The sequence below is a fragment of the Carica papaya genome, chromosome 4, assembly GCF_054855325.1.
Source record: "Carica papaya isolate Zhongbai chromosome 4, ASM5485532v1, whole genome shotgun sequence".
NCBI lineage: Eukaryota > Viridiplantae > Streptophyta > Magnoliopsida > Brassicales > Caricaceae > Carica > Carica papaya.
The window spans coordinates 11,417,199-11,561,377 of record NC_142312.1 but is presented as its reverse complement, the minus strand read 5'-3'; the positions used below and the strand labels follow the sequence as shown (position 1 = coordinate 11,561,377).

At 37.0% G+C, this 144,179-nt stretch overlaps 2 protein-coding genes, 1 long non-coding RNA gene and 1 pseudogene across 6 annotated transcripts; 2 read left to right on the top strand and 2 right to left on the bottom strand.

Moving 5' to 3' along the window:
- The first annotated feature begins 14,528 nt into the window (after positions 1-14,528).
- LOC110806664 (uncharacterized) lies at positions 14,529-19,139 on the top strand. The gene is made up of 3 exons (XR_015818414.1): positions 14,529-14,850; positions 14,925-15,017; positions 18,964-19,139. It is a non-coding gene; the product is annotated as an uncharacterized LOC110806664 (long non-coding RNA).
- An 868-nt stretch (positions 19,140-20,007) lies between these two features.
- Positions 20,008-26,261, bottom strand: LOC110806663 (serine/threonine-protein phosphatase PP1). The gene is made up of 4 exons (XM_022031585.2): positions 25,514-26,261; positions 22,169-22,728; positions 21,259-21,471; positions 20,008-20,428 (listed from the first exon to the last, which is right to left on the bottom strand). The coding sequence occupies exons 1-4, from the start codon at positions 25,689-25,691 to the stop codon at positions 20,414-20,416; spliced, it is 966 nt and encodes a 321-aa protein (XP_021887277.2). The 5' UTR covers positions 25,692-26,261; the 3' UTR covers positions 20,008-20,413.
- Positions 26,262-42,148: 15,887 nt separating this feature from the next.
- On the top strand, positions 42,149-58,380 carry LOC110806662 (RING/U-box superfamily protein). Of its 3 annotated transcripts, none has more exons than XM_088217814.1 (16): positions 42,149-42,464; positions 45,378-45,450; positions 46,748-46,813; positions 47,209-47,274; positions 47,355-47,437; positions 50,393-50,444; positions 50,527-50,598; positions 51,463-51,530; positions 51,620-51,668; positions 51,755-51,839; positions 54,896-54,997; positions 55,093-55,144; positions 55,793-55,844; positions 56,132-56,248; positions 56,330-57,241; positions 57,378-57,505. In XM_088217814.1, the coding sequence occupies exons 1-16, from the start codon at positions 42,262-42,264 to the stop codon at positions 57,393-57,395; spliced, it is 2,070 nt and encodes a 689-aa protein (XP_088073940.1). In that variant the 5' UTR covers positions 42,149-42,261; the 3' UTR covers positions 57,396-57,505. The 3 variants fall into 3 exon arrangements, with proteins under 3 accessions (XP_088073940.1, XP_088073938.1, XP_088073937.1); XM_088217812.1 differs by having other exon boundaries at positions 42,150-42,464; positions 57,494-58,380; XM_088217811.1 differs by having other exon boundaries at positions 42,151-42,464; positions 57,467-58,380.
- A 1,979-nt stretch (positions 58,381-60,359) lies between these two features.
- On the bottom strand, positions 60,360-85,981 carry LOC110809048 (protein SGT1 homolog A-like; annotated as a pseudogene). The gene is made up of 11 exons (XR_015818749.1): positions 85,811-85,981; positions 67,766-68,009; positions 67,390-67,459; positions 66,857-66,981; positions 66,188-66,299; positions 65,890-65,986; positions 65,714-65,779; positions 61,898-62,040; positions 61,550-61,700; positions 61,002-61,106; positions 60,360-60,716 (listed from the first exon to the last, which is right to left on the bottom strand). The product of XR_015818749.1 is annotated as a protein SGT1 homolog A-like (transcript).
- Between the last annotated feature and the right edge of the window lie 58,198 nt (positions 85,982-144,179).

Here is a 144,179-nt window from a genome sequence, read left to right as displayed (position 1 = left end):
TGTTTATTTTGTATTTCCTTATATTTCACTATGTCGAGTTTACCTTAACTAATTTCCTGCCCTGAAGATTTGTCATTCATGTCATTACATTTAATTCAAAAAAGGTATTTTAAAACTGTTAATGAACCATGCGACTACCAGTTTTACTCCTTTATGAGCTCGTACCTAATAATCAAAAACTGGTATTTTCTTTTAAAGAATTACCAAGTTAAGCTTTCTCTAGCTTTTAAATTGATTTATTAAAACCTAAGTGTCTATATATATTTGCATTAAGGTTAGTTTTTGTGTTCTTTAATCTTTTTGTTTTAGGGAATTTTTCTTTTGTTTTCAGTATGGTTACTACGTTATGAATTATAAATTTACAATATTTAAACTGAATTAACTCATCTTTACAAGAAAATTATTTCCCATAATTTTAATAAAATGAAGTTAGGTTTTCATTTTTATCTTATCTCAAATCGATTAAACCTTTCCTTATTGATTCACCCATTCACTTTTAAACAACTTCAACATTTCCCTTTTATTAGTTCAATTAATTCCGGATTACTTATAGTTACTTCCCATTCATTCAAATGGGAAATACCCACATGTTTTAGCGTCTACAAGTAGGACACTCATATAGAAATTTTTTAAACCTAATATTTTTCGAGTAACCCAACAAGGCCTAAGCTAATCTACCGCAAGACATCTCAAAAGAACCCACAGGGTTCACCTGAATGTTGATCTAACATAGCCTTTTACTCCATATGCAAACAATGACACTATGGACCTCCCCCAACGACCCCAAAATCCCTAACTCATGAAGAACTCATAAATATTTAAACATAATTAGTAAAACCAAATGAGGACCCCAAATAAATAAATAAAATCATATACTTGTAACATAATTATGATAGTGCTAGGGTGATATTGATTCTCCTATTAACTTATTTACATATGTTAGTTGTAATGCACTAGCCACTAAGGTGAATGGGTCTTCTATAAAAATAGCTCTTCAAGCACTGATAATGCCTAAAAACAATATTATTATCACCCACTTTTGGGTTATTGAATTTGATGGTACATCATCTAATCCAAGTTATTTTCTATGTTTTGTTGTAGTGTGGGATACAAAGGCAAAACGGGGGAAAAGGAAAAACCCTAGCCTTTTTTGGGGGATAAAAAGCAGGCTGCGACAAGCAAAGGGATCATCTCTCTTCTTTCAGACGCCACACACAATAATGACTACTACTTTTGCAAATTTTTTTCTTCTTCTTCCTTCTTCTCCCTACTTTCTAAGAACTCTTTTGTATTAAAAAACCCACTGAGTAGCTAACTCACTTTCTTTTCCTAGTTGAGATTTAGTAAACTCTAATGATGCATTTGTGAGATTGATTTGGTTTAATATATGTTTTATTCAAATTTTAGTATTTATTTATCTTCTGTATCTATACATATTTATTTTCTTGAGCACGTCTAAACAGGGCCCTTTGGATGTTGGAGAGATGGAAAATAGTTAGTTAAACCCCTCAAATCCATAATTATTTGAGTGATTTCAGTACCAAGTAACGATCAATGTCATGCTGGGAAGGTAAGTAATCTCATTGATCGATTCACGTGTGTGAATCTGACAGCTTGAATCAGGTCCTTCTAGCTTTCATGGTCGTTGACAAGTTAAATCCTGTGGACGTTCTAAGACTACTTGGCAATAAGAACTAACTACCTAATGTTTTCTGGTTAGTTTAAGAATAAAGAATGATTGGTTGTCAGAACATTTCTAATAACTATAACTGATTTACCATAATTTGGGTAAAACGAATCCTTGCATATATGATCAATTACATTATCGGAGTTAGCTATTTCATCAACTAGGAATTTTTCTTATAATTGTTTTAATTTCTAATTTGCAGTCAAGAGTTTGTTTAATATTATTTTGCTCATTATTTATTTTATATTTTGCGTATTGGAATTTATAAAACCTCCATTATTTGTTTTTTATTCGTGGCCAAGGAGGAAAATTGGTTTCCAATTTCCTGTGGATTTGACACTTCTTGCCATTACTAGAGTATTGTTTTATTAGTTAATTAGGAATTTATTTTTGGTGGATTCGACACCAATCAAATTTTGGCATCGTTACCAGAAAATTGAGATTAACTAATTATTTTTCCTTTTTATGATCAGGACTGATTGTGGAGAGCCACTCCTTTATTATCCAGAAATCGAGAAAATTACGAAAGGCTTGACGAGACAGACCAGAGAAAGAAGGCAGATGCATAACAACACTCCATCTGCAGTACCTGAATAAAAAAACATGGAACAAGAACACATGTTGCTAAGAGTTTGCAGCCCTCTCCCCCTATAAATTAGCAACCCCTCTACATCACATGCCCATATTAGGATGTCCCCTTTGAACTAAAATCTAGTTTAATCCACATGCTCCCTAAGTTTCAGGGGATGGAAACACCTCAAGGAATTTCATGTGGTCTGCTCCAACATGAAACCCCAAGGTGTGTCTGAAGAGCAAATCCAGCTGCGAGCATTCCCATTCTCCCTGGATGATGCGGCCAAAGAGTGGTTATTTTACCTATTAGCCAGATCAATCACGACTTAGGCGGAGATGGTGAAGGCCTTCCTAAACCATTTCTTCCCAGCATCTCGAGCAGTCGATATTAGGAGAAAAATATGTGGAATCTGTCAAAGAGATTCCGAGAGTTGCACAATTATTGGGAGAGGTTCAAACGATTATGTGCAAGTTGTCCACAACAAGATATATCATATCAATCATTGATGCATTACTTCTATAAAGAGCTGTTACTTTCAAAAAGAAGGATGTTGGATGATGCGAGTAGAGGTGCCATCATCAACAAGACACCATGACAAGTAAGGGAGTTAATATCAATCACGACTTAGGCAAAGATGGTGAATGCCTTCCTAGGCCGTTTCTTCCTAGCATCTTTAGCAACTAGCATTAAAAGAGAAATATGTGGGATCCGTCAAAGAGATTTTGAGAGCTTGCTTGCAATTATTGAGAGAGGTTCAAACAGTTATGCATAAGTTGTCTGCAACATGATATATCATATCAGTCTTTGATACATTACTTCTACGAAGGGCTGTTACTCTTAGAAAGAAGGATGTTGGATGATGCTAGTGGAGGCATCATCATCAATAAGACACCACGACATGTATCAAGACCCCATTCTCTCTGGATGATGTGGCCAAAGAGTGATTATTTTACCTATCGCTCGGATCAATCAGAATTTGGGTGGAGATGGTGAAGGCCTTCCTAGACCATTTCTTCCCAGCATCTCGAGCAGTCGACATTATGAGATAAAAATGTGGGATTTGTCAAAGAGATTTTAAGAGCTTGAACAATTATTGGGAGAGGTTTAAATAGTTATGCATAAGTTGTCCGCAACATGATACATTATATCCATCTTTGGTACATTACTTCTACGAAGAGCTGTAAATCTCATAAAGAAGGATGTTGGATGATGCCAGTGGAGGCACCATCATCAACAAGACACCACGACAAGTAAGGGAGTTAATATCAGTCATAACAGCCATTTCTCAACAATTCAGTTCCATTCGTGATATTCCTCAAAGGATGAGTGAGGTAAGTACATCTTTTCTTTAGCCTCAAATTTCTGAATTAACTCACTTAGTGAAAAACATGACTACAGAGAACACTCAGGAAGCAATAATGTGTGGAATTTGTGCACAATCCAAACACCCCACAGACATGTGCCCTACACTCTAAAAAGATGATCAACAGTAAGTCAATACTGTTGGCGGCTTTCCAAATCAACCACAAAGAATATATGATCCTTTTTCCAACACATAAAACCCTTGATGGAGAGACCACCCAAGCTTTAACTATGGAGCACGACAACAGAATTACTAACAATATCCCAATAGACTACCACCGCCACTGTAAGTGGCACCTTCAAAACAAGGTATGTCTCTTGAAAAAATCGTCAAATCACTTGTTACTAACACCCAACAATTTCAGTAGGAAACGAGAGCTAGCATCCATAATTCAGAGACCCAAGTCAGCCAATTGGCAACTTCCATGAATAGGTTAGAGTCCCAATGCAAATTAACCTATCAAACAGAAGTGAAACCGAGGCCAAACGTCAATGCAATCACCTTGCAAGTGGGAAGAACTACAAGAGATCCTTGCCAAAATAAGCCTTGGCCAAGGCTTAAAAAATAAAGCATAACCAGAAGCCTTGGGCAAGGCCACCAAAGTAGCAGCAGATGACAGTGCCCTCCCAGCTGAAACAAGCTCTAATCATCCCAATTTGTTTTCAATCCCACCACTATTCCCGTAGAGATTTACTAAAACAAAAAAAAGGACAAGGAGATCTTAGAGACGTTTTGCAAAGGTTAAAGTTAATCTTATTTTATTTGACGCTATCAAATAAATTCCTAGATATACCAAGTTTCTAAAAGAATTGTGCACCAACAAGAGGAAACTACACAGTAATGAAAGGGTAAGTGTTGGGGAGAACATCTCGACTAACATACAAAGGAAATTATCTCCCAAATGAAAGGACCAAAGTATATTCGTCATTTCATGTAAAATAAGTACCTTAGGCATAAGGAAGGTAGTGTGTGATTTCAGGGCTTCCGTCAATGTGATGTCTATGTCCATCTACTCAAAGCTGGGTGCCAGAAAACTAAAAGAAACTAGAGTCATCATCAAATTGGTGGACAGATTTATGGTCTATCCTTAAAGAGTCCTAGAAGATGTGCTAGTTCAAATGGACAGCTTTATCTTTCTAATTGACTTCTATGTGTTGGACACTGAAGATGATAAATCTCTGAATTCCTCTAACCTCCTGCTAGGTAGGTCTTTTCTTAGCATAGTTAGAACAAAAATAGACTCAAAATGGAACCCTCACTATGGAATTCGACAGCAAAATGATAAGGTTTGATATGTATGATATAATGAAATATACCTATGACTTATCTTATGTCTGCAACACTGATGCCCTGGAGGCCCTAAACCAACAATACTTCAATCTAAGCCATGGGGATAAGGTGAACATTACACTTTGTAATAACTTAAATACTAACAGCTTAGAAGAAATAGAAGAAGACCATGTAACTAGCCAGGATTTACAAGAAGCGTGTTTGAGCTGAAATCCTTTAAACAGGTAAAAGGTGCGACTCCTCAATTAGATCTCCCCACTGCTCACACAAAGATTCCCCCATTTACTTTACAGACTCCCAAGTTAGAGTTAAAGCTATTGTCTGAATCCCTCAAATAAATCTTTTTAGGTAAAGGAAAGACTCCTCCAATGACAACCTCCGATAAACTCAACCAAGTAGAGAAATAAAAACTAGTGAGAGTGCTCTATGAGCACGAGAAAGCAATCGACTAGACCATTGCGGATATTAAAGAAATTTTACCTTCCACTTGTATGTATAAGATTCTATTATAAGAGGATAGTAAACCCAGCAAACATGCACAAAGGTGCTTGAACCTACAAATGATAGAGGTAATGAAAAAAAAAAGTTTTGAAATTGCTAGATATTAGGGTTATCTACCCAATCTTGGATAGCAAAAGGGTGAGTCCGGTTCAAGTTGTATAGAAGAAGATGGGGGTCACAGTGATGGAAAATAAAGAAGAGAAAATCTCAGCCAGAGTGCAGAACGGGTGGAGAGTGCGTATTGATTACCGCAAGTTAAACGCTTCTATAAGAAAATACCATTTTTCCTTACCTTTCATTGATCAAATGTTAGAAAGGTTGGCTGGTAGAACTCATTACTGTTGTTTGGATGGATATTCTGGATTTAACCAAATAACACTCGCACTCAAAGACCAAGAAAAAATCACACGGGCATGCCCTTTTGGGACCTTTGCCTACCAACGGATGTTATTTTGCCTTTGCAATGTGTCTGTCACATTCCAGAGATGCATGATCAACATCTTTTTTTATTTTGTGAAAAGAAGCATAGAGGTGTTCAAGGATGATTTCACAATTTATAGAGACTCCTTTGATGAATGCCTCGATAACTTCATTAAGGTGCTGAAAAGATGCCTTGAATCCAACATGGTGCTCAACTATGAAAAATGCCACTTTATGGTGGACCAAGGACTGATTCTGGGTCATGTGGTGTCCTCAAAGGGAATAGAAGTTGACAAAGCAAAGGTAGACATTATCAAGTCACTATGTTACCTAAGAAGCGTACGGGAGATATGCTCATTTATGGGGAATACTAGTTTTTATAGGAGATTCATCAAGGACTTCTCGAAAATAACATAACCCTTATGCCGACTACTTATCGACTACTACAAAAGGAGGTAGAATTCACCTTTGATGAGCCTTGTTAAAAAGCATTTGAAGTACTTAAAGAGAAGTTAGTGATAGCACCCATCATGCAGCCACCAAATTGGAATCTATCATTTGAAATAATGTGTGATGCAAGTAGTGGGTGCAGTGTTCAGGCAAAAAATGGAAAAAGATCTACATGTAATCTACTACACCTCTCGCATCATTGGTAGTGCTCAAATGAATTATTCTACAATAGAGAAAGAACTACTTACTGTTGTAATACTTACTGGGATTAAAAGTGATTGTATTTTTTGACCACGTAGCGTTGAAATACTTGCTAAAAAAAAAGAAGTCAAGTCGAGGTTGATCCGATGGATACTTCTTCTGCAAGAATTTAATTTTAAAATAAGGGATAAAAAGGGAATGGAGAATTTAGTAGCAAACCACCTTAGCCGGTTACTATTTAATGGGGAATCTTTACTGTTGGACAACAAGTTCCCAGATGAACACTTGTTTTCAATACAACAGCAGCACCATAGTATGCGGACATCGTCAATTACCTTGTTACCTAGGAGCTACCAGCTAATCTCCTAAGGGCCAATAAAGAAAAGATAAAAAAGCAAACAAGGCAATACGTATGGGATGATCCGTATTTATAGAAACATTATGCTGACCAGATAATCAGAAGGTGTATTCCAAAAACCGAAGTAGCTTCTGTCCTTAAATTTTGCCACTCACATGCATGTGAGGAGCACTTTGGACCTAAGTGAACGACACGAAAGGTATTAGAGTGTGATCTGTTTTGGCCATCCTTACCTATGATGCATATACCTTCTACAAGACATGTGAAAACTACCAGCACATACGAAACATCAGCCGCAAAGATCAAATGTTTCTCATATCTATTCTAGTATGTGAAATTTTTTACGTATGGGGCATCAACTTCATGGAACCATTCCCATTTTCGTTTGGAAACACCTACATCTTGTTAGCAATGAATAATGTCTCCAAACGGGTCAAAGAAAAAGCAACAAGGGTCGATGATTCTAAAATGGTTATTAACTTCTTAAAAATGCAAGTCTTTGTGAGGTTTAGAGTTCCAAGGACAGTAATAAGTGATCAGGGAACTCATTTTTGCAATCGAGTGAGGGAAGCTCTCTTAAAAAAATACCATGTCGTTCACTACATATCCACCGCATACCATCCACAAACCAGCGGACAAGCAGAAGTTTTCAATCAGAAAGTTAAATCCATTCTATAAAAGACAGTCAACCCGAACAAAAATTATTAGAGTGTAAGGCTAGATGATTCTCCGTAGGCATACTGAACAACATTTAAGACACCAATTGGGATGTCCTTAAACTGACTAGTCTTCGAAAAGGCATGCCACCTACCTGTTGAGCTAAAGCATAGGACATACTACGCTATTAAAAGCTATAATATGAAGTTGGAAGAAGCCAACAAACATAGAAAATTGCACCTGCAAGAACTGAAAGAAATATAAAATGAGGCCTATGGAAATTCAAGAATCTATAAAAAGAAGACCAAGATATTCCATGACCAAATGCTTTTAAAGAAGCAATTTTTGATAGGACAAAAAGCCCTTCTCTTTAACTTTCGACTTAAGTTGTTCCCTAGGAAGCTAAGGTCGATATGGATAGGGTCGTTCGTTGTCACCAACATCTCCCCTTATGGTACAATTGAAATCAAAAGGCTTGACACCAACAAAATCTTTAAGGTGAATGGATATTGCCTTAAACATTTCTATGAGGGGTTTTCTGCATATAACATTGAAGGAATAACTCTAGACTTACCCGCGACACATACCTAATAGCAACAAAACACTGTTCGGCCTTTAACAATAAAGAGGGGCGCTTAATGGGAGGGAACCCTTTTTTTTTCTTTCTCTTCTTTTGAGCTGATTAAGCATTACTTATTTCAATCTTTTTACAGTATGTTTCTCTGAAGTGAATGAATTCTGTGGTGATTAGGATACAGGAACAAGGAATTCGGGTGTTGGAATTCAAGATAAGGCCAGGTCCTGGAGCTGCCAAACAAGCTTTGCCCAAAGCTTGAATCAGGCCCATCAGAGCCTTGCCCAACTTACGTATGAGCTTTGCCCAAGGCTTGTGCAAAGACCCTTGTGACAAAGTTGTGTGTCAATTCCTACATAAGCCTTGGGAAAAGCTTACACTGGTTAGAACCATTTTATTCCAAAAAAAAATCCATTTTCAAAATAAGAAAACCTAACCACCCTCTATTTTCGCTTTCACTGCCACCACTCTCTCAAGCCTTAACCCAAACCCACTCTTCCACTTATATCAAACCTAAATGAGGCAGAAGAGATCAACGCGGAAGACAAGCGGCCTTCGGCCCGTTGCTCACCTCCACACTATAGAGGGAGCAACCCAAGCTCCTACGACAACTTTCACTAATCAAGCCCCAACCTGAGAGCAACCTCTACCAACCACTACCAACCCCTCAAGTTCCAAATCGAAGACTCAAAGCCCAATCATCGATAACTTCGACTCTCCTCTGACCCCAAATAACCAAGCCTTTACATCACCGACCCCTACAACTACAGCTGTTGAAGAAGAAGAACCCTCTACACAGCCACTAAAGAGGGCCTGAGTCCAATGGGGCTAACCCTTCCACCAATCCACAGAGTCCAAACTCCATGGGCACCTCATATTTGAAGACGAAAAAGAGAAGGCACGTTACGATATGGTCCGTAAAATGCTAATCATACTAGGTAAGTCTGTTCACGACCCCATCTTAAGAACCTTTGGCATCTACAATGGTGTGCACAAGTTTTTCCATTCTATTAGTTGGGAAAACTACTTTGTTGTCGATATATCCGCCTATATAGAACTCATTAGGGAGTTTTACATAACCTTCAAATTCTACAAACCCTTACAATTTACCCTCCACACTCCTAACCTTATTTTTTACCGACTGAGAGGGCAACACTAAAATCTCTTTATTGCCCAGTTCACTACAACCCTTGGGTTTGATGACCCCGAATACACATACCCACATTATGATTTTTGTGAAGATTTCAACCTTATAACCGTTTATGATGAATTGTGTAGCAACCATCTGGACCCCTATGACCCCAACAAATCAAAAGATTTTTACCTACGTGACACATACATGAAATACATCCATAGGTTCCTTGCATACTCTTTTTCAGGACGCAAGGATATACCAAGTATGTGTCCAAAATTGAATTTTACTTCCTTTGGTGCATGATGCAACGACGATGAGTGAATTTGGGATACTCGCTTACCTCAAAGTTTACAAGCATAGTTTCATTCCACAGGCCATTGATCCTAGGCTTGATCATCACCTGTTAGATATTTTCTCCACCAAATTTAATATAGATGACATCGACCTCTATATCATTTGCCCGCAAGCCCCCTTAAACATATGCACCTTAGACGGGTCTCTTAAAACTGAAAGATGGCAACCCCAGCTTTGCACCACCAAGACCACTTATACCCCACAACAAATGAGTCTACAACAAGCTGTGTGAGCAACAAGCACACCAAGAACTAGCCCCACCATCTGTAAAATTTTAAGAATTCATGGACCGCACCATGATGCACATTGGGGTCATTGAGACTAAATTACACTCCATGGACTTTGCCCTCCATCAGTCGAATGAGAAAATAGAAACCTTGATGTAGACACTAACTCAAAGCTTGCAATCAACCACCCACCAGTGCAAACGATGACCACTAGTGGAGTTTTCTGCCTCTCTTCCTTTTATTTTACATTTACTTCCTGCTTTATTCATAATTTTGGTTGTTTTATTTTACTTTCACTGTATTAACTTTTGTCTCGCGGCTCACCAAGGGAGAGACCGCTGACCGATCAACTCATTTCAAACTCAGAAGTGTTTGCATAAGCCTTGTCTAAGGATTAAGTCACATTGCTCCCAATCAGAATGCAAAATCATTTCAAACAAATATCGTTTCCTCATACACACCACATCCAAGCCATGAGGTTAGGGGATTACTTTGTCCCTTCATTTTCTTTTTCATTTTTTACAATATATTAGGGATAATGTGTGATATAAGTATGGGGGAAGAGACATTCTACACTCTACATTCTGCATCATAAGCAACTTTATTTTTAAACTTAGAATCCCATGTTGGGCAATTCTCGACTCATTATTGTCTTTAAACAACTCAGATGAGACAACTCAAAATTTAAATTGCATTATTGACCAGCCTCTAGGAACTATAGTTGTTTTTCATCTTCCCACACCTGGCATAGTTGCCTTTGGTTATGAATTTCAAACATGGTATGCTTGAGTATTGTTTGTTCAAAATTGAATTATTTTAATCTTTGAGTGAATGTCAATATCTGGAAAAAAAACTCTACTGCAACCCATCTAGATTTACATGTTTAAAATTATGGGGTTCATGTAAAAAAACAAGAGAGATCATGCATAATAATCTACTCTTGTAGTCTTGAAATAGGCATTAATTAAGTAATCAGGGTCATTCATCACAATTATTTGTACTCGCATCAAAAAGTTAGTAACATCTGAAAGCACAATGAGTAGCGTTAGTAACCACTTAAAACTGCGATCAACTAAGTAATGGGGTCATTCATCACAATTGTTTATACTTGCATTAAAAGGTTGGTGATATTTCAAGCAAGCAAAAAGTGCTCAAGTTACATATAAGTTTTCTATTTTTCGCATGGACCAATTGCATGAAACCTCTATATCTAGACAAGTTCGGTACTTGTTCTACTATATGTTGGTTGTTCCCCTTGACTTATTTTTATAAGAAAAAAGTACAAAACTCTCCCATGTCGTGTTTGGATATTATCAAAATGATTATTTATGGGTGTGGGTCCATGAAACTCAAGTTTACAAATTACTAAATAATGGTTATTTTAGCAACTTAAGGGTTGATATATAACATGCGGGTTATGATGAAATGATTGGGAGTAAGTGAGTTGAAGGTGAAGAAATCAAGATTTGTGGAATGTACTGTGTCGAGCTTGAGGGCAAACACCTGATAAGTGTGGGGGAGTTTGATAATTCCTGATAACAACATCATTATCACCCACTTTTGGGTTATTAAACTTGATGATATGTCATCTAATCCAAGCTATTTTCTGTATTTTATTACAGTGTTGGATACAAGGGCAAAATGGGAGAAAAGGCAAAACCCTAGCCTTTTGGGGGATAAAAGGCAGGCTGCGACGAGCAAAATGATCATCTCTCTTCTTCTAGATGCCACACACAGTAGCGACTACTGCTTCGACAATTTTTCTTCTTCTCCCTACTCTCCAAAAACTCTTCTATATTGAAAAACTCATTATGAGTGGCTAACTCACTTTCTTTTCCTAGTTGAGATTTAGTAAACTCTAGTAATACATATGTGAGATTAATTTGGATTAATATATGTTCTATCCAAATTTTGGTATTTATTTATCTTCTGCATCTATACATATTTGTTGTCTTGAACATGTTTGAACAGGGATCGTTGGACGTTGGAGAGGTGGCAAGCAGTTAATCGACCCCCTTAAATTATAATTGTTTGAGTGGTTCCACTACCAAGTAACGATCAGTGTCGCACTGAGAAGGTAAGTAATCTTGTTGATTAATTCACGTATGTGAATCCGGCAGCTTGAATAAGGTCTTTCTAGTTTTCAAGACCTTTGACAAATTAAATCCTGTGGACATTCCCAAGATTGTTTGGCAGTGAAGAACTAACTAATAAAACTTTCTTGATTAGTTTAGGAATAAGGAATGATTAGCTGTCGGAACGTTTTCTACAACTATAACTAATTTACCATATTTTGAGTAAAATAAATTCTTGTATCTATGATCAATTACATTATTAGAACTAGTTATTCATCAGTAAGAAATTCTTCTTATAATTGTTTTAATTTTTAATTTATAATCAAGAGTTTGTTTAATATTATTTTATTCATTGTTTATTTTATATTTTGCGTATTGGATTTTAAAAAAACTCTTCTTATTTGTTTTTTATTCGTTGGTCAAGGAAGAAAATTGGTTTCCAGTTCCTTGTGGATTCAATCCTTATTGCCACTACTACAATATTATTTTATTGGTTAATTAGAAATTTATTTTTGGTAGATTTGACACTCATCAAACACTTTGATGAACTTCACTAAGTTATATTTTGATCACACTCTCCCCATCTAAATGAATTCTTCTTCTATAATGATGGTATACTAAAAATGAACATTGTTTTCCTCATGGGTGACCATCCAAAACCTCTTTTTGATATTCTACAAGCTAAAATCTATTATATCCAACCTCTTTGGCTAATAATATCTAACTTCTTCACATAAGTAAAGTATCTCCAAATAGTAACTCCTTTAGAAATTATTTTGACGTGTTACATCTCATGTGATGTTTTGATATTTTCTTGATGGAAAATCTCTTTATTGTAGGATATGGTCATAACATATAGGAAAGAGCAACATTACTCATCACTAATAATAACATTATTAGTGAGAAATCCACAATAAGATAACCATATACTCTATTAAGTAATCCAATAATTCTTACGTCAAGTATTATCCTTATATTTGAATGCATTATCCTTAAAAGTACACTACTAATAGGAATTTGACGTGAAGAATGATAGAATTTTACAATATATTTGATTTAATTTTCATTTTAAACTTATTAAATTTATACTTTTTTAATTTCTCATGATAGTGCTTATATATAAAATCATAATATTGGTTTTTTAAAAAGAAAATATCCAATTTTTACTATCCGATATAGGAATTTGAATCCTAAAAAAAATAAAAATAAAAAGTGAGAATAACTTATATATTAAAGCTAAGTTGTAATCATATGTAAATATTATTAAAAATGACTTAAAATTAACTAAAAATTAAACAGAGACTTAGGGGGAATGATTAATCAAGAAACAAAGAGAAAGTGAATTGTTAAGGTTAATAAAGTAGATAGAGTTTGTGATATTTTGAAAAAAATAGGATAAGTGATAGTATGAGTGCAACAACCTTTGAATTTGATTTACAAGATTTTGAGGAATCTTGATGAAGCTTAGATGTGATAATTATAATTCACATGATTTAAGGAACTTTTAAGTGAAGAGCCAACACATGCATATGAAAGAATCAAAAAGGGAGGAAATTATCTTGAGGATGAGAGAAAAATTAAAAGAAGACAAAGAGTAAAGAAATATCCCAACAGTGAGAGAAAAATGAGAAAAGTGGAAAAGGAGGGAAAATCCCTCAGGTGGGAGAAAATCCCTCGGCCAAGAATTTTTTCCCCAAGCTTTGCCAGTTTTTCCCTTAACCAAATAGCAATCTTTGATAATTTATGGACACCTAATTGGCTAAGGTAGCAAGGGTTGGAGAGTGTGGGAAGGTAGGCAGCTGTTTTTGGGACAAATCTGGATGAATTTGAACACATAGCAAGCAAGGTGTCAACCAAGAAAAAGATGGAAAGCTAGCTAGTTATTTATGGAGTAAAATGGACAAAACTTCTACACGAAAACAGCAAGGTCTCGACTTTAGGGGAGATAAGAGAGTTAGTTGTTAATTTTGAAAGATCACTTGGCCAAATGTCCTTCCTTTGCTCAACAAGATGTCTTTCTTAGATGGAAGCTATTGACACATGTTGCAAGGTGGCTTCTTTTAGTGTACTCTCTACAACTTATAAATAGAGGAAGCTAGAGGGGGAGTAGAGCAAGCAAAGCAAAGCAAAGAGAGAGGAAAAGAAAGGAAGAGAGCAAAGAAAAGCGGAAAAAAAATATTAAAATTAATAAATTAAATTAAGAATATTTAGAAAATGTTAAAATTAATAATTTAATAAAATTAAATTAGGAAATAAATTTGAAAATTAATTTAATTAAAATTAATGAGGAAATATTAAATTTTGTAAATCAATTAAATTAAATATTGTAAAAAAAATTTAACCGATAAATAAATTAAATAGATGTTTAGGGACCCAAAATAAATAAATAAAAATAATTTGGGGTCTTTTCTAAATTAAAAATTGATACATGGGCCTAAATGAAAAGAAAATTTAATTTTGGGCCTTAACGCGATTTTCGGAACGCGTGCCACCTCAACAAGTGTCGTGCCTGCTGACTAATTGGAGAAGGCCACGTGTTTGCTGGCCTGCACGCGTCGTCAACCAGGCAGGCTCATCTGGTAAGCTGATCGAACAGCTGCGAGTTTGATGTCAATCTAACAACCGGGATTGCGAGGGACAGATCCAACAGTGTGCAAGCATACAGGAGGAAATTAATCCAACAGCTACGCATGCAGACTGTCCAGATGAGTGGGAAGTTGAAATCAACGGTGCGAATCTATTTAACAAGGGAAATGAGTAATTTGCCCATAATGAAAGGTGATCAGACAGTCCATAGGTGGCCATATTAGATCTAATCCAACGGTCTGAAATTATTTGGGGGTGGGTATTTATAGGTCCTCTTCTTTTTACCCTTAACCCTAACCACCAGAAAAGAATTGAGAGGTTGAGATAGGGTCGCCAAAAATAGGAAGAAGGCGGTGGAGCTAGGGGGGCCACCGCATCAGAAGAAGAAACCGACAAAGGCAAGCTGATTTCTTCCAGTTTCTCTTCCTTTTCTATTCTAGTTTAGATTTTATTAATTTTTATGCACATTTAGGGAAACAAAAATCCATCCAAAAATGGTAAAACCTTTGGCCAAAGGAAGCCCATCCCCCACCGTGAAGCATGACCATTTTCTGTTCAGGTTAAGGTAAGGGTACCAATATAATGACATTTTTGTTAATTTTTGTTAATTTTTTTTGTTAATGGATTCAGTAGCATAGTTTGTAAAGGATGAACACTGAGAGGGAAACAGCGAAAATACGGTCACAAATAATCTTGTAAATTTATAAACAATCCCATATATGTATATATATATATTTCATATGATTACATATGTGTGTGTGTGTGTGTGTGTGTGTAAATATGTATACCTATTAATCTGTATATGTAATTAATTAAATACAAGAGCGTATGTGTCTATGTAAAGGAGTATATAGTTCTGTGTGTATATATGTGTATATATATAATCTGAGTACGTGTGTGCAAGCAGATACAGGCATGTGAAATAAATATTTATTTTATTTTGAATGAAATAAATATTATAAGAAAATAATTTTGAAGTAATAGGAAAGAAGTGGTCTATAAATGATTTTCCGGAATTGGATAAATAATAGATAAAATAAATTAAAGAAAAAAACTATTATTAAAGTAGGATGAGTACTTCAGGAATAATCTCATAAACTACTTGATCAAAATAATTAAGATTAAGAGTAAATTAAATAAAATAAGCTGTGTGTAAAATTAATACAAAATGAAAAGAAAGTAATATCTTTAAAAAATTATGTAATTGATCAAATATACAAAACAAGTAAAAAAAATAAATTGGATAAATGTCTTAGTAATTGAAATAGCTGTAAAATCTAGATGCGCATGTAATAGGATTAAATGAAACTCTTGAGTTCATGGTAGATCCAACGAGACTTAAATGTTGTGTAGGTTCTCTGCTAGTTTTGGGATGATGTTTGAAGTTCAAATTAGAATCTTTTCGCTTCAAAATCTATACGTTGTTAAGGAATTTTTTTTAATATGGTTTAAGAAATAAGTAGTTGAGAAATAAGGGACTAAATTAATTATCAAATGTTGGAAAACGAAAAAACTATGGTTTTCATTCATGATGCTTGTTGTGTGATCAAGTTATGCTTGCGTATGTACTGTTTAAATGCTATAATGGAAGTGATTTTGGTGATATTGAAAAGTTTATGAATTTGGGATTTTGAAAAGTTAGTGGGTAATGATGATTAAATTCTAATATGAATGGTATAGAAATTTATTGAAGCTAACATTGCGTGTGAACGAGTTAGGGGATAATTAGAAAATGAAATAAATCTAATGAATAAAATTTTAAAACCTACATAACTAAAACTCAAATAAAAAATATGTAAAACTTAATAATTAAATAAAATTTTAGATGTCCCCGAACAATTAATTACCGAAAAGATTTTAGTTGACGTATTGAACTGGTTATGTAGTAAGAGTAAGACGGTGGAAAATAAGTTAAGTTAATAAAATTAAAATGAATGAAATAATATTAAATACGCGAATGAACATTTTATGATGATAAGAGTAAAATAAAATAAAAGGGATGAAAAGAGAATAATGAAGGTAATTAAGTTAGTATGTAAATGGATTCAAGAATTGAAAATGAAAACACAATCACACCACAAATAAATAACCTACATTAAAGCATGTCAAAAAAGAAAATAATAAATAAGTGAAACTTAAATCATTTAAGGGCTATAGTATGAAAGAAAATTGAAAGTAATAAAAGCGACCAATAGTTAAGGGTGAATTAGTCGAAAAAAGTATTACAAGTCTTTAGAGAAAAATAATTAGTCTGATAGAAAGTGAAAAATATAATTAAATATATAAATAAAACTCAAGGAACAAAATAAACAAACAAACAAATAGTACAAAAAACCTTTCAAACAAAATGTTTAATTTACGTAAGAACAATATGGTTGAAATTTAGCAATGGGTGAACCCTATTTATTGATGGATAAAAACTCTTTCAGACGTGGTTATGATGTATGTTTTGTTCTAAGTCACCTAGTAACAGATTGTTGTGACCAATTATTATATGTTTTGTGTATATGTCTACCCAAAGAGATAGTGGAGATCCAGATTCCAAAATAGTACTTATTCTGTTAGGTACTCTAAATGCGATTAGAAATCGATAACTAATAATTAGATAGAACATTAAGACAACCAAAACTACATTACACATCAAATAAAACTTTAGAAACACTTAAACTTTAGGATCATATATTAGGATTTAAAAATATACTTTTTGAAACTCATTATTTTCTTAAAAGATAAGATCAATTTTATATGTATGTTTGATTGTATGTTGTATACGTATGCCTAGAGCGTAATCTACTAGGTGTTCTTACTGAGTGCGTTGTTTTGTTCAACCTATTTAAATTCTACTCTTTTTCATATTAGAGATGAATGATTATAGAATGGATAAGAATTTCTGCTTTTTGTGCTGTTTTAGGTAAACTCTATAGTAGAATGGGTCACCTGGCAATAGATTATTGTAATCAATTGTTGTATATTTTGTGTATGTGCCTACCCAATGAGGTAGTGGGGATCCAGATCCCAAAATAGTACTTGTTCTGTTAGACACTGCGAATATGATTAAGAATTAACTACTGATAATTATAGAGAATAATAGAAAAACTAAAACTACATTACACATCGAATAAAATTTTAGAAATACTTAAACTTTATGACCATATATTAAGATTAAAACAATATACTTATTGAAACTCATTGTTTTCTAAAAAGATAAGATCATTTTTACATGTATGTTTGATTGCTTGTTATATGCGTATGCTTAGGGTATAGTCTACTAGGTATACTTACTGAGCGCATTATTTTGGTCAGTCTATTTAAGTTTTATTCTTTTTCATATTAGAGATGAATGATAGTAGGATGGATCGAGATTTCTACTTTTTGTTCTGTTTCAGGTAAATTCTATTTTAATTTTGACTTTGTACATTTTTGTTACTTCATGAGTTATAGTTGATTATTTCAATGTTACAAGGGATAAATAATTACGCTTTTGCAATTCCATATGTTGCGAATGACTAATTCTCCAAATTAGTCAATATCCGACGATTATAGTTCCTCGGTGGGACTACAAGCTGTCACATTTTAAGAGAAGTAAGTTAAAAATTTGAGAGAAAATGAGTTAAACTCTAGAGGAATTCTGGTCAAAATTTTAGAAAAAATTCTATTCAGACCTGTCCGAGAAATCTGTCTAAAACCAAGAGGAAATTTGAAAATTTTTGAAGTTGTTTGTTTAGATATTAAGAGTAACAAAACTTGGGAGTAAGTTAGTAGCTTGCTATAATTTAATGTGCAATTGTTTCCATAATTTTGTAAGTACTTTGTGATTATGCAATCAACTACGGTTCTGTTTTTATGATACTTATGCCAAAGGAAATGTTGTTATTTTGATGATATTTTAAAAAAAAAATGTTGTTCTCTAAGTGGGTTTTAAAATTACTTTGTCAAAAAGAAATGCTGCTAATTTTATATTTTTGTTAAGGTAGTATTCAAACCATTCGAAAATTATCCAAAGTGAATTTTTGTTTTTATTCACCACTTATTATAGAGGGGAGAGTGTTATGCACATCCACTTCAGTGGAAGAAAAGTGTAAAATGATTGTTCACTTCGATGGAGGGAATCCGACCATTATTGGCAATTTCTGCCCACCTATATTATGACGAGGAGAGTGTTGTGTCCATCCACTTCAGTGGAGGAAAAATATTATCTCCATTCACTTCGGTGGAGGGAGAGTGTTGTGCCTACTCATAATATAGCTGGGAGTCCGTTGTGCTCTCCATGATAATAGTGAAAGTGGCTCATTGCACAATGTTGCAAAATAATTTTGAAATGATTCTGAAAAATGTTTTGAGTGCTTTGTGATTTTAAACTTTGGAAGCGTATGTGTCATATGTGCTTTGATCTTCAAAAAATGTGTCATATATGCTATGATTTGTTGAAATACTTTTAATTCTTATTGCTGATATATTATAGCTTGCTACATACTGAGATGTAGATCTCACCTTTTTCATAATCATTTCAGATATTGTCGATACCTAAGTGTTAAGACAAGGTGAAACTTTTGGAGGCTAAGTCCTAAAGTGTTCAAGTGCCAAGGACGCGAAGGTTATGTTTCAAATTCATTAGTGATGTATAAACCATGCTTTGTAAGAATGCTTTGCAAATTTTAAATTAATATATTCATGATGTTTTATTAAATTAGTGTACTCTAGTCACACCCGGAAAGAGTGCGGGGTCATGGAAGCGACAGTGAGAGAGAATAGACCTGACAGCCAACTACAGAGAAGAAGGATTTAGAGAATAAAAGACTAGCTGGAGGAGGATTTTTAAGTTTTACTTTCAATTTCAATATCTTCTTGGTTTAAGGTTTGCTGATTAGGTTTCCCATGGGTTATGTTAGCATTTATTTTAATTTAGCGAATCAATCTGGGTTGAAAACTAAAAGAATGTTATATATAATTTTTCCTCCAAAAGTTCTGAATATATTATGCAAAAACTATACCGTACTCTATTTTATAATATATTTTCTCCTAACAATAGAACTGTTAGTTTTTACAACATTTATCTTTGTCACAACACTATATATCATCCAATTAAAAATCCTTATTTTCTTCTCTCAGAAGCCCCTTTTTTATCTCTTCCCAGAAGTACCCAACTCCCATCTTCGGAGCAGATCAAAGCAGAGCGAGATATGCAGGCTGATGCACTATTCCCCCTAAGGAACCCAATAACAAAGTTAGAACAATCAGTTAGGAAAGATGTGTTCGTCTGCACCAACACCCAAATTTGAAGCATTATGTTTACTCCCATTTTCTTACATATTTAATTTTTTCTGGGAAGGGGAAAGAGCCTCCTCGTACTGAGAAGGAGGGAAATTATATACACAAGAATCCCATGGGGGTAGCTCTCTGATCAAACATGTGACATGAGGCCACACTTCCGGATTTGAGCACTATCGTGGCTCTTGCGAGGAGCAATCTCAAAATCAATCAATAAGTCAGTCTAACTTGACTGGCCTAAAAGTACCTAGCATGGTGTTCATTGTACATACCACATCAAGCTACTCTGACAGAAACGACCTCGCATTCTTGCATTGATTTGAAAATGAAAAGGGCAAAAAGGAAACTAAACCAACTATAAGCAACAGCATGTTTACAAGTACTTCCAGGAAAAGAAAATGAACTGCCAGTAAGTCATAATTTTCATCTTACATTAAGAAAGCCGAATCCACCCTCCAAAGTGCATGGATAGGGATTGCTCAGCTTGTCACCACACTGTTTTCTAGTAAATTCTTGTCTTCATCTCTCCTTTGGTGCCAAAGAAACACAGATATTAAAGTTAACTGCAATTGTCGCCGCAACTGAGTAGAGCAAGATGTGAGTTTGAGCATACAGCTTAGACATCATTCCAAGAATAGAACAACCACTAGGTCTCATGCAGTTTGCACCTTATGATTGTTTTTTGTGCATCAGTCAACCTTTCCCACCCTGGAAATTTACGGGTTAATATAGACTTCCGCAGATAACAACAGATCTATCCTAATCACTTTAATAACAGTGGCACACACTTAAATAACATAAAATGCTCCGCAATTGAGCAACTCTAACTTGGATCCAAACAAAGTAAACAGGCTATATTGGAATGAAAATTTGTATAGAATTAATTTGCAAATTCACACTTGATACAACTGGGAAAAGATATAAATCATATTAAGATGATAAAAAAAATTTAATTCATGGAATTTCATGTGGAACTGAGGCCAAGCACCATATGGTATTAATTTTTCCAATTTAGAATGTATTATTCCAATTCTACATTTTAATGGAATTTAGAGTGTATTATTTCAATTCCACATGAATTCGACATGAAATTATTTTTTTTAATCATTTTAAGGAGAATTTTCACCTTCTACCAGTTGAATTAAATGCTAATTTACAATTGGATTGCACCAAGATTCATGAATCGTTCCAAATATAGCTATAGTCTTGTGGTAATGGGAAGGTTAATTACTTTGCTTATCTGCATATTAGCATACCATATAAAGTCCTAACTATTTTGGCTCTTTCATATTTTTTTGGCATTACTGATGGTCTAAGTTAGTCCAATTACACATCTGACATTAGGAAATAACGGCAACTCCCAACCAAGAAGCCTTAATAGTCAAACATATTTAATCTACTACCTACTGTAGTTAAAAGTACTCTCAAGAGCCCAAAGTGCACAACTAGAATGAATAATTAAGAACAGCGTGGAAGGGCCCAAGCATAACAGTACAAACAGGAAGATTATGAGATGTGCCTCAACAAGATGTTATTACCTTGTGAGGTGGAGTTCCTGGTCTCAACATGTTGCTACCAAATCCAATTTTACCTTTCTTCTCAGTTGACTTAAGAATCTGAAAAGAACACGTCAAAGTGTCATCCACGCTCATCATGGCACCAGCATTATCAAATTCACCACAGTAATTTGGGGCAGAGAATATGGTTACTAGCTGCCGCTTTGCAAAAAACTCATAGCCATCTTCGACAACCTAAAATTCATAACCATGAAAAAATTAAATGGAGAAAAAGTTAGTAATGAACCGTAAGGCCAGCCTACTACAAATGTGAAAAACACACTTGCAAGGAGACATGTGAAAATTGAAGATCCTCGTACTAAAATTTCTACAACATCAGAAACGGCAAAGCAAATGTGTCAACATCCTTACTGATTATTGTTGCAACAAAAATAGAAGGTGGTAAAAGCATTTGCCCCCAACACCCCAAGAAAGCCAAAAAGTGGGAAGCATTAAGGATAAAAAAATTTCAGCATAGAGACTAATGCTGATAGGTAGAGAACACAGCAACCTGACTCAACCTTTCAATTGTGTGGCCTAGTCATGAACCAGCAAAAGAAGAACATGATACCAATAAAAATATAGATCAAGTTAAAGGAAGATGCAATATAATTATATATACACAACATGATCTATCATATATGCAAATAGAAAAGAACACATGTAGATGCACACTGAAAAGTTATGCATGCATGAGCAGAGAAAGCAAGACAAATGTCCAGTTTCAATAATAATACAAATGAATCTTCATTTAAAAAAAAAATATATCTTCAAATAAATTAACAAATACCTAACTAGTATGCATGTTATCCAGTGAAGAAGGTTAACACACAAACAATCACAACATACTATTAAATGGCAAGTCAGAGATAAAGATTTATTTCAATGAAACCTGGTGAGCTCGGCAGATAAGATCAAGATCATGCTTCTGAAGAAATTCAGAAACTTGGTCAGCTCCAAATGTAAATGAAACACCCCTGTCATTCTCTCCCCATCCTTCAATGTCTTTATCGGGATCAGCCCACAGCAGATCACAAAGTAGACCCTGATCTGGCACATCCACTGGGCGAGCAATGTTTCTGATTTGATCCATGCTTTTCAGTTCAGGAGATAATCCACCATGCATGCAGAGGATCTTTTCATCAATCAGAGCAGCAACGGGCAAACAATTGAAGCACTCAGTAAAGGTCTTCCAAACACGGACATTAAATCTCCTCTTGCACTCATCATAGAAACCATATATACGGTTGATGGAAGCACATTCATGATTGCCCCGAAGGAGAAAGAAGTTTTCCTTGTACTTTATCTTGTACGCGAGGAGGAGACAAATTGTCTCTATGCTCTGCTTGCCACGGTCAACATAGTCTCCCAGGAATAAATAATTCGCAGCAGGTGGATATCCGCCATATTCAAACAATCGTAAAAGATCTGAGAACTGACCATGAACATCCCCTGACCAAGAAACATAGATATTAGGCACAGCTTTCTCATAGTTTAAGTAACAAGTCAGGATAGCCATCAACAATCCATGTCTCTGCATGAAGTTACATGCATGAACATGCACACAACCTTTCTTTTAAGCAAGCATCCAACCTGGATTTCTCATGAAAGCTCAGAAAGAAGCAATCTATATGTCCCCCACTCTCCATCCTTCTATCACAACATCCCCGACAAAAGAGGGGAGGCAGTGTTGGGTTCCATTGCTCAGTGAAAATGCATGTGGTGTTTTCTTGCAGTTAACATATTACTTGGAATATAGTAATCCAAGACTTCAGCTAAAACATGACCACTTGACAAATGAAGATGAGTATCTTCACATGCACAAAAGATTAAAAACCATACAGTAAGAGAGAAGGAAAATTGAAGCTAGTGGGATACACAAAATAATCAGGAACTAATAAAAAATTTAATCGTTTTTGAAAGTGACCCCAAGATCTAATCTCAACAGAAGCAACCACTTCGGTCAAAAGAGAAAAAAAAATAGACAAGCCACCGCCAAAAAATAACTAAATAGCAAACACATATAATTTCCACAGAAGGGTCGAATGGACGATTGAAATTGAATTTAGGTTTCTTCAATTAATCAAATGAATCTCATAAACGAGATTATAAAAAATGGATTAAGTTAAGATTTTTAAATAGATTGCAAACTATATTTCTATTATACTATTTAAGGCCTATTATTATAATTTAATAACTTCAGGATTTTATTTTTTTTATTTATTTAGTTTTCCTATTCTTATTAGTATTAAACTGCCTACTGTTACAATTTTACTAATTTAGGATTTTATTTATTTTTAAGTCTTTAGTTTTCCTATTCTTATTAGTACTAGGGAAAAAATTACGTAACAACCACTATAAATATCTTTATAATATCACTTTTAAGAGATAAGTCAGTTATTCAATAAATGAGTTCATGAGAATTCTGTAAGTCTTCCTAGCGGAGTGGTGCAGTCAACCCTTCACAGCCGAGTGGTGCAGTCAACCCTTTACGACCGAGTGGTGCAGTCAACCCTTTACGTGTGACAATTCTTAATCGTCACATGTAATACCTAAGCAATCTAATTGATATCTAGATTTTATTCCCAAATTTCCAAATAGGCAAATATTGTCCAACATCAAACTCCTAACACCTCTTCCCTCAAGAACAGGGGAAAAGAACAGAAAGGAAAAAAAAAATTATTAAAAAATCAATTTTCTAAAAAGACAGATTACTAGGTAAGCTTGCATTTCATCAAAAATTGATGCAATCATAGTTACATAGAAGTTACCATACACCATCTGACACTTACTTTGAGCATCATAAATAAAATTCGATCATTAATCCTTATGCCATTTTGTAATAGGGGCAAATCTAAGCATATCCAGTCCTGAATCTTGCAACTCAAAAACCCAAAATAAGATTGATGTAGCATAGCAACGTAGAAATGTATATCTTGACTTCTCATCAGAAAAAAAATTTAGAAAATTGGTGTCTTCTCCTTGAGATTAAGGATCAATATGTTATGTAAGAGAAAAATTAGAATGCAATTTATTCATGGTTTAAATCAAAAGATGCCCACTTCAATCATGAACAAGTCAAAGAAGAAAGCAATCACAGCGCAGCAGAATTTCATGACTATTGAAGGAAATCTATGAAAGTAACCATAAGAAATTAAAATTCCTCTGTCAAATGCAAGAGAATCACGTATATGATAAAGGAATACCCATGCTCCTTCCCTGGCCCAATGCACGCATGTGGACCCACCATGAAAAACAAGTAATTCCTTGAGAGGACAAAGGGCAGTGTTTCTCTCCAAAAAAGGGCAGTATCATGGCAAAGTAAACTATTCCCATTGAGTACCATGCCACCATGCCCAACAGAAATACAATAGATCCAAGATCATTAATTCATCAAGGTTGTACCACTGCCACCTGTCATCTGACCAACTACATGACTTGCAAGGCAAACAAGCATTTGTTTGCACCAAAAGTCATGAACTGCATGTTGAGGGGTCATGCAAAAAAGGCACCCCAACTACCACGCTATTGGGAGGGATATGAACAACCTTCAAAATTAAGATGGCATATGAAACCCATGCCAGAATGCTAATGAAGATATATTAGATCCTCCTGTTGGAGTTTGTGCATTCACTTGCATACTATATCCAAAATTTAACCTCTATAGAGCACGGCTAAAGAAATAAAAGAATCCTAACTTCTTCAATACTAAACTCCAACATTGACAACTAGAAGATTACCATAAAAGCATTTTCTGTAACATCACATGCCACCCTCTGACTTCTTAGGGGTTAAACTGATTAAGTAGCCCACAATAATCTTTTGGTAACATTTCGTTCCAACAATCAATGAGAAAAAATTTAGAAAACGCTTACTGCTCTTTGTCTCAACTAAGTAACAAGCAACCTAGACTCATGAAGTACTTCGTTCCGTTTAAGAACTTCCCTCTAGGTTACATGATCAGTTCAACTCACCCAATAACTTCATTCTGATCAGTAGAATAATAAGAAGGACGAGAAAGAAGAAGCTATCAAATTTTCTAAAAGAACTATGACAACAGAACTTCCCCTAAAGAAAACAATCACTTTTACTACTCAATTTCCTCTCAGTAACTCATTGCACAAACCCCTTCGAGTTAAACACAAAAATAAACGAAATTAACTAGAAACCTGTAAAAAAGTGTAGAATATTAAAGAACGAAGCCGCAATTAAATCAAGTAACCGAATAGAAAAATACCACAAATCTTGATAGGACCTTCGAGCTCGAGAAGATTAGGCTGACTAAGGAAGATGTCCTTAGACGCCAAGCAAAGCTGACGTATCTCGGCCTCCGTCAGTAGCACCTGCTTCGCGGCCCTCCCATTCTTAGCCTCTGTCAACCTTCTTATGATATCATCAAGTACACTTTCATCCATTGACGCCGACCAGAAAAGGGAAAAATAAATAAATCTATACCCAAAAAAAAAAATGAAACCCTAATTATCTCTCTCCCTCAAGAACAAACAAAACTAACTAAAATAAAAACAGAGAGATCGTTTATTTCTCTCTTCTTCTCTATCAAAAGTCAAAGAAGTCCGATTCTGATGGTGAAATGAGAGGGCTTTTGCTTCAACTAAAGCGAGGAGGCAGAGGAGAACTATCTGCCGCTAAACCAAACGCCGGAAAGAGAATCCGACGACAGGGATTTTGGGCTGGAGGAGGAAGGTCAATGGCAAAGCAAAGCGGTGGATTGCGTGACACCAATTTCCCGCTCGCCGTCGTTAGGGTGTTAAATATTATACATATATATATATATATAACGAGAAAGAAAATGGAAATGCCACTAACAATCAAAGTCTACTACTTGCTTGGTTGGGACTTGGAGGGAAAAGAGGACCCATTGAAAAGAAGCCCTGCTAAAAGGGCTGTCAGTGTGTGCGCCGTGCGGGTGTGGAACCCTATCTGCAAACTGAAGCGCATGTGACTCGAACGTGGGAAGAGTTGGACTAGGCGCTCATTACGATATATATAAAATTAATTTTGGATTGTGGTCAACTTATTCTTCTTCTCCTTTATAATCATGATCATGATGATGTGATTATATGCTTCCACTTACCAATGATACAGACAGTCGTGTATTTATTTATTAGTACAAAAAATCTCAATTTTCTTTTTCTTTATCTTTATGGTCTTTGTTAGGGAATAATTTTTTTCATGATAAAAATTTTATTTATTCACTAAACAAAAGAATATAACTTTTTTAAGTAAAAATTTATACATTTATCTATTAATTGATCCATAAGTACTAATTATAATATAATAAAAAAATAATTTTCAAACAAAAATAAGCACAAATATAGTTTATAAAAATGATCATCTTAACCATTCAGCTAAATTATTATTAATATATCACATATAACTTATAAATTATACTAATTAGGTATGTCATAAAATAAATAAATTCTTATTAATAGTTTTTCTACCAATTAATAATCAAACACCCATTTTCAAGAGCTTTTACCTCACATCACCTATAACAACTGTTACATTTTTTGCTGGTGCAATATTGTTAATGAATTCAAATAAATTATATTTTTTTTAAAAAAATCGGCATTCTTACTTTTAATAAAATATTTTTTCTAATTATCTTAATTATTTTTTGGTGTTTATGCTCTGACTTAGGTACAAAGTATCACCTATTCAAAAACAACTCAAAGCAAGATCTATTTTGTAATTTTAAGTGTATATAGAATTGTACTATATTCATTTTTTACCAGGTCATGAAAGATAAAATTTTATTAATTGCATTTTCATATGAACAGTAAAAAATAAGCAGATAAATAACTAATATATGAATATGACTAGAATAATTAACAGCATTATAACCATTTTAAAGGCTAATAATAATGTGTTAGTGCTAGTAGAGTTAGTAAATTATTAATAGTGTAATTTTCTTATTCCTAAACACCTTAAACATTTGATTGTACTATATTTTGATATGAGTCAGGTGTCTTACTTTTGGTATCAAATGGTGTGAATTTTTTCTTTGTTACATATACTCTTTTATTTTCCTCTTTTTTAGGTCATTCCGAGTTATAGGTAAGGGTGGTATGTGACGTGCCCCTCCTTTTGTACTTGAGTTATTTCTCGGTCTTTATGTGATATACACTATGTCCTCCAACTCCAGATAGTTTTGTAACTCTATAATATTAGCAATTTCTATATTAAGACCTCCTAAGAATCTTGTCATGGTAGTATCGAGATCTTCTTTGATATTGGCTATAATCATGAACATCTTCATCTCCTTATGATAATTCTCAATGAACATAGGTCTCTGTGTCAAATGTTACAATTTCTAGTGTATGTCTCTATAATAGTCAGACATATGAACCTTTTTTGCATGATGATCTTCACCTCTCTCCAAGTGGAGACAGACTGTTTCCTATTACAGTGTCTAGTGAGGATTAACTAATCTCATCATATTATAGCATAGTTGATGAAATCTACAGTTGCTAGCTTGATCTTTTTTTCCTCATTATAGTTATGAAAGTGAAACACTAGCACTACCTTCCGTTCCCATTCCAAGTAAGTTTCAGCATCATTCCTATCTTTGAGTAGTGGTATCTTTATCTTGATTGAGCTGATGTTACTGTCCCTCATACCTTCTCTTATTCTAACCCAATCTTCCTCTTTTTCATCATTATAGGACTCGACCTATTCATTGAGGATTCGGGGTATAGGTCGATTGGTGTTAGAAGTTTCGTGTCTTACTTCATTTTGACCACTTCCCATATCTTCTACTACTCTACTAAGCTGTGTTAGTTCATTGTGCATAGCCTCTATAAGGAGTTTCATATTGGCAGGGCTATGATTTCCAATTGATATTTTAAAAAAAAATTCCTGCAAGAAAAATGTTAGTAGAAAAAAAAAATCTCTTACAAAGTCTCTTGTGTTTCACTCAACTTGTCTTTTACCCTTTACTGAGCTCGCCCTCTCTTATTTTTGCCTCTCATTCTTCCTCTCGTAAGTTGAGTGTCGGATAAAATCCTCTTAAACCAAGGTATTTAAGTGTTATTTAAGAAAATTCAAGGAATCATATAAAAGAAAATATCGCACAAATTATATAAGAGTTTAACACACAAATGAAAAGTAAGTGTGTTTATGTATGTTATACTAAGAACTAGGATGCAATTAGTTGCTTAGTAGTGCTTGGAACTAAAGCTTAAATAAGAAAAGAGACTTGGAGCGCAAGAACAAACAATTATGAAAATAATGTATGAATAAATAATGTAAGGAGAAAACCAAATATGTCTTTAATTTATAATCCCGATATGCGCTACGCTCTATAATGAGGATGAAGTCTAGTGTTAATGAGATGTGTATGTATGAATGCACGTTAATCTTTAGGATGGAAAAATAAAAAGGGAAAAATTTTACGATGGTAAAAAATTTCGGTCTTGTGCTAAGAGAGAAAAGGCTAGTTGAGCGAGCCAAAAGTATATACCTGGTTGATATGTTGAATGATTGGGTTTCCTATCTTTTTTTGTTTTTTTACTAAATAGGAAACTTTGACGCTTGAACAAAAATAAAAATAAATTCAAGTGGACAAAATAAGGTGATAATGATGATGATGATGATAAACTGGAAAAGTAACAAGCAAAGAAAGCTTCAAACTGTTGCTTATTGCTTGTATCTATTTTTTTTTTATACTGATGATAATAATGGTGCAAGAAAAATTGTAAGGATAGTAAGGTTTTTGTCGAGTCTAAGCTCTGATATCAAATTATGCGGAACTCAAGATCAATAATTTCATCAAAGACTCACACAATACTCAAATAGTATCATAGATTTAAATCTTAAATAAACCCTTCCTATTTAACCCATTATTAATTATGTGATATGAGTTAAGGTAATTAAAAAAATAAAAAAAAAGAGAAACATCACAAAAATACATTGATAAGTTGATTTAATTCATATATCAACGAGAAAGATAAAAAACACCTCACTTGTTGAAAAGAAACTTCGTAATTTTATTATTTTGAATTTGAGTGAGTACAACTATAAATTGAATACCTATTTATAATGTAGGTCATGTGTATTATAAAAAAAATAAATCTTTTAAATTAATAGTAGAAATTACGTAAAAATTAAATTTTAACTTGAATAAGAAAATAATAAAAATTACGAGAATTACAACTCATTTTAAGTTAGATATGATCTTCAATTTTGAAAACTTTTTAAATGAAAAAATCTTAATTAATTGTGGAAGAATTAGGAAAAGTAAGATGGTAAATTAGGGTAAGTTCTTTATGACCTCAAGGGGACGCCAAATCTCCAAGATTCCTTTCTAATCTTGAGCTTTAGTTTTTTAGTAAGAAACTTATTAGGTTTCCTCTTTTATGGAAGATCTTGAGCAATTTAAGAAAAGAATTAAAGAGGTGAAAAATTTGTTGGAGTCTTTTAGCTATTTTTCTTATAATGCGCCCACTTACCATTATAATATTTCTTCCAAGTGACCCAAATCCACTAAAATTGTTTAAAGTCTTGCTTGGATCGTCCTTGGCCGCCAACTTTCTTTTTGTTTTGGGCTTTGCCGCAAGAAATTCTCCCTCAGCCTGCTTCTTGGTCGTCTTTCTATTCTTCTTCTTATCTTAGATCATGGCCCATGCTTTCCATGCTCACATTAATAATGCTTTCTTACAATCTCGCGAAGGAACTAGGCAAAATTGTGACGGCCCTGGAAATTTAAAATGAAATGTGTATTAAAAATATCAAATGCGGAAACGAAGTTAAAAATTCGATTAACATCCCTTACACTAAAACCAAAAACGTGCTCACAAAATATAAAAGATCAAACTACCTAAAGGAGAAACTCGAAAGTAAAAGCTACGAATATGACTATGGAGTCTTTAGACGTCCCCTTCGTCGTCCTCCTGCGGAACGGGCTCGGGAACAATGTCTTCCTGATCTGAAATGATTAAATAAGGAATGAGCTACACTAACCCAATAAAGACATCACGATATCTCACCGTCACGGAGGTAAAGGTGGGTAGAAAACACAAAAAGACCAATGGAGCATAATTTACAACAAATTCTTTTATCAATAATAAATCCTTCACCATCCACTTACCTCGGTGAAATTCATAAAACAGTATACGAAAGCAATAACATTATCATCATCATGAAATCATATATAAACTGTATAACATAATACTTATCACTCCTTTTGTAATTCAATCATTACACAACATATTTTCCTCATTTACCAGCCCACTAGTATCCATGGGGATCCATAGGGGTCCCGCTACCCGTTAACCCTTAACACTTGAAATCAGATTCCAGGGCCATCCCCATACCCCGTCCGGTATGGGCGCCAAAACTATAAACCCCATTACCCCGTCCGGTATGAGGGTAAAACGGGCCGTCCCCATACCCCGTCCGGTATGGGCGCCAAAACACATAAGATCTCCATACCCCGTCCGGTATGGGAGACCACCATCCCGGTAGGGTTCCCTACGGACCCGGTCCGTCCACCATCTCCCAAGATATCTAGTCAGGCTGACCACATTATACAATTACCAATTTACATAATCTTTCATTCTCTTTTTCCTCAGTCAGCATCATCAATTCACATACAAACAAGCAAAACAGTAATTTATGCCAAACAGACAACATACAGCATCAATATCCCAGTCATTCAATCCATAATCAATAAAACAGTAAAATATGCACACGAAACTATGAAATGAAAACATCAAACCTCATACTGCTTTTAAAATTGTAAAATAGGCCAAATAACAGTTAACCGACAAACACACTAGACTCGTGCTCCATTAGTGACCTTAAGCAATTTCACACATTCGTTGATTCAAGAAATACCGTTTTATCATTATTGAACTTTAATACCGTGATAGGAAATAGGGTGAGGGGTCCTTACTCGTTTCGGGGTCCGAACACGGCTTCAGTGTGCGCCTACAGGCTGTCCCTAATTTTCCCTGAATTTTTTTCGGGGAACTGAAACGCACTACTGGTACCTGCACGTATTCCAAAAAAATCCTAAATTAGGCACAGGGCCCCTTTTTGGCCAATATTGCAATTCCGACACGGCGGCTCCGCCGCTTGCGGCGGCGATTCGCCTCGGTTTGGCCGTTTTCGACTGTTTTCGGCCGAATTCAGCCACACTTGAATCGGTCCTTGCGATAAAACAACCCTAGGGCCCTTGGGGGGCCAAAAAATTACGAAAAACCGAAGCTTACCGGCGGTGGTGCTCTCGGGTGCGGCAGCTCTCCGGTGAGGTTCATGTTTTGGTGGTTCAGCTCCGATCAACCTGTAAAGAAAAGAATGGTGATCACGGTGATATAAAAATTGCATCAAACAGAGGCCGGGAAGGGCCTCATCGGAGGCAAAAACCGAGGAGGGGCGCGGCGGTGTCGCTGGGTTTCGACCGTATTTTCCGGCCGTTTGGCCGAGATTTTGGCTCCGATTTGGCCACAGGGGAAATCAGCGTGGAAAAACGAGTCGGGGGTATGAAATTTACCTCGATCGGCGGTCAGAAATCTCCCCGGTGCGGCGGCGGGTGGCGGCGGCCGGCGTCTGGTTCATCTTCTCCGGCGAGGGCAGGTGGCTAGGGTTTTTTGTGGTCAGGTGTGGGGGTTCTATTTATACCCTTTTGCCTTTTGATCTCAACCGTCCATTTTGATTTAATCTGGGCCGTCCGTTTTTGATTGAATCTGGGCCGTCCGTGCGATTGCATCTGGGCCGTCCGTGCGCACGCTTGATCTGGACCGTCCGATCGTGCGTACGCGGATCGCCAACATGGCCCGTCCCCGGTCGACGTGGTTTTGCCACATGGCAGGTCCTGGTTGGCCAAGACTGCTGACTCGGTCTGCTGACGTGGCGTTTGTTTGTTTGTTTTTTTTTTTTAAACCTAATTAAAATATTTAAAATAAAATAATCAATTTTTTTTTTCATATTTTCCGGGCGTTATAAAAATAGATTGATTGTGCTAAGTAATGCTTAAAATGCAGTTCATCATTTAGTGTAACGGCCCCGAAAATTTAAATGAAATATATGTATTAAAAATATCAAATGCGGAAGCGTAATAAAAATTTTGATTAACATCCCTTACACAATAACCAAAACGTACTCAAAACATGAAGGAACAAAATAACTAAAAGAGATACTCGAAATAAAAACTATAAATATAACTATAAAGTCTTTAGGCGTCCCCTTCGATGTCTTCCTGCGGAACGGGCTCGGGAATAACATCTTCATGATCTGAAATGGTTAAATAAGGGATGAGCTACACCAACCTAGTAAAGACATCACACTATCTCACCGCCACAAAAGTAAAGATGGGTAGAAAATAAAAATGACCAATGGAGTATAATTTATAACGAACTCGTTTATTAACATAAAAATCTTTACTGTACACTTACCTCGGTGAGATCCATGAAAACAACATATGAAAACAATAACCTTATAATATCATGAAATCATACACACTTTATAACATAAAACATATCATACCTTTACATTTCAATAATCAGAAAACAGATTTTCTCTTTTACCAGCCTACTAGTATCCCTGAGGATCCATAGGAGATCCCCGCTACACGTGAACCATTAACATTTACAACCTGATTCTAGGGCCGTCCCCATACCCGGTCCAGTATGGGCGCTAAAACCATGAATCTCAATACCCTGTCCAGTATGAGGGTGAAACGGGCCGTCCTCATACCCCGTCCGGTATGGGCGCCAAAACACATAAGGTCTCCATACCCCGTCCGGTTTGAGAGACCACGTTCCCGGTAGGGTTCCCTACGGACCCAGTCCGTCCACCATCTATCAGGATATCTAGTCAAGCTGTCCACATTATCCACTTATCAATTCACATAACCTTTTTGCATTTTTTCTTAATCTCAATCATCAAATCATACACAACATGTAAACCAGTAATTGACACCAAATAGGACAATACAGTACCAGGTTCACCATAATACAAACCATAATAAAAGAAATCATAGTTCATGTATACGAGACCATAACATAATTACATCAAACATCATGCTGTATTTAATACTGGAAATTAGACAAAACAATAACAGACCAACACTGATTAGACTCGGGTTCCATTGGCAACCTTAATCAATTATACATCTATAAAGTCACAAAGTACAATTTAATTATTTATTTAGCTTTAATACCGTGATAAGAAACAGGGTGAGGGGTCCTTACTTGTTTCCGGGTCTAAATTCAACTCTACAGTGTGCCTACAGGATGTCCCTAATTTTCCTGAATTTTTTTCAAAAAACTGAAACGCATTATCGGTACCTGCACGTATCCCAAAAAATTTCAAATCAGACCTAGGGCTCCTTTCGGCCAATATCATAATTCTGACATGGCGCCGCCGCAAGCGGCGGCGATTCACCTCGGGTTGGTCGTTTTCGGCCGAATTCGGCCACACTTGCATCGGTGGACCAAAAAATCACAAAAAACCGATACTTACCGGCGGCGGCTCCTCCGGCGTGAGTCGCGTTTTGATGTTTGGCTCCAATCAACCTGTAGAGAAAAAGAATGGTGATCACAGTGGTATAAATTTTGCATCGAACGGAGGCTGGGAAGGGCCTCATCGGAGGCAAAAATAGAGGGGGGGCGCGGCGGCGCCACTGGACTTCGGCTGGGTTTTTCGGCTGTTTGGCTGGTGATTTAGCTCTGGTTTGGCCGTAGGCGGACTCAGCATCGAAAAACGAGCAAGGGGGAGAAAATTTACCTCGATCGGCGGTCGAAAACTTCCCCGGTGCGGCGGCGGGTGGCGGCGGCTGGCTCCTCCGGCATCTGGTTCTTCTTCTCCGGCGAGGTACTGGCAGCTAGGGTTTTGTGGTTAGGTGTGGGTGGGGTTATTTATACCCTTTGCCTTTTAATCTCCACCTTCCATCAATATTAAATCTGGACCGTTCGATCGCGATTTAATTGGGATTAAATTTGGGCCGTCCATTGCGATGCAATCTGGACAGTCCATACGCGTGAATCTATGCCGTCCGTGCGCGCAGGAACAGATCTGGGCCGTCTGATTGTGCGCACGCGGATCGCCCACGTGGCTCGTCCCGTGTCAGCGCTTTTTTGAAACGCGGCGTGTCTTGGTTGGCCGGGGCTGTTGACGGGGCCGCTGACGTGGCTGATGACGTGGGTGCTGACGTGGTACAATTTTTTTAAATTGTGTTTTGACCCCTCGTTTTCCGATTTTCTTTTCAAAAACACCCACATAATCTAAATTTTCACTCCTTTTTCCGAAAATCAATTTCAATTAAATCCAAATAATATTTTTACATAATTTTATCATTATTATTATTTTTATTTTCATTAAATTAAATTAAATAAAAATCCAAAAAATTCAAATACAAAAAAAAAAAGAAAAATAAAAATAATAAGAAAAAAATTAGAATCACTTGAGTGTTACAACTTTTCCCCCCTTAAAGAAATTTGGTCCCCCAAATTTGCCTCTTACTCTTGGTCGAACAAATGGGGATACTGGGCTCTAAATTCTGATTCTAGCTCCCAGGTAGCCTCCCTGGGCGTGTGGTTCTGCCACACGACCTTTACAAAAGATATTTTCCGGTTGCTGAGTATTCTGCTCTTTTGGTCCGTGATACCGACTGGTACTTCTTCATAAGACAAGTCCTCTTGGAGTGGAAGCAGTTCATGAGCCAAGACATGAGAAGGGTCCGGGTTGTACTTACGTAGCATGGATACGTGGAATACGTTGTGGACTCTGGAGAGCTCTGGAGGCAGTACTAGTCTGTAGGCAGCAGTACCAATCCTGTCTAAGATTTCAAATGATCCAATATATCGGGGGTTTAATTTTCCCCTCCTGCCGAACCTACTAATTCCCTTGAAAGGAGTGACCTTAAGAAACACCCGGTCGCCTTTCTCAAACGCTAGGTCTCTCCTCCGGGTATCTGTATAACTCTTCTGCCTACTCTGAGCTGTCTGAATGTTCTTTTTGATTTTAACTATTTTGGACGTGGTCTCCTCTACCAACTCTGGGCCGAACAATCTTCTATCGCCCACTTCCTCCCAATAAATCAGTGATCTGTACGGGCGCCCATATAACGCCTCATATGGAGCCATGCCGATGCTTGCTTGGTAGCTGTTGTTGTAGGCAAACTCTATCAGGGGTAGATGGTCATTTCAATGGCCCCCAGAGTCCAGGACACAAGCTCAGAGCATATCCTCAAGCGTACGAATTGTCCTCTTTGATTGTCCATTAGTCTGGGGATGGAAGGCAGTACTAAGAGACAGCTTTGTTCCCATAACTTGCTGGAAGCTACTCCAAAATCGAGAAGTGAACCTAGGATCCTTGTCGGATACTACTGTCACTGGAACCCCATGCAATCTGACTATCTCCCGGATATACATCCTTGCTAACTTATCTAATGAATCGGTCATCCTGATAGCTAGGAAGTGGGAAGACTTGGTAAGTCGGTCAACGATTACCCATATGGCATCATGTCCTGAATGTGTCTTGGGTAGCCCCGATACGAAGTCCATGGTGATATGTTCCCACTTCTACTCTGGTATCGGTAAAGGCTGAAGTAACCCACCTGGGCGCTGATGCTCTACCTTGACCTGCTGACATACCAAGCATTTAGATACAAAGTCGGCTATGTCTCTCTTCATCCCATGCCACCAAAACTGGGGTCGTATGCTTTGGTATATTTTGATGAGTCCTAGATGCATGGCAAACTTCGAACTATGGGACTCCGTCATGATGTCTCTTTTTAACTCACTGTCATCTAGGACACACACCCTGTCTTGGAAACGAAGTAATCCATCAGCAGAGATTCAGAATTCTGAGCTCCCTCCCTGTTCTGCATCCTTCTTGCAGGCTACCAGGGTGGGGTCAACTGTCCGGGCTTCCCTTATTCTCTGGATTAACTCGGGCTGGACTATCAGGCGGCCCAAACATGTGACTCTCTTCAGATCATGAAGTCGAACCTGTTGCGTGGCCCCAATTGGTCTGCATTCTGAAACCATCAAATGGGCTAAGATACCTGCACTTTTCCTGCTGAGAGCATCTGCTACCGCGTTGCCCTTACCCGGATGGTATAAGATATCACAATCATAGTCCTTAAGGAGTTCCATCCACCTTCTTTGACGCATGTTGAGATCCTTCTGAGTGAATATGTGTTTCAAACTCTTATGATCGGTATAGATCTAAAAGGTCTCTCCGTACAAATAATAGCGCCAGGTTTTCAAGGCGTGAATGATTGCGGCAAGCTTCCAAATCATGGGTGGGATAGTTCTTCTCATGATTCTTTAACTGTCTGAACCCGTATGCTATAACCTTTCCATGCTGCATTAGGACACAACCCAGGCCCAGATAGGAAGTATCACTATAAACTGTATATCCTCCCGATCCACTCGGTAAAGCCAGCACGGGTGCAGTGGTCAACCGCTTCTTTAATTCTAAAAAACTTCTTTCGCAGTCCTCATTCCACTCAAACTTGGAATTCTTCTTTGTGAGTCGGGTTAGAGGAGCTGCTAGACTGGAGAATCTTTCAACGAACCTGCGGTAATAACCTGCAATTCCCAGGAAGCTACAGATTTCCTTAACTGATGTCAGCTTCTCCCAGCCAAGTACCACTTCAACCTTTTCGGGATTCACTGATACCCCTTCCTTCGATATGATGTGTCCTAGGAAGGCGGTCTGCTCAAGCCAGAATCCACACTTACTCAACTTCGCATATAACCTCTTGTTTTTAAGGAGCTGCAAAACTTGGGCAAGATGGTGAGCATGTTCTTCTCTGCTTTTTGAGTAGACTAAGATATCATCGATGAACACGATGACAAATTGATCCAAGAACTCTCTGAAGACCCTGTTCATTAGATCCATAAAGATTGCCGAGGCATTGGTTAGCCCAAATGGCATGACCAGGAACTCATAGTGTCCGTACCTGGTTCGGAAGGCCGTCTTGGGGATGTCTTCTGTTCTTATCTTCACCTGATGGTAACCTGATCGTAGGTCTATTTTAGAGAAGACCTATGCACCCTGCAGCTGATCAAAGAGGTCATCAATCCGGGGAAGGGGATACTTATTTTTGGTCGTAACCTTGTTCAATCCTCTGTAATCAATGCACAGTCTTAACGTTCCATCTCCCTTCCTTGCAAAAGTGACTCCGGCACCCCAAGGGGACACACTGTGTCTAATAAAACTATTGTCTTGCAATTAGGTGATCTGTTTCCTCAGCTCATCCATCTCAATGCGGCTCATGCGGTAAGGAGCAACTGAAATGGGTTGGGTACCTGGCTGTAGGTCTATAGTGAACTCGACTTCTCTGTCCTCTAGCAGACTGGGCAGTTTGTCCGGAAACACATCTGGGAAGTCTCGGACTACCGAAATCTCTTGAATACAAATTTCCTTTTTAGGCTTGCCTAGTAAGAGAAAACAGCAAGATTAAGGCACTAGAAGTTAAGAAAACTTGTCATCAAGGAATAAGTACTGAATAATTTTATTAATTCGTAAATGGCTCCTCGTTAAGAGGATTAAATACAACTTTCTTGTTAAAGCAATCTATGGTGGCGTGATACACCGGTAGCCAATCCATTCCTAAGATTACATCAAAATCTCCCGTGTCTAATCCTATCAGGTCTACACTCAGTTTCCTATTTGCTATCTCCACGGCACAAGCCCTATAGATAACTTCCCCTAGTAGTGTTTCACCCCCGGCAGTAGATACAAACAACAATGAATCAAGTTTATCAGGTGATACATTAATTTTGGAAGCAAAAGCATGTGAAACAAAAGAGTGCGATGCACCAGTGTCAAATAAAACATGAGCAATATGGTCACAGATAGTATACATACCATGTACTACATCCGGGTCGGCGTCGGCATCCTGCTGGGTAAGGTTGTAAGCTTTGCCCTAGATAGGAGGCCTCCCTTGATTCTGGTTCCTTGGGCATTCTCTTGCATAATGCTGGGCACTGCCATAAATGCGACAAGTGTTGTTGAGGCAGTAGCAGGGTCGGTCACCGTGATCTCTGCCGCAGTGCTGACAAATCTTCCCACGTGCTGCCCCTGGAGCCTGAGGAGGGGCCTGGATGGTTGGTCTGGGCCTCTTATTTAGTTGGGTAGGCGCAGTAGGTGCTGGCCTGCGGAACGGAGCTGAGGGTCGGGAACTCCCTCCTGGCTGAGGACGGGTGCTGAAGCTTCTTTCCACGATCTGTGCCTTTGCTAGGACTGCTGAATATGTCTTGAGCTCCGGTACTAACAAGTGTTATCTGATCTCTGGGTGGAAACTCCACTGGAATCTCCTGGCCTTTCGGCTCTCATCCATCAATGTCTCCGGGGAGTATCGGCCCAACTCTAGGAACTTACGAGCATATTCTGATACTGTCATGTTTCCCTGAACCAGTTGAGCAAACTCCGTTTCCTTTAGGTGTCGAATGTGCTCAGGGAGATACTCCGCATGGAAGGCCGCTAAGAACTGCTCCCAAGTGACTGGTGTAGGCAGGGTGGTCTGCTTGAGCTCCCACCAACGTCCTGCTTCCCCTACCAGCATGTAGGAAGTAAGGGCAGCTCTCTGCTCAGGAACTACTCCCAAGGTCCTGAAAGCTCTCTCAGTCTCCGCCAACCAGTGCTGGGTCTTTTCAAAAGAGGATCCCCCTGCAAAGGTGGAGAGGTTCAGTCTCCTGTACCTCTCTATGTAGCTCGGGTCGATTAAGGAAGGAGCGGGGTCCCGTGGAGGAGGGACTGGACCCAGCTAGGGATAGACTAGGGGGTCTTGTGGTGGCACCTGCTGATATGCTGGGAGCACTGGGTCGTGCTGTGGCGATGCCGGGTAGTACCGTGGCTGGAGCACCGGGTTGTACTGCGGCAGTGGTGCCGGGTGATACTGTGGAGGAGCAGGCTCGTGCCGGGGTGGCTCGGGATCAGCCTGCTGTAGTGGAGGCTCAACCTGCGATAGTGGAGGAGGGTCGAGTAACTCCCTTCTCTCCTCTCGCCCTTGCTAGGCAGCTATGAATCCTTTCATCATCTCAAATAACTTGTCTACATCCTCCCAAAGTGAATTATCCCAAGATGCTCGGTTTAGTGGGGGTCTTCCTCTCCTCATCTCTCTGCACCTGCATTTCATAAGGAATAGTTGAGTAACGGTTTATCGGTGAATATTTCTCTAAGCATTATTGTGTAAGGGATGGGTCCGAGGAACGCAGCTCTGATACTAACTGTAACGACCTTGAAAATTTAAATGAAATATATGTATTAAAAATATCAAATGCGAAAGCGTAATAAAAATTTTGATTAACATCCCTTACACAATAACCAAAACGTACTCAAAACATGAAAGAACAAACTAACTAAAAGAGATACTCGAAATAAAAACTATAAATATAACTATAAAGTCTTTAGGCGTCCCCTTCGATGTCTTCCTGCGGAACAAGCTCGGGAACAACATCTTCATGATCTGAAATGGTTAAATAAGGGATGAGCTACACCAACCTAGTAAAGACATCACACTATCTCACCGCCACAGAAGTAAAGATGGGTAGAAAACAAAAATGACCAGTGGAGCATAATTTATAACAAACTCGTTTATTAACATAAAAACCTTTACTGTCCACTTACCTCGGTGAGATCCATGAAAACAACATATGAAAACAATAACCTTATAATATCATGAAATCATACACACTTTATAACATAACACATATCATACCTTTACATTTCAATCATCAGAAAATAGATTTCCTCTTTTACCAGCCTACTAGTATCCTTGAGGATCCATAGGGGGTCCCCGCTACACGTGAACCATTAATATTTACAACTTGATTTCAGGGCCGTCCCCATACCCCGTCCGGTATGGGCGCCAAAACCATGAACCTCAATACCCCGTCCGGTATGAGGGTGAAACGGGCCGTCCTCATACCCCGTCTGGTATGGGTGCCAAAACACATAAGGTCTCCATACCCCGTCCGGTATGAGAGACCACGTTCCCGGTAGGGTTCCCTACGGACTCGGTCTGTCCATCTCCAGGATATTTAGTTAGGCTATCCACATTATCCACTTATCAATTCACATAACCTTTTTGCCTTTTTCCTTAATCTCAATCATCCAATCATACACAACATGTAAACTAGTAATTGACACCAAATAGGACAATACAGTACCGGGTCTACCATAATACAAACCATAATAAAAGAAACCATAGTTCATGCATACGAGACCATAACATAATTACATCAAACATCATGTTGCATTTAATACTGGAAATTAGACCAAACAATAACAGACCAACGCTGTATCAGACTCGAGCTCCATTGGCAACCTTAATCAATTATACATCAATAAAGTCACAAAGTACAATTTAATTATTTATTTAGCTTTAATACCGTGATAGGAAACAGGGTGATGGGTCCTTACTTGTTTCGGGGTCTGAATTCGACTCTACAGTGTGCCTACAGGCTGTCCCTAATTTCCTTGAATTTTTTCCAAAAAACTGAAATACACTATCAGTACCTGCACGTGTCCCAAAAAATTCCAAATCAGACCTAGGGCCCCTTTAAGCCAATATTAAAATTCCAGCACGGCGGCGATTCACCTCGGGTTGGCCGTTTTTGACCGAATTCGGCCACACTTGCATCGGTCACTGCGATAAAATAACCCTAGGGCCCTCGGTGGGCTAAAAAATCACGAAAAACTAATACTTACCAGCGGCGGTGCTCTCGGGTGCGGCGACTCCTCCGGCTTGAGTCGCATTTTGATGTTTGGCTCCGATCAACCTGTAGAGAAAAGAACGGTGATCACAGTGGTATAAAATTTGCATCGAACAGAGGCCGGGAAGGGCCTCATCGGAGGCAAAAACAAAGGGGGGGCGCGGCGGTGCCGCTGGAGTTCGGCTGGGTTTTCCGGCCGTTTGGCCGGTAGTTTGGCTCTAGTTTGGCCATAGGCGGACTCAGCATCGAAAAACGAGCCAGGGAGAGAAAATTTACCTCGATCGGCGGTCGAAAACTTTCCCGCTACGGCGGCAGGTGGCAGTGGCTGGCTCCTCTGGCGTCTGGTTCTTCTTCTCCGGCGAGACACTGGCGGCTAGGGTTTTATAGTCAGGTGTGGGTGGGGTTATTTATACCCTTTGCCTTTTAATCTCCACCGTCCATCAAGATTAAATATGGACCGTTCGATTGCGATTTAATTGAGATTAAATTTGGGCCGTCCATCGCGATGCAATCTGGGCCGTCCGTGCCTGATTGAATATGGGCCGTTCATATGCATGAATCTGGGCCGTCCATGCGCGCGGGAACGGATCTAGGCCGTCTGATCGCGCGCACGCGGATCGCCCACGTGGCCCGTCCTGTGTCAGCGCTTTCTTGCCACGTGGCGTGTCCTAGTTGGTCGGGGCTGCTGACGTGGGTGCTGACGTGACACAACTTTTCTAAATTGCGTTTTAACCTCCGGTTTCCGATTTTCTTTTCAAAAACATCCATAGAATCTAGATTTTCACATATTTTTCTCAAAATCAATTTCAATTAAATCCAAATAATATTTTTACCCAATTTTATCATTATTATTATTTTTATTTTCATTAAATTAAATAAAATAAAAATCTAAAAAATTCAAATATAAAAAAAAAAAATAATAATAATAAGAAAAAGATTAGAATCACTTGAGTGTTACATTTAGCCTATCTTATATGCCTCGACTAGCTATGAGGAAGTAAATAACACAGTGTCAAACACTTACCAAGGATTTTCAGTTTTATAACATTTTATGGGTTCCCGGAACTTTAAATGGACAGGCCCAAAATGCTGCAAAAGGGGCTCATCTTGTAATTTTTGGAGCCCAATACTGTCTGCTGCACTAAGATCCTTTTCTCCAAAAGAAAAAAAAAAAACAGGAGAAAAGGTATTGTCGTCACCAGCCCTCGTTCAACAATTCGAATTTCGTTAGTTCCAGAACTATTTTACTGTGTAACAGTCTAATTCGAAAGACCAGAGAGGGAGAAAGGCAATGACGGGTACGACGGTACCGGCGGCAACCACACCGTCAACGTCACTGGCCGGAATGAACGTGGGGATGAGGCAACAACCAACTGCGTCCGAGGTGAACTTTTTACGGTTGTCTACGGTGGTCCAGCGGCTGGCCACTCACATCCAATCAGGCCGCCTGTCCCAGCCCGCCGAGTTCGCCGGCCTCTGCCTCTCCCTCGCCAGGCACTCCCATGTCCATCTACTTGTTTATCTGTTTTTTTAGATGATTATTTCCCGTTTTGTTCCAAGTCGTTCTAATTTATTTTGTGTGAGTGAAATCGCCATTCCGGCGCTAGGTTTTTTAATTATAGCTTATATTTGTTGAAAATTTCTCTTGATATTTTTATTTTTGCTTTCTTCTCTTTGTTTAATTGCCATGAGAAGTATATTGTTGAACAATAATTTTTGTTTGTGTTTGGTTGATGATACGAATTTCTGTTTGTTATTAATCATGATTTAGTATAGTAAATAATTCTGCGTTTAGAGCTTTTATGCAATGAAAATTTATTAGGAAAAAGGGAATTGAACTTATAGAAGTATTGTTGGCTTATTTTTTCCCAGAGAAAGATAGAAATAAGATTATAGGCACCAAGGAGGTGCATCCCATATAGAAAAAGACTCATATGGAGAACTACAAAGATAAGTGTCAAATATCATATCTGCATCATCCACCAAGAACTAATTCCTGTTCAAAGACTGAGAGTTCCAACCAATGATGGGATGCATGCAAAGGGGTATAAGAGCGACCGAAAGCTCTTCCGTTTCTCTATTTTTAATTGACCCAAAATAGAAACAAGAATGAGAGAATTTTTTTCTGATTCTTGGAAGTAGGTATGCTGTTCATTCCCATAGTTCATCCTTGATCAAGGCACTAACCACCCTAGAAGCGCTAATGAGGCTAAGAGAATATTCCCAAGGCTTTCTAACTGCCAAAGAAGGAGATGCTATGGGCATCGGCATTCATTAAAATATCAAAAGCTTCAGCTAGCCATGATTTTTGTCCCTCTTCATAAGAATGTCAATAGTTAAGATTCTGGCCCAAGCTACCTCCCAATAGAAAAAAGTCCTTCTGGTTGTCCTTGTTTTTGTGTGCTTCTAGTGGAAGTGTCCAAAAAAGCATTAGAAAAAGTTTATAAGGTTCCAACAAGAGTTAACTGTGAAAACACCATCCTTTGTGTGTTTCTAAATTGGTTTATCAGTCTCATCAAAGTCAACTAGAGTGAATTCCAAAATGGAAAGGAGATTCACCCCCTCATCAATCTCCCAATCCTTAAGATTGCGGAGGAGGGGAACAATCCATTGGATTCTACCATTGTTCAGTCAAAATAATCACTTAGCTTAGCCTCCTTTTTTTTTGAAATAAAAAAGTAAGCAGTATATTAACAAGTACCAACAAAAACGGGGTACCACTCATGTACAAAAGACTTATAATATAGTTAGTGACTCAATGACATGTACCACCCATGTACTTAGCTTAGCCTCCTTGAACCTGATAATGGAGAAAATAGAAGGAAATGAGTCTTTCAATGGACTTACAGAGCACCAAGGATCATGCCAAAGTTTGATGTCGGTACCATCACTAACTTTACACTCAATGGTCCAAGAGTCACGTTCCAATTTTTGTCAATTTGTTGCCACAGAATATGACCAAGAGCCCTCTTCTCAACTTGGGAAGCAATCATCAGCATGCAAATCGAAATTGGGCCTCAAAATTCCACCAGAAGGTGTCCTTATCAGAAAACAAGTAATCTATTGCCATTTGGCCAGCAGACCTTTATTTAAAGCAACTAAAGACCTAGTTCCCAGACCACCACTCAAACTTTGTTTCATCTATCTCCAAGTAACCAAATAGAATCTCTGCTACTCATACAAGTCACCCTGCAAGAACAGGATTGAATCGCTTGAATCCTTTTAGCAATCATATAGGAATGGGGAGGAGCAAGAGAACATAATAGGGAGGTTAGACAAGAAACTTTTCATGAGTTTGAGCTTGCTCTTGTTTAGGAGATGGTCTTCTTCCACCTAGCCAGCCTCTTTTCCATTGTTTACACGCTAAGATCCCAAATGGAAGATTCTAGGAAAGGATCGCGAGTATAAATAGTTCGCATTAGTAATCATAACATTTTACTGTCTTTAATATCTGCAGTTTGATCTGCAGCATACTGGTGTAAAGGGTTTATCTCTGGATGAATATTTTGTGTTTCTGAAAAATGGTGAGGAAATAATGAAGATTTAGTTTCTTGGATGAGGGAAATTAGGAAGAAAGATTTAGTCGTGGGTTATTGTCTGTTGATTTTGAGAGGGTAGAAGGATGGGGATTGAATGAAATTAAGTTACTGGAACTCAGGATGATTCTAATAATATACTTGGGACTACCAGGCCTTGTCTTGTGCTGGCTTGGATACCCTCAGGATGAGTCTAGATTCCATTGCAGATTTGTCAATATTGTGTGCTTTGCATTAAACCCAATAAGGTGATAAAGGACACATGCTATAAATGCTTGTATTTCATGTTTCATGCCCCTGACAAACCCTTATAAGTATTTATATATTATGATAACCTGTTCAAGGAATTATAGTAGCAATGATCATGACTGTTATTGGCATGCATTACATTTCTGCAAAAGAATCTCTTTTAGTTAGTTGATGAATGACCATTGCAGTCCTAATTGTTAGCATTTCCATGAGAAATGTATGTAATTCCTCCGTGGTAATATGAGGAGGCTCCATAAGATAAAGGATTTTGTGGAGGAAAATCCCTTTTGTTTCTTTCTTTCTTCAGCTGTTCTCATTGCTCCCATACTGCTGCTCAAAATTAGTTTCTAATCATGCTTAACACTTTGATTGGTGGTATTAATCTTTTGTCATCCCTTATTATGATTTTTTCTTCCTATTTTTTTATTATTCTTGCTGCTCCTTTAATTCTCATTTTATATGCTTTGAGTAAATTTTTTAGTTCTTTCGCTTCTTTGATATTCCATCCCATCTTATGTCATCCCCATAGAGCAGGAATGGAACTTATTGGTACTGGGTTTTTAGGAATTTTTTATTGTTCTTTCTAAACGGCAATTGACTATATTTGTCTTAATATATACAGAGGCATTGATTTTGCAGTTGCAAACAATGAAATTCCGACCAAAACTCAAGAATTGTCTTTTCTCTTGAAGCAGGTGACTGCCATCACCTTATTTGGATTTTAAGCTATTTTTTATTCAGCAAGAATTGGAGAATAACACTCATAATTCTGTTTGAGTGTCGAATTTATAAGTTTAACAATACATGAAGTATTGGATATTACATAGGATGGATCTCCTTTAACCATTATGCATGGAGCTTTGTTAGTTATATACCATGCTATTGATGTTGATTTTGGAAAATATATGGAATATTTTGATCGCATCATGATCTTAGAATACTAGATTGTTACCTTGTGCTCAGGGCCTTGAGGTTTTTGTTCCAGTTGCTGACTGGGAATCTGTTATTGGAACTAGTGTTTGGAGTGCATGGGTATACTATGTTCTAGATAGTGCCGGCAAGATTTGACACAACTTGTTTACAAGACTCACTCAGACACAGTTGTGGTGGTTTAGGTTTCTAAATTGATTTGGTTCATTAACAGGTGATCCATTTAGATAATAAAAAATCAGCTCTAAACAGGTTGCACTTGCTTAACCTGTTTAGATTCATTCAAACCATTTGTTTGGCAAATGTGTTAAATGGGTTACACATTTTACTGTGATTCATTATTATATTTAGCCCATTTGATTTTATATTTTTCTAAGTGCATATCATTAGTCATTTATATCTGAAATATATATGTTAAATATACATGATACCGTTCTATATAAATTTAATATAAATGTTAAAAGAACAATTTGAGTTTTGATTTAGTTAATTCATCAAACATTTTAGAATAAACAGGTCAAGCTGGTCTGAACAGACTGATTCTTGTAAACGGGTTGTTTGTGAGTTTAGATATTATGATTTTTTCAGAAAACAGGTCATGTATGGGTTAGAGGTATGGCTATTTATGTTTTGCTTAGTATCAAAGCTAGGTTCCTATCATGGGACTTGTGTGGTATTGAGTGAAAAATGCAAGATGAATAATAATTTTAAGAAGATTTAAAGATGCCTTTCATGCCCTATCTTATTTGTGATAATTTTACCTATGTGCACTGGCACCAGCCTTCTTGATTAACATTTTAGTTACTGGAAATTACTGAATTTAAATTGCTTTTCTTATGGTTGACTTTGCTTGCTTACTAGGTTTCTACTTTGCCATATCTTCTAATCTTTATGTGAATTATCTTTTTCCTTTTATTTTAATTTATGAATGCAAGTATCCATTTAGTCTTGTCAATTATTCTTCTAAGGTCAACTTATTACTTTTAGAAGTATCTACACATCATGTTCTTTCTCTATGGAAGTTGGCGTGATTGTAGCTTACGTTTTCTGTATGCTGTGTAGATATGCCAATGTAGGAATGATCTCTTCTTACAAGCCGCTATCATGGTGCTTATGATTTCTGTTAAGGTAATTTTGAGACGAAGCATTTATATGATGGATTCCCTAGTTATGCATGCTGTTAATTTGCATTATTTAGGTTTGATCTTACTCTCAGCATTTCAATGTTTTATGCATCTTGAGATCTATTTCAAATTTAGACTATTTGTAGGTTTTTCTTTCAATGTATTGACATCCCCTGGTTGCCGCAGCCCCTTTCTTCCCTCATTTTATTTTGATAGTTTATATTTTCGTTTTTCACCTTGTTTTCTATTATCCATAAGGGAAAGTAGTTTTTAAAGAATTTTCCCCTCTTTCCCCTTTATGTGTCCTCTAAGAACCTGCTGAAGCCACCACTGTAGGCACGACAAAATTTTTCTTGTTTCTGCACTAATTTATTATGCTGACTTTATGATATGTGGTAGAATGCTTGCAAACTTGGATGGTTTCCAGAAAAGGAGAGCCAAGAACTCTTTGCTCTTGCCAATGAGGTTTGCTTTGAACTATATTTAAAATTCATGGTAAATTTATCTTATGGATACTGCTAACAGCTATCACTCTTGATTTCTAGATAGGGCGTGCCTTCGGCAATCTTGCAGATGTGAGCACCAGTGGTAGTTATCCTGTCTCTACTATTTCAACAATTTTGGCTAGGTAGGTTTTATTTCAACTAATTAAATCTCTGCCAATTTCTTAAATCTGGAAAACAGCCCATTGTTTCAAAGATATAGCTGTGTCCTTCTTTTGATTAAATTGCTACCATGACCCCTTATTCTCCTTTTCTAGCGGCCAGAACTTCAAGAGCTTATAGCTACAGGTGTATCATAATGCAAAGATTTTTCTTTTTTTAAAAAGAAAGCAGTGCTGTAGAAGGACCAGTTCACCAGCCTTAGTGTCTTTCTCCTCTTACTTCCATCTACAACCTTTTCTTTATGTTACAAGGGGGGCTAAACACTTTGATTAAGATAGAACTTTTTGCTGGATTGATTAAGATGAAATTACTTAACTATATTGTGGTAGTGAATAAGCTCCCATGAGAATAAACTTTTCTTTGCTTTATGAAATGGTCCAGGATTTTTTTGTTGTCCAATTCAATCATTTTTGCAAATGTTATGTACTATTCATGATACTGGACATATGTTGAAGGGCTGAAGCCCAATATAAGAACCATGTCATCTCCCAACTTGCATGTCTATTCATGATACTATTAATGGTTTGTATTGGTGATAAAAGAAATTAGATTCAACTTGCAAAAAGTGATGGGATGTAAAGCGGTCAGTCTCTCAAGAGCCAAATATAAAGATCTTAGAACTTGGGAACCGGTGGTGGATTCAGTTGAGAAAAGGCTTGCAAGTTGGAAGATGAATTTTTTATCTAAAGGGGGGAAGACTCACTTTAATTAAAAGCACCCTTGCAAATCTCCCCATTTATTGCTTATCCACATTGACAATGCTGGTGAAGTTTGCTAAGCGGTTGGAAGTCATTCGATGTCGTTTTCTTTGGGGTGACATGGAGGGTAATAGGAGGTATCATTTGATAAATTGGGATGATGTTAAAAAACTCTTAACCTTGGACGTCTGGGTATCAGATCACTTGTGGAGTTAAATGTGGCTCTTCAAGGGAAGTGGCTTTGGGGATTTCTGAAGGAGGAGGGCAGATTGTGGAGGAGGGTTGTTGAGGTGAGATGGGATGGACTTGAGGAGAGGGGTGGTGGTGATAGAGTTAGAAGACCGCACGGTTTGGGTTTGCGGAGGAAGATTCTTGTGGAGTGGCCTCGATTTCAGAATTGCATCACATGGAAAGTAGGTAGAGGAAATAGAATCAAATTCTGGGTGGATGATTGGCTAGAGGGTGGGTGTCTTAAGAGCCGGTTCCTTAGCATTTTTGCAATTGCACAATCTAAAGACATGGTGATTGATGAGGCCTATAGGACTGTTAATGGCAACACTAAATGGACGGTAAATGTTATCCAGAACCTGAATGACTGGGAAATCAATAAGTATGAAACTTTATTGCAAATTCTAGCATCACAGTATGTAAACTCTTGCGCTGACCAGGTTCAATGGAAATGGAGTAAACAGAAAGTTTTCACTGTTAAATCTTATTATAAGCATATTGCTTGGAATGGACAGTTAAGCAGCCAAAACTTTCCGGTTCGCCAAATCTGAAAATCTAAAGTACCTCCTAGGATTGCGCTTTTTGCTTGGGAGGCTAGTCGGAAGTGCATATTAACTATTGACATGTTGATGAAGGGGGGACAGATTTGGGTGAACAGATGCTATTTTTGCCAGAATGCTGAAGAATCTTGCAACCATATCCTTTTGCGTTGTTCAATTGCCTATGAGTTGTGGTGTATAATTTATGGCCTCTTGGGAATTAATTGGGTCGTTGCGGGTCGGTTAAAGAGAACATTTGGGCTTGGGAAGGGTTATGTAAAAAGAGAGATTTCATAAAGCTGATTCATTTGATCATATTATGGGTCATTTGGAAAGAGAAGAATAGTAAGGCTTTTGAGTGTAAAGAAGTAGAACATTTTAGATTGGGAGAGAGATGGTTTCGCTATTTTGGGTCTATTTTATTAGGACATGACATTATTAGAGATGAGCATTTTGTGAATGTTATTGACACACTAACACAATTGTAAATTTTTTGTATATGGGTGGTGCCCCTTTGATACCTTATGGTATACAATGTACTGCTTATTGGGAATAAATTGGGCGATTGGGGGTTCTGTTAAAAATGAATTGTCAGCCTGGGGTGGGATGGGGAATAGATCAAAGTTTGTTAAACTGATTTCTTTAACTAATTTTTGGGTTGTTTGGAAAAAAAGGAACAATAGAGCGTCGAATGGGTGTGTGAGGGATATTAGTGGAATTAGAGATAGATGGTTACATACTTTTGAGACTTTAATTATAGGTCATGATGTGTATGGGTAAGATGATTTTGGGAGGGTTTTTGATGTTTTAACGGAAATTTAAATATTTTTGTATAGGGACGACACCCCCTTTGGTGTTATATACATAATATACATGTTTTTATCTCAAAAAATATATGTATATACTTTCACACTTTTTATTTCAAAAAAAAAAAAAAAAAAAGAACCATGTCAATTTTCATTTTGTTTTTGTTTTGGTCATCATATTATACCATTTTCCTAGAGATTCTGGTGGAATGTTCTTAAAATCTAAAAAAGAGCCATGTCAATTTTCATTTTTTTTTGGTTTTGGCCATAATATTATATCATTTTTCCCAGAGATTCTGGTGGAATGTTCTTAAAATCTATTCATGATAACAGAATGATTCTTTTCATTCTCTTATGAGGAAACATGGCGTAAATGATATCCTTACAGGATGGTAGGATTCTATATGTAACTAATGTTATTTCATGGTGATATCCATCTTTCTCCCAGTAAATGGTGAAACGTTTTAAGATGGCCAATTATCCTGAATATTTGAGGTTGATATTCTAGGATCATCTTGTTCTTTGCACATGTTGAACCTTTATTGATTTTACATATTTTTCTGACTGTATATCATTTGAAACTTTCCATCCCTCTCACTTTCTGTATGTGAATTTCTATGTTCGTCTTCATGCGTGCACGTGCTCAGATTCTATCCTTTCATGAAGATGGGCCAGATACTGGCTTTTCTGGAAGCAAAGGTGACCTTTTATTCCTTTTTTTTTACAAACTTTTGGCTGCTTGTATGTCACATATTTATCAGTCTTTTTTTCTGGATTTTAGCCTGGATTTGGTGCACATGTGATTGATTTCCATATCTCAAAGAGTACACCACATTCTCCTCAAGATAAAATAGTAAGCATTTCTTTATTAATAAAAAATAGTAAGCATTTCTTATCTTATTTGGATTTTGAATGTTGGTACAAGAATCTCATATCTAGTTTTCTATTTTTCCCTTTCGACAGATAACATCTTTTTGTTTATATGCTCTTCTAAGTGTCTTTGCCTATATTATGTGCACGCATGGAATTTCTTGATAGCTAAATAATGTATTTATGGTTCTCTCATTACTTAACTGTGGAAGTTGCTAATTCACATTTCCCTTTTGCTTATTACAGTTCAACCAATTCATAAATAGTGCTAACTAGTCTTTTGTTTGCGTAGAAGGGAAATAATGTGCTTTCCATCTGCATAGTAAGGGATGTATTATGTGCTTTTCTTCTTCTGTAGGTTCTGAGTGCATTTCGAGCTGTGTACATTGAGCATTTCCATTTAATGTTAATATTTACATATGTTTCTGAACATACATTGCCAAGTCTCATTCACTTGTTGTTACCTTGGCAAGATGATATGGTTTTCAGCAAATCTTAAATAGAATTTTGTGTTTATCAGTTTGAGTGCAAAAGTCCCACAATAATATTCTCTAACAATCACATGCCCTAGTCTTCAAAGTGACTGATATCTTAAACTCATGAAGAACAGATAATGGCTGCACTCTCTGGTCTTAGTTCTTGGAGTTGATTCTGTCACGTATATGAAAACCTCCTATCCATAGTGAAAATTATCTGACAGGCATTTGTTTATCTAGATATTACTTAGTAATTCCTATCTATAGTTTTATCCCTTTTTAACTATTCTCTTTCCATATGTCAAAAGAATTGACTAATCGTAGCAAATCATATCCTACATTGGGCATCTCTTTTTTTGTTTCGCCTGCAGCGGTTATTTGTAGCAAAAACAGATAACATGGAGACATCTGCTTGTATCATAAATCCCCAAAAAGTAAGGTGTGCATGGTTTGCTTCTGAATTTTTATTTAGTTATTCTTGTTGTGAAGTGATTTAATTCCACATCATCCGCCTTTCCAAATTTGCAGTATTTTATTGAATGGGAAGGGAGTTGACAAAAGAACTTCCACTCTAATGGTTTGTATAATTTCATCTGTTTCTTGATTTGATGAGGCAATGATGAATATGTGTTTAAGTGTCTTTTCCTGTATATTCTGTATTAGGATACTGGACCTCAGATGCCAACCAATATCACTTCAATGCTTAAATATGGAACAAATCTTCTTCAAGCAATTGGTCATTTCAATGGTATGCGTGAATATAAGTATTCCTCACAGAACTAATCATGCTTTAATACATGGTGATGCAGAATGGGCTGGCATTAGGTTTCCTAAATAAATTAGAAATTGTGATTTATGTTAAATGTAAATATTATACTATTTAGGAGTCTATTTTGTGTTATTTAGGAGTATTATTATAGTTTTAGTGATTTAGGATCTTTTTTAGTATTTTTCCTATTGGTATTAGGATTACTATTTCTAATTTATTAATATTCGTTTTTTTTAATTAGAAATAATATTCCTAATTCTGCTATTTTATTATTTCATAGTTTAATTCTAGTTAGGAAAAATTATTTTAATTCTAGTTAAGAAAAATTATTTAGAGATTATTATGAATGGTTTATAATTTTACTTATTGATAATTCAAGTATTCAATAATATTTTGAGAGTTTCTCATTTTTTTAGTTGTGTGATGCAATCAAATCTTAAGTGGATGCTAAGTCTTCTTACATGTGAATCTTTAATTGTCTAAGAAACTCAAGGTGTAATATCTAGGTTTTTTAATCCCTGAATCTTTAATTGGACAAACCAACCACATTTGTCCTACAATTTGGTATCGGAGTTAAAAAAAAAAAATCTTACACCTAATTTCTCAAAACTCTACACCCAAATAGTCCCAAATCCGTCTGCCAAAAAAACAACTTAAAACATTCTACATCACCCTTCACCAGCCACCTGTCAGAGTGGTCCATGCTGTCACCACCATCAGCTCCAAAAGGGACTGATCAGTCGAACCCCAAAGCCCCACTGCAAAACTCCACTAGGAACCACACGCTAGCACGGGCTCCCACAACCGCAGCCTCTTGCAAATCTAGACTTTTCACTATCGCATTCTACACTGGCCTCCAATTTGAGGTCAACACCTTCAGTTGAGCTGCCTGCCAGACAGCGACCACCATCTGGTGAACGGAACCCAATGCGTGAAGCCCATGCGTGACGGTTGACGAGTAGACCTTGTGCAATTTTTTCTTTTATGGCTTCTTCCATAATTTTCCGATTCAACCAGATCTTTTTAAAGGGAAATTAAGCTTCAAGAATGGTGACTAACACTAAATTAAATGATAAACTTGAGGCACATGAGGTAACCACTAATACTAGATGGGAAGTAATGCAAAACATTACCAAAGCAATTTTGGAAGAACTGAGACACGCGCAGCACAAGTACGTCTATTAATTTAAAATGTACAAGGTGAATAAGCTGTCAATAGAAGACACATTGAAGATAATATCGGAGATCTTAACAAGAGGGTAAAAGTCTATGCTCTTGGTTTTGATGGAAGAAGAGACCCCAATTTCTTCTTTGATTGGCTTAACCCAATGGAAGAGTGCTTCAATTGGTATGATATGTCAGATGCATAAAGAGTTTGATTTGCTAAGATAAAGTTGGTTGAACTTGCAAAAGGTGGTGGGACACTATTGATGAAATATAACAAGAAGGAGACAACTAACAATTGAAACATGGGATGAGATAAAACTATTCTTTGTAAAAAGTATCTACCTCTCGACTATTGTGGCAAACTTCATGACCAATCTTAAACTTTAGTTCGTGACAATATGTCAATAATTGAGTATCCACAGAAGTTTGAAGATTAAAAATTTGGAGTCAATTAGTCGAAGATGATGGTCAAGTAGCATCTCTATTCAAGACAAGACTAAGAGTTGATATTAAAAGAGAGTTAATTCGACAACTTCCTGCAACTATAGCACAAATTTACCAAGCGGCACCTGATGTGAAAAATATTTGAAATATCCAATCCCAAGAAACATTATGGAAGTCACCCCTAAAGATACATTTCAATCAAAAGGTAAACTGAAGAATGGATCAATATCAAATTTCAAAACTCCTAAAGGTAAGAAAGTTGTGTGCTTTAGATGTGGGCAAAGTGCGCACATGGTTATAAATGTTCAATGAAGAATAACTTGCATGTTGGACTAAAAGAAAAGGAGGAGGTGCAAGAAAGAGATGATGGTTATGTGTCCTACAGGGATAATGATTTAGCTCCTAATGAACAAGTACTTCTCTTTTGTTAAAGGTGCATATCGTCAGACTCCAAAATAGAAGAGCAAGAAGATTCACTATCTCTTCCTATGCTCAAGATCTTTTGCCAAGAGTCAATTCTATGAATGGGCAAGAAGAATCATTATGACTTCCTATTGCTCATATCTTCTCGCAAGAGTCAACTCTATGAAAGTTTTATGCAATAAGGAATTTGACATACCAGTTAGTTACCATTTTGATTTCATCATCCTATTGAATTTTAACACTTTTGAACCATATATCTTTCTATTACTTTAGGTATTGGTAAGAACAACCAAAACGTCATTGAATTTTCATGGGGAAGCTCTAAGGTCAAGATTTTATATCACTTGCCACTTCAAAATTCATAGACGAGTTTTATCCAATTAGGAAGAGTGATGTAGAATGGACTAGTACTAGATTTCCTAAATAAATTAGAAGTTATACTAAATATACAATAATTATACTATTTAAGAGTCTATTTTATATTATTTAGGAGTATTATTATAGCTCTAGTGACTTTGAATTTTTATTAATATTTCTCTATTTGTGTTAGAATTAATATTTCTTATATTATTAGTATTGGTTTCTTATTCTTATTAGGGTTAGTATTTCCAATTCTGCTAATTTGCTATTCTCTATTTTAATTCTAGTTAGGAAAAGTTATTTAGAGTTTATTACAAATAGTTACATAATTTCACTTATTAATAATTCAGGTATTCAATAATATTTTGAGAGTTTCTAAAAATTACTTAGAGCTTATTACAAATAGTTATATAATTTCACTTATTAATAATTCAGGTATTCAATAATATTTTGAGAGTTTCTCACTTTTGTGGTTGTGGTACAATGAAACCCTTAATTGTGATTCTTAAGACTTATTAGATGTGATGTTTGAGAAATCCTAAATGTGATATTTAGGTTTTCGTTTATCACAAAGACAAATCAGCCTTATTTGTTCTACATCACATGGTCTGGCTCTCATAGAAATTCTAAATTTGTTAAAGGTCATCATATTATCATTGTTGCCTTTATGAGTATGACATCGTCATGTGACCCTCCGTCCCTGCAAGATTATGTTCAATCTGATACTGCTGAACCCGATTCAGGTACTTTAAGTGGAAATTTCTACTTATTTATTATTTTTAAATTAATATTATTGATTGACACATCAATTTTTGCTTTTTTGCTTTCAATATAATAGATTCTGACATAATTGAGGGACCATCACGGATATCACTTAGTTGTCCTATCAGGTACACTATGGTCATTATTGCTAACAATTCTACTATTAGAATTGGTGGATATTCCTTTTTTTTTTTCTGTCTGGTTAATCATATATTTTTGTGGAGAGAAGATTGTAATGAGTTGAGAGGCTACCATGTCTACATCCCCTCTCTCTCTCTCTCTCTCTGGTCTTTCCTTGAATTTTAATAATTCCTCTATCATGTTTTCTCACATCTAATTGTTGCTTCTTCACTGTCCAAGATCGATAAACTATTTTGATTATATGCTTAATTGAATCCCACCATTTTATGGAATCTAACTACTAAGTATTTTGTCCTTGTCTGGTCACTTCTCTGCTTTTCATTTTGTTGAATATTGTGTTTCCAGAAGTGCATGTATGCTTATAGATTTCTGTGTTTTAGGTGATGTCTGGATGTATGTTCATGCATGTCTAATGCTGATAAATAGGTGAAATTTGCCTTTGTCATTATATGCAGATGGACTTGTCTGTGTGATGGTTTGTTTCGTGAGTGCATGTTTGTGCATTTGTGCATGTGTACTGCTGATAAAAAGGCACCATATAATCAATCAGTTAAACGTACTGTCTCATTCAATTTATAATTTTGAAGTGAACTTTGTTGATGTTCTGTTGTTAACTGGCTTTCCATCCTAAGCAGTCATAGTCGAATCAAGATTCCTGTTAAAGGCCATTCATGCAAGCATCTTCAGGTTAGTTCTCCATTTCTTATTGCACATTTTTTGTTGGCTTATATGAAATCACCAAAGTAGAATCTTGATTGGCGATGAAGCTGTTTTGGGTAAGAAATGCTTTAGCTATTTTGAAATTGAATCGTCAGTAGTCACTTTGTTATAATCAAGTCTACAAATAAATCCATACTTAAAACCCTAGGGGCTACCGTTGTTGGTAGATTTGATTTACATTTACCTATTTCTGTTGATTTACTCTTAAGATTTCTTTTAACTAGTATTACTGCTTCTGATTTTTGCTGTTATAGTGTTTTGATTTTAGTAATTACATTGATATAAATACAAGAAGACCATCCTGGCGTTGCCCACATTGTAATCAGCATGTCTGCTACACCGACATTCGTGTTGATCAAAATATTGTCCAGGCAAGTAGCTGTAGAACTGTTTTGCCTTGTTATTATTCATTGTGTAACGGTCTTGAAGCTCATGTTTTTTTAATGGTTAAGGTCCTTAAAGAGGTAGGAGATAATGTTGCTGATGTGGTTATCTCTGCGGATGGATCGTGGAAGGCTGTATTGGAAAGTGACAACTGTGTGGATCATGTACATGATAAGACCCTTGATTACCAGAATGATGGGTCTGATCATCAAGAACCTGTTGATTCCTCAAACGCAGTTCCTCTTATTTTGGATCTTACAGGGGACGAAATGAATGTAGATGGCCCATATGAAGTCGAAGACAGGAAGCCTCCTCTCACCCATCTTGAGATTCAGTCTAATGCTACAAGTTTAGCTATGCCCTCGAACTTGAACTGTACTGCTGGAAATAATCAAAATGTTGCTGCTCAAATAGAGAATGACTTTTGGTCCAGAGCAAATTTCACTCATGATCTTGTCACGTCAAGTGCTAGGTCAAATATCCAAGTTAATTACCCAATCTCAGAGTCTGCTTCTCCCAATTTTATGACATCTCCTGTGTTGACTGATGCTATTTCTCCTGCCCTTAATCGAGAAGCTGACATTTGTGGGAATTCCTCTTTAGTCCACAACCAGTTTTCTGCTCCTAGGAATATGCAGTTACAACAGTCTCAACAAATGAATCAAACAAGTCAAGAATATGGACGAGCGCCATCAATACCAAGACATGTAACTCGAGTTCCCATAGCAGTTCAGGCTCTTCCAGCCCCACCCCAGATACAAACTCCACAACAGAGATCGGGAAGTACCATGACCATCTTGTTACCCAATGGTTCCAGCCTGCCTTCACAGCCTTCCCCTCTGGCTATACCTGCAGTAGATGGTTTTAACAGAATGTCCGGTGATATGGAGAGGCAGCAGCAGTTCACCAGATCACATATGCATGGACCTCAGGTGTCAGCTATGGGTTCATCTTCTCTGCAGCATCACTCAGTAGCACAGGTTGGTTCCTTTCTTCACTTGTTAATTTAAGAGAATTATGCGGAAAACAAATTAGCAAATTTCTGGATTGAGGATTAACTTGGTTGGAGGTATATACTCAGTACTCAGAAGCTATCCTTTGATTTCTCTTGTTCAGTTTGTCTTTTATCCGTAGTCAAGTTATTGCTATTCGGTAGCTCAACATTATTCAGATCTGCTTATAGAGTATCTTCTTCGTCTAAACAGAATCTCGATCCCCATTGGTTGCCTCAGTCCAGAGGCCACTCTCCAGGCTTTAGGGCACCTTCCCCTTTGCCACGGCCTCTGATGCAACCAATGTTTGGCCACAGAACAGGTGCAGGAAATAGCCAACAGGATAGGTTTGTGGCTGGCGCTCAGCGTGCTGTCCAGTTGGGAAGACAGGCACCAACTGTGCCAGTTCAAATTCAAACATCCAGAGGGCCTTCATATCCGGTAAATGCTGATGGAATTAGAGCACCATCAGGAGACCAGCGAGGGAACATAGGTGGCATGCTGACAGCGGTTTCAAGGGCTGATTTGCCTTCAGAGCAAACTTGGCGGCCCCCAGGTCGGATGCGAGGAAGCCTTTTGCCTGGAGCTTATTCTGCGGCTCTGGATCCCTTGATAATTCGGCCAACCCAGTCTGCCCAGGCAACAAGACCACCAGTCCAATCACCTCCAGCATCAGGACCATCAATTACACCATTTCAACTGCCTACACACCTGCAGATGATGCTTCTCACGAATAGCTCAATGACTGAGTCTGCTAGTGGGGCTGTAGCCCCTGGTTTGCTGCCCGAGCAATCTCCAGGGATGCGGTGATGTTGACATCTGATGTGCATCGTCTTAGGATAAAGTCAGAAAGAGATGTACAAAGAAATACATCCTATTATATATCTTGTAATCATCTTGTAAAGTTTGTTTTTGGCCCTACACCTGGTAAAATTTGTAATATACTGGAATTTGAGACTTCTCATCCTCGAAAAAATGGGAGAGAGATTTAGGAAGTACTTTTGTTTGGTTGGTTATTATGGAGGGATGTACAAGTTCTGTACATGAATGAAAATCTTATGATAGGTAGCTACATATTGTAATAACTTATTTCTTTTTATTTAAGATATTTTTTCAGTAGTTTTCAATATGTCTACTTATTATTTCTAAAAAATATGTATATTTACTATTACCAATTTTAGAGAATATTTGGTAGGAAGAAAGCAAAAAGAGATGATAACACAGAGCTATGACAACATCCTCCTAGAGAGACAAGTGATAATTGGTGACATAGATGAGAACAGCCTGAATGGAGACCGGGGTTTGGATAAAAGCTTTGAAGAATTTAATATGCAATGTTAAAATTAGTAAAAAGAATAAAGGGAATCTAGGAAGCCATGGGCCAACCTCTACGACAATTAAATCGTTGGACACAAGTATATACCAAATTCTATTATGCTATGACTTTGGGGAGGTAGATCTTTAATGAAAGAAGATGAGGCATACATATCGGACTTAATTGAGCTTGAAAATTGGGTGGTGCATTCTTATTAGTCTCTCTATGTGGACATAGATGATGGTGGGTAGTTTTTATACCAGTGGGATGCCCGGTCGGATTTCCAATTTTTTTTAGTTGAAATTCTGTCAAGCATTTTACCCCATCATAGCTAATGGCATTCAAGGCTAATTTAATTCCAAATAAGCATAAATAAAATTCTTAGACCAGATTGAGTATTTGAAGGACTCTATCAATGGCGCTAGTAATCAGTCTTGTTGAATTTGTGAAAGTGTGTGAATGATTACTTCTAATTTGTGAAAGCATTTTCCTTTCATGGCCCTGCGGCCTCTCTTTCTCTTGGAGGAGCAGCTTCAAGCTTTTCTTTTAACGGAAAATTTTCACTTTTTTTTTTAAAATTTTTAATTTCATAAATTTGATCCAATTTTATTTTATTGGCAATCCTAATCTTTTTCTAAAATAAGGTATTTGATTATTTCCTAAACTATTTATATTATTTTAAGATAACATCAATACAAATATATTTAATGATTATAGAATGAATAATTTAGACTAGTAAAAATTAATTTAATTCTTATTGAACTAATTTTTTTTTAAAAAGAAAAAACCAGTTTTTATCTTTAAGTTAAAATATAAGGAAGCTTGTTATTATGTGCGACCTTATATAAACTCATTTTAAGGAATTATAATTCTTTAGTAAACCCAAAGTTTATTGCTAGTAAGTAATAAAACCATATCCCCAGTTAAAAAATTGATAATGATTTATCTTGATATGAAGTTTTCTTAAAAGCAAAATTTTTTATAAAAAAATTTATAGAAAGTATTTCTATCATGCTATGTTTTAAATTTAAATTATACACAATAAAATATTAAATCTTTTATCTATAACTATACAATATAATTAATTAGCTTAGTTCGTATTATTTAAATAATTCTATAAATAAATTTAAAAAGAAACTCTTTAAAATTAATCATATATGAGACCCTCTCCCATGCTTCGAGGTAGGCACATTATAATAAGGCAAGCATTATAATCCCCGTCATCGCTAGTACATATTATGTTCTACACCATTGCAATGAATTCTGCTTGTATATTGTTTTATAAGTCATAATACATGTACTACAACTACATATATATATATATATTATATTTATATGCACTCTTGTTGCAACTAATTATTTGTATATAAATAATTGCAGGCATGAAGACCACTATGTAAGATACTGTTTAGATGAGGATAAATCTAATTAGTTTTTCCATGAGGAGAAATCTATTTAGCTATGAGACGCCTTGGACATGTCTACTAACATATGCATGCTAGTAATTTAGGCCCCTTTGTTACATCAATTTATGTAATTTTAAAACTTCATTTAAAAGGATAATAATGTAAAGTAGGACTTAAATATTTTTGAATAGGCTAAATATCATAAATAAATGTTAACATTACAATCTTTTAAAAATTAGTTAAATAATATAATATTCTTTTTTTTTTTTTATAGAAATTATAAATCAATAATGTTTTAAATATGCAAACAAATATACCTTAAAACTATAATAACTTATTCTCAAATATATTGTGCCATTAATGCGTATGCAGATAAAGATAGATATACCAGAAACAACATTTATAATTTAAGTTAGAGTATTAATATTTCGATTTATCAACTACAATTTATTAGAGATAGATATATAATCAATGAAACAATTATCCTGTATTCTACCATTCCATAGGAACAGGAAGGAATCAAAAAAATGTGAACTTGGTAATCTGTAAATCCCCATAACAAAGGGGGAAAAACCGAAACTAAATAAGAATCGGTGGCACATACAGAAAATCAACATAGATACAGCCCACTGCCTCAATATTACCATTTCTTCAACTCCATCCCATCAGGTGCACTGCCTTCAACCTTCTTGGAACCCACTTCTTTCCAATCTGTTGATAGCACAGTCCCATTTGACTCCACCTTGAAAATCAAACAAAAGGTTAACTACAGTTCAAATATAAAAACTACCATAAGATAGAAACATTAGAAAGATTTCCCTATATGATTTCAAATATATAGAAGATTTAATAGTCAGTATTTCCAGCAAGCAGTACATCACTGATGATGAATAATTGCTTCAACGCAAAGGACAGTCAAATTTGACTCATATTTCCTTCATTGGACTTTAACTGTGTAATTTGGTATTCTGCATGCTCTCTAATTCTAGAACATGTTAGTAACTGAAAGAACTTAATAAATTCTTACAAAAGATTTGCTCATGGCTCTCCTCATGTCTTCATCTGCATTTTGATAAATATCGCGGACAAATTTGTTCAAAGCCACATCACCATCCAACTTCTATTCTTTTTCCTAAGATTCAAACATACTAGATTACATACGATTGAATAATGAAACACAAACAAATTGCTCAATTGGTTGCTCTAGAGAAATAGCACATCAAGATATTTAGGTTATGTTTAGAATAAATCTAAAAACTTTGAAGAACTTATTTGCAAGTTCATACTTATTTTAACTAGAAGATGATGAGTGTCCAATCTAAAATGACAAGAATTAAATTAATAAGGAATTATACATAAAATTGAAACAATATGTTTCAAATTCCATCTATTTTGATAAAATATGAATTATATTATTCTAATTCTATATGAAATTCCATAAGTACTCAATTTTTTATCACCCTAATATAAGTGATATCTTCTCTTAGTTAAATTAAGTGTGAATTTGCAAATAAATTCCAAATCATTTCCAAATTTCTTTTAAAAATAGTGTTAAGTGATGGAATGTTCGAAAACCTTTTCCTTCACTTGTGCTTTGAACTTGTCCCAGTCTTTTGCCTTTGACTTAGAAGATGGGTATGCAGGCTGCTGAGATCCAACTGCAATTTCAAATAAAGGATTCCATGATAAATATGAAAGGCAAGGGATTCTTTCACCTCTTACTATACTGAAATTTGTTTAAATTCAATCCTGAGTTTCAGTTACTACATTTGAAATTTGTCCTTTTCAATCTTGAACCCACAATACAATGTTCCCACTTATGCTCTAATAAAAGCGAGGATAACACCTCGTATAAAGGGCTTTGATTAACAACATGGAACATAACCTTGAGAAAGATAAAAAATAAAAACAAATATAAACTACCTGATAACGGATTTTAGTTTATGCAGAACTTTGATATTCCTGCTATATTCAAGAGATATGTCCACAGAATAAGCTCAAGCTTTTACAAGGCATATTTCAATTTTGGATGAAAGTACTTCATATCTGCACTTCTCAGGTATTATCTGCTTTCCACAAGGCAATCACCATATTAGGTTTTTCTTTGTTTTGTTATCAATTTGTAACTGAAAAGGAAATGCCACAAGAACTTACTATCATGAGAATATAAAGTCCTAGAGAGAAAAAATCCTAGAGACAGAAAGTTTTGAACATAAGTTTGGCTGGACATGTTTTCTCGACCGAGGTAGGGTGCCTACTGACTTCGAACTTGTGGGAAGAGCAGTTAAAGGGTTTAAGATTTGCAAGAATGGAAGAGGGTTTCATGTGTCGATAATGTTCTGGGGGACTAAGTGAGATGACCAGTAAGGTGCTTGCAAAAATTTTACTGAGAGGAAGGAAGAGGCTTGTGGTTAGAAGTTTACTGGTTGCTCGCCACACCTTGTGGGTGACTTTGAAGATAAGACTGGAGGACATTTTCTGATGTCAATGGAGAGATGGAAGGATGGCTGGAGAAGAGTGATTATCCCAGAAATTCGCCAACCCAGAGGATGGTGGAAACACTTGTATACTTGTGTGGCCTTGTAGGAAAATTGATCAAATTTCTAGATATCAAGGCTTGAGGCGAAAGTTCAAACTTTTGGCCGTTCTTGAACCTAAACTGGTTCATTCTTAGAGAACCACGACAGGCTTTACTTAATCACCAAGCTGCAGCATGGAGCTGTGTGTCAGTGGTGAGTATAATGGGAAAATCCTATAATGAGATAGTGAAGAAGGCAATAGTAAAGAAGGGTGGGAGGACAAGTGCGGCTTTGAGGATAGAGAGGTGGGTAGAGAAGACAGGATCAATTTGACTGTCAGGCTAGGCGAAATTCGAATTTAAACTTAAACCAATCCAAACTCCTCATCTGCGGCTTTGAGGCTAGACAGGTGTAGAGAAGACATGATCCATTCGACTGTCAGGCTAGGAGAAATTCAAATTTAAACCTAAATCAATCCCAAACATTAAACTCATTCACCTAGAAGGCCCAGTTTCTACAAACTCGCAAGCCCATCTCAAAAAGGTCAATTCATTCTATTTGGAGAGGTAGGGAGGTGGGCTGGAAGGCATTGTCAGCCATCAGGGGTGGGGGAGGTGGTGTTGTGATATGGGATGAAGTGGTGGTGGAAGTTGAGGGCTGCATCAGCAGGAACTGCTCCATTTCATGCCTTTTCATTAATAGGGCATCTAAAAAGAGATGGGCATTTACTGAGATGTATGATAAAGATGAGGGAGGGAAAGGGATTGTTGTTAAGGGACTTTAAAGAATGTAGAAGCAGGTGAGATCTACCTTAGATGATTAACAGCGATTTCAACATGATTCTACATGTTCATGAAAGGTCAGAGAAGAGGTTATCAATGGCTTGTGCAAGAAGAGTTTAAAGACTGTCTTAGACAGGTTAGATCCAGTGGAGGACTTAACTGCTCTTGGAGGAAAGGTGGACATGGTCAAATTTTAGGGATGGCTTTAGTTTCTCTAGAATTAACAGTTTTCTAGTTCCATCGTCTCTTCATCTGCAAGTGTCAAATGCAGTCCAAAAAATGCTCCATAGGGAAACCTTGGACCATTTCCCTTTATCTTCAAAGTCAGAAGGTATTGCTCCAGCCCCGAGCCCGTTTAGGTTTGACAATAAATGGCTCAAGCATCCGGGATTTTAGGAAAAGTTAAGAGGTGATGGGATGAGCAGGGTGTGGAGGCTCACACTAGCTTCCGGGTTGCCATGAAGTTAAAGTATGTTAAAGGACAAATGAAATACTGGAGCAGGGCTGAATGTAGGATACAGGAGCTGAAAAATAATTGTTTATTGGAGATAGAAAGACTTGATTCAGAGATGGGAAACATCAATCTATATAAGGGCATTGACAGAATGGACCAATATTCATAGGGAGCTTGCGTTCATCTTCCTAATAGAGGAGATTGAGTAGAGGCTATCAGAAACCACCTTCATGATTCTGATCAGAAAGAAGGAGAAGAAAGAGAAAGAGTTGGTGAGATTTAGATAAATTTTTTCTAAATGATTACAATATTTTTCAATGATTCCTTCCTTGAATATATGTCTATTTATAGATTACAAAGGCGAGAAAAAGAGTGTTTAACCTCCAGGAATAATTGGAAGTTGTAACCGCATGAACAGCCAGAAAGATAATCGGGTAAAGTTCTCGATCATCCTCTGTTTTTTCTGTTTCAACCTTCACCAAACCATAATCCTAGTTGCATGTTTCAGGGCGTAGTGTGAGGTTTTGATTGGAGTATTGGATGGGGAGTGGTCTTAAGGCATCGCTTCCCCACTATCTATTCTTTGGCACGCAATGAGGAAGCTACGGTGACCTGCTCCTTTCCAAACTCAGAGGGGTAACGTACATGGACTGTTGAGTTGGTAAAGAACCTAAATGACTAGAAAATTGATGAATATGCTGCTTTGCTACAGTACCTGTCCCAGTAGGGAAGACCCTAGGACAATTTTGGATGAACCGTGGTGGAAATTGACTCAAAACAATTGTTCTCGGTTAAATCTTACTACAATCAAAATGATTGTTATTGAAAATTTCCTGTGGACATTGATTTGGAGAGTCAAAGCTTCTCCTAGAATGACCTTCTCAATATAGATAACTTGATCAGGAGGGGAAAGATCGTTGTGAATGGATGTTATTTATACAAAAGAGAAGCAAGATCAGTCAACTGCCTTCTCTTATGTTGTTCTGTCACCAAAAAGTTATGGAATTTCACTTATGGCCTTTTGGGGATGAATTCAGCCATGGCCAGTTTGGTAAAAGAAAAGATTTGAGCTTGGAAGGGCATTCATGGGGATAAAAGTTACAACAAGAGTCTTACCTTCATCCTTTTGGCCACTCTTTGGGTCATATGGAGAAAAAGAGATAGAAGAGCATTTGAGGGTATAGAGCAGTCTTTGATAGATTGAAAGATTCTTAGTTTCAGACCTTAACTTCTTTTATTAGGGGTCATCCCGTCTATTTCTTTGAGGATTTAGGAGAGTTGACTGACTTAAGACAGAATTGTAAAACTTTTGTAAATGGTTTGCACCACATTGGAACTTTTAATAGCATACCTTATATTCAAAAAAAAAAAAAAAACTAGAAAGGAAGTGCCAGAATACTTGTTGGAAGGATATCCCAAAAGCTCATATGGTAGCTTTTAGAACATTAACCAAGCCAAGCCACGTAATAAAATTTCGTTTTGCATAGCTTACAAATCATATCTATGTGATATATAACTTAAAAACCTTTAATAACACCTATCATACATGATAATAAGTTAGTTAATTACAGCAAATCACGTATTAAAATCAACAACTATCTTCGGACTCCATGGGGTAAAAATCTTGAATGTAAGGAGATGATCTCAAGAGAAACATTTACACTTTATCTATAAAAAAATATAATTTAAACTAAATATAAGAAGTTATAATCACAGAGGATAAGATATCCCTCTAAAGCACTGGCTAGGGAAAATACAAACAAAAAGTAGAAAACATTACAAAAGACCCAAATGAAAAGAAAGCACACGTAAACTGATAAAACAAAGATAGTGTCCACATATTATATCATAAACGGTAGTAGAAAAGAGTAATAAATGCAGATGATTGCACTTTTTGAGTGAAATGCACTCAGAGAATACTAAATCCAACATTATGTTGGATCAATCCAAAAGCAATGCATAGCACTTAAAACTCATTCAATACCTTTCCGAATAATCGAGGTTGAAAATGATATACATCTTCTCCAAGGACATCTATGGAAACACTAACCTGCAATACAGAAACATTACATTCAACATTAATCATGCTATAGAAAACAAAGAAAGCCATTTGAATATCCCAAAGGAATAACAATAGTTCTGGCAAAAAAGACAACATACAATTTGTTCACCAAAGTCAACAGCCACATTTTTTGCCGGTATTCCCTTGGCAAAGATTGTTAAAACCACTTCTTCAGGCTTCTGGTAGTATTCATGTCTGTTAAAATAACAACTTTCAGATGTTTTAGCATGAGGGGAGTACATAAAAAATAGTAACAGAAATACAAAACTACCATGCTGCTTAACGCATACATGAAGGTTTTATCACATCATATTGTAAAGAAGCTGAAAATGAAACATGAGTATTGAGATGGATGAGGAATAGGACACTATAATAAGCATGGAAAACTGCAGCAACCTGTATCTTGCTTTAATTGACAATGCAGGCTCCATGTGACGGAAGCCAACAGAAGCTGGTGTAGGACTAGGAGGCGAACTTGGGGTCACGGGCTTAATTAGAGTTTCTTTCTCTGATAAATAGACAATATATATTTTAGATATAGATTATATACACGGTTCAACCAAAATTCAAACTCGAATTCTGCAAAGAAGAGTTCTATCTAGACTCAAGAAAAAATTTGAGATCAACTCCATGAATCAGCGTGAAAGAGATAATAGAAACACTAGTTAGTGCTTTCTTATTTTTTAGGGCACAACATCAATACCAATCTTGAAGGGGAAGAAAACTAATAAAAATCAAATCTTTAAGTGGGACAAAAGTTGGAAATGCACCCTGCCGTTAACATTCTGAAAGCTGATCTTTAAAACAGCAAAATTGTTTGAAGTAGATATCACATAAGAAGTGAGGGCGTTGCCACATATTTCAGTTGCTTTGTAAAAGTTATTAATAAAAAATAACATTGCTGATAGAACAACCAAAAATTTGAAAGGGCTAGATCATTCTAATTTAGCAACGGAAAATAAAACTTTACTTAACCAAGACTCAAGAATATTTCTAACAGAACCATGATGCTAAAACCTGCAATTCATAAATGGATGTAAAAGAGCCATAAAGGAAAGTAAATACCTCCTGCAAGCAAAGCACATTCATTAATCATCTTCGTGAATCGGGGATCATTCTGCACTAGAGAAGCACCTTTTTCAAGGACTTCTTTTGCACCACAATAGTCTTGAAGCTTCATAAAGGCAGTGCTACAAAATATGACATATGACTCAATAAATCAATTGCTCTAAAACTGGCACAAGGAAGGAAATTCTAATATGTGCAAAAACAAAATGCTCATGTGGAGAGAAGCTACCAATTAGGCACACCATAACATGAGCACGAGCACATATTCTCCTAAACAAGCGATGCAATATATGCCAATGAGCAAGAAACAGAAAACATGGGAAAACATAGCATGTTCATTCCATTAGTAAATCAAATTTTAGTCTTATGATCCAGCAGTCTATTTGCAAAATATAAGAGCCCTTTAATTTCTAGTCTTTTTTGGCTACCAAGCATGCCCTAGAAAAGGTGCACTCTTTTTTTTTCACCAACTCCATGCATTACCCGAGATAGAAACTTTAAACAACCACTGATTCTAAAGACGACTTTACCCTTTGCGCAGGTATGCCTTAGACATAGTGGGATCCAACTCAATTGCTTTGTTTGCATCGGTAATAGCTTCTGCTCAACAGCGGAAACCCAACAAAAAAATTATTTACATAAATTTTTAAGTTAAAACTTAGAAGAAAACAGCAATTCTAAATGGGCCAAAAAAAAGGAGGAAAAGAAAATTTCAAACCCGAATATGAAGATTAAACGATTAATGGAAACAAACACTAGGAACTTATAAATCTAGATTATGTTTGTCTGGTTTAGTGGCGAATGCTCGTCTGCTAGAGCACTCAGTTAAAGCATGAAAAATACACAAGCACGTGTACTGATACATATGTCTGTATATACAGGACAGAGGAGCGAAGCAGCAAGTACCAGTGAAGTTGTGGAGTTTGATGTTGGCTTAAGCTCGGTCGGCGAAAAGATCAGCACTGTTAGGGTCCAAGTGAATGGCTTTGGAGTAAAGTTGAACGGCGAGTTTGAAGTCGTCATCTATAAATCCTTCTTGTGCTTTTTCAGAGAACTGGGATGCCAATGTTAGAGAGGCAAGAATTGAAGGAGACGCACGCAAACAAGGAAGACTGGAAGAGCAAAGGACTGTAGGAAAGGAAATGCGATGCTATTTATAGGAAATGGATATCCAACTTCTAGAGAGTTCGATGGATGAGGATGATTAAGCAAAGTCAAGGGGAACGGGGGAATTGGAATTTCGTTATTTGTTTGCCATCGAGGCGACGAGGTCTTCTCTGTATTTTAAATATGTATATATATATATATATATAAAATGTATGTTAAAGAAAATAGAACAAAAATGAAATGTACATTTTTGCTGGATTAGCCTATACGCACTGTTTTAGAAAATCCTACCTGCTCGATTCAAACATTCAACAAAAATATAAATTAAAATAAAATTAAACTTTGAATTAATCAAAATACTCTGATACTAATATTAAAAAACTCATAAAATTAATATATAATTCATAAAATAATTTTTTAATTATTTTTTTAAAATTATTTTATATAATTTTATATACAATTACATTAGTGGTTCATTGTAGTTCAAATCCTATAATAAATATTTTTCTATTATTTTTACAAAATATTTTTTATGAAAAAAACTAAAATAGATAAAAAAATAAAAGTGTCACTATCTTCAACTTCTGAATTTTTTTAGGTTTATTAACAGAACTTAATTTCTAAATAGAATTGATCTTAGAAATTTCATAACTCTCTAATTTTTTGTCCAAAAATTATAAATGATATTTCAAATTAAAGTTTTTGGTCTCTACTTTCATTTAAGACCAACATTACATATATTTGAGTAAAAGAACACAAGATTATTAAATGTAAAAAATTATTATTACTAAAACATTCAATAAAAATGTAAATTGGAACAAAATTAAATATATAATTAACCAAAATACTCTGATAATAATGTTAGAAAACTTATGAAATTAATATATAATTTATAAAATAATTTTGCAACTTTTTTATGAGATCATTTTTTATAGTATCACATATAATCACATCAATAGTTTGTTGTACTTCAAGCCCTACAATAGACATTTTTGTGTGTGATTTTTTCAAAGTATTTTTACTAAAAAAAATGGATGAAAAGATAAAAATGTCCCCATTTTAAACCTCTGAACAAGTGAAACGAAAAAAATTTGCAGGTTCATTGACAGAACGCCTATTTTTAAATAGTATCAATTTTAAAAAATACATAATTCTCTTATTTTTTGTCTAAAAGTTATAAAAAATATCAAATTAAAGTTTTTAGTCTCTATATTCATATAAGACCAATATTGCATTTATTTGAGTAATAGAACATAAAAGTATTAAATGTAAAAAATATTATTAATTAAACATTTAACAAAAATGCAAATTCGAACAAAATTAAACATGCAATTAACCAAAATAATCTGATACCAATATTAAGAAATTTACAGAATTAACATATAATCCATAAAATAATTTTTTAACTATTTTTCTAAGATCATTTTACATAATTTTATATTCAATCACATTAATGGTTCGTCGTAATTCAAGCCCTACAATAGATATTTTTCTATAATATTTTCAAAGTATTTTTCTGAAAAAAAATAAAATAGATGAAAAGACAAAACTATCACAATCTTTAACCTCTGAACAGTCAAAAGAGAAAAAAATTTATAAATTTATTGACAGAATCTCTATCTCTAAATAGAATTGATTTTAGAAAATATATAACTCTCTAATTTTTTATCCAAAAAATACAAATAATATTTTAGATTAAAGCTTTTGGTCTCTACTTTCTTTTAAGACCATCATTGCATATATTTGAGTAATAGAACACAAAAGTATTAAATGTAAAAAACTATTATTACTCAAACATTCAACAAAAACGAAAATTAGAACAAAATTAAACATATAATTAACAAAAACACTCTGATATCAATGTTAGGAAACTCATAAAATTAATATATAATTTATAAAATAATTTTGTAACTATTTTTTTAAGATTATTTTGCATAGTCTCATATACAATCACATTAATAGTTTGTTGTAGTTCAAGCCCTACAATGGATATTTTTCTGTAATTTTTTAAAATATTTTTTGAATAAAAAATACAATATATGAAAAGATAAAAATGTCCCCATCATCAACCTCTTAACAGTCGAAAGGAAAAAAAATTTGCAGGTTCATTAATAGAAACTCTATTTCTAAAAAGAATTAATTTTACAAAATACGTAACTCTATCATTTTTGGACCAAAAATTATAAAAAATATCAAATTAAAGCTTTTAGTCTCTACTTTCATTCAAGACAAATACTGTATATATTTGAGTAATAAAACACAAAGGTATTAAATGTAAAAAACTATCATTACTCAAACATTCAATAAAAGTAAAAATTGAAATAAAATTAAACATGTAATTAACCAAAATGCTTTGATACCAATGTTAGGAAACTCATGAAATTAACATATAATCCATAAAACTATTCTTTAGCTATTTTTCATAGATCATTTTATATAATATCATGTACAATCACATTAATGGTTCATTGTACTTCAAGCCCTATAATTGACATTTTTTCTGAACCAAAAACTAAAATAGATAAAAAGACAAAAGTGTCACCATCTTCAACCTTTGAACAACCAAAAAAATTTTTTTTTTAAGTTTATTTACAGAATTTCTATTTCTAAATAGAATTGATTTTAGAAAATTTATAACTCTTTAATTTTTTTTCCAAAAATTATAAATAATATTTCAAATTAAAGTTTTTGGTCTCTACTTCAATTTAAGACCAACATTGTATATATTTAAATAATATAATACAAAAGTATTAAATGTAAAAAACTATTATTACTAAAACATTCAACAAAAATGAAACTTGGAACAAAATTAAACATGTAATTAACCTAAATGTTACGAAACTCATGAAATTAGTATATAATCTATAAAATAATTTTGTAACTTTTTTTCTAAGATCATTTTGCATAGTATCACATATAATTACATTAATGATTCGTTGTATTTCAAGCTCTACAATCGAAACGAAAAAAATTTGCAGGTTCATTGATAGAACCTCTATTTCTAAATAGCATTAATTCTAAAAAATACATAACTCTCTTATTTCTTGACCAAAAATTATAAAAAAATTAAATTAAAGCTTTTAGTCTTTACCTTAATATAAGACCAATATTACATATATTTCAGTAATAAAACACAAAAGTATTAAATGTAAAAAACTGATATTATTCAAACATTCAACAAAAATACAAATTGGAACAAAATTAAACATGTAATTAGTCAAAATGCTACGCTACCAATATTAGAAAACTCATAGAATTAAGATATAATCCATAAAATAATTATTTAACTATTTTTCTAAGATCATTTTTCATAATTTTATATACAATCACATTAATGGTTCATTGTAGTTCAAGCCCTACAATGAATATTTTTTTATAATTGTTTTAAAATATTTTTTCTAAACAAAAAACTAAAAGAGATAAAAAGACAAAGTATCACAATCTTCAACCTCTGAATAGCAGAAAGGAAAAATATTTTTAGGTTTATTGACAGAACTTCTATTTCTAAATAGAATTGATTTTAGAAAATACATAACTCTCTAATTTTTTGTCCAAAATTATAAATAATATTTCAAATTAAAGTTTTTGATGTCTACTTTTATTTAAGACTAACATTGCATATATTTGATTAATAAAACACAAAAGTATTAAATTATAAAGCTATTATTACTAAAACATTCAACAAAAGTACAAATTGGAACAAAATTAAACTTGTAATTAACAAAAATACTCTAATACCAATGTTAGAAAACTCACAAAATTAACATATAATCTATAAAATAATTTTGTAACTTTTTTCCTAAGATCATTTTGCATACTATCACATACAACTAAATTAATGGTTTGTTGTAGTTCAAGCTTTACAATAGACATTTTTATGTGATTTTTTTAAAAGTATTTTTTAATAAAAAATAAAATAGATTAAAAGATAAAAATGTCCTCATCATCAACCTCTGAAGAGCTGAAAGGAACAAAATTTGCAGGTTCATTAATTTCTAAAAAGAATTAATTTTAAAAAATAAATAACTCTTATTTTTTGTCCAAAAATTATAAAAAGTATCAAATTAAAGTTTTTAATCTCTACCTTTATATAAGACCAATATTGCATATATTTGAGTAATAAAACACAAAAGTATTAAATGTAAAAAACTGCTATTACTCAAACATTCAACAAAAATGCAAATTTGAAATAAATTAAACATGCAATTAACCAAAACACTCTGATACCAATATTAGGAAACTTATAGAATTAACATATAATCCATAAAATAATTCTTTAACTATTTTTCTAAGATCATTTTACATCATATCATATATAATCACATTAATGTTTTATTATACTTCAAGCCCTACACTAGATATTTTTCTATAATATTTTTAAAGTACTTTTTCTGAAAAAAATAAAATTGATAAAAAGACAAAACTGTCCCATCTTCAACCTCTGAACAACCGAAAGGAAAATAATTTGTAATTTCCTTGACAAAACCTCTATCTCTAAATAGAATTGATTTTAAAAAAATACATAACACTTTAAATTTTTGTATAAAAATTATAAATAATATTTTAAATTAAAGTTTTTTGTCACTACTTTCATTTAAGACCAACATTGTAAATATTTCAGTAATAGAATACAAAAATATTAAATGTAAAAAATTACCATTACTCAAACATTTAATAAAAATATAAAATGAAACAAAATGAAACATGTAATTAACCAAAATATTCTGGTACTAATGTTAGAAAATTCATGGAATTAATATATTCTCCACAAAATAATTCTTTAATAATTTTTCTAAGATTATTTTGTATAATATCATAAACAATCATATTAATGGTTCATTACAATTCAAGCTCTACAGTGGATATTTTTCTGTTATTTTTCTAAAGTATTTTTTCTAGAAAACAATAAAATGGATAAAAAGACAAAACTATCCCCATCTTCAACCTCTGAACAGCCAAAAAAAAAAAATTGAAGGTTTACCGACAAAATCTCTATTTCTAAGACTTGATTTTAGAAAATACATAATTCTCTAATTTTTTGTCCAAAAATTATAAGTACATTTCAAGTGAAAGCTTTTGATCTATACTTTCATTTAAGATCAACATTGCATATATTTGAGTAAGAAAACTAAAAGTATTAAATGTAAAAAATTAACATTACTCAAATATTCAACAAAAATACAAATTGGAATAAATGTAATTAACTAAAATATTATGATACCAATGTTAGAAAACTCATGAAATTAACATATAATTAATAAAATTAGTCTGTAACTATTTTTCTAAAGTCATTTTGCATAGTATCACATACAATCACATTAATGGTTTGTCGTAATTCAAGCCCTACAATAAGCCTCTATTTCTAAACATAATTAATTTTAAAAAATACGTAACTCTCTCATTTTTTGTCCAAAAATTATAAAAAATATCAAATTAAAGCTTTTAGTCTCTACTTTCATTCAAGACAAATATTGCATATATTTGAGTAATAAAACACAAAAGTATTAAATGTAAAAAATTATCATTACTCAAACATTTAATAAAAATACAAATTAAAAAAAATTAAACATGTAATTAACCTAAATGTTCTAGTACCAATGTTAGGAAACTCAAGGAATTAACATATACTCCACAAAATAAATTTTTAACAATTTTTTCAATATCATTTTGCATAGTATCATATACAATCACATTAATGGTTTATCGTAGTTCAAGCCCGATAATGAAAATTTTTCTATGATCTTTCAAATTATTTTTTTTGAAAAAAAATAAAATTGATAAAAAGACAAAACTGTCCCCATCTTCAACCTTTGAACAACCAAAAGGAAAATAATTTCTAAGTTTATCAACAAAACCTCTATTTTTAAGAATTGATTTTAGAAAATTCATAACTCTCTAATTTTTTGTCCAAAAATTATAAATAATATTTCAAGTCAAAGCTTTTGGTCTATACTTTCATTAAAGAAAAACATTGCATATATTTGAGTAAGAAAACTCAAAAGTATTAAATGTAAAAAAGTATTATTACTCAAACATTCAACAAAAATGCAAATTAGAATAACATGTAATTAACTAAAATACATTACACCAATGTTAGGTAACTCATAAAATTAACATATAATCCATAAAATAATTCTATAACTATTTTTTAAAGATCAATTTGCATGGTATCACATACAATCACATTAATGGTTTGTTGCAGTTCAAGATCTACAATTGACATTTTTCTGTGATTTTATTAAAGTATTTTTTTAAAACTAAAATAGATGAAAAGAATTAAATGTCACCATCATCAACCTCTGAACAGCAGAAAGAAAAAAAAATTGTAGGTTCATTAACAAAACTTCTATTTCTAAATAGAATTGATTTTACAAAATACATAACTCTCTCATTTTTTGTCCAAAAATTATAAAAATATCAAATGAAAGCTTTTAATCTTTACGTTCATTCAAAACAAATATTGCATATATTTCAGTAATAAAACTGTAGTAACTTAAAAAAAAAAGAGTGGGGGAAACGACGTCGTTTTGAAGAGGGAAAAACGACGTCGTTTTGAAAGGGGGAAAACGACGTCGTTTTGAAGAAGCTGATGGGATATGAATAGGGGACAGGAAAGGAAAGAAGAGGGAAGAGAAGAAAAAAAAAAGAAAGAAAAGAGAAAAACAGAGAAGGAAGAGGGCGGGAAGGAGAAAAGAAGGTTTCAGAAATAGAGAGAGGAGAGTCGAAGCGGAGAGGAGCGAGAAGGGACAGAGAAAAAGATAGAGGATGGTGACAGTGCGATTGGCAGGAGGAAGGAAGATGGAAATGGGAGGTACGGTAAAGTTTAAGTTTCATGTGTGGATTTGAGATTTGAATGCTGATGAGAAATTTGGTTTGGTTAGAGACATAATGTTTATTTGTGAGTGCAAATGGAGGAGGCGGTGAGTGTGCAGTGTGAGTGTGGTATGTGAGAGAAAGCAGGTCCGCGTGAGCACCGCGGGAGGAGAGAGATGGAGTAAGGCGGTGTGAGTGAGGTCAGAGAGAGAGGGAGGGATGCGGAGTGACTGCGCGGTATGAGCGAGGTGTGTGAGAGAGAGCAGGTCCGTGTGAGCACCGGGGGAGAAGAGAGAAGGAGGAAGGCGGTGTGAGTGAGGTACGAGAGAGAGGTAGGGATGCAGAGTGAGTGAAGTCCGTGAGAGAGAAGGATTGCGGTGTGAGTGAGGTCCGTGGGGGAGAAGAGTGTGATTGTTGGGGCTTTGCGAGAGAGAGTAGGTTCGGGTGAGCACCGAGGGAGGAAAAAGAAGGAGCAGGTGGGGTAAGTGAAATCGGTAATGGAGTGAGTGTGCAGTGTGAGTGAGGTCCGTGAGGGAGAGGAGTGGGATTGCTGGGGCTTTATGAGAGAGAGTAGATTCGGGTGAGCACCGAGGCGGGGAGAGAGAAGGAGTAGGCAATGTGAGTGAAGTCTATGATGGAGAGGGAATGCAGTGTGAGTAAGGTCTGTGAGGGAGAGGAGTGTGGTTATTGAGATTTGTGAGAGAGAGCAGATTTGTGTGAGTATGCCTGGAGGAGACCGCGGGAGGAGAGAGAAGGAGGAACGCGGTGTATAACGGCCCCGAAAATTTAGAATGAAATATGTGTATTAAAAATGTCAAATGCGGAAGCGTAATAAAAATTTTGATTAACATCCCTTACACTAAAACTAAAAACGTGCTCAAAGTATAAAAGAACAAACTAACTAAAAGGGAAACTCGAAAATAAAAACTATAAATATAACTACGGAGTCTTTAGGCGTCCCCTTCACCGTCTTCCTGCGGAACGGGCTCGGGAACAATGTCTTCCTGATCTGAAATGGTTAAATAATGAATGAGCTACACCAGCCCAGTAAAGACATCATACTATCTCACCGCCACGGAGGTAAAGGTGGGTAGAAAACACAAAAAGACCAATGGAGCATAATTTATAACAAATTCTTTTATCAATAATAAAATCCTTTACTGTCCACTTACCTTGGTGAGATCCATAAAACAACATACGAAAGTAATAACATTATCATCATCATGAAATCATATGAACTGTATAACATAATACTTACCACGCCTTTGCATTTCAATCATTACACAACATATTTTCCTCATTCACCAGCCTACTAGTATCCATTGGGATCCATAGGGGTCCCGCTACCCATGAACTCTTAACATTTATAACCTCATTCCAGAGCCATCCCCATACCCCGTCCAGTATAGGCACCAAAACCATGAACCTCAATACTCCGTCCGGTATGAGGGTGAAACGGGCCGTCCCCATACCTCGTCCGGTATGGGCGCCAAAACACCGAAGGTCTCCATACCCCGTCCGGTATGAGAGACCACGTTCCCGGTAGGGTTCCCTACAGACCCGGTCCGTCCACCATCTCCCAGGATATCTAGTCAGGCTGTCCACATTATCCATTTATCAATTCACGTAACCTTTTATTCTTTTTTCCTCAGTCACCATCATCAAATCACACACAAACATGCAAACCAGTAGTTTATGACAAACAAGACAACACACAACATCGGGTTCTCAGTCATTCAACCCATAATCAATAAAACAGTGATATATGCACATGAAACTATGAAATGAGAACATGAGACATCATACTGCATTTAAAACTGTAAAATAGAACAAACAACAACTGACCGACAAATACACCAGACTCGGGCTCCATTAACGACCTTAAACAATTTCACACATCTATTGATTCATGAAACACTGTTTTATCATTTATTGAACTTTAATACCGTGATAGAAAATAGGGTGAGGGGTCCTTACTTGTTTCGGGGTCTGAATACGGCTCTACAGTGCGCCTACAAGTTGTCCCTAATTTTCCCTGAATTTTTTCTGGGGAGCTAAAACGCACTACTAGTACCTGTACGTGTCCCAAAAAATCTCAAATTAGACCTAGGGCCCCTTTCGGCCAATATCACAATTCCGGCACGGTAGCTTCCCCGTGCTCCGGTGACAGCGGCGGCGATTCGCCTCGAGTTGGCCGTTTTCAGCCACGCTTGCATCTGTCCCTGTGATAGAACAACCTTAGGGCCCTCGGTGGGCTGAAATATCACAAAAAACTGAAACTTACCGGCGGCGGTGCTCTCGGGTGCGGCGGCTCCTCCAGCGTGAGTCGCGTTTTGATGTTTGGCTCCGATCAATCTGTAGAGAAAAGAACGGTGATCACAGTGGTATAAAATTTGCATCAAACGGAGGCCGAGAAGGGCCTCATCGGAGGCAAAAATCGAGGAGGGACGCGGCGGCACCGCTGGGTTTCGACTAAGTTTTCCGGCCGTTTGGCCAGTGGTTTGGCTCTGGTTTGGCCATAGGCGGACTCAGCGTCAAAAAACGAGCAAGGGGGAGAAAAATTACCTCGATCGGCGGTCGGAAACTTTCCCGGTGCGGCGGCGGGTGGCGGCGGCCGGCTCCTTCGGCATTTGGTTCTTCTTCTCCGGCGAGCACTGGCGGCTAGGGTTTCTTTGGTCAGGTGTGGGTGGGGGTATTTATACCCTTTGCCTTTTAATCTTGACCGTCCATTAAGATTGAATCTGGATCGTTCGATCGTGATTTAATTGGGATTAAATCTGGGCCGTTCATCGCGTGCAATCTGGGCCGTCCGTGCCTGATTGAATCTGGGCCATCCATGCGCGTGAATCTGGGCCGTCCGTGCACATGAATCTGGACCGTCCATGTGCACGTTTGATCTGGGCCGTCCGTGCGCACGGGAACGGATCGGGCCGTCCGATCGCGCGCACGCGGATCGCCCCCGTGGCCCGTCCCCTGGTCAGCGTGTCCTTGCCACGCGGCGCGTACTTGTTGGCCGGGGCTGCTGACCGGGCCGCTGACGTGGTGCTGACGTGGCATAACTTTTCAAAATTACGTTTTGAGCCCCGGTTTCCGATTTTCTTTTCAAAAATACCCCCAGAATCCAAATTTTTACCCTTTTTTCCCAAAATCAATTTCAATTAAATCTAAATAATAATTTTACCCAAGTTTATCATTATAATTATTTTTATTTTCATTGAATTAAATTAAATTAAATTAAATAAAAAACCAAATAAATAAATAAAATAAATAAAAATAAATAAATAAAATATTTATTTTCATTTGGGTGTTACACGGTGTGAGTAGGAACACTTAGAGTATGTCGCGGGAAGAGGGAGAACGAGGAGCGGTGGGAGGATGGAATTAGTGTAAGAAGAAGAAAGGAAAACGTGGTTGAGAGTAGAGGTATGCTGGGAAATTAGAGAGTAGGAAAGGGAGACCTGTGGAGTGTGCATGGTGGGAATTACATATAGGTTGCCGTAAATTAGTGGTTGGCAAGGGAAATTTACGGTTGTGTGTTTGTAAATTGTTACTGAGTACCCTATAGGGGGACGCCGACATTGGTGGTCACGAATAGAGAGAGTAGGTTGGCCACCAATAAGGTGTTAGTCAGGAGATCCCGACGGACAGGGGGCTCGGTCACCTATATTGGTGACGGGAGAAAATGATAACTGTGTGTGTGTGTGGCCAGTTAGGGGTCGAGAGGTGGATAATGGTCACCGATATTGGTGACGGGAGAGAATGATAACTGTGTGTGTGTGTTGGCCCGTTAGGGGTCGAGAGGTGGATAATGGTCGCCGATGTTGGTGACGGGAGATAATGATAACTGTGGGTGTGTGTGGCCCGTTAGGGGTCAAGAGGTAGATGATGGTCGCCGATGTTGGTGACGAGAGTGAATGATAATGGTGTGCATGCGTGGCCTAGTAGGGGTCGAGAGACGGATGATGGTCGTCGATGTTGGTGACGGGAGAGAATGATAACTGTGGGTGTGTGTGGCCCGTTAGGGGTCAGGAGATAGATGATGGTCGCCGATGTTGGTGACGAGAGTGAATGATAATGGTGTGCGTGCGTGCGTGGCCTGGTAGAGGTCGAGAGGTGGATGATGGTCGCCGATTTTGGTGATGGGTGACAATGTTGGTACGCTTGGGGTGGCGTGGGGGATGGTCACCCTTGATAGGTATGATCCTTGAGATACTGGGGTAAGCTTTAGTCCTGAGTATTCTCATGGTGATAGTAAGGTAGGCTTGGGTTAAGTAATGAATTACCGATAGAAATATGGAGTTTTGTATTGTTGCATCTCATACCTGTAACTTAATTCTTACTGTACTGAGTTATATGAACTCACTCTTTATTATTCATAGATGATGTAGGAATGGAGTCCGGATCGAAGTTGCTTGTATCCGAACCTACTGTATAGAGCGACAGGATAAAGATTTTCTTTTCTTTTGGCAGAATTGAGTGTGTAAAAGTTGATAGTAGTGTAGATAGTGTGCACGGTTGTACTTTATGCGATGTCTCGTGCATGATTGTAGGTTTATCTTGACTTTAAATAAGAGATCGTGATAGTGTTGCTATGTGCATGACTGATTTGATTATGGAATTGGTTTGTCTTAATTACGCCATTAGAAGTGAAAAGACGAAAAAAAAAACGGGACGTTACGAAAACACAAAAATATTTAATGTAAAAAACTGCCATTAATCAAATATTCAATAAAAATGTAATTTAGAACAAAAATAAACATGTAATTAACCAAAATGCTCTAATACCAATGTTATGAAACTCATAGAATTAACATATATTTTATAAAATAATTCTAACTATTTTTCTAATATAATTTTTTATAATATCATATACTATCACATTAATGGTTCATTATAATTCAAGTACTACAACAGAAATTTTTTTATGATTTTTTCAAAGAATTCTTTTTGAAAAAAAATAAAATAGATAAAAAGACAAAAGGGTCTCCATCTTCAACCTCTGAACAGCTGAAAGGAAAACAATTTATAGGTTCATTGACATAACCTCTATTTCAAAATAGAATTAATTTTAGAAATACATAACTCTCTTATTTTATGTCCAAAAATTATAAATAATATTTCAAATTAAATATTTTGGTCTCTACTTTTGTAACTACCCATTTTCTTTGGAGAGAAAGGAGCGTTGCCTCATGCATAAACTTGATAAATTCTGTGTAGCATTACGCTAATTCCTATAAATCAACAATATATCCTTAGTACGGAGTCACAATTCATGAGACTTACAATAATCCTTTGAAATTACATATATTTGAGTAATAAAACACAAAAGTATTAAATGTAAAAAACTATCATTATGCAAACATTCAATAAAAATACAAACTGAAATAAAATTAAACATGTAATTAACCAAAATGCTCTGATACCAATGTTATGAAACTCATGGAATTAAATATAATCCATAAAATAATTCTTTAACTATTTTTCTAAGATCATTTTATATAATATTATATACAATCACATTAATGGTTCATTTCACTTCGAGCTCTACAATGGATATTTTTTTGTGATATTTTTAAAGTATTTTTTCTGAAAAAGATAAAATAGTTAAAAAGACAAAAGTATCCCCATCTTCAACCTCTCAATAACCGAAAGGAAAAAAAATTGTAATTTTATTGGCAGAACCTCTATCTCTAAATATAATTAATTTTAGAAAATACGTAACTCTCTAATTTTTTATTAAAAATTGTAAATAATATTTTAAATTAAAATTTTTAGTCTCTACTTTCATTTAAGACCAACACTGCATATATTTGAGTAGTAGAATACAAAAGTATTAAATGTAAAAAATTATTATTACTCAAACATTTAAAAAAATGCAAATTGAAACAAACTTAAATATGTAATTAACAAAAATGTTCTGGTACCAATGTTAGGAAACTCAAGGAATTAACATATACTCCACAAAATAATTCTTTAACAATTTTTCTAAGATCATTTTGTATAATATCAAAACAATCACATTAATGGTTCATTACAGTTCAAGCTCTACAATGGATATTTTTTTGTAATTTTTCAAAAATATTTTTTCTAGAAAAAAATAAAATGGATAAAAAGACAAAACTATCCCCATCTTCAACCTCTGAACAGCCGAAAGAAAAAAATTTGAAGGTTTATGTAACGGCCCCAGAAATTTAGAATGAAATATGTGTATTAAAAATGTCAAATGCGGAAGCGTAATAAAAATTTTGATTAACATCCGTTACACAAAAACAAAAAACGTGCTCAAAATATGAAAGAACAAACTAACTAAAAGAGATACTTGAAAATAAGAACTATAAATATAACTATGGAGTCTTTAGGCGTCCCCTTCGCCGTCTTCCTGCATAATGGGCTCACGAACAATGTCTTTCTGATATGAAATAGTTAAATAAGGAATGAGCTACACCAGCCCAGTAAAGACATCGCACTATCTCACCGCCATAGAGGTAAAGGTGGGTAGAAAACACAAAAAAGACCAATGGAGCTTAATTTATAATAAACTCGTTTATTAACATAAAAACCTTTACTGTCCACTTACCTCGGTGAGATCTATAAAACAACATATGAAAGCAATAACATTATCATCATCATGAAATCATATGAACTGTATAACATAATACTTACCACGCCTTTGCATTTCAATCATTAAACAACACATTTTCCTCATTTACCAGCCTACTAGTATCCATGGGGATCCATAGGGGTCCCGCTACCCGTGAACCCTTAACATTTATAATCTGATTCCATAGCCGTCCCCATACCCCGTCCGGTATGGGTACCAAAATCATGAACCTCAATACCCCGTCCGGTATGGGCGCCAAAACACAGAAGGTCTCCATACCCCGTCCAGTATGAGAGACCACGTTCCCGGTAGGGTTCCCTACGGACTTGGTCCGTCCACCATCTCCCATGATATCTAGTTAGGCTGTCCACATTATCCATTTACTAATTCACGTAACCTTTTATTCCTTTTTTCCTTAGTCACCATCATCAAATCACACACAAACATGCAAACCAGTAGTTTATGCCAAATAAGACAACACACAATATCGGGTTCTCAGTCATTCAACCCATAATCAATAAAACAGTGATATATGCACACGAAACTATGAAATGAAAACATCAGACATCATACTGCATTTAAAACTGTAAAATAGAACAAACAACAACTGACCGACAAATACACCAGACTCGGGCTCCATTAGCGACCTTAAACAATTTCACACATCTATTGATTCATGAAATACCGTTTTATCATTTATTGAACTTTAATACCGTAATAGGAAATAGGGTGAGGGGTCCTTACCGGTTTCGGGGTCTGAATTCGACTCCACAGTGCGCCTACAGGCGGTCCCTAATTTTCCCTGAATTTTTCTCGGGAAACTGAAATGCACTACTGGTACCTGTACGTGTCCCAAAAAATCCCAAATTAGACCTAGGGCCCCTTTCGGCCAATATCGCAATTCCGGCACGGCGGCTCCGCCGTGCTCCGGCGACGGCACCGTTGCTTGCGGCGGTGATTCACCTCGGGTTGGCCATTTTTGGCTGTTTTCGGCCAAATTCGGCCACACTTGCATCAGTCCCTGTGATAGAACAACCCTAGGGCCTTCGGTGGGCCGAAAAATCACGAAAAACCGAAACTTACCGGTGGTGGTGCTCTCGGGTGCGGCGGCTCCTCTGGTGTGAGTCGCGTTTTGATGTTTGGCTCCGATCAACCTGTAGAGAAAAGAATGGTGATCACAGTGGTATAAAATTTGCATCAAACGGAGGCTGGGAAGGGCCTCATCGGAGGTAAAACCCGAGTGGGGGCGCGGCGGTGCCGCTGGGTTTCGGCTGGGTTTTCCGACCGTTTGGCCGGTGGTTTGGCTCTGGTTTGGCCATAGGTGGACTCAGCATCAAAAAACGAGCAGGGAGGAGAAAATTTACCTCGATCGACGGTCGGAAACTTCCCTGGTACGGCGGCGGCGGGCTCCTCCGGCGTCTGGTTCTTCTTCTCCGGCGAGCACTGGCGGCTAGGATTTCTTTGGTCAGGTGTGGGTGGGGTTATTTATACCCTTTGCCTTTTAATCTCAACCGTCCATCAAGATTAAATTTGGACCGTTCGATCGCGATTTAATTGGGATTAAATTTGGGCCGTCCATCGCGATGCAATCTAGGCCGTCTGTGCCTGATTGAATTTGGGCCGTCCGTGCGCGTGAATCTGGGCCGTCCGTGCGCACGTTTGATCTGGACCGTCCGATCGCGCGTACGCGGATCGCCCACGTGGCCCGTCCCCTGGTTCGCCGGGGCTACTGACCGAGCCGCTGACGTGACTGCTGACGTGGCACAACTTTTCTAAATTGTATTTTGACTCCCGGTTTTTAATTTTCTTTTCAAAAACACCCCAAAATCCAAATTTTCACCCCTTTTTCCCAAAATCAATTTCAATTAAATCCAAATAATATTTTTACCCAATTTTATCATTATTATTATTTTTATTTTCATTAAATTAAATCAAATTAAATTAAATTAAATAAAAAATCAAATAAAATTCCAATAATTACAAAATAAAATAAATAAAATAAATTAAAATAATAATAATAATAATAAAACACTTGGGGTGTAACGGCCCCGGAATTTTAAAATGAAATATGTGCATTAAAAAGATCAAATGCGGAAGCGTAATAAAATTTTTGATTAATATCCCTTACACCAAAACCAAAAACGTGCTCAAAGTATAAAAGAACAAACTAACTAAAAGAGAAACTCGAAAATAGAAGCTATAAATATAACTACGGAGTCTTCAGGCGTCCCCTTCGCCGTCTTCCTGCGGAACAGGCTCGGGAACAATGTCTTCCTGATCTGAAATGATTAAATAAGGAATGAGCTACACCAGCCCAGTAAAGACATCACACTATCTCACCGTCACGGAGGTAAAGGTGGGTAGAAAACACAAAAAGACCAATGGAGCATAATTTACAACAAATTCTTTTATCAATAATAAAATCTTTTACTATCCACTTACCTTGGTGAAGTTCATAAAATAACATACGAAAGCAATAACATTATCATCATCATGAAATCATATGAACTGTATAACATAATACTTATCATACCTTTGGCATTTCAATTGTTACACAACATATTTTTCCTCATTTACCAGCCTACTAGTATCCATGGGGATCCATAGGGGTCCCGCTACCCGTGAACCCTTAACACTTGTAATCAGATTCCAGGGCCGTCCCCATACCCCGTCCGGTATGGGCGCCAAAACTATAAACCTCAATACCCACTCTCTCCGTGGCAGAGAGTGTAGTTGCTTGAGATTGGGATGGCACATGAGGGGATGGTAGAGTGTGGTTTAGGATGGGAGAGTAGGGGCGTGTCGGTAGTTGTGTAATGTGAGTGTGTGAAGGAAATATATTGACATAGCTACTGTAAATTTAGAGGTTGGCGAGGCAACCTTGCCGATGCATGCGTGCAATGGTATTTGGGTGTGTGTGTGTGGCCTAATAAGGTCGAGAGGTAGAGGAGAGAGTATGAGTGGCCGATGTTGGTGACGCTGGATAATGGTACTTGTGTGTGTGTGTGTGGCCTAATAAGGTCGAGAGGTAGAGGAGTGAGTATGGGTCACCGATGTTGGTGACATGAGATTGATGGTACCTGTGTGTGTGTGTGGCCTAATAAGGTTGAGAGATAGAGGAGTGAGTACGAGTTACCGATGTTGGTGATGTGAGATAATGGTACTTGTGTGTGTGCGTGGCCTAATAAGGTCGAGAGGTGGAGGAATAAGTATGAGTCGCCGATGTTGGTGACATGAGATAATGGTACTTGTGTGTGTGTGTGGCCTAATAAGGTCGAGAGGTGAAGGAGTGAGTATGAGTCGCCGATGTTGGTGATGTGGGATAATGGTACTTGTGTGTGTGTGTGGCCTAATAAGGTCGAGAGGTAGAGGAGTGAGTATGGGTCGCGGATGTTGATGATGTGAGGTACTGGATTTGTTGTTGTTGTGTGTGCTATTGATAACCAGAACTGTTCTTTTGGGGTAGGATCTTGATGGCTAGTTGTAGGGAGGTTCTACAGTATGATTTGGGTTGTGTACTATAAATGCATATAGACATTTCTGAATTTCTTGTCACTGCATACTGTACCTGCAACTTAATTTTTATCGTATTGAGTTATGTGAACTCACTTCTTATCATTAACAGATGAAGTAGGGATAGAGTCGGGATTCGAGTTGCTGGTTACGGAGCCTAGTCTTTAGCGCCATAGGGCACGAGTTTTCTTTGTGGGGGGTTGTAGTTTGTAAAGTTGTTTTAGTATGGATACTGATTACTAGAGATGTATGATATGGTTTTGCTATGTGATGTATATGTAGAATTGTACGTACATTAGGTTTGAACAATGAACTGTGGACAAGTTTCTTATATGTGTGATTAAATTGGCAGGGGATTTGTGTGTCGGGTCATGGGATTGTTTTATCTTATGCCGTTGAAAAAAAAAAAATAGGGCGTTACATATACCAACATATATATAACCCACACCCTCACACCACACAACTACACCAACACACCTCTATCCTAATAACTTACACCACGCCTTACAGGCCTCCCTTTTCTTCTGCCAAATTTCTAGCATACACACTCTCCTCCCCTTCTATATCTACCTCTCCCTACAGCCACACCGCACTTCTCCTCTTACACGAATCTCTTCGCACACCGAACTCCTCCTTTTCTCTCCTCCCACGGCCTACTCTAAAGATCCCATACACAATCATGAACTCTAACTCTCTCTCTCACAGACCTCACACACTGCTTTCCTTTTTCTTCTCCCTCCGACGGCCTATTCAAAGTATCACAACTCACAATCACACAATCACGAACTCTCATCTCTCTCACAGAACATTCACAAACCGCATACTTCCTTCTCTCTCCTCCCGCAGCCTCCTCCATGCACCCCGCTCGCACACACACCAAATCTCCTCGCCCTCATGGATCTCACTCACTCACCGACCTCCTCGTTCACTCTCTCCTCTCGTAGCCTCCACCATGTACTTCCACTCATTTTACACAGAATCTCCTTACTCCCTCGCGGACCTCTCCCACTCTCCAACGTCTTCACCTTCTCTCTTCCTGCGGTCTCCTCCGTGAACATCCTTCTCTCCTCCACAATTTCCTCTACCATCCACACCCGCCTGTCCCTACATTGTAGTTTTATTGCTTTATATACTAAACATAACCTAGATTTCTCAACCTAAAATCACCAATTCAAAATCACACCACACCTATACAAGAACTTAAAATTTACTGTACCTCCCATCTCCATCTTCCTTCCTCCCGTGGCTCGCACCGTCATGGTCCTCTTTCCTACTCTCTCTCTCTCTTCTCATTTCTCTCCAATTTGGCTCCTCTCTCCCTCTCTCTCTATCGAACCTTCTCTTCCCACCCCCGATCTCTCTCTTCTCTGTTTTCTTTCTTTTCTTACCTCCTCCTCTTTCTTTTTTTTTTCTTCCCTTCTCCTATTTATACCCCACCAGCCTCTCATCCTGCCAATCCATCTCACCTCATCCCAACTGTCCACTCCCCCTTCTCCAAACTACGTTGTTTCCTCCAAACAATGCCGTTTTCCTCCTCTTCTCTAAACGATGTCGTTTCCTCCCCCTCTTCTCCAAACGGCACTGTTTCACCTCTAAAATCCTCACTATATATACATATATACATACATACCAATTTTCTCATTTTTTTTCCTAGTTACTACATTTTTTAGTTAAAAATTATAAAAAATATCAAATTAAAACTTTTAGTGTCTACTTTCATTCAAGACAAATATTGCATATATTTGAGTAATAAAACACAAAAGTATTAAATGTAAAAAATTATCATTATTCAAACATTTTTAAAAAATGTAAATTAAAAAAAACTAAACATGTAATTAACCTAAATGTTCTTATACCAATGTTAGGAAACTCAAGGAATTAACATATACTCCAAAAAATAATTTTTTAACAATTTTCTATGATCATTTTGCATAATATCATATACAATTATATTAATGGTTCATTGTAGTTCAAGCCCTATAATGGAAATTTTTCTGTGATTTTTTCAAATTATATTTCTGAAACGAAAATAAAATTGATAAAAAGACAAAACTATCCCCATCTTCAACCTCTAAACAGCCGAAAGGAAAAAAATTTGTAGGTTTATCGACAAAACCTCTATTTCTAAGAATTGATTTTAGAAAATGCATAACTCTCTAATTTTTTGTCCAAAAATTATAAATAATATTTCAAGTCAAAGCTTTTTATCTATACTTTCATTTAAGACAAACATTGCATATATTTGAGTAAAAAAACTCAAAAGTATTAAATATAAAAAAGTATTATTACTCAAACATTCAACAAAAATACAAATTGAAACAACATGTAATTAACCAAAATAGTATGATACCAATGTTAGGTAACTCATAAAATTAACATATAATCGATAAAATAATTCTATAACTATTTTTCAAAGATCATTTTGCATGGTATCACATACAATCACATTAATGGCTTGTTGTAGTTCAAGCTATACAATTGACATTTTTTTGTAATTTTATTAAAATATTTAAAAAATAAAATAAAATAGATGAAAGGAATAAAATGTCACCATCATCAACCTTTGAACAATCGAAATAAAAAAATATATAGTTTCATTAACAAAACCTCTTTTTCTAAACAAAATTGATTTAAAAAAATACATAACTCTCTAATATTTTATCCAAAAATTATAAAAATATCAAATTAAAGGTTTTAGTCTCTACTTTCATTCAACACAAATATTGCATATATTTGAGTAATAAAATACAAAAATATTAAATGTAAAAAACTACCATTACTCAAACATTCAATAAAAATACAACTTGGAACAAAATTGAATATGTAATTAACCAAAATACTTTGATACCAATGTTATGAAACTTATGGAATTAAAATATACTCCATAAAAAAATTCTTTAACTATTTTTTCAAGATCATTTTACGTAATATCATATACAATCATATTAATAGTTAATTGTAGTTCAAGCCCTATAATGGCCATTTTTATGTGATTTTTTCAAAGTATCTTTTTTGAAAATAATAGATAAAAAGGCAAAAGTGTCCCCATCTTCAACCTCTGAACAGCCGAAAGGAAAATAATTTGTAGGTTTATTGACATAACCTCTATGTCTAAATAGAATTGATTTTAGAAAATACATAACTCTCTTATTGTATGTCCAAAAATTATAAATAATATTTCAAACTAAATATTTTGGTCTCTACTTTTGTAACGACCCGCTTTCTTTGGAGAGAAATGAGCGTTGCCTCATGCATAAACTTCATAAATTCTGTATAACATTATGCTAATCCCTATAAATCAACAATATATCCCTAGTACGGAATCACAATTCATTAGGCTTACAATATTCCTTTGAAATTACATATATTTGAGTAATAAAACATAAAAGTATTAAATGAAAAAGACTATCATTACTCAAATATTCAATAAAAATACAAATTAGAACAAGATTAAACATATAATTAACCAAAATACTCTGATACCAATGTTAGGAAACTCATGGAATTAACATATAATCCACAAAATAATTTTTTAATAATTTTTCGAAGATCATTTTCTATAATATTATATACAATCACATTAATGGTTCATTGTAGTTCAAGCCCTACAATGGATATATTTAAAGTGTTTTTCTAAAAAATAAAATAAAATAGATAAAAAGACAAAACTGTCCCCATATTCAACCTTTGAACAACTGAAAGAAAAAATATTTCTAGGTTTATCAACAAAACCTCTATTTCTAAGAATTGATTTTAGAAAATGCATAACTCTTTAAATTTTTGTCTAAAAATTATAAATAATATTTCAAGTCAAAACTTTTGGTCTATACTTTAATTTAAGAGAAATATTGCATATATTTGAGTAAGAAAACTCAAAAGTATTAAATGTAAAAAAGTATTATTACTCAAACATTCAACAAAAATGTAAATTGGAACATGTAATTAATCAAAATACTATGACACCAATGTTAGGAAATTCATGAAATTAACATATAATTCATAAAATAATTTTTCAACTATTTTTCAAAGATAATTTTGCATGGTATCACATACAATCACATTAATTGTTCGTTGTAGTTCAAGCTCTACATTTGACATTTTTCTGTTATTTTTTCAAATTATTTTTTGTAAAAAATGAAATAGATGAAAAGATAAAAATGTCCCCAATATTAACCTCTGAACAGCCGAAAGAAAAAAAAAATTATAGGTTCATTAACCAAACCTCTATTTCTAAATAGAATTGATTTTAAAAAATATATAACTCTCTCATTTTTTGTCCAAAAATTATAAAAAAATCAAATTAAAGATTTTAGTCTCTACTTTCATTCAAAACAAATATTGCATATATTTGAGTAATAAAACACAAAAGTACTAAATGTAAAAAACTACCATTACTTAAACATTTAATAAAAATGCAATTTTGAACAAAAATAAACATGTAATTAACCAAAATACTTTGATACCATTACTTAAACTTTTAATAAAAATGCAATTTTGAATAAAAATAAACATGTAATTAACCAAAATGCTCTGATACCAATGTTATGAAACTCATGGAATTAACATATACTCCATAAAATAATTTTTTAACTATTTTTCTAAAATTATTTTACATAATATCATATGCAATCATATTAATAGTTCATTGTACTTTAAGTCCTACAATGGATATTTTTATGTGATTTTTTCAAAGTATCTTTTCTGAAAAAAATAGATAAAAAGGCAAAAGTGTTCCTATCATCAACCGTTGAATAGACGAAAGGAAAATAATTTGTAGGTTCATTGACAGAACCTCTATTTCTAAATAGAATTGATTTTAAAAAATACATAACTCTCTTATTTTGTCCAAAAATTATAAATAATATTTCAAATTAAAATATTTTGGTATCTACTTTTGTAACTACTCGTTTTCTTTGGAGAGAAATGAGCATTGCCTCACGCATAAACTTCATAAATTCTGTGTAACATTATGCTAATCCCTATAAATTAACAATATATCCCTCGTACGGAATCATAATTCATGAGGCTTACAATAATCTTTTAAAAATATATATGTTTGAGTAATAAAACACAAAACTATTAAATGTGAAAAACTATCGTTACTCAAACATTCAATAACAATGCAAACTCGAACAAATTTAAACATGTAATTAACCAAAATGCTCTGATATCAATGTTAGGAAACTCATGGAATTAAAATATAATCCACAAAATAATTCTTTAACTATTTTTTTACGATCATTTTGCATAATATCATATACAATCACATTAATGGTTCATTGTACTTGGAGCCCTACAATGGATATTTTTCTATGATATTTTTAAAATAATTTTTTTAAAAAATAAAATAAATAAAAAGACAAAACTGTCCCTATCTTCAACCTCTGAAAAGCCGAAAGAAAAAAAATTTGTAGGTTTATTGACATAACCTCTATCTCTAAATAAAATTGATTTTAGAAAATACATAACTCTCTAAATTTTTTTCAAAAATTATAAATAATATTTAAAATTAAAGCTTTTGGTCTATACTTTCATTTAAGACCAACATTGCATATATTTGAGTAAGAAAACTCAAAAGTATTAAATGTAAAAAAGTATTATTACTCAAACATTTAACAAAAATATAAATTAGAACAACATGTAATTAACCAAAATACTATGATACTAATATTAGGAAACTCATGAAATTAGCATATAATCCATAAAATAATTATGTAACTATTTTTCAAAGATCATTTTGTATGATATCACATACAATCACATTAATGGTTCGTTATACTTCAAACTCTACAATAGACATTTTTCTGTGATTTGTTTAAAGCATTTTTTCTGAAAAATAAAACAAAATAGATGAAAAGATAAAAATGTCCCCATCTTCAACCTCTAAACAATCGAAAGGAAAAAAAATTTCAGATTCATTGACAGAACCACTATTTTTAAATAGTATTGATTTTAAAAAATATATAACTCTCCCATTTTTTGTCCAAAAATTATAAAAAAAGATCAAATTAAAGCTTTTAGTCTCTACCTTCATATAAGACCAATATTGCATATATTTGAGTAATAAAACACAAAAGTATTAAATATAAAAAACTGCTATTACTCAAACATTCAACAAAAATGCAAATTGGAACAGAATTAAACATGCAATTAACCAAAACGCTTCGATACCAATATTAAGAAACTTATAGAATAAACATATAATCTATAAAACAATTCTTTAACTATTTTTCTAAGATCATTTTACATAAAATGATATATAATCACATTCATGGTTCATTATACTTGAAGCCCTACGATGAATATTTTTCTGTGATATTTTTAAAGTATTTTTCTAAAAAAATAAAATAGATAAAAAGACAAAACTATTCCCATCTTCAACCTCTGAATAGCCGAAAGAAAAATAATTTGTAGTTTCATTGACAGAACCTCTATATCTAAATAAAATTGATTTTAGAAAATACATAACTCTCTAATTTTTATTTAAAAATTATAAATAATATTTAAATTAAAATTTTTGCTCTCTACTTTCATTTAAGACAAACATTGCATATATTTGAGCAATAGAATACAAAAATATTAAATATAAAAAGTACCATTACTCTAACATTTAATAAAAACACAAATTTAAACAAAATTAAACATGTAATTAACCAAAATATTCTGATACCAATGTTAAGAAACTAATGAAATTAACATATACTCCACAGAACAATTCTTTAAAAGTTTTTCCAAAATCATTGTGCATAATATCATATACAATCACATTAATGGTTCATTGTAGTTCAAGCCCTACAATGGATATTTTTCTTTGATTTTTAAAAGTATTTTTTCTAAAAAAAACTAAAATGGATAAAAAGACAAAATTGTCCCTATCTTCAACCTTTGGAAAGCCGAAAGAAAAAAAATTTGTAGGTTTATCGCTGAAAGGAAAAAAATTTGTAGGTTTATCGATAAAACCTTTATTTCTAAGAATTGATTTTATAAAATACATAACTCTTTAATTTTTTGTCCAAAAATTATAAATAATATTTCAAGTCAAAGCTTTTGGTCTATATTTTCATTTAAGACCAACATTGCATATGAGTTAAAAAACTCAAAAGTATTAAATGTAAAAAACTATTATTACTCAAATATTCAACAAAAATATAAATTGTTTAACAATTTTTTCAAGATCATTTTGCATAATATCATATACAATCACATTACTGGTTCATCGTAGTTCAAGCCCTATAATGGAAATTTTTCTGTGATTTTTTAAAATATTTTTTTTAAAAAAATAAAATTGATAAAAAGACAAAACTATCCCCATCATCAACCTCTAAAGAGCCGAAAGGAAAATAATTTGTAGGTTTATTTAACATAACTTCTATCTCTAAATAAAATTGATTTTAGAAAATATATGACTCTCTAATTTTTTATCCAAAAATTATAAACAATATTTCAAATTAAAGCTTTTGGTCTATACTTTCATTTAAGACCAATATTGTAACAACTAAAATAATTTTTTCTATTTTATTTTTTTTTATTTAATTTAATTTAAATTAATTTTTGTGAATATAAAAATATTAATAATGATAAAATTGGGTAAAAATATTATTTGGATTTAATTGAAATTGATTTTGGAAAAAAGGGGTGAAAATTTGGATTCTGGGGGTATTTTTGAAAAGAAATTTGGAAACTGGGGGGTCAAAATGCAATTTAGAAAAATTGTGCCCTATCAGCGCCACGTCAGCAGCCACGTCAGCGGCCCAGTCAGCAGTCCCGGCCAACCAGGACCTGCCGCGTGGCAAGGCCACACCGACCCGAAAACGGGCCACGTGAGCGATCGGACGGCCAAGATACATCTCCGCGCGCACAGACGGCCCAGATCAAGCGTGCGCACGGACGGCCCAGATTCAATCAAGTATGGACGGTCCAGATTTAATTGCGATGGACGGCCCAAATTTAATCCAAATTAAATCGCGATCGAACGGTCCAGATTAAATCAAGATGGACGGCTGTGATTAAAAGGCAAAGGGTATAAATAAACCCCTCACACCTGACCACAAAAACCCTAGCGGCCAGCCCTCGCCAGAGAAGACGAACCAGACGCCGGATGAGCCGGCCGCCGCCGCCCACCGCCGCACCGGGGAGTTTTTCGACCGTCGATCGAGGTAAATTTCATACCCCCGGCTCGTTTTTCAATGCTGAGTTCCCCTGTGGCCAAATCAGAGCCAAACTCTTGGCCAAACGGCCAGAAAACACGGCCGAAACCCAGCGGCGCCGCCGCACCCCTCCTCGATTTTTGCCTCCGATGAGGCCCTTCCCGGCCTCCGTTTGATACAATTTTTATATCACCGTGATCACCATTCTTTTCTCTACAGGTTGATCAGAGCCAAATCACCAAAACACGAACCACGTTGGAGAGCTGCCGCACCCGAGAGCACCGCCGTCGGTAAGCTTCGGTTTTTCGTAATTTTTTGGCCCCCCGAGGGCCCTAGGGTTGTTTTATCGCAGGGACCGATGCAAGTGTGGCCGAATTTGGCCGAAAATGGCCAACCCGAGGCGAATCGCCGCCGCTCACCGGAGCACGGAGGAGCCGCCATGCCGAAATTGCGATATTGGCCGAAAAGGGCCCTAGGTCTAATTCTAAGATTTTTGGGACACGTGCAGGTACCGGTAGCGTGTTTCAGTTTTTCAAAAAAAAATTCAGGAAATTTAGGGATAACCCGCAGGCGCTCGAAAAAGCCTATTTCGGGTCCCGAAAATAAGTAAGGATTCCTCACCCTATTTCCTATTACGGTATTAAAGTGCAATAAATGATAAAATGGTATTTCATGAATCAATAGCTGTGTGAAATTGTTTAAGGTTGCTAATGGAGCCCGAGTCTAGTGTATTTGTCGGTCAGTTGTTGTTTGTTCTATTTTACAGTTTTAAATGCAGTATGATGTCTGATGTTTTTATTTCATAGTTTCGTGTGCATGTATCACTGTTTCATTGATTATGGACTGAATGACTGAGAACCGGATGTTGTGTGTTGTCTTGTTGGCATGAACTACTGGTTTGCATGTTTGTGTGTGACTTGATGATGGTGACTAAAGAAAAAGGGATAAAAGGTTATGTGAATTGGCAAACAGATAATGTGGACAGCCTGACTAGGTATCCTGGGAGATGGTGGACAGACCGGGTCCGTAGGGAACCTTACCGGGAACGTGGCCTCTCATACCGGACAGGGTATGGAGACCTTATGTGTTTTGGCGCCCATACCGGACGGGGTATGGGGACGGCCCTGGAATCAGGTTATAAATGTTAAGGGTTCACGGGTAGCGGGACCCCTATGGATCCCCATGGATACTAGTAGGCTGGTAAAGAGGAATTATACTGTTTAAAGATTGAAATGCAAACGCGTGATAAATGTTGTATTATAAAGTCTATGTGATAACGTGATGATGATAATGTGTTGCTTATGTATTGTTTTATGGATCTCACCCAGGTAAATGGAAAGTAAATATTTTTATGAATAAATGGGTTTATTACAAATTATACTCCATTGGTCGTTTTTGTTTTCTACCCACCCTTACTCCTGTGGCAGTGAGGTAGAGTGATGTCCTTACTGGGCTAGTGTAGCTCACTCCTTACTTAACCATTTCAGATCAGGAAGACGTGGTTCCCGAGCCCGTTCCGCAGGAAGACGGCGAAGGGGACGCCTAAAGATCCCATAGTTATAGTTGTAGTTCTTACTTTCGAGCATTTATTTTAATTAGTTTATTCCCTCATTTGTTGAACACGTGTTGGTATTGCGTAAGGAATGTTAATTGCAATGTTTAATACGCTTCCGCAAATTCAGATTATTTATCTATATATATGCCTTTCCAATATTAAATTTTTCCGGGGCTGTTACAAACATTGCATATATTTGAATAAGAAAACTCAAAAGTGTTAAATGTAAAAAAGTATTATTACTCAAACATTCAACAAAAATACAAATTGGAACAACATGTAATTAACCAAAATACTATGATACCAATGTTAGGAAACTCATAAAATTAATATATAATCAATAAATTAATTCTGTAACTATTTTTCTAAGATTATTTTTTATTTTATCACATACAATCATATTAATGGTTCGTTGTAATTCAATCCCTACCATAGACATTTTTCTATGATTTTTTTAACGTATTTTTTTAAAAAAAATAAATAAATGAAAAGATAAAACTATCCCCATCTTCAACCTCTGAACTATCGAAAGGAAAACAATTTGCAGGTTCATTGACAGAACCCCTATTTCTAAATAGCATTGATTTTAAAAAATACACAACTCTCTTATTTTTTGTTCAAAACTTATAAAAAATATCAAATTAAAACTTTTAGTCTCTACCTTCATATAAGACTAATGTTGCATATATTTGAATAATAAAATAAAAAAGTATTAAATGTAAAAAACTGCTATTACTCAAACATTCAACAAAAATACAAATTGGAACAAAATTAAAGATACAATTAACAAAAATGCTCTAATACTGTAACGTCCCCGGAAATATTAAAATGAAATGAGTATTTAAATATATCAAATGCGGAAGCGAGATCAAAATTTCAGTTAACATCCCTTACACGAAAAACCAAAAACGTACTTAAAATATAAAAGATTAAACTAACTAAGAGAGAAACTCGAAAATAAAACTATGAGTATGACTACAGAGTCTCTAGGCATCCCCTTCGTCGTCCTCCTGCGGAACGGGCTCGGGAACCATGTCTTCCTGATCTGAAATGGTTAAATAAGGAGTGAGCTACACTAGCCCAGTAAGAACATCACGATATCTCACCGTCACGGAGGTAAAGGTGGGTAGAAAAACACAAAAAGACCAATGGAGCATAATTTACAATAAACTCGTTTATTAACATGAAAACCTTTTCCATCCACTTACCTCGGTGGAATTTATGAAAACAATATAAGAAAAATAATAACATTATCATAATCATGGAATAATATAAGCTGTAAAACATAACACTTATCACGCCTCTTGTAATTCAATCATTGTACAACATATCTTTTTCTCATTTACCAGCCTACTAGTATCCGTGGGGGTCCATAGGGGTTCCGCTACCCGTTAACCCTTAACATTCATAATCAGTTTTCCAGGGCCGTCCCCATACCCCGTCCGGTATGGGCGCCAAAACCATGAACCTCAATACCCCGTCCGGTATGAGGGTGAAACGGGCCGTCCCCATACCCCGTCCGGTATGGGCGCCAAAACCATAAGATCTCCATACCCCGTCCGGCATGTGAGACCACAATCTCGGTAGGGTTCCCTACGGACCTGGTCCGTCCACCATCTCCCAGGATATCTAGTTAGGCTGACCCTCATAATACAATTATCAGTCTACACAATCTTTCATTTTCCTTTTCCTCAGTCAGCATCATCAATTCACATACAAACAAGCAAAACAGTAATTCATGCCGAACAGACAACATACAGTATCAGTTTTTCAGTCATTCAACCCATGATTAATAAAAACGTAGTATTTGCACACAAATCTGTAAAATGAACACATCAAACCTCATTTTGCATTTAAAGCTGTAAACAGGCTAAATAGCAGTAAATCATAAATCACACTAGACTCGGGCTCCATTAGCAACCTTAAGCAATTTCACACATGCGTTAATTCAAGAAATACCGTTTTATCATTATGAACTTTAATACCGTGATAGGAAATAGGGTGAGGGGTCTTTACTTGTTTTCGGGATCCGAATACGATTCACAGTGCGCCTGCAGGCCGTCCCTAATTTTCCCTGAATTTTTCCCGGGGAACTGAAACACACTAACAGTACCTGCACGTGTTCCAAAAAAAATCCAAATTAGGCCCAGGGCCCCTTTCGGACCAAATCGCAACTCCGGCACGGCGGCTCCGCCGTGCTCCGGCGACGGCGCCGCCGCTGGCGGCGGCGAGTCGCCTCGGGTTGGCTGTTTTCGGCCGTTTTCGGCCGAATTCGGCCACACTCGCATTGGTCCTTGTTAGAAAACAACCCTAGGGCCCTCGGGGGGCCAAAAATCACGGAAAAGCGGAGCTTATCGGCGGCGGCGCTCTCGGGTACGGCGGCTCTCCGGCGAGGTTCGTGTTTTGGTGATTCGGCTTCGGTCAACCTGTAGAGAAAAGAATGGTGATCACGGTGATATAAAAATTGCATCGAACGGAGGCCGGGAAGGACCTCGTCGGAGGCAAAAAACCGAGAGGGGCGCGGCGGCGCCGCTGGGTTTCGGCCGCGTATTCCGGCCGTTTGGCCGGGATTTCGGCCTCAATTTGGCCATAGGAGGAATCAGCGGAGAAAAACGAGTCGGGGGTATGAAATTTACCTCGATCGGCAGTCGGAAATTTCCCCGGTGCGGCGGCGGGTGGCGGCGGTCGGCCTCTGGTTCGTCTTCTCCGGCGAGCGGCGGGCGGCTAGGGTTTGTGGTCTGGTGTGGGGGTTCTATTTATAACCCCTTGCCTTTTGATCACAGCTGTTCATTTCGTTTTAATCTGGGCCGTTCGTTTTTGATTGAATCTGGGCCGTCCGTGCGATTGAATCTGGGCCGTCCGATCGCGCGATTGATCTGGGCCGTCGGATCGCACCCACGCGGATCGCCAACGTGGCTGCTTTCGGAGTGACGCGGTCTTGCCACGTGGCAGGCCCCGGTTGGCTGGGACTGCTGACCGGGCCTGCTGACGTGGCTGCTGACGTGGCCCCCTTTTTTTTTTTTTTTTTTTTTTCCGGGTGCTACAACTCTCCCCCCCATAAAGAAATTTGGTCCCCAAATTTGCCTCATTACTCTTGATCAAACAGATGAGGATATTGGGCCCTAAATTCTGATTCCAGCTCCCAAGTCGCCTCCCTAGGCGTGTGGTTCTGCCACAAGACTTTTACAAATGATATTTCCCGGTTACGGAGTATTCTGCTTTCTCGGTCCGTGATACTGATCGGTACTTCTTCATAAGACAAGTCCTCTCGGAGTGAAAGCGGTTCATGAGCCACGACATGAGAAGGGTCCGGATTGTACTTGCGCAGCATAGATACATGAAACACATTGTGAACCCGGGAGAGCTCAGGGGGCAGTGCAAGTCTGTAGGCAGTGGTACCAATCTTGTCTAAGATTTCAAAGGGTCCAATGTATATGGGGTTTAATTTTCCCCTTCTGCCGAACCTACTAATTCCCTTGAAGGGGGTGACTTTAAGAAACACCCGGTCACCTTTCTCAAAGGCCAGGTCTCTCCTCCGGGTATCAGCATAGCTCTTCTGCCTACTCTGAGCTGTCTGGATGTTCTTCTTGATCTTAACTATCTTGGACGTGGTTTTTTCCACCAAATCCGGGCCAAACAATCTTCTATCGCCCACTTCCTCCCAACAAATCGGTGACCTGCACGGACGCCCGTATAGCGCCTCGTATGGGGCCATGCCGATGCTTGCTTGGTAACTGTTGTTGTAGGCAAACTCTATCAGGGGTAGATGGTCGTCCCAATGGCCTCCGGAGTCAAGGACACAAGCTCGGAGCATATCCTCCAGCGTACGGATTGTCCTCTCTGATTGTCCATCGGTTTGGGGGTGGAAGGCAGTACTAAGGGACAGCTTTGTTCCCATAGCTTGCTGGAAACTATTCCAGAACCGAGAAGTGAATCTGGGATCCCTGTCGGACACCACTGTTACTGGGACCCCATGCAGTCTGACTATTTCCCGGACATACATTCTTGCCAACTTGTCCAACGAATCAGTCATTCTGATGGCCAGGAAGTGGGAAGACTTAGTGAGTCGGTCAACAATTACCCATATGGCATCGTGTCCCGATCGTGCCTTGGGTAGTCCCGATACGAAGTCCATGGTGATGTGTTCCCACTTCCATTCTGGAATCGGTAAAGGCTGAAGCAACCCCCCTGGGCGTTGATGTTCTGCCTTGACCTGCTGACATACCAAGCACTTAGATACAAAGTCGGCTATATCTCTCTTCATCCCATTCCACCAGAATCGGGGTCGCATAGTTTGGTACATTTTTGTACTTCCTGGATGCATGGCGAACCTTGAACTATGGGACTCTGTCATGATGTCTCTTTTTAATTCATTGTCGTCTGGGACACACATTCTGTCCTTGAAACGAATCAATCCGTCGGCAGAGATCTGAAATTCTGAGTTCACTCCCTGTTCTGCATCCTTCTTGCGGTTTACTAGGGCGGGGTCGATTGACTGGGCTTCCTTTATTCTTTGGATTAACTCGGGTTGGACTGCTAGGTGGCTCCAACATGTGGCCCTCTTCAGATCTTGCAGTCGAACCTGCTGCGTAGCCCCAATGGACCTGCATTCCGAAACCATCAGATGGGCTAGGGTGCCTGCACTCTTCCTACTGAGGGCATCGGCTACTACGTTGCCCTTACCTGGATGGTATAGGATGTCACAATCATAGTCCTTGAGGAGTTCCATCCACCTTCTCTGACGCATGTTGAGATCCCTCTGAGTGAAGATGTGCTTCAAGCTCTTATGATCGGTGTAGATCTGAAAGGTCTCTCCATACAAATAATGGCGCCAGATTTTCAAGGCGTGTATGATTGCGGCAAGCTCCAAGTCATGGGTAGGATAGTTCTTCTCATGATTCTTTAGCTGTCTAGACCCATATGCTATAACCTTTCCATGCTGCATCAGGACACAACCTAGGCCCAGATAGGAGGCATCACTATAAACTGTATACCCTCCTGATCCACTCGGTAGAGCCAGCACGGGTGCAGTAGTCAGTCGCTTCTTCAATTCTGAAAAACTCCTTTCGCAGTTCTCATTCCAATCAAACTTTGCATTCTTCTTTGTGAGTCGGGTTAGAGGGGCCGCTAGACTGGAGAACCCTTCGACAAACCGGCGGTAATAACCCGCCATCCCTAGGAAACTGCGAATTTCCTTAACTGTTGTCAGCCTTTCCCAACCAAGTACCGCTTCAACCTTTTCGGGGTTCACCGACACCCCTTCCTTCGATATAACATGTCCTAGGAAGGCGGTTTGCTCGAGCCAAAATCCACACTTGCTCAACTTTGCATACAACTTCTTTTCCCTGAGTACCTGGAGGACTTGGGCAAGATGATGAGCATGTTCTTCTCTACTTTTTGAGTAGACTAAGATATCATCGATGAACACGATGACAAATTTATCCAAAAACTCTCTGAAGATTCTGTTCATTAGATCCATAAAGATGGCCGGGGCGTTGGTTAGCCCAAACGGCATAACCAGGAACTCATAGTGTCCGTACCTGGTTCGGAATGCCGTCTTGGGGATGTCTTCAGCTCTCACTTTCACCTGATGGTAACCTGATCGTAGATCTATTTTAGAAAAGACCTGTGCACCCTGCAACTGATCGAAAAGGTCATCAATCCGGGGGAGAGGGTACTTGTTTTTAATTGTTACCTTGTTTATCCTTCTATAATCAATACACAGTCTCAACGTTCCATCTCCTTTCTTTGCAAAAGTAACCCCGGCACCCCATGGGGAAATGCTGTGTCTAATGAAGCCACTGTTTTGTAGCTCAGTGATTTGTTTCCTTAGCTCTTCCATCTCGATGCGGCTCATTCGGTAAGGAGCTACCGAGATGGGTTGGGTTCCTGGCTGTAAGTCTATGGTGAACTCGACCTCTCTGTCCCCTGGTAGACCGGGCAGTTCATCCGGAAATACGTCTGGAAAGTCTCGGACTACTGGAATCTCTTGGATACAAACTTCCTTCTTGGGTTTACCTAGTTAGGGAAAATACAATATCAACGCACTGGGAATTAAGAAGAAAAGAATTTGTCATTAGGGAGAATCAGTACCGAATAATTTTATTAACTTGTAAATGGCTCCTCGTTGGGAGGATTAAATACAATCTTTTTATTAAAGCAGTCTATGGTGGCGTGATACGCCGCCAGCCAATCCATTCCTAGGATTACATCAAAATCCCCTGTGTCTAACCCTATCAGGTCTACCCTCAATTTCTTATCTGCTATCTCCACGGCACATGCCCTGTAGACAACCTCTCCTAGTAATGTCTCCCCCCCAGCGGTAGATACAAACAATAATGAATCAAGTCTATCAGGTGATACACAAATTTTGGAAGCAAGAACATGTGAAATAAAAGAATGTGATGCACCAGTATCAAACAAAATATGAGCAATGTGGCCAGAGATAGTATACATACCATGTACCACGTCCGGGTCTGCATCGGCATCCTTCTGGGTAAGGTTGTAAACTCTGCCCTGGATTGGAGGCCTCCCTTGATTCTGGTTCCTAGGGCACTCCCTCGCATAGTGCTGGGCACTGCCGCATATGCGACAGGTGTTGTTGAGGCGGTAGCAGGGTCGGTCCCCATGATCCCTGCCGCAGTACTGGCAGGTCTTCCCACGAGCTGCCCCCATAGCCTGAGGAGGGCCCTGAACGGCAGGCCTGGGTCTCTTACTGGGTTGGACAGGCATGGTAGGCGCTGGCCTGCGGAGCGGGGCTGAAGGTCGGGAACTTCCCGTTAGCTGAGGGCGGGTGTCGAAGCTCCTTTCTATGATCTGCGCCTTTGCCAGGACTGCCGAATATGTCTCGAGCTCCATCACCAACAAGTGCTGTCTGATCGCCGGGCGGAGACCCCACTGGAATTTCCTGGCCTTTCGGCCCTCATCCAACAATGTCTCCGGGGCATGTCGGCCCAGCTCCAGGAACTTGCGGGCATACTCCGACACTGTCATATTACCCTGGACCAACTGAGCAAATTCCATTTCCTTTAAATGTTGGATGTGTTTAGGGAGATACTCCGCATGGAAAGCCGCTAGGAACTGCTCCCAAGTAACTGGTACAGGCAGGGTGGCCCGCTTGAGCTCCCACCAGCGTACTGCTTCCCCTACCAGCATGTAGGAGGCAATGGCAGCCCTCTGCTCAGGAATTACTCCCAAGGTCTCAAAGGCTCTCTCAGTCTCCGCCAGCCAGTATTGGGCCTCTTCGAAAGAGGATCCCCCTGAAAAAGTAGAAGGGTTCAGTCTCCTGTACCTCTCTATGAAGCCGGGGTCGATCAAGGAGGGAGCGGGGTCCCGAGGTAGAGGGACTGGGGCCGGCTGAGGGTGAACTGGGGGACCCTGTGGTGGCGCCTGCTGATGGGGTGGGGGCACTGGAATGTGCTGTGGCGGTACCTGTTGGTACTGTGGCTGTGGTACCGGGTCGTACCGCGGCTGTGGTGCCGGGTGGTACTGTGGAGGAACAGGCTCCTGCCGGGGTGGCTCGGGATCAGCCTGCTGTAACGGGGGCTCAACCTGCGCTAACGGAGGAGGTCTGGGTAACTCCCTTCTCTCCTCTTGCCTTCGCTGGGCAGCTACGAGAGCTTCCACCATCTCATATAATCTGTCCAAATCCTCCCGAAGCGAATTATCTTGGGCCGCTCGGTTTAGTGGGGGCCTTCCTCTCCTCATTTCTGTGTACCTGCATTTACAAGGAATGGTTGAGTAACGACCAATCGGTGAGTATTTCTTTAAAGGACTATAGTGTAAGGGATGGGTCCGAGGAAATGCGGCTCTGATACCAACTGTAACGTCCCCGGAAATATTAAAATGAAATGAGTATTTAAATATATCAAATGCGGAAGCGAGATCAAAATTTCAGTTAACATCCCTTACACGAAAAACCAAAAACGTACTTAAAATATAAAAGATTAAACTAACTAAGAGAGAAACTCGAAAATAAAACTATGAGTATGACTACAGAGTCTCTAGGCATCCCCTTCGTCGTCCTCCTGCGGAACGGGCTCGGGAACCATGTCTTCCTGATCTGAAATGGTTAAATAAGGAGTGAGCTACACTAGCCCAGTAAGAACATCACGATATCTCACCGTCACGGAGGTAAAGGTGGGTAGAAAAACACAAAAAGACCAATGGAGCATAATTTACAATAAACTCGTTTATTAACATGAAAACCTTTTCCATCCACTTACCTCGGTGGAATTTATGAAAACAATATAAGAAAAATAATAACATTATCATAATCATGGAATAATATAAGCTGTAAAACATAACACTTATCACGCCTCTTGTAATTCAATCATTGTACAACATATCTTTTTCTCATTTACCAGCCTACTAGTATCCGTGGGGGTCCATAGGGGTTCCGCTACCCGTTAACCCTTAACATTCATAATCAGTTTTCCAGGGCCGTCCCCATACCCCGTCCGGTATGGGCGCCAAAACCATGAACCTCAATACCCCGTCCGGTATGAGGGTGAAACGGGCCGTCCCCATACCCCGTCCGGTATGGGCGCCAAAACCATAAGATCTCCATACCCCGTCCGGCATGTGAGACCACAATCTCGGTAGGGTTCCCTACGGACCTGGTCCGTCCACCATCTCCCAGGATATCTAGTTAGGCTGACCCTCATAATACAATTATCAGTCTACACAATCTTTCATTTTCCTTTTCCTCAGTCAGCATCATCAATTCACATACAAACAAGCAAAACAGTAATTCATGCCGAACAGACAACATACAGTATCAGTTTTTCAGTCATTCAACCCATGATTAATAAAAACGTAGTATTTGCACACAAATCTGTAAAATGAACACATCAAACCTCATTTTGCATTTAAAGCTGTAAACAGGCTAAATAGCAGTAAATCATAAATCACACTAGACTCGGGCTCCATTAGCAACCTTAAGCAATTTCACACATGCGTTAATTCAAGAAATACCGTTTTATCATTATGAACTTTAATACCGTGATAGGAAATAGGGTGAGGGGTCTTTACTTGTTTTCGGGATCCGAATACGATTCACAGTGCGCCTGCAGGCCGTCCCTAATTTTCCCTGAATTTTTCCCGGGGAACTGAAACACACTAACAGTACCTGCACGTGTTCCAAAAAAAATCCAAATTAGGCCCAGGGCCCCTTTCGGACCAAATCGCAACTCCGGCACGGCGGCTCCGCCGTGCTCCGGCGACGGCGCCGCCGCTGGCGGCGGCGAGTCGCCTCGGGTTGGCTGTTTTCGGCCGTTTTCGGCCGAATTCGGCCACACTCGCATTGGTCCTTGTTAGAAAACAACCCTAGGGCCCTCGGGGGGCCAAAAATCACGGAAAAGCGGAGCTTATCGGCGGCGGCGCTCTCGGGTACGGCGGCTCTCCGGCGAGGTTCGTGTTTTGGTGATTCGGCTTCGGTCAACCTGTAGAGAAAAGAATGGTGATCACGGTGATATAAAAATTGCATCGAACGGAGGCCGGGAAGGACCTCGTCGGAGGCAAAAAACCGAGAGGGGCGCGGCGGCGCCGCTGGGTTTCGGCCGCGTATTCCGGCCGTTTGGCCGGGATTTCGGCCTCAATTTGGCCATAGGAGGAATCAGCGGAGAAAAACGAGTCGGGGGTATGAAATTTACCTCGATCGGCGGTCGGAAATTTCCCCGGTGCGGCGGCGGGTGGCGGCGGTCGGCCTCTGGTTCGTCTTCTCCGGCGAGCGGCGGGCGGCTAGGGTTTGTGGTCTGGTGTGGGGGTTCTATTTATAACCCCTTGCCTTTTGATCACAGCCGTTCATTTCGTTTTAATCTGAGCCGTTTGTTTTTGATTGAATCTGGGCCGTCCGTGCGATTGAATCTGGGCCGTCCGATCGCGCGATTGATCTGGACCGTCGGATCGCACCCACGCGGATCGCCAACGTGGCTCCTTTCGGAGTGACGCAGTCTTGCCACGTGGCAGGCCCCGGTTGGCCGGGACTGCTGACCGGGCCTGCTGACGTGGCTGCTGACGTGGCCCCCCCCTTTTTTTTTTTTTTTTTTTTTTTTTCCTCCTTTCCGGGTGCTACAAATACCAATATTAGAAAACTCAAAGAATTAACATATAATCTGTAAAATAATTTTTTAACTATTTTTCTAAGATCATTTTGCATAATTTTATATACAATCACATTAATGGTTCATTGTAGTTCAAGTCCTACAACGGACATTTTTCTGTAATTTTTTAAAAGTATTTTTTCTGGAAAAAACTAAAATAGATAAAAAGAAAAAAATGTCACAATCTTCAACCTCTGAACAGCCGAAAGTAAAAAAAATTGTAGGTTTATTGACAGAAATTCTATTTCAAGATAGAATTAATTCTAGAAAATATATAACTCTCTAATTTTTTGTCCGAAAATTGTAAATAATATTTAAATTAAAGTTTTCTGTCTTTACTTTAATTTAAGATCAACATTGCACATATTTGGGTAATAGAACATAAAAGTATTAAATGTAAAAAATAATTATACTAAAAAATTTAAACAAAAATGCAAATTGGAACAAAATTAAACATATAATTAACCAAAATACTCTAACACCAATGTTAGAAAATGCATGAAATTAATATATAATCTATAAAATAATTCTGTAACTATTTTTCTAAGATCATTTTGTATAGTATCACACACAATCACATTAATGGTTTGTTGTAGTTCAAGCCCTACAATGAATATTTTTCTGTGATTTTTTAAAAGTATTTTGTTTAATAAAAAATAAAATAGATGAAAAGATAAAACTGTCTCCATCATCAACCTCTGAACAGTAGAAAGGAAAAAAATTTGCAGGTTCATTAATAAAACCTCTATTTTAAAACAGAATTAATTTTAAAAAATACGTAACTCTATCATATTTTGTCAAAAAATTATAGCGAATATCAAATTAAAGCTTTTATTCTCTACTTTCATTCAAGACAAATATTACATATATTTGAGTAATAAAACACAATAGTATTAAATGTAAAAAATTATCATTACTCAAACATTTAATAAAAATACAAATTAATACAAAATTAAACATGTAATTAACCAAAATATTCTGGTACCAATGTTAGGAAACTCATGGAATTAACATATACTCCATAAAATAATTCTTTAACAATTTTTTCAAGATCATTTTTTATACTATCATATACAATCACATTAATGGTTCATTTTAGTTAAAGCCCTACAATGGATATTTTTCTGTAATTTTTTCAAAGTATTTTTTCTATAAAAAAATAAAATAGATAAAAAGACAAAAGTATCACCATCTTTAACCTCTGAATAGCTGAAAGGAAAAGCAATTGTAGATTTAGTGACAGAACTTCTATTTCTAAATAGAATTGATTTTAGAAAATATATAACTCTCTAATTTTTTTAAAAAAATTATAAATAATATTTTAAATTAAAGTTTGTGGTCTCTGCTTTTATTTAAGACCAACATTGCATATATTTGAGTAATAGAACATAAAATATTAAATATAAAAAACTATTATTACTAAAACATTCAAGAAAAATACAAATTGGAACAAAACTAAATAAGTAATTAATCAAAGTACTCTGATACCAATGTTAGGAAACTCATGAAATTAATATATAATTAATAAAATAATTATGTAACTATTTTTCTAAGATCATTTTGCATCGTATCACATATAATCACATTAATGGTTCATTGTAGTTCAAGCCCTACAATAGACATTTTTCTCTGATTTTTTCAAAGTATTTTTTCTTAAAAAAAATAAAATAGATGAAAAGATAAAAATATCCTCATCTTCAAGCTTTGAACAGTCGAAAGAAAAATTTTTTGTAAGTTTATTGACAAAACCTCTATTTCTAAGAATTGATTTTAGAAAATACGTAACTCTCTAATTTTTTGTCCAAAAATTATAAATAATATTTCAAGTCAAAGCTTTTGGTCTATACTTTTATTTAAGACCAACATTATATATATTTGAGTGAGAAAACTCAAAAATATTAAATGTAAAAAACTATTATTACTCAAATATTCAACAAAAATGTAAATTGGAACAATATGTAATTAACATAAATACTATGATACCAATGTTAGGAAACTCATGAAATTAACATGTAATCAATAAAATTATTCTGTAACTATTTTTCTAAGATCATTTTGCATAGTATCACATACAATCACATTAATGGTTCGTTGTAATTCAAGCCCTACAATAAGCTTCTATTTCTAAACAAAATTAATTTTAAAAAATATGTAACTCTCTCATTTTTTGTTAAAAAATTATAAAAAATATCAAATTAAAACTTTTAGTCTCTAATTTCATTCAAGACAAATATTACATATATTTGAGTAATAAAACACAAAAATATTAAATGTAAAAAATTACCATTACTCAAACATTTAATAAAGATGTAAATTAAAAAAAATTAAATGTAACGGCCCCAGAAATTTAAATGAAATATATGTATTAAAAATCTCAAATGTGGAAGCGTAATAAAAATTTTGATTAACATCCCTTACACAATAACCAAAACGTACTCAAAGATGAAGGAACAAACTAACTAAAAGAGATACTCGAAATAAAAACTATAAATATAACTATAAAGTCTTTAGGCGGGATTCACCGTCTTCCTGCGGAACGGGCTCGGGAACAACGTCTTCCTGATCTGAAATGGTTAAATAAGGGATGAGCTACACCAGCTCAGTAAAGACATCACACTATCTCACCGCCACGGAAGTAAAGGTGGGTAGAAAACAAAAATGACCAATGGAGCATAATTTATAACAAACTCATTTATTAACATAAAACCTTTACTGTCCACTTACCTCGGTGAGATCTATGAAAACAACATATGAAAACAATAACCTTATAATATCATGAAATCATACACACTTTATAACATAACACATATCATACCTTTACATTTCAATCATCAGAAAACAGATTTCCTCTTTTACCAGCCTACTAGTATCCATGGGGATCCATAGGGGGTCCCCGCTACACGTGAACCATTAACATTTACAACCTGATTCCAGGGCCGTCCCCATACCCCGTCCGGTATGGGCGCCAAAACCATGAACCTCAATACCCCGTCCGGTATGAGGGTGAAACGGGTCGTCCCCATACCCCGTCCGGTATGGGCACCAAAACACATAAGGTCTCCATACCCCGTCCGGTATGAGAGACCACGTTCCTGGTAGGGTTCCCTACGGACCCAGTCCGTCCACCATCTCCCAGGATATCTAGTCAGGCTGTCCACATTATCCACTCATCAATTCACATAACCTTTTTGCCATTTTCCTTGGTCTCACTCATCCAATCATAAACAAACATGTAAACCAGTAATTGACACCAAACAAGACAACACAGTATCGGGTTCACCATAATACCAACCATAATAAAAGAAACCATAATTCATGCATACCATACCATAAAATAAATACATCAGACATCATGTTGCATTTAATACTGAAAAATAGATCAAACAATAACATACCAACACTGTATCAGACTCGGGCTCCATTGGCAACCTCAATCAATTATACATCTAGAAAGTCTCAAAATACCGTTTAATTATTTATTAAGCTTTAATACTGTGATAGGAAATAGGGTGAGAGATCCTTACTTATTTCGGGGTTTGAATTTGACTCTACAGTGCGCCTATAGGCTGTCCCTAATTTCCCTGAATTTTTCCCGAAAAAACTGAAACGCACTACCGGTACCTGCACGTGTCCCAAAAAATCCCAAATCAGACCTAGGGCCCCTTTCGACCAATATCAGAATTCCAGCACGGCGGCTCCGCCTCGAGTTGGCTGTTTTCGGCCGTTTTTGGCCGAATTCGGCCACACTTGCATCGGTCCCTACGATAAAACAACCCTAGGGCCCTCAGTGGGTCAAAAAATCATGAAAAACCGAGACTTATCGGCGGCGGTGCTTTCGAGTGCAGCGGCTCCTCCGGCATGAGTCGTATTTCGATGTTTGGCTCCAATCAGCCTGTAGAGAAAAGAACACTGATCACAGTGGTATAAAATTTGCATCGAACGGAGGCCGGGAAGGGCCTCATCGGAGGCAAAAACAGAGGGGGGTCGCGGTGGCACCGCTGGACTTCGGTTGGGTTTTTCGACCGTTTGGTCGGTGGTTTGGCTCCGATTTGGCCATAGACGGACTCAGCATCGAAAAATGAGCCAGGGGGAGAAAATTTACCTCGATCGGCAGTCGAAAACTTCCCCGGTGCGGCGGCGGGTGGCGGCGGCCGGCTCGTCCGGCGTCTGGTTCTTCTTCTCCAGCGAGGCACTGGCGGCTAGGGTTTTGTGGTCAGGTGTGGGTGGGGTTAAATATGGACCGTCCGATCGCAATTTAATTGGGATTAAATATGGGCCGTCCATTGCGATGCAATTTGGAGTGTCCGTGCCTGATTGAATCTTGGCCGTCCGTACGCGTGAATCTGGGCTGTCCGTGCCTGATTGAATATGGGCCGTCCGTACGCGTGAATCTGGGCTGTTCGTGCCTGATTGAATATGGACCGTCCGTACGCGTGAATCTGGGCTGTCCGTGCGCACGTTTGATCTGGGCCGTCCGTGCGTGCGGGAACGGATCTGGGCCGTCCGATCGCGCGCACACGGATCGCCCACTTGGCCCATGCCCTGGTCAGTGTTTCTTTGCCACGCGGCGTGTCCTGGTTGGTCGGGGCTGCTGACCGGGCCGTTGACGTGGCTGCTGATGTGGGTGCTGACGTGGCACAACTTTTTTAAATTGCGTTTTGACCCCCGATTTCTGATTTTCTTTTCAAAAACACCCCCATAATCCAAAATTTCACCTCTTTTTCCCAAAATCAATTTCAATTAAATCCAAATAATATTTTTACCCAATTTTATCATTATTATTATTTTTATTTTCATTTAATTAAATTAAATTAAATCAAATTAAATTAAATAAAAATCTAAAAAATTCAAATACAAAAAAAAAGGAAAATAAAAATAATAAGAATAAAATTAAAATACTTTGGTGTTACATTAAACATGTAATTATTCAAAATACTCTGATATCAATGTTAGAAAACTCATAAAATTAACATATAATCTATAAAATAATTTTTTAACTTTTTTTTAAGGTAATTTTGCATAGTATCACATACAATCTAATTAATAGTTCGTTGTAGTTCAAGTCCTACAATAGACATTTTTCTGTGATTTTTTAAAGTATTTTTTTTGAAAAAAATAAAATAGAAAAAAGATAAAAATGTCCCATCTTCAATCCCTGAACAACCGAAAGGAAAACAAATTTGCAGGTTCATTGACAAAATCTCCATTTCTAAATAGTGTTGATTTTAAAAAATACATAACTCTCTTATTTTTTTCTAAAAATTGTAAAAAATATCAAATTAAAGCTTTTAGCTTCCACTTTCATATAAGACCAATATTGCATATATTTGAGTAATAAAACATAAAAATATTAAATGTCAAAAACTGTTATTACTCAAACATTTAACAAAAATACAAATTGGAACAAAATTAAACATGCAATTAACCAAAATGCTCTGATACCAATATTAAAAAACTCATGGAATTAACATATAATTCATAAAATAATTCTTTAACTATTTTTTTAAGATTATTTTGCATAATTTCATATACAATCACATTAATAGTTCATTGTAGTTCAAACCCTAGAATAGATATTTTTCTATAATGTTTTCAAAGTATTTTTTCTGAACAAAAAACTAAAATAGATAAAAAGACAAAAGTATCACCATTTTCAACCTCTGAACAGCCGAAAGAAAAAAAATTTGTAGGTTTATTGATAGAACTTCTATTTCTAGATAGAATTAATTTTAGAAAATACATAACTCCCTTATTTTTTTTTAAAAAAATTATAAGTAATATTTCAAATTAAAGTTTTTGGTCTCTATTTTTATTTAAGACCAACATTGCATATTTATTTGAGTAATAGAACAAAAATGTATTAAATGTAAAAGACTATTATTGCTAAAATATTCAACAATATTAGGAAACTCATGAAATTAACAAAAATACAAATTAGAACAAAATTAAATATGTAATTAACATAAATACTCTAATACCAATGTTAGAAAACTCATTAAATTAACATATAATCTATAAAATAATTTTGTAACTTTTTTCTAAGATCATTTTGCATAGTATCACATACAATCACATTAATAGTTCATTGTAATTCAAGTCCTACAATAGATATTTTTTATGATTTTTTTAAAGTACTTTTTCTAAAAAAAATTAAATAGAGGAAAAGATAAAAATGTTCCATCTTCAACCCCTAAACAACCGAAAGGAAAAAAATTTGCAGATACAATGAAAGAACCTCTATTTCTAAATAGCATTGATTTTAGAAAATACATAACTCTTTTATTTTTTTCTAAAAATTATAAAAAATATAAAATTAAAGCTTTTAGCCTCCACCTTCATATAAGACCAATATTGCATATATTTAAGTAATAAAATACAAAAGTATTAAATGTCAAAAACTGTTATTACTCAAATATTTAATAAAAATGTAAATCAGAACAAAATTAAACATGCAGTTAACCAAAATAATCTGATACCAATATTAAGAAACTCATGGAATTAACATATAATTCATAAAATAATTCTTTAACTATTTTTCTAAGATCATTTTGCATAATTTCATATACAATCACATTAATGGTTCATTGTAGTTCAAGCCCTACAATAGATATTTTTCTATAATTTTTTCAAAGTATTTTTTCTGAACAAAAAACTAAAATAGATAAAAAGACAAAAGTGTCACCATCTTCAACCTCTGAACAGCCGAAGGAAAAAAAATTTGTAGGTTTATTGACAGAACTTCTATTTTTAAATAGAATTAATTTTAGAAAATACATAACTCTCTAGTTTTTTTTTTCAAAAATTATAAATAATATTTCAAATTAAAGTTTTTTGTCTCTACTTTCATTTAAGACCAACATTGCATATATTTGAGTAATAGAATAAAAAAATATTAAATGTAAAAGACTATTATTACTAAAACATTCAACAATGTTAGGAAATTCATGAAATTAACAAAAGTGCAAATTGAAACAAAATTAAACATGTAATTAACCAAAATATGCTGATATCAATGTTAGAAAATTCATGAAATTAACATATAATCTATAAAATAATTTTGTAACTTTTTTTCGAAGATCATTTTGCATAGTATCACATGCAATGACATTAATAGTTCATCGTAGTTCAAGCCCTACAATAAACATTTTTTTGTAATTTTTTTAAAGATTTTTTCTAAAAAAAATAAATAGATGAAAAGATAAAAATGTTTCCATCTTCAACCTCTGAACAATTAAAAGGAAAACAATTCACAAGTTTATTGATAGAATCTCTATTTCTGAATAGCATTGATTTTAAAAAATACATAACTCTCTTATTTTTTGTCCAAAAATTATAAAAAATATCAAATTAAAGCTTTTAGTCTCTACCTTCATATAAGACAAATATTGCATATATTTGAGTAATAAAACACAAAAGTATTAAATGTAAAAAACTGTTATTACTCAAACATTCAAGAAAAATGCAAATTGGAACAAAATTAAACATGCAATTAACAAAAATGCTCTGATACCAATGTTAGAAAACTCATGGAATTAACATATAATCTATAAAATAATTCTTTAACTATTTTTTAAAGATCATTTTGCATAATTTCATATACAATCATATTAATGGTTCATTGTAATTCAAGCCCTACAATGGATATTTTTCTATAAATTTTTTAAAGTATTTTTTTTGAAAATAAAAACTTAAATAGATAAAAAAATAAAAGTGTCACCATCTTCAACCTCTTAACAGCTGAGAAGAAAAACATTTTTAGGTTTACTGACAAAACTTTTATTTCTAAATGGAATTGAATGTGGAAGCGAAATAATAGAGTTATGGTTTACATTCTTTACACAATAATTTAAAATACCCAATAAGGCTACAAGAATGTCCCTTCTAAAAAAACAAACAAAAATAAAAAAAATATACGAAAAGTAAACAACTGAGTATCTTAGGACAACCTTCACTAGCTTTTGAAGGAGTCTAGGTTGTGAATTATTCACAACCCCTTTATTGATCAGGATCTGAATCTTGGTCCTCTTGATATGAAATAGTTGATGAAGGGGTGAGCTACACTAGCCCAGTAAGAATATCATACTACTCACCGATACAGAAATTGAAGGTTAGTAAAAATTATAAAAATAACCAATAGAGCTCTTAATTTAAGTAAATTCATTTATCATAAGTAAAACCATTTATTGCATACTTACCGTTGCAAGATTTTCAAAACCGACTTATAGAGACAATGGCTCAAGAACATCATAATCTCATATTCAAGTAAGGAAGAATAATAACTTTTTCTTTTTATTTGCCTACTGGTATCCATAGGGGGTCCATAGGGATGTCCCACTATGCGTGAACCAACATCCAACCTTGTCAATTAACTAGCCGTCCCAATACCCCGTTTGGTATAATCGTTAAAAATACTATCCTATAATACGTCGTCTGGTATGAGGGTGAAACGGGCTGTCTGTAATACCCATAATTAATTTTAATATATTTAAAATTAATGTATAAATATAATTTAAAATTTTTTTGAATTCTTATTTAATGTAAAAATGAAGAAAAATAGGTGGAGGATGAAATTGAAAATAATTTTGGGAAAAAAGGCTGAAAATTTCAGTTATGTGAGTGTTTTTGAAAGAAAAATCAGAAATTGAGGGTTAAAATGCAATTTAAAAAAAATGTGCCACGTGGGACGCCTAGTCAGTAGCCCCGACGAATCGGAGCATACCATGTGGTAAGGCACACTGGCGCGGTGTCACGTGAAAGGCCACACTAGCGATCCGCCTGACCGCGATCGGAAGGTCCGAATTTGTTCTCACACGTGTGGACGGTCCGGATCCATTCCCCCTTTAAAACGCGATCGTACGGTCTAGATTCACTTCCTATTTAAACGCGATCGGACGGTCCAAATCAAACGCAATATGTAACACCCAACATTTAATTATTTTTATTTTTGTTTGATTATTATTATTTTTATATAAATATAATTATTATTTATATGATTTTAATTTATTTTATTTTATTTTAATTTGATTTAATGAAAATAATAATAATAATAATAATAATAATAATAAAAGGATAAAAAAATTAGTTAGGGATTTAATTGAAAATAATTTTGGAAAAAATGGGTGAAAATTTGGGTACTGGGGGTATTTTCGAAAGAAAAATTGGAAACCGAGGGTCAAAATACAATTTAAAAAAGTTACACCACGTCAGCTGCCCGGTCAGCAGCCCTGACCAACCAGGACGCGCCAAGTGGCAGAGGCACTGATGCGAGAGGCCACGCTGGGGGAGCCACGTGGGCAATCTGCATGCGCGCGATCGAATGGCTGAGATCCATTCCCGTGTGCAAGGATAGCCCAGATCAAAAACGTGCACGGACAACCCAGATTGCATCGCGCATAGACGGCCCAGATTGAATCATGCATGGAGGATCCAAAATTGAATCGCGATGAACGGTCCAGATTCACTCCCTATTTAATCACGATCGGATGGTCCAGATCAAAAGTGATAGACGACCCAGATCAAAAACAGATGGGTATAAATAACCCCATCCACACCCAAACCTTAACCCTAGCTGCCAGAGACCCTCGCCGGAGAAGACAGCCCAGCCGCCGGGGAAGCCGACCGCCACCACCGTACCGGAGCAATTTTTGACCGCCAAACGAGTTAAAAATTTCATTCCTTGCATGAAATTCAATTTTAAACCCACCAATGGCCAAATCAGAGTGAAAGAACCGCTCAATTGGCGGAAAAATACCGCCAAAGATCAGCGGTGCCACCGCGAGGTGTTTCGAAAAATGTCTCCGATGAGGCCCTTCCCGATTCCCATTCGATGTAATTTTTCCACCGTTGTGATCACCGTTTCCTTCTCTACAGGTTGACTAAAGCAAAACACTAAACCGTAATGTGAGCCGGAGGAGCCACTGCACCAGAGAGCCCTACCGCCGGTGAGTTTCAATTTTCTACGTTTTTCGGCCCCCTAAGGGCCCTAAGTGTGTTTTTTCATAGGAACCGGTGCAAGTTTGGCTGAATTCGGTCAAAAAACGGCCGAAAATAGCAAACCCGAGGCAGATCGCTTCTGCGGGCGACGTCGCTGTCATGGGAGCACGGCAGATTTACCGTGCTGGAATTTTTGAAATTGGCTGAGTAGGCCCTGGGTCTGATTTTTGAGTTATTTGGGACATGCGTAGGTACCGTATGCACGTTTCAGTTCCCGAAGGAAAATTCAGGGAACCCAGGGACCCCCCGTAAGCGGAGTAACCATCTAGTTTTCGACGTCGAATCAAGGAAGGACCTCTCACCCTATTTCTTATCATGGAATTGAAGTTTGAATAAATGATAATACTGTATTTTGTACAAATTAAATAGATATGCATAATTAATTACAGTTGCTAATGGAGCCAGAACCGAGCATTATTCTCTGTCGATTCTTGTTTGATTGATTTTACAGTTTAAATGCATTATGATATCTGGTTTATCTATTCTATGATTTTAAATGCATGTATCACTGCTTACTTCACTACTGTTTGATTTTGGGAATCTAAAATATAATTGCATTGTTGGATGCACGTTACTTGTTTATGTATTTATGTTTTATTTGGTGACGGAGACTAAGGACAAATTCCTGCGCGACGGGCTCGGGAACAATGTCTTCCTGATCTGAAATGATTAAATAAGGGATGAGCTACACTAGCCCAGTAAAGACATCACGATATCTCACCGTCACGAAGGTAAAGGTGGGTAGAAAACACAAAAAGACCAATGGAACATGATTTACAACAAATCCTTTTATTAATAATAAAACCTTTACCATGCACTTACCTCGGCGAAATTCATAAAACAATATACGAAAGCAATAACATTATCATCATCATGAAATCATATAAACTGTATAACATAATACTTATCGCGCCTTTTGTAATTCAATCATTACACAACATATTTTCCTCATTTACCAGCCTACTAGTATCCATGGGGATCCATAGGGGTCCCGCTACCCGTTAACCCTTAACACTTGAAACCATATTCTAGGGCCGTCCCCATACCCCGTCTGGTATGGGCGCCAAAACTATAAACCTCATTACCCTGTCCGGTATGAGGGTGAAACGGGCCGTCCCCATACCCCGTCCAGTATGGGCGCCAAAACACATAAAGTCTCCATACCCCGTCTGGTATGAGAGACCACCATCCCGGTAGGGTTCCCTACGGACCCGGTCCGTCCACCATCTCCCAGGATATCTAGTCATGCTGACCACATTATACAATTATCAATTTACATGCAAACAAGCAAACAGTAATTTATGCCAAACAAGACAACATACAGCATCGGTTTCTCAGTCATTCAACCCATAATCAATAAAACAGTAAAATATGCACGAGAAACAATGAAATGAAAATATCAGACCTCATACTGCATTTAAAACTGTAAAATATGCCAAATAACAGTTAACCGACAAACACACTAGACTCGGGCTCCATTAGCGACCTTAAGCAATTTCACACATTCGTTGATTCAAGAAATACCATTTTATCATTTCTGAATTTTAATACCGTGATAGGAAAGAGGGTGAGGGTTCCTTACTCGTTTCGGGGTCCGAACACGGCTTCACAGTGCGCCTACAGGCTGTCCCTAATTTTTCCTGAATTTTTCCCAGGGAACTGAAACGCACTACTGGTACCTGCACGTGTTCCAAAAAAATCCCAAATTAGGCCCAGGGCCCCTTTTTGGCCAATATCGCAATTCCAGCACGGCGGCTCCGCCGTGCTCCGGCGACGGCACCGCCGCTTGCGGCGGCAATCCGCCTCGGTTTGGCCGTTTTCGGCCGTTTCCAGCCAAATTCGGCCACACTTGCATCGGTCCTTGCGATAAAACAACCCTAGGGCCCTCGGGGGGCCAAAAAATTACGAAAAACAGAAGCTTACCGGCGGCGGTGCTCTCAGGTGCGGCGGCTCTCCGATGAGGTTCGTGTTTTGGTGATTCGGCTCCGATCAACCTGTAGAGAAAAGAATGGTGATCACGGTGATATAAAAATTGCATCAAACGGAGGCCGGGAAGGGCCTCATTGAAGGCAAAAATCGAGGAGGGGCGCGGCGGCGCCGCTGAGTTTCGGCCGTGTTTTCCGGCCGTTTGGCCGGAATTTTGGCTCCGATTTGTCCACAGGGGAAATCAGCGTGGAAAAACGAGTCGGGGGTATGAAATTTACCTCGATCGGCGGTCGGAAATCTCCCCAGTGCGGCGGCGGGTGGCAGCGGCCGGCTTCTCCGGCGTCTAGTTCGTCTTCTCCGGCGAGGGCAGGCGGCTAGGGTTTTTGTGGTCAGGTGTGGGGGTTTTATTTATACCCATTTGCCTTTTGATCTCAGCCGTCCATTTTGATTTAATCTGGGTCGTCCATTTTTGATTGAATCTGGGCCGTCCGTGCGATTGCATTTGGGTCGTCCGTGCGTACGCTTGATTTGGGTCGTCCGATCGCGCGTACGCGAATTGCCAACGTGGCCCGTCCTCGGTCGACGTAGTTTTGCCACATGGCAGGTCCTGGTTTGCCAGGACTGCTGACTGGGTCTGCTGACGTGGCGTTCTTTTTTTTTTAAAACTTAATAAAAATATTTAATAATAAAATAATAAATTTTTCCAAATTTTTCGGGCGTTACAAAAATTATCCCACCCAAGACTCAGAATATCTCGCAATCATACACAACTTGAAGACTTGATGCCATTATTTATATGGAGAGACCTTTCAGATCTATACTGATCACAAAAGTTTGAAACACATATTCACTCAAAAGGATCTCAACATGCGTCAGAGAAGGTGGATAGAACTTCTTAAGGACTATGATTATGACATCTTGTACCATACAGGTTAGGACAACGTGGTAGCCGATGCACTAAGTAGAAAAAGTGCATGTATCTTAGCCCATTTGATGTTTCAGAATGCAGGCAAATAATTGGGGCCACACAATAGGTTCGACTTCAGAACTTGAGAAGAGTCACATGTTTGGGTCATCTAACCGTCCAGCCTGAGTTAATCCAGAGAATAAGGGAAACTCAGTCAGCTGATCTTGCCTTAGTAGCTCTCAAGAGCGACGTAGAATAGGGAGTTAGCTCAGAATTTTGAGTCTCCGTTGATGGGTTACTCTGATTCCAGGACAGGGTGTGTGTTCTAGGTGACGGTGAGTTAAAGAGAGACATCACGACAGAGGCCCATAGCTCAAAGTTTGCCATGCATCCCGGAAGCACTAAAATGTACTAAAGCATGCGACCCCAGTTTTGGTGGAACAGGATGAAAAGAGACATAATTGACTTTGTGTCTAAATGCTTGGTATGTCAGCAGGTCAAGGTAGAGCATCAGCGCCCAGGCGAGTTACTTTAGCCATTACCGATCCCAGAGTGGAAGTGGGAACATATCACTATGGACTTCGTGACAGGGTTACCTAAGGCACGCCCAGGACATGAGCCATCTGGGTAATTGTTAACCGGCTTACCAAGTCTTCCCACTTCTTGGCCATCAGGATGACCGATCCCTTGGACAAGTTAGCAAGAATGTATATCCAAAAAATAGTCAGATTGCATGGCATCCCAGTGAAGTGGTGTTCGACAGGGACCCTAGGTTCACTTCTTGGTTTTGGAGTAGCTTTCAGCAAGCTATGGGAATGAAGTTGTCCCTCAATACTGTCTTCCACCCTCAGACTGATGAACAGTCAGAAAGGACAATCCGTACACTTGAGAATATGCTCCGAGCTTGTGTCCTTGACTCTAGGGGCCATTGGAATGACCATCTTCCCCTGATAGAGTTCGCCTATAACAACAGCTACCAAGCGAGTATTAGTATGGCTCCATATGAGGCATTATATGGGCGCCCATGTAGATTGTCGATTTGTTGGGAAGAAGTGGGCAATAGAAAATTGTTCGGTCCAGAGCTGGTAGAGGAGACTACACCAAAATAGTTAAGATCAAGAAGAACATTCAGACGGCTCAGAGTAGGCAGAAGAGTTATGCGGACACTCGAAGGAGAGATTTAGCGTTTGAGGAAGGCGACTGGGTGTTCCTTAAGGTTACTCCTTTCAAGAGAATCAGTAGATTTGGCAAGAGGGGGAAACTGAACCCCCGATTTATTGGACCATTTGAAGTCTTAGACAGGATTGATACCGCTGGCTACAGACTAGTACTGCCTCCAGAACTTTCTAAGGTCCACAATGTATTTCATGTGTCCATGCTACGTAAGTACAACCTGGACCCCTCTCATGTCTTGGCCCACGAACCTCTTCCACTCCAAGAGGATTTATCCTATGAGGAAGTACCAGTCGGCATTGCGGATCGAAAGAACATATTACTCTGCAACCGAGAGATATCCTTTGTGAAGGTCATATGGCAAAACCACACACCAAAAGAGGCCACATGGGAGCTATAATCAGACTTTAGAGCCCAGTACCACCAGCTGTTCGATCGAGAGTAAGAGGTAGATTTGAGGGACCAAATTTCTTTTAAGGGGGGAGACTTGCAACACCCAACATTTAATTATTTTTATTTTTATTTTTAGTTGGTTATTTTTATTTTTATATAAATATAATTATTATTTGTATGATTTTAATTTAATTTAATTTATTTTAATTTGATTTAATGAAAATAATAATAATAATAATAATAATAATAAAGGTAAAAAAATTAGTTAGGGATTTAATTGAAAATAATTTTGAGAAAAATGGGTGGAAATTTGAGTTCTAGGGGTATTTTTGAAAGAAAAATCAGAAACTGAGAGTCAAAATACAATTTTAAAAAGTTAAGCCACGTCAGCTGCCCAGTCAGTAGCCCCGACCAACCAAGACGCGCCAGGTGGCAAAGGTGTTGACGCGGAAGGCCACGCCGGGGGAGCCACGTGGGTGATCCGCGTGCGTGCGATCGAACAGCTGAGATCCATTCCCGCACGCATGGACGGCCCAGATCAAAAATGCGCACGGACGGCCCAGATTGCATCGTGCACGGACGGTCCAGATTGAATCGCGTACGGACAACCTAGATTGAATCGCGATGAACGATCCAGATTCACTGTCTATTTAATCGCGATCGAACGGTCCAGATCAAAAGCGATGGACGACACAGATAAAAAGCGAATGGGTATAAATAACCCCATCCGCACCCAAACCCTAACCCTAGCCGCCAGAGCCCCTCGCTGAAAAAGACAGCCCAGCCGCCGGGGAGCCGACTGCCGCCACCCACCGCCGTACCGGAGCAATTTCTGACCGCCAAACGAGGTAAAAATTTCCCTTCTTACATGGAATTCAATTTTAAACACACCCATGGCCAAATTAGAGTGAAAGAACTAGCAAATTGGCCGAAAAATGCCGCCGAAGCTCGGCAGCGCCGCCGCGGGGTGTTTTGGAAAACGCCTCCGATGAGGCCCTTCCCAATTTCCGTTCGATGTAATTTTTCCACCGTTGCGATCACCGTTTCCTTCTCTATAGGTTGACCGAAGCAAAACACCCAACCGCAACGTGAGCTGGAGGAGCCACCGCACCGGAGAGCCCCACCGCTGGTGAGTTTCGATTTTCTATGTTTTTTTGGCCCATCGAGGGTCCTAAATGTGTTTTCTCATAGGAACCGGTGCAAGTTTGGCTGAATTCGACTAAAAATGGCCAAAAATAGCCAACCCGAGGCAGATCACCATCGTGGGCGGCAGTGCCGTTGCCGGAGTACGGCGGAGCTGCCATGCCGAAATTTTTGAAATTGGCCGAGTAGGCCCTAGGTCTGATTTTTGGGTTATTTGAGATATTTTGTAGGTACTGTAAGCGCGTTTCAGTTTCTGAATGAAAATTCATGGAACCTAGGGACCGCCTATAGGCGCAGTAACCATCTAGTTTTCGATGTCGAATCAAGTAATGACCCCTCACCCTATTTCCTATCATGGAATTGAAGTTTGAATAAATGATAGTACTGTATTTTGTACAAATTAAATAGATATGCATAATTAATTACGGTTGCTAATGGAGCCCGAACCGGACATTATTCTCTGTCGATTCCTTTTTGATTTTTTTTACAGTTTAAATGCATTATGGTATCTAGTTTATTTATTCTATAGTTTTAAATGCATGTATCACTGCTTACTTCACTACTGTTTGATTTTGGGAATCTAAGATATGATTGCATTGTTGGATGCACGTTACTTATTTATGTATTTATATTTGATTTGGTGACGGAGACTAAGGACAAATAGGAATGGGATTTGATCTGATAAATGGATAAGATGACAACCTCACTAGATATTATGGAAGATAGTGGACGGACCGGGTTCATAGGAAACCCTACCGTGAACGTTGTCTCATACTGGACAGGGTATGGAGACTTGGTCATTTGGCGCTCATACCGGACAGGGTATGGGGATAGCCCGCTTCATCCTCATACTAGAAGGGGTATTGAGGTTTAATGTCTTGGCGCTCATACCGGATAGGGAATGGGGACGACCCTGGAATTAAGATTGTTAAGAAAAATGGTTCACGTGTAGCGGGGACACCCCTATGAATCCCCATAGATACTAGTAGGCTGATGAAACGGGAAACGGTGATGATTAGTTACTGTTAATGAATACGAATTTATAATATGTTTTATGCTATTAATTATGCATGGAATTGTGATCTGTATGATACTATTGCTTCTATAATTTTTTCCTCATAAATTCCCCAATGGTAAGAAAAAGGGTAAATAGTTTTATTTTAAATAAATGTATTAGTTTAAATCTACTACTCCATTGGTTGTTTTGATTTTTTTTCAACCTTTGCTTCTATGACGGTGATATAGTATGATGTCCTTATTGAGCTAGTGTAGCTCATTCCTTATTTAATCATTTCAGATCAGGAGGACCCGGTTCCCGAGCCTGATATGAAAGAAGGCTACGAGTAGATGCTAAATACTTTATAGTTTCCTTCATTTTTTCCATTTATCGTATTTCTTTCAAAGAATTTGTTCCGTGATATTCGTTAGTACTTTTGAGTTATCATATAAGGAATGTTAACCTTAACTTTTATTTTGCTTCCGCACTCAAATTATTATATGCATTTCCTTTTAAATTTCCGAGGCCATTACACGATAGATGACCCAGGTTAAAAAGATATGGATATAAATACCCCACTTCACACTAAATCCTAACCCCAACCACCATAACCCCCCGCCGGAGAAGAAGAACCACTCGCTGAGAAAGAAGCCGACCACCTCCCACTGTCGTGCCGAAGCCACCTCCGACTGCCAAAAAAGGTAAAAAAAATTTCATTCGCTTAAAATTCGATTTTGAACACTCCCATGGCCAAATTGGAGTAAAAGGACTGGCGGCGCAGCCACAGAAAAAATCAAAAATTGCCTCCGATGAGGCCCTTCCCAATTCTCGTTTCATGTAATTTATTCACCATTTTGTTTCACACAGGTTGACTGAAGAAAAATGCCCAATCGCCAAGGTGAGCCGGTAAAGCCGCCGCACCGAAAAACCCCACCCTCGGTAAGCTTCTATTTTTCAACTTTTTAGGCCAACCAAGGTCCCTTAACGTGTTTCATCGCATCATAAAATTGGCTGAAACTGGCCAAAAATGACCAACTCGAGGCAAACCACAGCTGCGGACGGTGGTACCGTTGCCAGAGCACAGCGACGCCGCCGTGCCAGAATCCCAAATTTTTCTGAAAAGGGTTTCTAACACCGATTTTAGATTTTTTTGGGATATTTCTAGGTACTTGGAGCGTGTTTCAATCTCCGAATAAAAATTCAGGAAACTTGGGGACCACCAGTTGGTGCAGATGAAAACTTAGCATTTCAGATATCGATACGGGTAAGAATCCCGGACATCGATTCGAGTAAGAATCCTTCACCCTATTTCTTGTTATGGAATTGAAGTTTAATTATAAATAATGTGGTATTTGGTACAATTTAGAAAATATCGATAATTAATCACGGGTTACTAATGGAGTTGGAACCGGCTATTTTTCACTGTTGATCCTGTTTGATTGATTTTACTATTTCAAATGCATAATATTACACTCGAGTTGGTATGATGATGTAGTTGTATTTTCTTGATGTATGTATTGCTTGTTTTGCGTGATTTACAGTTCAATTGTAAAACTATAAATTAAATATAAACAGAAAATGGTTTGCTTAAGTGAGTGAATGGATGGTAGCCTTACTGGATATCCTGGGAGATGGTGGACGGACTGGGTACATAGAAAATCCTACTGTGAACGTTTCCTCATACTAGACAGAGTATGGAGGATTGGTACTTTAGCACTTATATCGGACAGGGTATGGAATGACCCATTTTACCATCATATCGGACGGGGTATTGAGAGATGGTATTTTTGGTACTCATACCGAACGGGGTATGGGGACTACCGGTTCATTGAAAATTTTAAATAAGGGTTAACACGTAGTGGGGACATCCCTATGAACTCCCATGGATACCAGTAGGCAGATAAAAAAGAAAAGTTGTTGTTCTGGTTAATTGTACATGAGATTATGAGATTATTTGTGTCATTGCCTCTATAGTAAATTTTTAAAATTTTGCTACGATAAGTATACAATGAATGATTTTACTTATAATAAATGAATTTACTTAAAATAAAAGCTCCATTAGTTGTTTTCATAATTTTTATCAACCTTCATTTCTGTATCGGTGAGTAGTGTGACATCCTTGTTGAGCTAGTGTAGCTCACTCTTTCATTAACCATTTCAGATCAAGAGGACCAAGATCCAAATCTCGATCCACAAGAGGGTTGCGAGTAGGACGTTCAGTTTGTTTACTTTGATTATTAGTTGTTCATTTAGAATGGTCATTCTCGTAGCCCTATTGGGTATTCAAAATTATTGTGTAAGGAATGTAAACCCTAGCACTATTAATTCACTTCTGCACTTAATTTATAATTAACTTCCTTTCAAATTCTGGATCATTACTATTGGTATCAGAGTCGCATTCCTCGAAACCATTCCTTACACAAAAACCCTAGAAAACACCAAAGAATGAATTATCATTCAACCATTCTTTGTGAAATGCAGGTACATATAGATGAGGAGAGGAAGACCCCTACTAAACCGAACAGCCTAGGAGGGTTTACTTCGAGAGGATGTTGACCAATTATTTGAAATGTTAGAGAGACTCATCATTGCCCAGCAGGCCTGAGAGGAAAGGAGGGAGTTATCTGACCCTCCCCCGCTATCATAGGTTGAGCCACCCCTGCAGGGGGAAGATCCTGAGCCACCCCGATACGACCCTGCTCCTCCACAGTACCATTCGGCACCACCACAGTATGATCCAATGCCCCAACCACAGTACCACCTGGCACCACCACAGTATAGCCTGGTGCCCCAACTGCATCACCCGGCACCACCACAGTATAATCTAGTGCCTCTACCATATTATCTAGTACCACCACGGGGCCATCTGGTCCATCCCTAACACAATCCAGTCCCTCTCCCATAGGATCCAGTTCCTCCCATGATGGACTCAGGTTACATTAAGAGGTATAAAAGACTAAACCCATCTACTTTTGTAGGAAGGTCTTCCTTTAAAGAGACTGAGTGCTGGTTAGCTTAGACAGAGAAGGCCTTCACGATTTTTGGGGTGATTCCCGAATAGAGAGTCATACTTGCCACCTACATGCTAGTGGGAGAGGCAGACCACTCTGCCCATTATAGTCACTTGGGAATAATTCTTGATGACCTTTAATGCAGAGTACCTCCCAGAGCATCTCCGACATCTGAAAGAAATAGAGTTTGCACACCTGGTCCAAGGTGACATGACTCTATCAGAATATACTCGAAAGTTCCTAGAGTTGAGCCGGTATTCCCCTGAGAGCATGATGGATGAAAGAAAAAAAATAAGAAGGTTCGAGTAAGGCCTCCGTCCTAAGATCAGACAGCAACTATATGTATTCGAGCTCATTATTTACTCAGTTGTTCTGGTCAAGGCACAACTAGTGGAAAAAAACCTTTGCATTTTTCCTCCAGTAGTAGGGAACCTCAGGCCTTTGGTTTCGTACCACAGACCAGCACCTACTGCACCTGTTCAGCAGAATAAGAGACCTAGGTTAATGACTCAGGCTCCTCCTCAGATTCCAACAACCGAACGCGACAGAACTTGCCAACACTATAGCAAAGATCATGGGGACTGACCCTGCTACCGCCTTAACAATACTTGTCACATATGTGGGAGTGCCCAGCATTACATGAGGGAGTGCCAGAGGAATTAGAACCAGACCAGACCTCTTATACAGGGCAGGGCTGATAACCTCACTCAGCAGGATGTAGAGGCAAACCCAAACGTGATACTGGGTGCGCCACACTATCTTTAATCATCTTGCACATGTTTTTGATTGATACTGGTGCCTCACATTCATTTATTTCACATGCTTTTGCATCAAACTTGAATGTATTACCTGAAAGACTTGATTCTGTGTTGTTTGTGTCTACTCTTGGGAGTAGGACACTACCGAGGGAGGTTATATACAGAGACTGTGTCATAGATATAGCATATAGAAAATTAAGTGTGGACCTAATAGAGATTGACACAGGGGACTTTGATGTAATTTTAAGAATGAACTGGCTAGCGGCATATCACGCCACCGTAGATTGTTTTCATAAGAAGCTTGTATTCAACCCTCCTAATGAGGAGTCATTTACAAATTAATAAAATTCTCTAACATTTGTTCCCTTATGGCAATTTTTCCTATTAACAAGTGCTTTAACTCGGTTGTTTTCTTTAACTAGGCAAACCCAAGAAAGAAATTTGTATTCAAGAGATTCTGGTAATTCGAGACTTTTTAGATGTGTTCCCGAATGAACTATCCAGACTGCCAATGGACAGAGAAGTTGAATTCACCATAGACCTTCAACCAGGCACCCAGCCTATTTTGGTTGCCCCTTACTGCATGAGTCATGTTAAGATGGAGAAGTTGAGGAAACAGATCAATGAATTTCAGGATAGTGGATTCATTTGACATTGTGTGTCCCCTTGGGGTGCCAGAGTCACATTTACAAGGAAGAGGGATGGGATGTTAAGGTTATGTATTGACTACAGAGGACTGAACAAGATCCCAATCAAGAACAAGTACTCCATCTCTAGGATCGATGACCTTTTTGATCAGTTGCAGGGTGCCAAAGTCTTCTCCAAAATAGACTTGCATTCAAGTTACCATCAGGTAAAGATCAAGGCAGAAGACATTCCCAAAATAGCTTTTCGGACCAGGTACGGACACTATGAATTCTTGGTCATGCCATTTGGACTAACCAATAAACCAGCCATCTTCATGGATCTAATGAATAGGGTTTTCAGACAATTCCTGGATCAGTTCATCATTGTATTTATCGATGATATCCTGATCTATTCAAAAAGAAAAGAGGAGCATGCTCACCATCTGACTCAGGTTTTGTAGGTCCTCAAAGAAAAGAAGTTGTATGCAAAGCTGAGCAAGTGTGGGTTCTGGCTCGAGCAGATTACCTTCCTAGGGCACATCATATCAAGTGATGGAGTGTCAGTGACCCCAAAAAGGTTGAGGTAGTGCTCGACTGGGAAAAATTAACATCGGTCAAGGAGATTCGTAGCTTTCTAGGAATGACAAGTTATTATTGCAAGTTTGTAGAAGGATTTTCTAATCTAGCTGCTTCTTTGACTCGGCTCACAAAGAAGAACGTCAAGTTCAAATAAAACGAGGACTATGAAAGGAGTTTTTTGAAACTAAAGAAGTGGTTGACTACTGCACCTTTGTTGTTTTTACCGAGCGGGACAAGTGGATATATAGTTTATAGTGATGCCTCTTACTTGGGGTTGGGTTGTGTCCTGATGCAGTATGGAAAGGTCATAGCCTATGGGTCCAGACAGTTGAAGAATCATGAGAAAAACTACCCCACCCATGACTTAGAACTTGTCGCGATTATCCATGTCTTGAAGACTTGGCGCCATTACTTGTATGGGGAGACCTTTTAGATCTATACCGAGCATAAGAGCTTGAAATACATATTCACTTAAAATGATCTCAACATGCGTCAAAGAAGATGGATAGAACTCCTCAAGGACTACGATTGCAACATCTTGTATCACCCATGTAAGGGAAACGTGGTAGCCGACACACTTAGCAAAAAAAGTGCAGGTATATTAGCTCACCTAATAGTTTCAGAATGTAGGGCAATAGGGGCCACACAACAGGTACAACTTCAGGACCTAAAGAGAGTCACATGTTTGGCCCACCTGACTGTTTAATCTGAGTTGATCCAGAGAATAAAGAAAGCTCAATCCACCGATTCCACCCTAGCAGCCCTCAAGAAAGATGCAGAACAGGGAGTTAATTCAGAATTTCGAGTCTCTGCCGATGGGTTGCTTAGATTTTAGGACAGGGTGTGTGTTCCATGTGATAGTGAGCTGAAAAGGAACATCATGACAGAAGCCCATAGCTCAAAGTTTTCCATACATCCCGGAAGCACTAAGATGTATCAAAGTATGCGACTCCGATTTTGGTGGAACAGGATGAAAAAGAGATTTGGTTGACTTCGTTTCCAAGTGTTTAGTATGTCAGCAAGTCAAAGCAGTACATCAACGCTCAGGCGGACTACTTCAACCATTACCAATTCTGGAGTGGAAGTGGGAACATATCACAATGCATTTCATGATAGGATTGCCTAGGGCACGCTCAGGACATGATACCATTTGGGTAATTATTGACTGGCTCACCAAGTCTTCCCACTTCTTGGCCATCAGGATGACCGACCCCTTGGACAAGCTAGCAAGAATGTATATCCGGGAGATAGTCAGGTTACATGGAGTGCCAGTGATAGTAGTGTCCAACAGGGACCCCAGGTTCACTTCTCAATTCTGGTCTAGTTTTCAGCAGGCCATGGGAATGAAACTGTTCCTTAGTACTGCATTCCACCCTCAAACTGATGGACAATCAGAAAGGACGATCCGCACACTGGAGAATATGCTCCGAGCTTGTGTTCTTGACTTCGGGGGCCATTGGGATGATCATTTACCCATAATAGAGCTCGCCTACAATAATAGCTACCAAGTATGTATTGGCATGGCTCCGTACGATGTGTTGTATGGCCACTCATGCAGATCACCGATCTATTGGGAAGAGGTGGGTGATAGAAGATTGTTTGGTCCAGATCTTGTAGAGGAGACTACAGATCTGGAAGAACATGCAGACGGCTCAGAGCAGGCAGAAGAGTTATGCGGATACTCGGAGGAGTGATTTGGAATTTGAGAAAGGTGATCGTGTGTTCCTTAAGGCCACTCTGTTCAAGGGAATCAGTAGGTTTGGTAAGAGGGAGAAACTAAATCCCCAATTTATCGGGCAATTTAAAATCTTAGACAGAATTGGTACTGCCGCCTACAGACTAGCACTACCTCAAGAACTTTTCAAGGTCCATAATGTGTTTCATGTGTCTATGTTACACAAGTACAACTCGAACCCCTCTGATATCTTGGCCCACGAGCCTCTTTCACTCAAGAGGGATCTGTCCTACAGGAGGTACCGATTGGTATTGTGGATCAAAAGAGCAGAGTACTCCACAACCGGGAAATTCTCTTTGTTAAGGTCCTATGGCAGAATCACACACAGGAAGAGGCCACATGAGAGCTAGAATAAGACTTCAGAGCCCAATATCCCCATCTGTTTGATTGAGTGACAGAGAGATAAATTTGAGGAACCAAATTTCTTTAAGGGGGGAGAGTTGTAATACCTGGAATTAATTTTAATATATTTAAAATTAATGTATAAATATAATTTTAAATTTTTTTGAATTTTTATTAATGTAAAAATGAAGAAAAATAGGTGGATGATGAAATTAAAAACTATTTTGGGAAAAATAGGTGAAAATTTGGGTTCTGATGGTGTTTTTGAAACAAAAATCGGAAACTGGGTATCAAAATATAATTTAAGAAAAATGTTCTACGTGGGATGCCCAGTCAGCAGTCCGAACGAACCAGAGCGCGCCACGTGGCAAGGCACGCTGGCGTGTGCCACGCAGAAGGCCACGCTAGCAATCCACGTGACCGCGATCGGATGGTCCGAATTTGTTCCCTGTGTGTGGACGGTCTGGATCCATTTCTCTTTTAAAATGCGATCGTACGGTTCATAACAAATTGTGATGAACGGTCCAGATTCACTTCCTATTTAAATGCGATCGAATGGTCCAAATTAAATCGCGATGAATAGTCCAGATTCACTTCTTATTTAAACGCGATCAGACAGTCTAGATCAAACATGATGGATGACCTAGATTAAAAAGAAACGGATATAAATACCCCACTTCACACTAAATCCCAACCTTAGCAGCCAAACCACCCCGCCAGAGAAGAAGAACCAGTTGTTAGGAAGGGATCCGACCGCCTCCCGCCGCTGTTCAGGAGCCACCTCCGACCACCAAAAGAGGTAAAAAATTTCTCATTCACTCGAAATTCAATTTTGAACACCCCATGGCCAAATCGGAGCAAAACGACCAGTGGATGAGTCGAAAACCGGGGGTAAAGTTTAACGGCACTGCAGCGAGAAAAATAAAAAATTGCCTCCGATGAGGCCCTTCCTGATTCTCGTTTTGTGTAATTTTTCCACCATTGTATTCACTATTTTTCTTCCCACAGGTTGACTGAAGAAAACGTCCAATCACGAAGGTGAGCCGGCGGAGCTGCCGCATTGGAAAATCCCACCATTGGTAAGCTTATGTTTTTCGACCAATCGAGGCACTTTAATGTGTTTCCTCGCAGCATAAAATTTGCCAAAATTGACTGAAACTGGCCAAAAATGGCCAACTTGAGGTAAATCGCCACCAGAGCACGGCAGCACCACCATGCCGGAATACCAGAAGTGGCTGAAAAAGGTTTCTAAATTTCTAGATACTTAGAGTGTGTTTCAATTTTTGAAGAAAAATTCAGAGAACTCGGGGACTGCCAGTAGGCGCAGCTGAAAACTTAGCATTTCAGACATCAATTCGGGTAAGAATCCCTCACTCTATTTCTTGTTATGAAATTAAAGTTTAATTATAAATAATGTGATATTTGGTACAATTTAAAAAATCTCGATAATTAATCATAGGTTACTAATGGAGACAGAACCGGTTATTGTTCATTGTTGATCCTGTTTGATTGATTTTACTGTTTCAAATGCATAATATTACATTGGAGTTGGTATGATGATGTAGTTGTATTTCTTTGATGCATGTATTGCTTGTTTTGCATGATTTACAGTTCAATTGTAAAACTGGAAATTAAATGTAAATGGGAAATGGTTTGCTTAAGTGAGTGAATAGATGGTAGCCTTATTGAATATTTTGGGGGATGGTAGACAGACCGGGTACATAGGGAACCCTACCGTGAACGTTGCCTGATACTGGACAGGATATAGGGACGACCTATTTTACTCTCATACGGACGGGGTATTGAGAGATGTATTTTTGGCGCTAATACCGGATAGAGTATGGGGATGGTCAGTTCATTGAAAAAGTTGAATAAGGGCTCATGCGTAGTGGGGACATCTTTATGAACCCCCATGGATACCAGTAGGTAGATAAACAAAAAGGGTTATTGTTCTGGTTAATTGTACATGAGATTATGAGATTGTTTGTGTCATTGCCTCTATAGGTCAGTTTTGAAAATTTCGCTACAGTAAGTGTACAATGAATGATTTTACTTATGATAAATGAATTTACTTAAAATAAGAGCTCCATTAGTTATTTTCATGATTTTTACCAACCTTCATTTCTGTATCGGTGAGTAGTGTGATATTCCTTCTCGATGTAGTATAGCTCACTCTTTCATTAACCATTTTAGATCAAGAGGACCAAGAGCCAGATCTTGATCCATAAGAGGGTTACGAGTAGGACATTTAATTTGTTTACTTTTCTTTTATTTCTTTGATTATTAGTTGTTCATTTAGAATGGTCATTCCCGTAGCCCTATTGGGTATTTAGAATTATTGTGTAAGGAATGTAAACTCTAACGCTATTAATTCGCTTTCGCACTTAATTTATAATTTACTTCCTTTCAAGTTCTAGGTTGTTACACTGTCCCCATACCTCGTCCGGTATGAGCGCCAAAAATACCAATCCTTGATACCCCGTATGGTATGAGGATGAAATGGGTCGTTCCCATATCCCGTTTGGTGTGAGTGCCAAAAATACCAATCCTCGATACCTCATCCGGCACTAAGGCGACATTCACAGTAGGATTCCCTATGTACCCAGTCCGTCCACATTCTCCCAAGATATCCAGTAAGGCTACCATTCATTCATTCACTTACTAATCAATTTTTCGTTTATATTTAATTTTTCAGTTTCACAATTTAACCGTAAATCAGCGCAAAACAAACAATACATGCATCAAGGAAACACAACTGAATCATTTTACTAATTTCAGTATATTATCATGCATTTAAAGTTGTAAAATCAATCAATCAGTTAAATATTTCAAAGAATAATAAATAACCGATTCTGGCTCCATTAATAACCTGTAATTAATTCTCGAAGTTTTCTAAATTACGCAAAATACCGTATTATTGGTAATTAAACTTTAATTTCATAACATTGAATAATGTGAGAGATTCTTACCCGAATCGGTATTCGAAATACCGAACTTTCAGTTGCACCTACTGGCGGTCTCTGAGTTTCCTGAATTTTCCTGCGAAGATTAAAACACGCTTCATGTACCTAAAAATACCCCAAAAAATCTAAAATCGGTGTTAAAAACTTTTTTCAATAATTTTTAAAATTCTAGCACGGCGGCACCGCCGTGTTCCGGTGGTTTGGCCACGTTGGCCATTTTTTACCAGTTTTGGCCAGTTTTGATTGGTTTTATACCCATTCCAGCGAAAAAACACATTAGAGGGCCTCAGTTGGCCGAAAAAAATAAAAAACAAAAACCTACTGGAGGTAGAATTTTCCAGTGTGGCAACTCTGCCGGCTCACCCAGTTTTTCTTCGGTTAACCTGTATAAAACAAAACGGTGAACATAATAGTGGAAAAATTGCACGAAAAAGGAAACGAAAAAGGGCTTATTGGAGGCGGTTTTGGGTTTTGCCCACAGCGGCACCGTCGGGCTTTGTCTGTAATTTTCGGCTCATCTGCCGTTCCTTTTGCTCTGATTTGGCCATGGAGGTGTTCGAAATGAAATTTCAAGTGGATAAGAGAATTTTTACCTTTTTTTGGTGGTCGGAGGTGGCTCTAGCACGACGTCGGGCGGCGAACAGCTCCCTTCTCCGGTGACTGGGTTCTTCTTCTCCAGCGGGAGGCTGGCGACTAGGGTTTGGGTTCGGTGTGATGGAAGATATTTATACTTGTCTCCCTTAAATCTGTACTGTTCATCGCATTTGATCTTGACCGTTCAATCGCGTTTAAAGAGGAAATGAATATGTACCGTTCATCACAATTTAATCTCACTTGTACGATCACGTTTAAAGAGGGAACGAATTTGGACCGTTCATCGCGTTTAATCACGATCGTCTAATCGTGCTTGAGGAGGGAATATATTCGGGCCGTCCGCGCGCACGAAAACGCATTCAGGCCATCCGATTGTAGGCACGTAGATTGCTATTGTGGCCTCCCGTGTGGCACTTAGTCAGCGTGCTTTGCCACGCGGTGCGCTTTGGTTCGTCGGGACTCTAACTGGGCAGTCCTACATAGTACAATTTTTTTTAATTATGTTTTCATCCCCTAGTTTCTGATTTTTCTTTCAAAAACACCCCATGAACCCAAATTTTTTCCCTTTTTTTCTAAAATTATTTTCAATTTCATCCTCAACCTATTTTTTTTTCTTAATTTCATATTTAATAAAAATTTATTAATTTCAAAATTATATTTTTATACATTTTTTTAAAAAAAAATTGAAATTAATCCCGTTCTAAATTCGGGACTGGGTATTACAATCTTCAACATATGAACAGCCAAAAAGAAAAAAAATTGTAGGTTTATTGACAAAACTTCTATTTTTAAATAGAATTGATTTTAGAAAATACATAACTCTTTAATTTTTTGTCCAAAAATTATAAATAATATTTTAAATTAAAGTTTTTGGTCTTTACTTTCATTTAATACCAACATTGCATATATTTCAGTAATAGAACACAAAAGTATTAAATGTAAAAACGAATTATTACTAAAACATTTAACAAAAATACAAATTAGAAAAAAATTAAACATGCAATTAACCAAAATGCTCTGATAGCAATGTTAGAAAACTCATGAAATTAACATATAATCTATAAAATAATTTTGTAACTTTTTTTCTATAATCATTTTGCATAGTATCGCATACAATGACATTAATGGTTCGTTGTACTTCAAGTCCTACAATAGATATTTTTCTGTGATTTTTTTAAAGTATTTTTTTAATAAAGAATAAAATAGATGAAAAGATAAAATTATCTCATCATCAACCTCTGAACAGTCGAAAGGCAAAAAATTAGTAGATTCATTAATAGAACCTCTATCTCTAAACAACATTGATTTCAAAAAATAAGTAACTCTCTCATTTTTTGTCCAAAAATTATAAAAATATTAAATTAAAGTTTTTAATCTCTACCTTCATATAAGACCAATATTTCATATATTTGAGCAATAAAACACAAAAGTATTAAATGTAAAAAGCTGTTATTACTCAAACATTCAACAAAAATGTAACTTGGAAAAAAATTAGACATGCAATTAACCAAAATGCTCTGATACCAATGTCAGGAAACTCATGAAATTAACATATAATCTATAAAATAATTTTGTAACTTTTTTTCTACGTTCATTTTGCATAGTATCGCATACAATCACATTAATGGTTCGTTGTAGTTCAAGCCCTACAATATATATTTTTTTGTGATTTTTTTAAAGTATTTTTTTAATAAAGAATAAAATAAATGAAAAGATAAAATTGTCCCATCATCAACCTCTGAACAACCGAAAGAAAAAAAATTAGCAGGTTCATTAATAGAACCTCTATTTCTAAACATCATTGATTTTAAAAAATACGTAACTCTCTCATTTTTTGTCCAAAAATTATAAAAAATATCAAATTAAAGCTTTCAATCTCTACCTTCATATAAGACCAATATTGCATATATTTGAGTAGTAAAACACAAGTATTAAATGTAAAAAGTTGCTATTACTCAAACATTCAACAAAAATGCAGCTTTGAAAAAAATTAAACATGCAATTAACCAAAATACTCTGATACCAATGTTAGGAAACTCATGAAATTAACATATAATCTATAAGATAATTTTTTAACTTTTTTTCTACGATCATTTTGCATAATATCGCATACAATCACTTTAATGGTTCGTTGTAGTTCAAGCCCTACAATAGATATTTTTCTGTGATTTTTTTAAAGTATTTTTTTAATAAAAAATAAAATAGATGAAAAGATAAAATTGTCGCATCATCAACCTCTGAATAGCCTAAAGGAAAAAAATTAGCAGGTTCTATTAATAGAACCTCTATTTCTAAACAACATTGATTTTAAAAAATATGTAACTCTCTCATTTTTTGTCCAAAAATTATAAAAAATATCAAATTAAAATTTTTAATCTCTACCTTCATATAAGATCAATATTTCATATATTTGAGCAATAAAACACAAAAGTATTAAATATAAAAAGCTGCTATTACTCAAACATTCAACAAAAATGCAACTTGAAAAAAAATTAAACATGTAATTAACAACAATGATCTGATACCAATGTTAGAAAACTCATGAAATTAACATATAATCTATAAAATAATTTTGTAACTTTTTTTCTATGATCATTTTGCATAGTATCACATACAATCGTATTAATGGTTCGGTGTACTTCAAGCCCTACAATATATATTTTTCTGTGATTTTTTTAAAGTATTTTTTTAATAAAGAATAAAATAGATGAAAAGGTAAAATTGTCCAATCATCAATCTCTGAACAACCGAAAGGAAAAAAATTAGTAGGTTCATTAATAGAACATCTATTGCTAAATAGCATTAATTTTAAAAAATACGTAACTCTCTCATTTTTTGTTCAAATTTTTTTAAAAATATCAAATTTAAGCTTTTAATCTCTACCTTCATATAAGACCAATATTGCATATATTTGAGCAATAAAACACAAAAATTTTAAATGTAAAAAGCTGCTATTGCTCAAACATTCAACAAAAATGCAACTTGGAAAAAAATTAAACATGTAATTAACCAAAATGCTCTGACACCAATATCAGAAAACTCATGAAATTAACATATAATCTATAAAATAATTTTGTAACTTTTTTTTTACGATCATTTTGCATAGTGTCGCATACAATCACATTAATGGTTTGTTGTAGTTCAAGCCCTACAATAGATATTTTTCTTTGATTTTTTAAAAGTATTTTTTTAAAAAAAGAATAAAATAGATAAGATAAATTATCCCATCATCAACCTCTGAACAGCCAAAAGGAAAAAAATTAGCAGATTCATTAATAGAACTTCTACTTCGAAACGACATTGATTTTAAATAAGACCAATATTGTATAAATTTGAGTAGTAAAACACAAAAGTATTAAATGTAAAAAGCTGCTATTACTCAAACATTCAACAAAAATAAACTTGGAAAAAAATCAAACATGCAATTAACCAAAATGCTCTTATACCAATATTAGGAAACTCATGAAATTAACATATAATCTATAAAATAATTTTTTAACTTTTTTTCTACGATCATTTTGGATAGTATCGCATACAATCACATTAATGGTTCGTTGTAGTTCAACCCCTACAATAGATATTTTTCTGTGATTTTTCAAAGTATTTTTTCCAAAAAAAAAATAAAATAGAAGAAAAGATAAAAATGTCCCCATCTTCAACCTCCGAAAAACTAAAAGGAAAAAAAATTGAAGGTTCATTGACAGAATCTCTATTTCTAAATAGTATTGATTTTAAAAAATACATAACTCTCTTATTTTTTGTTTAAAAATTGTAAAAAATATCAAATTAAAGCTTTTAATCTCTACCTTCATACAAGACTAATATTGCATATATTTGAGTAATAAAACACAAAAGTATTAAATGTAAAAAACTATTATTATTAAAACATTCAACAAAAATGCAAATTGGAAAAAAATTAAACATGCAATTAACCAAAATGCTCTAATACCAATATTAGAAAACTCATTGAATTAACAATTCTTTAACTATTTTTTTAAGATCATTTTGCATAATTTCATATACAATCATATTAATGGTTCATTGTAGTTCAAGCCCTACAACGGATATTTTTCTATAATTTTTTTAAAGTTTTTTTTATGAATAAAAAACTTAAATATATAAAAAGAAAAAAGTGTCACCACCTTCAACCTCTGAACAGTTGAAAGGAAAAAAATTTGTATATTTATTGATAGAACTTCTATTTTTAAATAGAATTAATTTTAGAAAATACATAACACTCTAATTTTTTTCTAAAAATTATAAATAATATTTCAAATTAAAGTTTTTAGTCTCTACTTTCATTTGAGACCAACATTGCATATATTTCAGCAATAGAACACAAAAGTATTAAATGCAAAAAAAATTTATTACTAAAACATTCAACAAAAATGCAAATTAGAATAAAATTAAACATGTAATTAACGAAAATACTCTGATACCATTGTTAAGAAACTCATGAAATTAACATATAATCTATAAAATAATTTTGTAACTTTTTTTCTAAGATTATTTTACATAGTATCACATACAATCACTGAATAAACTAAAGGAAAAAAATTTATTGGTTCATTAACAGAACCTCTATCTCTAAATAGAATTGATTTTATAAAATACATAACTCTCTTATTTTTTGTCCAAAAATTATAAAACAATATCAAATTAAACCTTTTAGTCTCTACCTTCATATAAGACCAATATTGCATAAAATTTAGTAATAAAACACAAAAGTATTAAATATAAAAAAACTGCTATTACTCAAACATTCAATAAAAATACAAATTGGAACAAAATTAAATATGTAATTAACCAAAATGCTCTGATACAAATATTAGGAAACCCATGTCATTAAAATATGATTCATAAAATAATTTTTTAACTATTTTTCTAAGATTATTTTATATAATTTCACGTACAATTACATTAATAGTTCATTGTAGTTCAAGCCCTACAATGAATATTTTCCTGTAAATTTTTCAAAGTATTTTTTATGGAAAAAAAACTAAAGTCGATAAAAAGATAAAAGTGTTACCACCTTCAATCTCTGAACAGCCGAAAGGAAAAAAAAATTGTAAGTTTATTAACAGAACTTCTACTTCTAAATAGAATTTATTTTAGAAAATACATTTGAGTAATATAACAAAAAATTATTAAATGTAAAAAACTATTATTACTCAAACATTCAACAAAAATGCAAATTGAAATAAAATTAAATATGTAATTAACCAAAATATTCTAATACCAATGTTAAGAAACTCTTGAAATTAACATATAATCTATAAAATAATTTCGTAACTATTTTTTTAAAATCATTTTGCATAATATTGCATACAATCACATTAACGGTTCGTTGTAATTCAAACCCTACAATAGAAATTTTTAGGTGATTTTTTAAAACTATTTTTTAATAAAAATATAATAGATGAAAAGATAAGAATTTCTCCATCATCAACCTTTGAACAACTGAAAGGAAAAAAATTTGCAGGTTCATTAATAGAACCTCTATTTCTAAACAGAATTTATTTAAAAAAAACGTAACTTTCTAATTTTTTGTCCAAAAATTATAAAAAATATCAAATTAAACATTTTATGTAACACCCAAAACTTTTTATTTTATTATTATTGGAATTTTATTTGATTTTAATAAATAATAATTATATGGTTTTAATTTAATTTAAATAAATAGAAATAAAAATATTAATAATAATAAAAAGGGGTAAAATTATTTTTTGGATTTAATTGAAAATGATTTTGGAAAAAAAAGGGTGAAAATTTAGATTCTGGGGGTGTTTTTGAAAAGAAAATTGAAAATCGGGGGTCAAAACATAATTTAGAAAATTATGCCACGTCAGCAACTCCGGCCAACCAGTACACGCCGCGTGGCAAAGATGCTGACGCAGGAAGGCCATGCGGAATGGGCCACGTGGACGATCTGCGTGCGCGTGATCGGACGGCTGAGATCCGTTCCCGCGCGCACGAACAGCCAACATCGCATCGCGATGGACGGTCCAGATTAAATCGTGATGGATGACTTAGATTAAAAGGGGAAGGTTATAAATAATCTCATCCACACCCAACCCCAAACCCTAGCCGCCAGAACCCTCGTCAGAGAAGACAACCCAGCCACCGGAGGAACCGACCGCTGCCACCCGCCGCCGCACCGGAGCACCTTTCGGCCACCAAACGAGGTAAAATTTATCCCCTTGGCTTGTTTTTTGATGCTGAACCTCCCTGTGGCCAAATCTGAGCCAAACCACCGCCCAATTGGCCGAAAAACACCGCCGAAGCCCAGCAACGCCGCTGCGGGTTCCCTTAGTTTTTGCCTCCGATGAGGCCCTTTCCAGTTCCCGTTCGATGCAATTTTTACACCACTGTGACCACCGTCCTTTTCTCTACAGGTTGACTGGAGCAAAATACCAAATCGCAACTCGCACCGGAGGAGCCGCCGTACCCGAGAGCTCCGCCGCTGGTAAGTCTCAGTTTTCTGTAATTTTTTAGCCCACTGAGGGCCCTAGTGGTGTTTTATCACAGGAACCAATGCAAGTTTGGCCGAATTAGACCGAAAACGGCCAACCCAAGGAGGATCACCGCCACCGTCGCCGGAGCACGGCGTAGTCGCCATGCCGAAATTTCAAAATTGGCCGAATAGGCCCTGGGTCTGATTTGGGGTTTTTTAGGGACATTTGCAGGTACTGGAAGTGTGTTTCAGTTTCCGGAGAAAAATTCATAGAATCTAGGGACTGCTTGTAGGCGCAGTGAGAACTCGAGTTCAGACTCCGAAGCAAGTAAGAATCTCTCACCCTATTTCCTATCACGGCATTAAAGCTTAATAAACGATAAAACGGTATTTTATGAATTAATAGATATGTATAATTGATTAAGGTTGCTAATGGAGCCCGAATCTGATATATTTTCGATCAGTTGCTGTTTTAGTTATTTTACAGTTTTAAAGGCATTATGGTGTCTGATCTATTTATTTTATGGTTTTGAATGCATGAATCACTGTTTACTTCACTACTGCTTGATTTTGTGAATCCGATGATATGCTTGCAATGTTGGATGCTCGTTATTGGTTTAAATATTCATGATTTTGTGAGAAACAGAAAACTAAGAAAAGAATAGAAAAGGTATGTGAATTGATAAATGGGTAAGTTGATAACCTCACTAGATATCCTAGGAGATGGTGGACGGACCGGGTCCATAGGGAACCCTACCGGGAACGTTGTCTCTCATACTGGATGGGGTATAGGGACGGTCCGCTTCACCCTCATACCGGACGGGGTATTGAGGTTTATGGTTTTGGCGCTTATACCGGACGGGGTATGGGGACGGCCCTGGAATTAAGGTGAATGGTTCACGTGTAGCGGAGACCCCTATGGATCCCCATGGATACTAGTAGGCTGATAAAAGAGAAAATTTGTTGTCTGATGATTGAAATGCAAAAGTATGATATGTGTTATGTTACAGAGTGTGCATGATCTTATGATGTTTATAATGTTATTGTTTTCATAAGTTGTTTTCATGAATCTCACCGAGGTAAGTGGACGGTAAAGAGTTTTATTATTGATAAATGAATTTGTTATAAATTATGCTCCATTGGTCGTTTTTGTTTTCTACCAACCTTTACTACTGTGACAGTGAGATAGTGTGACATCTTTAATGGGCTAGTGTAGCTCATTCCTTATTTAACCATTTCAGATCAAGAGGACTTAGTTCCCGAGCTCGTTCTCAGGAAGATGGCGAGTAGAAGCCTAAGAATTTATTAGTTTTCCTTATAGTATTCATTCATAGTATTTCCTTTAGTTAGTTTATTCTTTCATATCTTTTATACGTTTTGATTATTGTGTAAGGGATTTTAATCATAATCTATTTTATTTCGCTTCCACACTTAAAATAAATATATACATTTCCTTTAAAATTTTTGGGGCCGTTACAGTTGGTATCAGAGCCGTATTCCTCAGGCTCGTCCCTTACACAATAATATTTAGAGAAATACCAACCGATTAATCGTTACTCAACCATTCCTTGTGAAATACAGGTGCAGAGAGATGAGGATAGGAAGACCCCAACTAAACCGAGCAGCCCGGGATGATTCGTTTCGGGTAGATATGGATAGAATATTTGAGATGCTAGAAAGGATCATTACTGTCCAGTAAGGCCGAGAGGAGAGAAGGGAGTTACCCGAACCTCCCCCACTACCACAAGTTGAGCCACTGCTATAGCAAGCAGATCCCGAGCCACCTAGGCACGAGCCTGCTCCTCCACAGTACCCCTCGGCACCACCGCCGTAGTATAATTCGGTGCCCCATCCACAGTACTGACTGGCACCGCCACAGTACAATCCAGTACCCCCATTATATCAACAGGTGCCACCACAGGGCCCCCCAGTCTATCCTCAGCCTGGCCTAGTCCCTCTTCCACGAGACCCAGCTCCTTCCCTGATTGACTCGGTCTATGTAGAGAGGTACAGGAGACTAAACCCTTCCACTTTTGCAGGGGAGTCCTCTTTCAAAGATGCCCAATATTGGTTGGCGGAGACAGAGAAGGCCTTCAAGACATTAGGAGTGGTTCCCGAGCAGAGGGTTACCCTTGCTTCCTACATGCTGGTGGGGGAAGCAGGTCATTGGTGGGAGCTCAAGCAAACCACCCTACCTACACCAGTCACTTGCGAGTAGTTCTTAGCAGCCTTTCATGAGAAGTACCTCCCCGAACACATCCTACATCTAAAGGAGATGGAGTTTGTCCAACTGATCCAAGGAAACATGACGATATCGGAATATGCTCGTAAGTTCCTAGAGTTGGGCCGATATTCCCCTGAGACATTGATAGATGAGGGCAGGAAGGCTAGGAGGTTCCAGTGGGGCCTCCACGCAGAGATCAAACAGCACTTATTGGTACTAGAGCTCAAGACATATTTAGCCGTTCTAGCAAAGGCACAGATCATGAAGAGGAGTTTCAACACCCTTTCTCAGTCAGCAAGGAGCACAGACCCTCAGCTCCACCCCGCAGACCAGTACCTACTGCGCCTGTCCAACAAAATAAGAGGCCCAGACCGGCGATCCAGGCTCTCCCTCAGGCTCTAGGGGCACCATGTGGCAAGATCTGTCAGCACTGCAGCGGGGATCACGGGGACCGACCATACTATCGCCTTAATAACACCTGTAGCAGATGTGGTAGTGCCCAGCACTATGCGAGAGAGTGCCCGAGGAACCAGAACCAAGGAAAACCTCCTTTTCAGGGTAGGGTTTACAACCTCACATAACAGGATGCCGATGCCGACCCGGACGTGGTACAAGGTATGTACACTATCTGTAACCATATTGCTCATGTTTTATTTGACACTGGTGCATCGCATTCATTTGTTTCATATGTTTTTACATCCAAACTTAATGTATCACCTGATAAACTTGATTCAATGTTATTTGTGTCTACTGCTGAAGGTGAAACACTGTTAGGGGAAGTTATCTACAGTGTTTGTCCCGTGGAGATACCAAATAAGAAATTGAGTGTAGACCTAATAGGATTAGACACGGGAGATTTCGATGTAATTTTAGGGATGGATTGTCTAGCGGCGTATCACGCCACCATAGATTGCTTTAACAAGAAGATTGTATTTAATCCTCCTAATGAGGAGCCATTTATAAATTAATAAAATCATTTAGTACTTATTCCTTGATGGGAAGTTTCCTTGATTTTCAAGTACTTTAACCTTGTTATTTTCTCTAACTAGGCAAGCCTAAGAAGAAAATTTGTATCCAAGAGATTCCGACAGTCCGAGACTTTCCAAATGTGTTTCCAGACGAACTACCCGGACTGCCAGTGGACAGGGAAGTTGAGTTCACTATAGACCTGCAATCAAGTACCCAGCCCATTTCGGTTGCTCCTTACCGCATGAGCCGCGTTGAGATGGAAGAGTTGAGGAAACAGATCACTAAATTGCAAGACAGTGGTTTTATTAGACACAGTGTGTCTCCTTGGGGTGCTAGAGTCACTTTTGCTAGAAAGGGAGATGGAACGTTGAGACTGTGTATTGATTACAGAGGATGGAACAATGTCACAATCAAGAACAAATATCCCCTTCCCAGAATTGATGACCTCTTCGATCAACTGCAGGGTGCGCCGGTCTTCTCCAAAATAGACCTGCGATCAGGTTACCATCAGGTGAAAATAAGAACAGAAGACGTCCCCAAAACAGCCTTTCGAACCAGGTACGGACACTATGAGTTCCTGGTCATGCCATTTGGGCTAACCAACGCCTCGGCCATCTTTATGGATCTGATGAACAGGGTCTTCAGAGAATTCTTGGATCAATTTGTTATTGTATTCATCGATGACATCTTAGTCTACTCAAAAAGCAAAGAAGAGCATGCTCACCATCTAGCCCAAGTTTTGTAGGTCCTAAAAAAAAAGAAGCTATATGCAAAGTTGAGTAAGTGTGGATTCTGGCTTGAGCAGACCTCCTTCCTAGAACACATCATATCGAAGGAAGGAGTATCGGTGAATCCCAAAAAGGTTGAAGCGATACTTGGCTGGGAGAAGTTGACATCAGTTAAGGAAATCCGTAACTTCCTGGGAATGGCAGGTTATTACCGTAGGTTCGTCGAAAGATTCTCTAGTCTAGCAGCTCCCCTAACCCGACTCACAAAGAAGAATGCCAAGTTTGAGTGGAATGAGGACTGTGAGAGAAGTTTTTCAGAATTAAAGGAGCGGCTGACCACTGCACCCGTAATGGCTTTACCGAGTGGATCGGGGGGATATACAGTTTATAGTGATGCCTCCTATCTAGGCCTGGGTTGTGTCCTAATGTAGCATGGGAAGGTCATAGCCTATGGGTCTAGACAGTTAAAGAATCATGAGAAGAATTACCCCACCCATGACTTAGAACTTGCAGCAATCATACATGCCTTGAAAACCTGGCGCCATTATTTATACGGAGAGACCTTTCAAATCTATACCGATCATAAGAGTTTGAAACACATGTTCACTCAAAAGGATCTCAACATGCGTTAGAGAATGTGGATGAAACTCCTTAAAGACTATGATTGTGATATCTTGTATCATTCAGGTAAGGGCAACGTGGTGGCAGATGCTCTCAAAAGGAAAAGTGTAGGTATCTTAGCCCATTTGATAGTTTCAGAACGTAGGCAAATTGGGGCGACACAACAGGTTCGGCTTCAGGACCCGAAGAGAGTCGCATGTTTTGGCCGTCTGACCGTCCAACCCGAGTTAATATAGAGAATAAGGGAAGCCCAATCAGTCGACCCCGCCCTAGTAGCCCGCAAGAATGATGCAGAATAGGGAGTGAGTTCAGAATTCTGAATCTCTGCCGATGGGTTACTCCGGTTCCAGGACAGGGTGTGTGTCCCAGACGACAGTGAGTTAAAGAGAGACATCATGACAGAGTCCCATAGCTCGAAGTTTGCCATGCATCCCGGAAGCACCAAAATGTACCAAAGCATGCGACCTTGGTTTTGGTGGAATGGGATGAAGAAGGACATAGCTAACTTTGTATCTAAATGCTTGGTATGCCAATAGGTCAAGGCAGAGCATCAACGCCCAGGTGGGTTATTCAGTCCTTACCGATCCTGGAGTAGAAGTGGGAATATATCACCATTGACTTCGTAACGGGATTACCCAAGGCACGTTCAAGACATGACGCCATCTGAGTAATTGTTGACCGGCTTACCAAGTCTTCCCATTTCCTAGCCATCAAGATAACCGATCCCTTGGACAAGTTGGCAAAAATGTATATCCGGAAAATAGTCAGATTGCATGGAGTTCCAGTGACAGTGGTATCCGACAGGGACCCTAGGTTCACTTCTCAGTGTTGGAGTAGCTTTCAGCAGGCCATGGGAATAAAGCTGTTTCTCAGTACTGCTTTCCATCCTCAGACTGATGGACAGTCAGAAAGGACAATCCGTACACTTGAGGATATACTCTGAGCTTGTGTCCTTGACTCTGGGGGCCATTGGGACGATCATCTACCCCTGATAGAATTTGCTTACAACAACAGCTACCAAGCGAGAATTGGCATGGCTCCATTGAGGCGTTATATGGGCGCCCATGCAGATCACCGATTTGTTGGGAAGAAGTGGGTGACAGAAAATTGTTCAGCCCGAAGTTGGTGGAGGAGACCACGTCTAAAATAGTTAAAATCAGAAAGAATATTCAGACGGCTCAAAGCAGGCAGAAGAGCTATGTGGACACCTGGAGGAGAGATTTAGTGTTTGAACAAGGTGGCCGGGTGTTCCTTAAGGTCACTCCTTTCAAGGGAATTAGTAGGTTCGGCAGGAGGGGAAAACTAAACCCCCGATTTATTGGACCATTTGAAGTCTTAGACATGA

What these genes read in the sequence shown, in the direction of transcription:
- LOC110806663 (XM_022031585.2), bottom strand. Translation starts at nt 25,691, where the DNA reads ATGGATGAAAGTGTACTTGATGATATCATAAGAAGGTTGACAGAGGCT. An exon ending in AGGTCCTATCAAGATTTGTG is followed by an intron (nt 22,729 to 25,513) that starts GTATTTTTCTAT and finishes TTTCTTGGTCAG; the next exon opens with GGGATGTTCATGGTCAGTTC. An exon ending in TTATCTGCCGAGCTCACCAG is followed by an intron (nt 21,472 to 22,168) that starts GTTTCATTGAAA and finishes TATGAATTTTAG; the next exon opens with GTTGTCGAAGATGGCTATGA.
- LOC110806662 (XM_088217811.1), top strand. Translation starts at nt 42,262, where the DNA reads ATGACGGGTACGACGGTACCGGCGGCAACCACACCGTCAACGTCACTG. An exon ending in AAAGAACTTCCACTCTAATG is followed by an intron (nt 51,669 to 51,754) that starts GTTTGTATAATT and finishes ATTCTGTATTAG; the next exon opens with GATACTGGACCTCAGATGCC. An exon ending in AGCATCACTCAGTAGCACAG is followed by an intron (nt 57,242 to 57,466) that starts GTTGGTTCCTTT and finishes TCGTCTAAACAG; the next exon opens with AATCTCGATCCCCATTGGTT.